We start from the raw sequence: 141946 nt of genomic DNA, 5'->3' as shown, positions 1-141946 counted from the left end.
AACTCAAATCCCAATTCAATTTCACTACATTCAGTTTATTATATACCCCATTAAACTCAAATATTTCTCTCTCTGTCTCTCTCTCTTTTTCTCTCACGAAAAGTCTGAGAAAACGACCACGAAAAAACCAATCTCAATTTTTTCTTTGCTTCTCTGGTTCTTGATCTCAAGGAAGAGAAAAAGCTTAGAACTTTGAGAGAGAGGGCATATAAAGACTGTCACTTGGGGAGTCTTTGTATAATTTATCTCCACATAAAGATTTTTATTTTAGTATTTGTTTTGCTCCTTCTTCTATGGAAATTCTGAGGAGGAAGAAGAATCAGAGCACTGAAATCAGGAGTTCTTTCGTAATTTACTATTCCAGATTTGCCCTTGTGCTTGGTCCACTTCATCAACACCAGAAGCACCAACAACCCATGTTGGCTTAGTCATCATCTTTACCAAAATATATTAAAATTAAAAACGATTCCTTTTTAGTAATTTTATCAGCCTCTCTTTCCCTCTGTCTCTCTCTCTCTCTCTCTCTCGCTGATCTCGCTACTCTCACAGTCATGAAAACTGTGCGAGTCTTTGCTCAGATTTTTCAAGTCTTCTTGGTCCTCTTCTCTCCAATTGGTAATTTTCTCCTACCTTTTTCTTTTGTTCTCTGATCGAATTTCTTCTTTTCTGTTTTGCTTTGTGTTCTTGACAGTTTTGTAATTAAAACCATTAATTGTTTGTGATTGTTTATATTTTAGATTTAAGTTTACGGTTACTTTTCTGTGCTCTGATGGTTGAGTAACACTGTTGTTGATCATGTCAGTTACAAAGGGAAAAAAAAAATCATAATTGGGTTTATTTTGCTGATGAGAATTGTCTGGTTTTTATGAATTCCTGTTTCAGTTTTTATCTAATTAGAATTTTTGGTATAAAACATAGTTGCTTTACTCTCTGATGTTGATCATGTCGAGAAAACATAACCATACCTGGGTTTTTTTTTTTTTTTTTTAAATAAGAATTTTCTGGGTCGCATGAATTATTTTCCATTTTTGATCAATTGAGACTTCTGGGTATCAAAGACAAAATCTTTACCTATTTCCTTTTCTCTTATTTAATGGGTATATGCATATTTTTTTATGAACACTACTTGCTTCTTTTGACCCACTAAACCTCAACAATTTTTTTATTTTTTTTTTTAATTAAAGAACTTTCAAACTAGTCAAGTTGAATTAAATAAATACATTTCCATGATTTCTCAAAAATTTTCTGAATGAATCAAACAAGAAACTGATATAAGTTTAGTAGTAGTACTTCTTTTGACCCACTAAACCTCAACAATTTTTTCTCTAATTTTTTTTTTCTATTAAAGAACTTTCAAACTAGTCAAGTTGAATTGAATAAATACATTTCCATGATTTCTCAAATTTCTGAATGTTGTAGTACTTCTTTTGACCCACTAAACCTCAACAATTTTTTCTCAAATTTATTTTTTTTATTAAAAAACTTCCAAACTAGTCAAATTGAATTGAATAAATACATTTCCATGATTTCTCAAAAAAGTTCTGAATGAATCAAACTAGAAACTGATGTAAGTTAGTAGTACATTTCTTTTTATTCATGATCATCATCATAATCATAATGATCTCACTTTATAATTTTTTATTTTTTTTTCTGGCAGCTTCTCAGACAGTCCACGCGTTCACGGGAACGTACGGAGTAAACTACGGGCGGCTCGCGGACAACATTCCGTCGCCGGAGCAAGTGGTGGTGCTTCTCCGGCAAGCGAAGATCAAGAATGTTCGCATCTTCGACGCGGACCACTCGGTCCTCAAGGCGTTCAGCGGGACGGGGCTCGAGCTCGAGGTGGGTCTCAACAACCCGTTCGTCAAGGAAGTGAGCGCCAGCGAGGACAGGGCTATGAGCTGGGTCCGCGAAAACGTGGCCTCGTTTGTTGAGACCGGGACGAACATAGTCGGCATTGCAATCGGGAACGAGATTCTCGGCGGAGCAGACTATGAGATGTGGGCCGCGCTATTGGGCGCGGTCAAGAATGTCCACAAGGCCGTCAAGAAGCTCGGACTCGAGAGGAAGATTCAGATTAGTACCCCTCACTCCCAGGTGAATCAGACTTCTCTGTGATTTCGGTTAATTTTTTAAGCGAAATTAAGCGACTTTTTTTCTTCCCCTTATAAGAAGACCTTGAACTTTGAGAATTGTGGCATTTTGGTATATTACCTGTGTTTGCATCAAAATACTCCACAATTACGCTAAATAGCCAACTTAGCAATGTTAAAGATTTACCAAACGTTGGCTATATAGCAATGTCAAACGTTTAAGTTGGCTGTTTTCCTAATTTTCTGTTTTAAAATTATAAAAAGGCTATTTTAGTTTGTAAATATGCTCTAAGTTGTTTAGTTTTTTATGCGATGAGTTATATTTTTTGTTTATATAACTTGAATAACAATACTAGACCATAAAGTGGCATCAGATTACAATACAAAGTAAAAAAAAAAAATTAAAAAAAATTAATGTCTTGTTCATGCTTTCATACTCCATTGTAACTGTTTTTTCAGTTGATTTTTGCAGTGAAATTAGGTCAATTTTTTTTTTTATGTTTTAGTTTGAGAAATGCTTTTAGCATTTTTTTTAAATTTGAAAATAGTGGCGTACATATATATATATATATATATTTTTTTTTACAAGATAGCGCTACCTCACTTACACTACATTTTTAGAATCACATATAAACAAGTTTTTCAGTTGGTGAATTTCACATAAAAAAAAAAAAAAAAAAAAAAAAAAAAAAAAAAAAGTTAATCTTTCTTGTAAAATTTCACGGACTATTTTCACATAATAATCGGGTTTTACGTGCACAGGCGGTTTTCGACAAGTCGTACCCGCCATCGTCGTGCATATTCAAGGAAGGCGTGGCTCAGTACATGAAACCGCTTCTCGAGTTCTTGGACGAGATAAACTCCCCGTTCTGCCTGAACGCGTACCCGTTCCTGGCGTACATGACCGACCCGGGCAACATCGACATAAACTACGCCCTCTTCGAGACCACCGAGGGCATCTCCGACCCCAAGACGGGGCTCCGCTACGACAACATGCTCGACGCCCAGATCGACGCCGCCTACGCTGCCCTCGAGGACGCCGGCTTCCCCAAAATGCAGGTCATCGTCACCGAGACCGGCTGGGCCTCCAAAGGGGACGAGAACGAGGCCGCCGCCACGCGGGACAACGCCAGGACCTACAATTACAACCTCAGGAAGCGGCTCGCCAAGAGGAAAGGGACGCCGATGAGGCCCGGGAACGTCGTGAGGGCTTACTGTTTCGCGATCTTCAACGAGTATCAGAAGTCGGGGCCCACTTCCGAGAGGAATTTCGGGCTTTTCAAGGCCGACGGGACGATCTCGTACGATGTCGGGTTTCGTGGGCTTAGTAATGATTCTTCGGCCGCGGCTGCGTCGTTGCGTCCGATAAAGGTACGGGTTGATTCTTGGGGTTCAAGGCAAGTGTTATAAATAGGATGATTAAAATCGAAACTCAAAATGTGGGATTTATACGGATTACTAGATAATCAGTGGTATAAGATGCAGTAGTTAAAAGTTTATAGCATATTAATAGGATTGTTATGATCAATCCTTGAAATGTTGGGTTTATAATGATTAGTTGATAATTAGTTTTTTTTTTTCTTCTTCTTTCGTTTTGGGGAGAGAGAAGAAGACTTGTAGAAAGACAGAGACTACAGCTAACCCTAAATCTTTTGACTAATTTAAGTGAGCATGTGAAGGGATTTCTTGTAAATGGTTTGGAGGGAAGGGTTAAATGTGTGGATGGTTTTTTTTTTAACACATAAGAATTTAATTCAGTTATGGAATTTTAAAGTTCTTTTTTTGTTTTGATTGAACAGGATATTATTCGGGCTCGGAGCTGGTCCCAATGGCACTCTATTTTATTACAGCTGATCGCTTCTTTAGCAATTGTTTTGCTGCTGAGATAAAATGGTTATACCATAGAAATGTTTCAGTGAATTGCCTTGGCACTCAAGTCTCTCTCTTGAAAGCTAAAGCCAAAAAAAAGTAAGCATTACAATAGAGGAAGAAATGAGTCCGATATTTATAGTACCATTTCAGATAAAGAACAACAATTATTGTACTCCCAAAATTGCTGAATAGGTTTTTTTTTACCCATCTCAGCAAAATGCATGGTAATGCTATTTTTTGGCTGGTTTGGTTCCACCCTGTTTTTTAGCCTTCTGTTGTTGGTTCAGAGTTAATATATGAGATGAGTAATTAATAATTATAATACCATAAATTGACGAGATTAAATTACAAAAGAATAGTTTATGATTTCCTGTTCACTTCAATGCGAGAAAACAATGGTATTGATGTGATATTTTTCCTATTCAAAGTTCTGAATTTAGAAACTCCAATCGTCAAACAGAAAGTGAGAAACACATCTAAAAGCAATATACTTGCAAGTTCCCTAAATTTAAAATAAAGTTTATGGAATTTTTTTGGAGGTTATAATTTAGTGTTGCTAGACCAAAAAAAAAAAAAAAAAAAAAAAAAAAAAAAAAAAAAAAAAAAAAAAAAACACTACCGAGTCACAAGAAAAACGATATCATTGTCTTCGGAGCAGAATCTTATTTACAACATCCACAGGCAAAGCATAAGCTGGGTCTATAGCTTTGATTCCTGGGTATTCAAGAAGCGAAAGCCCTGCAGATCGACAAGCACGATTTGTAAAAAAAATATATATTAAAAAAAAAAGAGAACTGTATAAGTAATAAAAGAGAAAAACTGTTTGATATTGGAAAGCAGAAGAGATGGAAATTAGGAAAGCCTTAAGTTTTAAGTGGGTAAATCTGATTTTCAAAGAGACTAATATGCTATAAATCAATGGTTAAATGACTCTTTTGCATATAGAAACCTATAATGAATCTCTCACTTCTTTCTGTCATCTTATTATATTTTTTTTTCATCCACTAATTTACTTTTATATCTGAACTAATTTATCAATAGAAATAAAAAAATATATACATATATAATTCATATTATATATGTGCAACTTTAGTACATATTTATATTAAATTATCTATACCTTCTTTTATTTTCAATATTTTACAGAACACAGACCCAAACACAATAAGCTCTCAAATAATTAGCGTAAAGTATGGTAAAAGAAAAAGGGCAGTCAGAGAGTAGATTATACCAGCAACACCAAAGTAAGTATGGTAGACATCAACCGCATCGTCTGGTCTGTCCGAGATGCCTCCATTTTCTGTATCCTGAGATTTCCCATAAACCAAAAAAATATCGTTTCCAATTTTATTGCCCCAAGAATTTATAACGGCGATGGACCTTAAAAAAGTCTTCACCTGGCAGTCCAAGATGAACTTGGCAAGCTTTTCCTTGTTGATCCAGTGCACTCTGTCAATCATGATCAAGCTTGATAGAACCCACCATGAATAGCACACCTGACCAAAAAAAATAAAATAAAATAACAAAAAGGTAAACCAGCAAAAGACTCATGGATTCAATCTAGGTTGTATATATATATATATATAAAAATTATAACATCAATAAAAACCCACGTCGGGAAGTTTTTCGGGGCGGCCATTGAGACCTCCGGATTTGACTTGGCGTTCACATAACCACCATCCAAGAAGGTCTTTGTCGACGTGATGCAGAGAACCCGTTATTGCAAGAGCACCCACACAACAAAAAACTGCAAGTCTCATTAAAAAAAAAAAAAAATTAAAAAAAATATGTTAGTCGGTTGAGAATATTAGCTGCGCCTATTTTTAGGAATTAGCTTTAATTGTATTATTTGTTTTTATTATGATTTTATTCTACTGTAACTATAACATATTTTTATTGCTTTATTTTAGGAAGTAGTTAACCTAATTGTACTCTATAAATATTTCCGATTAATGAGAATAGAATCATTCCGCTCAATACTTTTCTCTTATGGTATCAGAGCCAAACCCATTCTCGATGTTGGGCCACCCGTTTCTACAAACTTCACGCACCAGTTGTTCAATCCTGGGCGTGAGGGGGGTATATCAGGAAGTCCCACATCGACGGGGGATGTAACTTTTGTGCTCCTTATAAAGGTCATGGGTTACTCCTCCTATTACCAATTGGTTTTAAGATAGAACCTCATGATACTTTAACATGGTATCAAAGCAAAAACACCCTAAAACACATACTTAATCGGTTCAGCCAATTCTCATGACTGATCCGAGTATTATTAGTACCGGTTCAACCGGAACTTCCACTCGGTCTGGTGGACCGAGTTCCTCTGCTGGTCATTCCGATCACAACCTGACCAACAACCTCTCCATAACCACTCACAAGCTGAACGGAGGAAATTTTATGGAGTGATCTCAATCGGTCAAACTCTATGTCCAAGGTAAAGGAAAATTCGGCTACCTCTCAAGGTCTAGAGTGCAGCCGAAAGCAACTGACGATGCCTATGCAACATTGGAGGCAGAAAACTCTATGATCATGTCATGGTTGGTGAACTCTATGGAGACAAGTCTAGGAAGATCATACCTACTCCTATCAACCGCAAGCGAAATCTGGAATGCGGTAAAAGAAAGTTACTCGGATCTTGGCAACGCTGGCCAGCTGTTCGAGATAGACTCGTCTGAGAAAAGCAAAACAAGGTGAGAAGACTGTCACTCAATACTATACTGATCTAAGGACATTATGGTAGGAATTAGATCTGTATTGCAGCTATGAGTGGAGCTGCTCCACAGACAGTGCGATCTATCAAAAGATGGTGGAGAAAGATAGGATCTTTGATTTCTTAGCCGGGCTAAACAAAGAACTCGATGAAGTCAGAGGAAGAATCCTCGGACGAGAGCCACTGCCCAACTCCCGAGAGGCTTTCGCAGAAGTACGAAGAGAAGAAAGCCGTCGCCAGGTCATGCTCGGACCGAGAAGCAGTGAGCCAGCAAACATCCCGGTTGAGACTACGGCCATGACGACTCGCTTCCAAAAGAAAGGTGACCGTCCCATCTGCGAGCACTGCCACAAGCCTGGCCATGTGAAGGCCAAGTGTTGGAAACTCCATGGCAAGCTTGAAGACTTCCAGCCATCACATCGATCTGCTTGTGACAAAGCTGCCTCCCACGCCTCTCACAGCTTCAACGAGTCTGCAGCTCCAATCATGTCATCCGAACAACCCTTTTTGACCAAGGAAAACTTAGAACAAATGTTTAACTTATGGAATGCTCATCAGACATCCTCCACCAACCCATCCTCTTCCTTAGCACAAAAAGGTACCTTTATATCAGCTATAAATGTCAAAATAGGAGACACTAACCCTTGGATCATAGACTCTGGGGCAACAGACCATATGGTAGGATTATCTTATGTGTTTAGCTCCTATTTTCCTTGTTCGGGATCCCAAAAGGTAAAAATTGCTAACGGCTCTTTATTGCCAATTGCTGGAAAGGGCTCTGTCATTGTCTCCTCTCCTTACACTAAATAATGTGTTACATGTTCCAAATCTCGCACGTAACCTTTTATCTGTGAGTAAACTTGTTTTCGGTTCCTTCTACCAATTTACCTTTAATTCTTTTGGGTGCTTTCTTCAGGACCGGCGATCGGAGAAGATGATTGGCAATGTTAAGGAAAGTGGGGGACTCTTCTACATCGATTCCGACTTGAGTAAACAAATTCAGCAACCTCAATCTTCTAGTTTACTATCATTATATGATAAAATATTGTTATGGCATTTTCGGTTAGGGCATCCTAGCTTTGGATATTTAAAACATTTATTCGCTGTTTTGTTTAAGAATAAAGATCTGGATTCTTTGCAATGTGAAATCTGTCAACTAGCTAAGCATAAAAGATCTGTATTTCCTGCGTTAAAATACATGCCATCTAAACTTTTTCCCTAATACATAGTGACATGTGAGGACCCTCAAGGGTTAAAAATCTTTCAGGAACTAGGTGGTTTATCACTTTCATTGATGATCACACTAGAAATACTTGGATTTATTTATTAAAAGAAAAATCAGATGCTGCTAGTATGTTCAAGAATTTTTACAAAATGATCAAGAATCAATTTCAAACTCATATTAAAATTCTTAGAACTGATAATGGAAGAGAATATTTCAATAAAATTATGGGAGATTTTTTAAATAAAAAAGGCATAATCCACCACAGTTCGTGTGTTGATACACCGCAACAAAATGGTATTGCCGAAAGAAAAAATAGACATTTACTAGAAGTAGCCCGAGCTTTAATGTTTTCTATGAATGTTCCTAAAAGATTTTGAGATGAGGCAATACTTACTGCTTCATATCTAATTAATAGAATGCCAAGCAAAGTATTGAACTATAACACACCGATAAACTCTTCAAAAATATTTTCCTGATAACCGGTGCTTTACACATGTACCTCTTAAAGTTTTTGGTTCTGTTGCCTTTGTTCATGTTCATGATAAAAATAGGGGAAAATTAGATCCTAGAGCCATTAAGTGCATTTTTCTAGGGTATAAACCAACTCAAAAAGGTTTTAAGTGATTTGCTCTAAGCTCGGGCAAACTTTTCACAAGTAGTGATGTCACATTTTTTTAATCAAAACCTTTTTTTTTTAGAAAACTTCTCTTTAGGGGGAGATTACACATATTGAAGATCAATTTTGGGAATTAAATAATGTTTTACCAAAGCAAGTAACAAATGAAAACATAGAACCTGATCATGTTAATGCTACACCAAATATTTAACCAGATTATGATTCCCAAACTAGTCCCACTGAGGACTCAACCTCTGAATTCCGGGTTCACTCAAGGGGGAGTCACGAGTCTCCAATACTTGAAACAATGCCCTCATCGGATCCAAGCTCCAGTCAAGGTAACATTTCTCCCATTTTTTCTGATGAATCCTTAGAAGAACCGGCCCATAGTGAACAGGGTGATACCGTTGAACCACCACAACAAAATCAATTTAAGGACCCGATAGCCATTAGAAAAGGTGTTCGAGAGTGCACCAAACATCCTCTTTATCCATTGTAGAACTATGTATCCTACCTGAACCTATCTCCAGCCTTTAAAGCCTTTATCACCCGCATAACCACTAATGAGATCTCGAGTTCTATACAGGAAGCACTAAGTATTCCACGGTGGAAAGAGGCTGTCTTGGAAGAGATGCGAGCACTCAAGAAGAATGACACGTGGGAGGTGACACACCTGCCTGAGGGAAAGCATGTTGTTGGCTGTAAGTGAATATTCACGGTCAAATATCAAGCTGATGGTCAGGTAGAGCGATACAAAGCCAGACTTGTCGCTCGAGGTTTTACACAAACCTACGGGCTGGATTATGAAGAAACATTCGCTCCGGTGGCAAAGCTCAACACGGTACGAGTCTTATTGTCCCTAGCTGTGAACCAAGATTGGCCTTTGTTAAAGTTTGATGTAAAAAACGCATTCCTAAATGGAGACTTGGAGGAAGAGGTGTTCATGCAACTTCCACCTGGATTTGACAAACATCCTAGCAGAGATGTGTGCAGACTAAAGAAGGCATTATATGGTCTCAAGCAATCACCTCGGGCATGGTTCGGAAGATTCTCCATGGCCATGAAGGAGAAGGACTATCGGCGAGCTCACTCTGATCACACAATGTTCTACAAACATAACAAGGAAGGTAAAATCGCCATCCTAATTGTGTATGTAGATGATATAGTGAAGACAGACAGCGACAAGAGTGAGCTGACTGGGGAGGAAACTCAGACGATCGAAGATCTACCTCAGCCTATTGCACGTTCATTTGGGGAAATCTTGTGACATGGAGGACAAAGAAGCAGCATGTGGTCTCTAGAAGCAGTGTTGAATCGGAATTTAGAGCTATGGCTCAAGGATTATGCGAGGTGATGTGGTTGAGAGACATCCTGGAAGAATTGAAGATCGATTTCGAAGCTCCTATGCAACTGTTTTGTGACAACAAATCAGCAATCAGCATTGCACACAATCCAGTCCAGCATGACCGAACTAAGCATGTGGAGATTGATCGTCATTTCATCAAGGAGAAGTTAGAGAGAGGAGAAATCTGCATACCTTTTGTTCCAACAATGGAACAACTCGCAGATGTACTTACCAAAGGGCTTTATCGTCAAAAGTTTGAAGAACTCGTTAGCAAGTTGGGCATGATAGATATATTTGCACCAACTTGAGGGGGAGTGTTAGTCGGTTGAGAATATTAGCTGCGCCTATTTTTAGGAATTAGCTTTAATTGTATTATTTGTTTTTATTCTGATTTTATTTTGCTGTAACTATAACAGATTTTTATTGCTTTATTTTAGGAAGTTGTTAACCTAATCGTACTCTATAAATACTTCCGATTAATGAGAATAGAATCATTCCGCTCAATACTTTTCTCTTAAAATATTATGTACTAGTCAATATATATATAATAAAGATTCATACTTTGTCCTGAGTGAGACTCTCCACCGGGTGTGCACCCGAATCCACCGTCCAGATTTTTGCAGCTGACAATGAAGTTCACAGCCTTCTCGACATCGATTTTATCCAAACAGCGAAGCAACGAGAGGCAACATATTGCAATGTACGAGAATCTGAACGATAAACAACTCTCTCGAGATTCAGAGGATACAATCCTAAGTCCAAAAGCGCGAAAGAGACACTACCTTGTATCAACTTCGCCCCATTCGTCCCCAGAAAAAGAACCGTCCTCGTTTTGAAGCCCAGCAACATCTGATAATTAAAGCTGAGGAAAAAAGGGGTAAAAGAAAAGAAAAATAACTGTACTCTAACAATGTTTTTTTCTTTAGTTTCGTTGATCGCCGACTTTGCCAAATGAAGCAATCTATCTACAAATGATTTGAATCAATCGAAGTAAGGATACAATTGGAGACCTTTTCAATGTCTAGAACATCAAGCTTGTCATAGAGTGCTAAGATCTGCACAGCACTGAGCGTATACAATATGTGTGGGTCGTGCCCGACGTTACCACCAAAACCACCTAATCAACACATACACACAAATAAAGGACCAAAACCATTCACGGCGGTCTGTATAATTGATTCAAATCGATTAAAGAGACCAGAAACAACCCATTCGGATACTAAAATCCTTCACAGACATTGCTTTAATTTGATCTATTCAATTAGGAAAAAAAAAATTAGCAACAACATGAACATAAGCAACTGATACGAAAACCATTCATGGGCTATCCTTTAAGTTCGATTCTAATCATTTTAAAGAGATTAAGTGCTGTAAGAATCTCATATGATCCGAAACATTTCATGGGTAATCCTTCCCAAAACCTGTTCCAAACCCACCCAAACAACACATACACACACACACACACAAAAGGGACAACAAAAAAAAATATTAAAAAAAAAATTCATTTCAAGGCAGTCCTATTACATGAACCACCAACAAGAACCCGATCCAAGACAAGAACAAGAACACATAAAAAGACCAAACCCTTATTGGGAAGTCGTTATTTAGTGATACGAAAAAGAAATGAACCTGATTCGTGCTGACACGTTATGATCCACGAGACAACCTCGTCGACGTCGACAACTTGAAGCTTTCCCAAAAGGTCGAGAGTGGTCAGACCCCAATACGCACCGTTCATCCTCAGATGCTCCATTACCACAGATTCAATCGAATCCTTTCTCTGATTCTCAACACATTCTCCCAAATTACACCCCCGAAAAAATAATAATTCACTCGTGTACAAAAATAACGTACCTTTTCAACTGATAAGACATACTTGACGTGCTTCTCAGCTGCAAGATCTCCCATCTGCTAAACAATTTTTGCTCGTTTTGAGGAATCAGCAAGCACTACTTAATTGTAATTGTAAAGTCATTTGTGCTTTAGAGAATGCGGTATATGATAAATCCACAGAGGACAAATGACTGTGGATTTTCAAACAATGAAGCAACACACGTCATCGCATACCTGTTGAAGATGATGGCAAAGGATTCACAGAACCTCGGCGGATGAGGATTCGCAGCGGCGCGTGAGATTCACGGCGAGGCGAGGAAGGTGAGACGACGGCGGGGATCCACGGCGATCAAAGAATAAAAGGAGTGCGATTCGCAGAGAGTAGAGACTCTAGCGTAAACGACATCGCGTAGAAAAACGATGCAAAATAAAGAAAATGACAACTATGAAAAGTTAATAAGCACAGGGCAAATCCATAAATTTGCTTTCTTTGTATTACGTGAAAATATGACATCATTGATTTATCATTTTCTAGTGCATTTCTGCCTATTGCTTTACTGAAAATAATTATAAAAAAAATTCAAAATCAAAGTCAAAATCTATTTCAAATAGCTGATTTAAAAATAAAATAAAAAATAAAAAATAAAAAATTGACTGATTCTCCACTATACCCGGATTTTCATGTCTCCGTCTTCGTTTGATTTTTTAGTCTTTACTTTATAACATGTTTCTCCATTAGACCAACTTTTCTCCGAAAAAAACTCACTAATAATCTTTATCTTTACTCAACTCAGTCGAAATCATTGGAATCACGGCCACCATGATTTCAAACTAATTTTGTCCAAATTAGTATTACGCCTTGCGACATATGGTTTGATGTAGGAGACGATTATCATGGATTCTCGTTGAAAATTTGCTAGAGCAGGCAGTCGATGTGTTTCAATGGATAAAATGAATGTCGATTTATAGAGATTAACTGTATTGTGACAATTCGGTCGTTTCGCGTCACTTCCAGCCATTTATATCTTGCGCGAACTCATATTGAGATAGATTGTTGTGTGAATCGATATGCGCACTTAACAAGAACTAGCAGACATGCATTAGAACCAAAACCAAATCTTTGCAGCCAAAATAGGTTTATCTTCTCCAAGGCAAAATAAGACTCATTATGGTACCCAATCTTGAGGAGGGAGTATTAGATATTGGAAATGAGCTGTATTTTATCATTTAGCAAATATTTATGCTTTTATTTGGAAGATTCATGATAAAGTATTAGAACTTTGCAATGAGTTGTATTATCATTAGCATACTTTTATACTTTTATTTCTTGATGTGTGTTATTGTCTCTGCCATATAGCTTTCTTTTCCTTTTCCTTTTAGCTAAATAAAAAATGTGGTACAACGACAATCATTAGTTTGTCGAGCTTAATCTTAAGTGATCTATATACATATCGATCATGCTATATGTGTCTTTTAACTGTTTCATTGATACTTGAATCCTTGACCTAGAGTGGGTTAATAATTTCATGTTGAAGAACTTAGAATACAAGAGATCAAGAAAATAACACATTTCGAAATTTTGTCAAAGACAAGATGTTGCACACAATATAGAGTCAATATATGTGACAAGCTGTTTCGACGCAATGGATTGAAAAATAAAATAGCGTAATAACAAATGACACAAAAAATGGTACGCCAGTTCGGTGGAACGTCACTTATTCTCGTGGTTGAAGGAGGGGGGAGGGTAATTCGCCCAATGGAAAAAAAATTATGTTGAGTCTTCGATTCAAATCAATCCAATCTACGCACAAGATTAATGAACACAGACGTAACTTGAATCGCAAGCAACACACGCAAACACTAACAATAACAGAAAACAAGCGGAAAGGATAAGGACTCAACGATTTTATCCTGGTTCGGTCTTGAATTGACCTACGTCCAGCCTTGGGGTTTCTTCAATATCAATGAGATCAATCGTCTCTTGGAGATGTTACAGATTACAAGTACTTCGAGAAATCTCTCAACTGTTCTTTGTATCACAGCATTTCTCTCTCTCTCTATACTTTCTCTCTCTACAAAAGTATCTCTCAGAATACAGAATGAAAAGTTACAACGAAGAGGCCAAGCCTAACTCTATTTAAAGACCCGGAAGAAGAAAGCTTACATGCCACGTCATGAAGATCCAACGACCGGACGAACTGCTGTCATCAGCTCGCAGTTCGCACAACACTTTAGATCACATCTCGCTCAACATAGCTCGCAGCTCGCTCAACTTCTCTGCTCGCAGCTCGCTCAGCTCCGCAGCTCGTCCGGCTCTTCACCCGCTCAACTCCGCAGCTCGCTCTGCTCGCCAGCTCGCAGATCGCTTAGCTCGCAGCTAGGATTAGATCACTTCATAACAATTCTCCACCTTGATCTAAGACTTCTCAAATCATCTAGATCAGAAACCCCTTGTCCATTTACTCTTCTTTTTCACAGCTTCCAACATTGACTATCTTCAGACAATGTTGAAACTTTGTTGCTGGTAGAGACTTTGTCATCATATCAGCCGGGTTGTTTTCAGTAGCAATCTTCATCACATTAACTCCACCTGAGTTAATCACGTCTCTGACAAAATGAAGCTTCACATCAATGTGCTTTGATCTCTCATGAAAGACTTGGTGCTTGGCTAAATGTAGGGCACTTTGACTGTCACTGAACACAGTCACTTGCTTTTGATTGTAGCTGAGCTCTGTTAGCAAGCCCTTCATCCAAAGTGCCTCCTTAACAGCCTCTGTGATAGCCATGTATTCAGCTTCCGTGGTAGATAAGGCAACCACAGATTGAAGTGTAGACTTCCAGCTCACAACTCCTCCACAAACTGTGAATATATAGCCAGTAAGAGACTTTCTGGTGTCTATACTCCCAGCATAGTCCGAGTCTACATAGCCTTGTACCTGCACATTTTCAGACACACAGTTACCATAAACAAGACCATAATCCATTGTACCTTTCAAGTATCTCAGAATCCATTTGACTGCACTCCAATGCTCTCTTCCTGGATCAGACATGAATCTACTGACCAAGCTTATGGCATAAGCTAGATCAGGTCTTGAGCAAATCATGGAGAACATCAAACTTCCAACTGCACTTGCATAAGGTATTTTTGCCATGAATCTCTTGTCTTCATCAGTAACTGGACTCTGGTCAGCAGTGAGTTTGTAATGATTTGCCATAGGGGTTGTCACTAGCTTTGATGATCCTGCTTCAAATCTGTTAAGAACTTTTGACAGATAATTTCTTTGATAGAGCCAAAGCTTGTGAGCTTTCCTTTCCCTTTTTATCTCCATTCCTAAGGGCCAAGGTCCTTCATTTTGAATTTCTCCTTTAGCTGAGCTTTTAACCTGCAGATTTCTGATTTATCTGGACACACAAGTAACATATCATCCACATAAAGTAACAGATAAATCATGACATTGTTGGATACTCTCTTGTAGTAGACACACCAATCATATTCACTTCTCATGTATTGGTGCTGAATCATGAAGTCATCAAACTTCAGATACCATTGCCTTGGTGACTGTTTCAAACCATAGAGTGATTTGTGTAGTAGACAGACTTTTGACTTGGCATCTCCAACTTCATGACCCTCAGGTTGTTGCATATAGATGTCTTCCTCTAGGTCGCCATACAAGAAAGCAGTTGTGACATCCATTTGCTCTAACTCCCAGTTGAAATTAGCTACAAGAGCCAGGATTGTTCTTATGGATCTGTGCTTGACCACTGGAGAATAAATCTCATTGTAGTCAATGCCCTCTTGCTGTGAGTAACCCTTAGCCACTAATCTGGCTTTGAACCTTGGCTTCTCAACTCCAGGTATCCCTTCTTTGACTTTGAAGATCCACTTGGATCTAATGATCTTCTTTCCTGCTGGTTTGTTCACAACTGTCCAGGTGTGATTCAGCTTAAGAGAGTTCAACTCTTCTGCCATGGCTGATTTCCACATGTCTTTGTTCTTGCTTTGACAGGCTTCATGGAAGTTTCTTGGCTCTTCTTCTAAGATATCTGAACCTGTCATATAAGCATATGCAGTAAGATCAAAACCAAACCTTTGAGTGGGTCTGGAGACTCTCCTCTCCCTGTCTCTAACAAGGTTGTAGTCTTGTTGATTTTGAACTGCATTCCCTGGTTCATCATGTGGTTCCTGGTTAGCTCCACCTGGATTCTGAACTTCATCTTCATGCTCAATCACATGTTCATCTGGTTGTTGTTCTTGAGCAGGTTGATTTGTGTCTTGGGCATTTTCTGGTTGAAGCTCCACCTCAATCTGATCATTGTTGATGTGGTCTTGTGTCATGAAGGTGTCTTGTGCTGAAGACTCTTTTCTATTCCCAAAATCTTCTTCATTGAACACCACATCTCTGCTTATAATGCATTTCCTTTGTCCTGGTTCTATACACCAGAGTTTGTATCCTTTGATCCCATCTGGATATCCCACAAAGATGCATTTGATTGCCCTGTGATCTAACTTTCCCTGTTTCACATGAGTATAAGCAGTACATCCAAAAATTCTCAATTTTGAATAGTCTGACTTGTGACCAGACCAGAATTCCATTAGTGTTTTCAAGTCTATAGCAGTGGATGGACATCTGTTTATTAGGTAACAAGCTGTTTTCACTGCCTCTGCCCAGAAAGTATAAGGCAGTTTAGCATGAGATAACATACACCTTACTCTCTCAAGGATTGTTCTGTTGAATCTCTCAGCAAGACCATTTTGCTGTGGAGTGTGTACAACAGTGTGATGCCTTTGGATTCCTTCAATCCTGCAAAATTCATTGAAGATATCTGCATAATACTCAAGACCATTGTCAGTTCTGAGACGTTTTACCTTTTTACCTGTTTGGTTTTCCACTGCAGTCTTCCAAACTTTGAAGGTGTCATAGGCTTCTGACTTGTGCTTAAAGATATAGACCCACACTCTTCTAGAGAAGTCGTCAATAATGGACATGTAGTATCTGCTTCCTCCATGAGAGACAATCCTTGAAGGACCCCAAAGATCTGAGTGAATGTAGTCCAGAATTCCCTCAGTCCTGTGAATTGCCTTTGTGAACTTGGCTCTGACTGTTTTTCCATAGACGCAGTCCTCACATAACTGCAATTTCCCTAGGGATTGGCCCTCAAAACATCAAAACAGCCTTTCTTCTCAAGTTCATGCATTCCTTTCTCACTGACATGGCCAAGTTTGAGGTGCCATAGCCTTGCCAGATTTTCCCTGTTAATCACATTAGCACTACCCACAACAGTAGATCCAATCAAAAAATACAAACCATTTTTCTTGAAACCCTTCGTATGAACTTCAGATTTCCATTTGATCAAGATATGTCAATTCCAAGAGTTGAAACTATAACCAAGGTCTTCTAAAGCTCCCAAAGAAATTAGGTTTCTTTTGAGATCAGGGATATATCGGACATTGGTTAGAACTCTATCAATACCATCATACATCTTGATACGAATGTTACCTGACCCTTGAACTTTGCAAGCCTTGTCATTTCCGAGTAGCACTGGTCCTCCATCTTCGAGCTTTAGATCCTCAAACCAGGACTTGTTTGGTGACATGTGGTATGTACAACCACTATCAAGAACCCAGTTCTTTGATGGATCTCTGTCGGAGATGTTCAGAGCTTCAGCGCTCTCATATCCCTCCTGAGCAATGGCAGCGTTGGCGTGTTTCTTTGGCTTTTCGAAAGTCTTGTCTTTGTCAGGGCAATCTTTCTTCATATGACCTTCCTTGTGGCAGTGATAGCACTTATAGGGAAATTCCTTTTGTTCTTCGGATTTTGATTCCTTGGAATCTCCGCCTTTAGTTTTGTGCTTGTTCTTCGAGTTCGACTTGGAATTCCTTTTGCCTTTGCCGTGAATGTTCAGACTTTCGGCGTTTGATCGCTTTTCTGATCTTGATTCCTGATCCTTTGCTTTCATGGCGATCTGAACTTCTTCAAGGGTTAGGGATTCTTTGGCGAACTTCATTGCTTCAACAAGATTTGAGAAGGATTTTGGCAGCGCGTTTAGAAGGAGCACGGCTTGATCCTCGTCATCAATCTTCACTTCGATATTCTTGAGATCAAGAATGATCTTGTTGAATTCGTCGAGTCCTTCGCTGAGGGATTTATCCTCTTGGATCTTGAATCCATAGAGTCTTCCTTTCAAAAAAATTATGTTGGAGAGTGATTTGGTCATGTACAGGGACTCAAGCTTTGACCAAATTCCAGCAGCGGTCTTCTCTTTTGAAACCTCCCTCATCACCTTATCTCCGAGGTGAAGAATAAGGGTACTGTAAGCCATTTCGAGGATGTCTGATTTCTCCGATGCCGACATTGTTTCAGGCAATCCCTTTTCACCTTCCAATGCTTTGGCGATCTTCATCTGGACAAGTATGGCTCTCATTCTGACTCTCCATAGTGCAAAATCACACTTCCCATCGAATCTTTCGATTTCGATCTTCGTGAGTCCCATCTTTTTTTTTGTTCTTGGTACGTGTGAGGGTGGTTCTGATACCAATTGTTGAGTCTTCGATTCAAATCAATCCAATCTGCGCACAAGATTAATGAACACAGACGTAACTTGAATCGCAAGCAACACACGCAAACACTAACAATAACAGAAAACAAGCGGAAAGGATAAGGACTCAGCGATTTTATCCTGGTTCGGTCTTGAATTGACCTACGTCCAGCCTTGGGGTTTCTTCACTATCAATGAGATCAATCGTCTCTTGGAGATGTTACAGATTACAAGTACTTCGAGAAATCTCTCAACTGTTCTTTGTATCACAGCCTTTCTCTCTCTCTCTCTATACTTTCTCTCTCTACAAAAGTGTCTCTCAGAATACATAATGAAAAGTTACAACGAAGAGGCCAAGCCTAACTCTATTTAAAGACCCGGAAGAAGAAAGCTTGCACGCCACGTCATGAAGATCCAACGACCGGACGAACTGCTGTCCTCAGCTCGCAGTTCGCACAACACTTTAGATCACATCTCGCTCAACATAGCTCGCAGCTCGCTCAACTTCTCTGCTCGCAGCTCGCTCAGCTCCGCAGCTCGTCCAGCTCTTCACTCGCTCAACTCCGCAGCTCGCTCAGCTCGCAGCTAGGATTAGATCACTTCATAACAAATTCATTATATGAAAAATAGTCAATAGTACACGATAGTCTTATATGAACGATCCCCGCTTCAAAACTTTTTTTTCTATTACTAGTGAATTTCAACTCAGACTCTTCTTGAATTTGAACTTCCCTCACTTTCACTCTCAAACACTCTCTCAAATATTTTGTAATTTTCAATGTCAACGATCGTGAATGTTCAATCACAAAAAAAAACTCAAAGGAACTAACGCTTTATGAATCAGGAATAATGTCTAGAGATTTACGCCACACACACAACACAACTAGTTTTACAGTCCGCCGATCTTGCACGTCTATGAACTCTAATTGTGTGAGTTAATGCGTCAAAGACCACTCAAGGCATACGCTTTCTTTTATAGTGGTCAACACCTCTGAAAGTCGAAATAGAGTTTTCTTAGTCATTCACGAGGAAAATTTATACTAAGAAGGTCTTCCACTAACAATCTTGGCAAAACAGAAAACTTGCCAAAAATATAGGTGTTGCTCATAGTGATCAAGATGTCTCAACATATTCTGCAGCATGCTATAGGACATCGTGTCGAGACAAATTTGCCGTAAAAAATTAACTAACAGCAAAAGTAATAACATTGATTTTATCCTAAGTTAAGATAGAGCAACAATTATAATCATATTTAAAATTCAAGCGAGTCCCTATTATGATCAAGTGAGTCTTTAGAGTACATAAATACTATGTGATCACAACCTGAACTTCTTCAAGACGCATGGCCACACGAGGCATACGAAAGTATGCGCTCCCTGAACTTTTTAAAATTCTAAGTTTTATCCATTATATTTTAATATTTAACCTAATTATATATTTTCTCTATAAAATCCCTTTTAAATTTCATCACATATCGATTACCCGAAACCCTAGAACAATTTCCCATAGAATCAAAGGCTCAATTCTAGTTCTCACATACAATGCCAAAACCCTCTCAAGTACAACAAAATGAACGAACAACTCTAATGATCTAATCACAATGAATCAGCTATATACTCTAACTCGTGTAATTTGTAAGCCTAAGCGAGTTTATTAACATTTGCTGACGTTTGTAACAACCGATGGCATGGACAAATGAGATCTCTGTCTACGTTCCGTTTGTTTGAAGAGAAGGAGGTAACAAAAAAATAGTTTGATTAAGCTCCAACATTTTATTGACCTAGTTTTAATAAGTTTCTATCACTACGATGTCAAAAGACTCGTTAAGACACCACGCGTTAAGACTTTAGACTGTCGGTGAGTTAAAAATGAACATAAAATAAATAATTTCATACGAGCGAAAAGTTCGTAGCAATTATATGTGGCAAACAGTCTAAAAAAGACGACTATGCATTCGTCTTTTTTATACTCTGACGCGTTAAACTCTATGTGGACAGTCGTATGTTTATTGGTGTGTAAACTCAAGCAAATTTGATTATAAAATGAAAAGTCATAAAAAAAAAAAAAAAATTAACGCGGCAGTCAATATTCGAGGAATTTTTCAGTACCACCAGAATACGGCATACAAAGTTCGAACTAGTCGTGAATCATGACCAATGGAGGGACACGTGGCGACCATCCAATAGCTGCAAACCTACTAACTTGTCCAGCCAAAACAGAAGCCTATATCTATAAATAGAAACCATAAACCCTGTCCAAGAGAAAACAGAGGTTTAGTATTTGGATACACAAGAAAAAAAAAATTGTCAATCCAGAGGAAGATATAAAATAACAGAAGCGTTAATTTGAAGGAAAAAAAAATGGCAGGAAAAAGTCATATGATTGTGGTTGCAACCTTGGCCATGGTGGCTTTGGCCTCGGCAACCACTTACATAGTCGGCGATTCTGCTAATTGGGATCTCCCGTCTTCTCCCACCACCTACTCCGACTGGGCCGCTAACAAGAATTTCGTCGTTGGTGACATTCTCGGTAAAATTCGACACATTTTACTAATCTTTCTTATAATCTTGTTTCAAGACGGTAATTAATAATTAGCGACAGAGCCAGACATGTAAATTAAATGGACTAATATGCAAAAATAAAAAATTGAAAGTTAATTTGTAAAAAATTGGCATAATATTTTTTGTTGGAATTAAAAAATTAAAAACTTGTAAAAAATGTCCAAATTCTAAGTTCTAACATTTTATTTTTATTTTTCAGTATTCAATTTTATGGCAAACAGACACGACGTGACAGAAGTGACGAAATCAGGCTACGACAACTGCAACGGCGCGAACCCTATTTCCCAATTCACGTCTAGCCCCGCAAACATCACCCTCAGATCAGAAGGCGAGCACCACTACATATGCACCGTCGCGAATCACTGCAGCTCGGGCCAAAAGTTGGCCATCAACGTCGCCACGGGGGCTCCAACCCCGACCCCTCAATCCGGAGACAACTCTCCTTCCCCGTCCCCGTCTCTGTCTCCTCTCGCCCCTCGATCCTCTCCTCCATCTGCTTCCGTCCCTGCCTCTGGCCCCGCCCGTCCCACCGCCACGCCTCCCTCCACGGCCACCACTCCTTCCCCTCCAACAACCACCACGACCACCGCCTCTCCACCTCCCGAGGGAAACGGCGCCGCCTCTCTTGCCGGCGTGGTTGGATTTTCTTTGTCCGCGGTGGCCCTAGCTTTGTTGTTTTAGATTTGTGATTTCCATTTTTATTTTTTGTTATTTTCATGTATGTGCCCGATTGATGGGGGGGATTACACGAATTTTTTTTGGTATAATATAAAGTTGGCTTTGATATGTTAAATTTCAAAAATTATTTGGCTTTCGTATCGGTTACTATAATATTTGAATATAAAGATGGCATTTAAATCTTTAAAGATAAAAAGTAAGATAGCTTGTTGAATCTTGGCATCAATTTTAAGAGTTCTTTAACTTCAGGTGATTTGTCTACAGATTAAGTAAACTTTAATGGACATTATAGAGTGTCATTAGTGATAGCTAAGAGCACTTTAACCAAGTAAGAAAGCTGCTTAGAGTACCTGCAAACACACGGTATAACACCATATATATCGTGGATAGTGCTCCAACCGTACGTCAAAAGTAACACCAAATTTAGTGTTTTGTACAGTGGCACGGCAATTATTTTGTTTTTTTCAACAAATTAAACCCAAATCTTTTATATATATATATATATATATATATATATATATATATATATATTAATCTTATAAATATTTATAAAACACAAAAACTCATAAATTGACTACAAAAATATAAAAACAAAGTTCAATTAAAACATAAAACTTTAAATATAGATTACAAAGTTTAAATTAAACACATAAAATAAAATGAAAACTAAAAACAATAACATAATTTTAGAAGACATAGTAAAAACCTAAAACACGATTTAATAACTGGGGAAATTATTTCCAGTTCCGTCAAGATAATTATAATACTGGGTGTAATCTTGATTTTGATCTCCTTGAGCTTGATCTCGAGTTTGATCTTCATGAGCTTGATTTCCCTGAGCTTGATCTTGTTGATAATTAGATGCTCGATATTGAGATCCATAATATTGAGAACTTTCTCCTTGTTCTTCATATTAGTTCGTCTGTGCTTTTTTTTGCATAATTTGTTTTTTTTCTTTTACTAGAAATTCACGCATATTTGGGTCGGATATAATATCCAAATTCATGAATTAAATTTTATTATCTTCTTTCATTTGAGCTAGCTCAATTTTTTTCTTTCGAAGTTCATTTTTTTTTTGTCTCTGAACTTCAATTCTATCAAAATTAGAATCTTTAATAGTTCGGACAAGATTCTCATTTTTGTCCATCATTTTTTAAAAAAATTTCAGCATCTTTTTGTTGTCTCTTTGCTTTTTTTACACCCATTGGTCTTCCAGATAAATTGCAAGTGTCTTCTTGATCGTTCTTGTTAAGATCAAATGAATTCATACCGGGAGTTACAGGTGACTCGGTAGAAAATGATGACGATGATGGATGGTTACGACCCGGGGACTCGATATTTGATGTAATAAAGTCTCACGAAGACTCTTGCTTGTAATTGCTTATTTATTAATTAAAAGTTGAAACGTTCATTCATTATTCCTTGTGTGAAGCTTTATGATAAAACATTAGTCTTTATTCCATAAACAAACCTAACAACACATGAAGAGACAAATGTAGAATTGCATGAACAAACTCTTCATGGTTTGCTTATATCTTCAGTCGATGTACTTCAATGGATAATACGAATGTCAATTTATAGAGATAAACTGTATTGTGACAATTCGGACGCTTCGCGTCACTTCCAACCATTTATATCTTGCGCGGACTCATATTGAGATAGATTGTTGTGTGGTTCGATATGCGCACTTAACAAAAACTAGCAGACATTAGAACTAAAACCAAATCTTTGCAGCCAAAATATGTTTATCTTCTCCAAAGCAAAATGAGACTCATTATGGTACCCAATCTTTTGTTTTGAAACGTGGGCGGTGCCTCGGAAATTTCATAAAAACCCTCACGTATGGCGGAGGAACACCGTGGTTACAAGAGAAACAACAAACCAAACCCAGAACCACGCAACCAAAACCTGAAACCAAACGAAACCGCTATCCCGACATGTGGGACAGGAACTCTCTATCATCGGCTCTAATAGCCTCTTCCGAGCAAGGAGGGACAAGCCCCATCCATCTCGAATTAGAACTTTGAGTAACAGCAAACCGGGCTAAGTTGTGAGCCGCAGTATTACAGAGACGAGGAATGTGCATAATTTTAAACTCAATCAAATTGCTTACCTTTCTCCTGATTTGATGCAAGATCATCCCGAGCTCGTTCGTGGGGGTCTCCCCCCCGGCCACAACCTTGACCACCTCTGAGCAATCCGAATGAAGCTCCAACCTCGACCCGCCGATGCTACTACAAAAATTATGCCTTGGAGAACCGCAACCGCCTCCGCAAGCTGGGGGGTAAAACCCCGAGCTTGGGAAAACATTTACGAGGCTAGCACCCTTCCGGTGTGGTCGCGGGCAATGCACCCCACACCGAACCCTCCCTGGTCCCGATCTAGCGCAGCATCCACAGCCACCGAGATTGTTCCTTGCGGCGGAGGGATCCATCTAGGCTTGGTTGTCCTCTTCTCTTCTCCCCGAGAAGTAGTCTTGTTCGCGTCTCTGAACTCTTCGAGAAAGCTCCCAGTCCACTGAACAAGCTCCGTCTGGTTCCAGGCTCTTTTCCCCGATACGACATTGTTCCTGTGGTTCCACAATTCCCAGATGATAGTGATATAGAATTCAAAATTACTCACCTCAAGGGAATCAGCCGCTCTGAAAATGTTGTCAAAAGTCTCACCCTACCCGTGCGGTGGGAGGATCCCACCGAAACCCGCTTCTTTCCATACTTTCCTGCTCCACTTGCAAGCCCCAGAGAGCATGATGAGCCGTCTCAGCCATTCCCAAACAGATAGGGCAGCGATCGTCAGTGATAATCCTCATCTTGAGTAGCACGGTGCGATTATGGATCCGGCCCTTGCAAACTCTCCAAATGAAGAGCTTCACCTTAGGAGGGACTTTAAGTTTCCAGAATTTCCTCTACCATTCCTCCATCAGGGACCGATCGAACGCACTGGCTCCATGGATGGCCTCCATAGCCACTCGATACCCGCTCTTGACCGTGTACTCTCCATCCTCAGTATAGTGCCAACGTCGTCGGTCCGGGATCCCCTCACCCCCGCACGGGATACTCAGAATAACTCTAGCGTCTTCCTCAGTAAACATGGCCCGAATGAGCGTGTCGTCCCAATCACCGTCTAACCTCATCAGCTCCGCAACTCTCATATCAGAGGGGATCGGATGTGGATCAAGCCACGTGAAAGATCTATGCCTAGGGATCCACTTATCTCCCATAACCATAACTGATTCACCATCCCCAATGTTCCATCTCGTGCCAGCCAGGATGATCTCCATTCCTCAAACCAGGCTGCGCCACATAAAGGAGCTGTTCGACCCACAATGACCACTCAAGATGTCCCCGTGTGGATAGTAACTCTCGCTGAAGACCTTGCCCACTAGACTGTCAGGCCTTCTGAGGAATCTCCACACGTTCTTAGCAATAAGAGCTTGGTTGAACTTTTCCAAGTCTCTAAATCCCATACCTCTCTCCGTCTTGTTCTTAACGAGAACCTCCCAAGCACACCAGTGGGTCTTTTTGGCTCCGTTACAATTGCCCCACCAGAATTTAGCAATAGCCGAATGGATCTCGGAAACCAGGGCCTTCGGAAGCTTAAGGCAGGAGGCCATATAACTCGGGATGGCCTGAAGAATGGACTTGATAAGCACCTCTCTGCCAGCATGCGAGAAAAAAAGACCGTTATATCCCTTGATCTTATCCCAGATGCGCTCTCTCACATACTCGAAGAGTTCTTTCTTCTTACGGCCTGAGAAAGAAGGGAGGCCCAAGTAGCGTTTATAGCGATCCATCCTTTGAACACCTAGAGTATCAGCTAGAAGCTCCCCCTATTCTAACTCAACATCTCTCCCGAAACAGACATCGGATTTCTGAAAATTGACTAGCTGGCCCGACGCCCCTGAGTATAATTGTAAGATCTCTGCCACTCTCTTGCACTCCTCCGGGCACGCTCTAAAGAACATTAGGCTATCATCAGCAAACAGGAGGTGAGACACACGGAGATTCCCAAACTTGACCCTACTGATTTCACCCGCCCGTTCTCCTGCTCTGAAGTGACTCAAAAGTCCCTATGAACAGAAGATAAAAAGGAAATGATCGAGTGGGTCGCCTTGACGAAGACCTCGGTGCGGAATCACATGGCCCCGAGTGGTCCCATTAATATTAAAGGCAAATCTGACCGAGGAGACACATCTCATCACTTTTTCCACCCACTGGTCACTATACCCGAGTCTCAGCATCACCGCCTCCAAGTAGGCCCACTCAACGCGATCGTAAGCCTTTGCCATGTCCAGCTTAAGGGACGCCCATCTACCGTTCTCAAACCTGCCTTTCTTCATCGTGTGTAGCGCCTCAAAGCCCACCGTGACGTTGTCGAAGATAAGCCTACCCCCCACAAATGCACTCTGATTTTCGGATATAGCCGCGTGCATAGTGCCTTTGACACGATTCACTAGGCACTTAGCGACAATCTTGTAGACGACGTTACACAGACTAATAGGCCGAAACTCACTCACCCTCCATAGATCCTCAACCTTAGGGATAAGCGTGATAACTGTATCGTTAATGCTCCCCACACTTTTACCCTCATTAAGGATTCCAAGACATGTCTCCGAAACAGACTCCCCTACCACATCCCAATACCTTTGATAGAAGATCGGCGAGAAGCCATCCTTTCCCGGGGCCTTGATAGGGTCCATCGAGAAGAGCGCGCTCTTCACATCAGCCAACTCAAACAGCCGCTCAAGCTCTATATTCGTCTCATCCGAAATCCTAGGTTGGATGCCCTCATCCACAACCCTGATATCTTGCAGAGACGGCCCCGCAGAAGTGAAGATATCCTCAAAGTACCTGGAGATCACACCCTCTATCTCCAGCCCGCTGCTCCTCCAAACCTCTCCCTCGTCGAACAGACCATTGATTATGTTCCTCTTACGTCTCGTAGTGGCCTTACGGTGGAAAAACTTCGTATTTTTATCTCCATACTTCATCTAGGAAGATCTGCTCCTCTGCCTCCAGAACTGTTCTTCTTTTTCCAACAAGGCATCCAACTGTCCCTCCTCACGAGAAGTCCGGGCTAGATCTGCCCACTAAGTCAACAATCTCCTTCTGTTTCTCAATCCGATCTTTCATCCCCCGATTCTTCTTAGTACCCCAGCGATACAGCTCATCTCTACGCTGTTCAATCGACGTCAACAAATCTTGACCCGTAGCATCCTCTCTGCCCTTCTCCCAAATTCTGTGAACCACCTCGTCACACTCGGGCTCCCCACACCAGGCCTCCTCAAAGAAGAACCTCTCAGGTCTCCTAGCCTGGTTCGCTCGTCTAAAACCTCTGGTACTTAGCAGAAGGGGTCTATGGTCCGAATTCCAAAACCGCAAGTGGTGAACACTCGCAAGGGGGAAGAGGTCCCGCCACTCCTGGCTGGCAAGACATCTATCCAGGCGTTCCTCGATCCGACCTCTACGCCACGTTATCATGTTGCCCTCGAACCCAAGATCCTGAATCTCACAGTCCACAATCATCTCTCAAAAGGCCGCGAGTTGGCCGGGGCTTCTGTCTCGGCCCCCCCTTATATCTCAGAATTCGAAACCACCTCGTTCATATCTCCACCCACCAGCCAGGGCCCCACATGATTAGCACGAAGCCGACTAAGCAACTCCCATGTGTGTTTCCTCTGTGAGGCCACAGGATCCCCATAAATCCCCACAAACCTCCAAGAATTCCCATCATTTCCAACCAAATTTCCCTCGATGTGATATCTCGACATTGTCCCAAGTAGAAACTTCACCGGCTTTTTCGAGAGTAACATTAAGCCTCCGCTCCTACCAAGACACTCAACCGTCAAACAGCTCTCATAACCAAGAAGAACTCTCACTCTCTCTGCCATATCTTTCCTAAGCCTGGTCTCAGAAAGGAAGAGAAAATCCGGCTTATAGTCAACAACATGAGAGCATAGGGCCTTCTTCGTCCCAGGGTTACCCAACCCTTGGACGTTCCAAATAACGCCATCATTGTGTTCGGCGGCACTCGTCCACACGAGGGGCGTCGCTCTATCATAAGAACCATCCTCAGTAGGATCTACCAACGCAGAAGCTCCTAAGGTACCAACATCCAACTCCGAGACTCCAAACAAAATAACCTCCCCAGAAACACTCGGTAATAAAGAGGAGGAAGAAATACTAACCTGGTATACGCGAGATGGACTCTGCACGCTCTTTGGACCCTCGAGGGTGTCATCGCCTGGATGCGGGTTCCCACCATCGCCTTCGAACATGCGGGCCATCTTTTTCACATTCCCCACTCTAACACGCTCGTTAATTTTCCTTTTTCCCGGCCCTCCTTTGCTGTTGATTATCAACCCAAGCCCGTATTCGTCAGCCCTTAGCCTGTCCGGCGCCGTGTTATAGCCCAGCGCGCTCTTCCTAGATGTGGTGGCCTTTCTCTTGGCCGCAGCAGAACCAAACGCTAATGGGCCCTCTTGAAGTGGGGGATCAGGATTGCTTTGGGCTTTAAAATAGCTCCCTGGCCCATAAGCCCAGCAGAGGGACGGGTTTGGCCCATCCCGGTGGGTAGAGCCCGTCAGAGAAGAAGAGCCCACCTTAGCAGGGGTTTTCACGTCAGCTTCATCTTTTCTAACATAGTCAGGGGATTTATTAGGACAGTGGGCCAAGTCAACTTCATCTTTCCTCAAAAGACCCTCAACAACCCTGTCAGGTACAGAACTTTTCCCACCCTCAGAGGTAAGACCCTCTTTATCGCGCGCCGAGAGTCTCCCCATCTTCTTCCTTTCGTTTGTCAGATCAAGAACAGTGCGCCAAATTACTTTTCTTGGCGAAGACCCCCAATTTCGGGCAAGATCCCTCCTCAGCAAATGAGGAGCAGGTTTGATTTTTCCCTTTTTGGAAATCGGCCCCACCTCCCAATGGTCCGTTGACAGGCTTCTCGGTCGGATGGTCCCTCTCCAAGCCCGCGCCAAATTTCCGAGTTTCACCAGCAAAGCTATTTGGGGCTTCACCCCTTAGCCAAGCCCCATACTTGAAACTCCTAGACTCGCCATCCTTTCCATCTTTTCTCGAGCAGTCCGAGCTGCCATGACCCAGGCTTCCGCAAACGTAACAAAAGTCAGCCAATCTTTCGTATCGGAAGGCTATCCATGTCTTGATGTCACCCGTGCCAAGTTTAACAAAGATACCCCTCACCAGAGGTTTGCTCACATCCAGGGCCACACGAACTCGGATAAAATCGCCTCTGATTCTACCATCTCTCTGTCCTTGTCAATCCTGACCACTTTGCCAATCTTATTCCCGACCAGTTCGCCCATCTTAACCGACCGATTTATAGTCGGGATTCCGTGCAGTTGGGTCCAAAACTCTACCCATCGAAACTCGTCGTCTATGCCACACTCCGCTTCCGGGTCTCTCAGCACCCGGAGCGACTTGTCGAACATCCAGGGGCCCGTTTCCCAAACCCGTTTTTTGTCAGCCTCCTTGGCAAATCTGAAGCAGAAAGCTCTGTCGCCTTGGTCGCTGATTTCAAGCTTCCTAGTGGGTCTCCATATGTTCGCCATAACAGACTTGAGAGCATTACGTTTGAAGGGCTTCATTCCTAGCAGCTTTCCGAGAAGGCATCCCGACAAGTCGGCTCTAGTACCAGCAAGCTCTTCATCTTCAAGGACCAGAACCTCATCCTCCTCGTCCTCCTCAATGCCCAAATCGGACCACTTGTCGCATAAGTCCTCCATCTTTAAGCAGTGAAGGGGAGGGGGGGGGACAGGCGAAAAACTCTGCAGAGAAAATTTGTTTTAACGCACATTCTATTTACTGACAAACATTATGGTACCCAATCTTGAGGAGGGAGTATATTGGCAATGAGATGTATTTTATCATTTAGCAAATATTTATGCTTTTATTTGGAAGATGGTGTAGAAATGATAAAGAAAGATAGAGAATCGGAGAAGAGAGATAGTGTTCCGAGACTTTGAATATTTTCTTATGTTTGATATGAACTTGTATCACCTATTTATACATATGGTGGATACAAGAGAGAGTGTAATAAATACATGTAATAATTCTATCTAGGAAATATAAAGTAATAAATGTTACACAGAAAATAAGACAAAGAAAATAGATGACAAATAAATGTAACACATTTTCCCATGTGATATGAGTTCCAAGGAGTGAGGACTTCCGAGGCACGCTTGTCAGGAGGAAGGCACGCTTGTCAGGAGGAAGGGCGAACTGACGAGCTGACGATCTGACGAAGCTGACGAGCTGACGAAGTGACGAGCTGACGAAGTGACGAGCTAACACGGGAGGGCGAACTGACAAGCTTGATTTCAACACTCCCCCTCAAGCTTGACTGTATATGTTGAGGAGGTCAAGCTTGCTACATAGCTCGGAGAAGGTTGCTCGAGGAAGGGCTTTGGTGAGAATGTCGGCGAGCTGACGACCTGATGGAACGTATTCCATATCGATTATTTTTTCTTCAATCTTTTCACTGATGAAGTATCGGTCGATCTCGATATGTTTTGTTCTGTCATGATGGACTGGATTTTTGGCTATGCTGAGAGCAGCTTGATTATCGCAAAAGAGCTTGATTGGACCTTCGATGATGATCTTGAGGTCGTCGAGAACTCTCTTCAGCCAGATGCCTTCACATACTCCGCTTGCTAAAGACTTGAGCTCGGCTTCAGCACTACTTCTTGAGACAACAGATTGCTTCTTGCTTCGCCAGGTAACAAGATTTTCCCAGACGTATGTGCACATGCCTGATGTTGATCGTCTGTCTGGAACATATCCGGCCCAGTCCGCATCTGTGAACACTTCGACACCTCGAATTCGTCTTTTCTTGAAGGAGAGACCAGTCCCTGGGGCAGCTTTGAGGTATTGGAGAATCCTCATAACTGCGTCCATATGAGTTGTCGAAGGATTACTCATGAATCGACTTACCATACTCAATGCGAATCCAATATCCGGTCTAGTGTGAGTTAGTTAGATGAGTTTTCCCACGAGCTGCTGAAACCTTTCTTTGTTGGTGGCGGCCTCGGTGGTACGAGCTAGAAGTTTCACATTGGCATCCATTGGAGTGTCAACTGGTTTACAGCCAAGCATGCCAGTTTCTTTGAGGAGATCCAAAATGTACTTGCGCTGGGAAACAGAGATGCCCTTTTCAGATCGAGCTACCTCCATGCCGAGGAAATATCGTAGGCTACCGAGGTCCTTGACTTCGAACTCAGATGACAGAATTTGCTTCAGTCTCCTGATCTCTTCTAGGTCGTCTCCGGTGATGACTATGTCGTCCACATACACACTCAGGATGGTGTGCTTGCCTTGTGTTGAGATCTTTGAGAAGAGTGTTGGATCGGCTTGACTTTGTTCGTAGTCGCAACGCTTGAGTACATTGGAGAATTTCTCAAACCATGCTCGTGGGGATCGTTTTAGACCGTATAGAGACTTTTTGAGTTTGCAGACTTTGTTGCCCCCTTGATCATTGTCGAATCCTGGTGGGAGTTGCATGTAGACTTCCTCTTCCAGTTCGCCATTTAGAAAAGCATTCTTGACATCGAGCTGACTGAGGGCCAATCTAAGTTGGCTGCTAATGAAAGGAGGATTCTGATGGTATTGAACTTTGCGACTGGAGCGAACGTCTCTTGGTAGTCGATGCCATAAGCCTGAGTGTACCCTTTAGCGACAAGACAGGCTTTGTATCTCTCCACTGTGCCATCTGGATTATGTTTGATGGTGAAGAGCCATCTACATCCAACAGTTCGCTTGCCTGGTGGTAGTTCGACGATATCCCACGTATCATTCTGTTCGAGGGCTTGGATCTCGGCATGACTTGCGTCTCGCCACTCGGGACTTTGAAGGGCTTCCTCGATGGAGTTTGGCACTTTTCCTTCATCTAACCTCGCCACATAGGCTTGGTAGCCCGTAGATAAGTTCCCATAGTACACGTAATCCTCCATCCGGTATTGACCACACGACCGAGTAGGTTTTCTCAATGCAATTGGTAAGTCCGGAGATGAGGCGTTACCTTGTTCAGTAGTGTCGTGGTTCAGGTTCGAAGAGACATCTAGTTCGCGAGCTTGTACCGGACTCTGGGTGATGATCAGTTCGCATGGAGAGGGTTCAGAGGCTGGCGAGCTGGGAGTCGGTGACGAACTGGACGGACTGGAAGGACTGGACGGACTGGACGAACTGGACGAACTGGGAATATCTTGAATAGGTGAGGTTGGACTTTGAGGCGAGGTAAATTCTGGGTTTATGATGAGCCAATTTGGGAAGTCATTTTCATCATTCTCCCCCTGACGAGCTGAATTGGCGAAGTAAGGACTGAACTCATGAAAAGATACATCCATTGAGACTATGAATTTTCGTGATCGGGGTTCATAGCATTTGTAGCCTTTCTGGGTTGCTGAATAGCCAAGGAAGATGCACTTGACCGATTTTGGTTCAAGTTTACCTTGGCCATAAGAATGGGTGAAGACTGAACAGCCGAAAACTTTCGCAGGTAGGGTTGAGATGAGTCGAGAGTGAGGGTATGTCTCTAGAAGGACTTGAGATGGGATTTTATAGCCAAGGACACGAGATGGCATTCTGTTTATGAGGTAGGTGGCTGTGAGGACTGCTTCTCCCCAAAAATGAGATGAGACGTTTGAGGAGAACATGATGGCTCGGGCGACCTCGAGTATATGTCGATTTTTCCTTTCGGCTACCCCATTTTGTTGCGGGGTGTAAACGCATGAGCTGGAGTGAATTATGCCATGTGTTTTGAAGAAATCGCCGAGCTCGGAATTAAAGTAATCTCGAGCGTTGTCTGTGTGGACAATTTGGATGGAGGTGTCGAACTGTGTTTGGATCATTTTGTGAAAGATTTTGAAGAGGTTGGATGTTTCGGATTTTTGTTTCATCATGTATATCCAACTGAGTCTAGTGTGGTCGTCAACAAAGAGAAGAAACCATCGCACTCCAGTGATATTGGGAACTTTTGAGAGTCCCCATATATCACTGTGAATTGTGGCAAATGGGCGAGATGGTTTGTACGAGGTGGGGTGATACGAGCTTCGAGAATGTTTGGCGAACTCACACATGTCACATTGAATGGAATTGATATTTTTATTGATAAACAAAGAAGGAAACATTCTTTTGAGATACATGAAATTTGGATGCCCTAGTCTAAGGTGATTGAGCATGATCTCTTTGTACTGGGGTGAATGTTGGGCGAGCTGACACATGGCCCCCTGATCTGGCTTGATGATATAGAGTCTAGTACTCAGCTCGCCATTACCAATCTGTCTCCCCGTGACCTGTTCCTGAAACACACATGAACTTTCATCAAAAATAGTTCGGCACTTAGAGTCTTGATTGAACTTATGCACAGATAAGAGATTGCACTGCAGTTGAGGCACAAAGAACACCGAGTCTAGCCTCATGGACTTCGTCAAGACCACGGTGCCAATACCAGTGACTTGAGTCTTGGCTCCGTTGGCGATGGTGACTGATATGCTTCTATTACAAGCGGAGTAAGTTGTGAATAAACTTCGATTACCAGTCATGTGATCAGAGGCACCGGAGTCGACAATCCATGATGTGGGATTCTCTGAGCTTACATGGAGGGCTCTAGGAGAATTACCTAGAGAACCAATGCCCGAGTGTTCTCCACTGAGTTGGACTTGTTGGATAAGCTTTTGGAGAATAGCGAGTTGGTCGTTGCTGAAGGGAGAGGAGTCCGAGGTCGAGGTCGAGGCAGCGGACGAGGTGGATACTAAGTTTCCGGCTGAGTTTGGATCCTTAGTGTCTCGGGTTGACTTCGAGCTCGGTGCCCATGCAGCTTCCAGCAGGTTTCTCGGAGGTGTCCAGGTCGTTTGCAATGGTCGCAGTAGGGGCGAGGTTTGCGAGGTCTCTCTGTCGAGACGCGAGCTGCAAGTACTTCATCTCCATGCGTGGTGAGGGCGGATGAATCTGAGGATGAGCTCGGGATTGGGCTCGATTGGATAACTCCAAGCATGAGTTTTCTCCAGCTTTCCTCATGTCTGACCGCGGAGAAGGCTTCACGGAGAGATGTTAGTGGTTTTGTACTTAGTATCTGACCTCTGACCTCGTCGAGGTCTTGGTTGAGCCCGGATAATAGTTTAAACACACGTTTGGTCTCCGCTATCCTGCGGTAGAGTTTTGAGTCTTCGGGGCAGGTCCACTGGTGATGTTCGTAGAGGTCGATCTTCTGCCATAGATGCGTGAGCGAGCTGAAGAACTGAGTAACAGACATCTCTCCTTGACGTAGGTCGTGGAGAATGTTCTCAGTTTCAAACAGCTCGGACACATCTTCTGAGTTGGAGAAGATTTCTCTAGCTGCTTGCCAGATTTCTGCTGCCGTTGGGTAAAGGAGGAAGGTTTCCCCGATTTCGGGATGCATAGAGTTTATGAGCCAGGACATCACCATGTTGTTTTCTGCCTTCCAACTCTTGAACGCCGGATCTTCGATCTTTGGAGATTTTGCCGCGCCTGTGAGGTAGTCATCTTTACCTCGTCCCGATATGAACATGAGCACGGATTGTGACTACTGTAGGAAGTTGTGACCATTGAGTTTGTGGCTCGTGATATGTTGGGAGAAGGATTCAGATTGAGACTGAGTGGGCGAGGTCTGAAAGGTGGTTGGAGTAGTGTTCATGGTGATTGATTTTCTGGGCTCTGATACCATGTAGAAATGATAAAGAAAGATAGAGAATCGGAGAAGAGAGAGAGTGTTCCGAGACTTTGAATATTTTCTTATGTTTGATATGACTTGTATCACCTATTTATACATATGGTGGATACAAGAGAGAGTGTAATAAATACATGTAATAATTCTATCTAGGAAATAGAAAGTAATAAATGTTACACAGAAAATAAGACATAGAAAATAGATGACAAATAAATGTAACACATTTTCCCGTGTGATATGAGTTCCAAGGAGTGAGGACTTCCGAGGCACGCTTGTCAGGAGGAAGGCACGCTTGTCAGGAGGAAGGGCGAACTGACGAACTGACGAGCTGACGATCTGACGAAGCTGACGAGCTGACGAAGTGACGAGCTGACGAAGTGACGAGCTGATGAAGTGACGAGCTAACACGGGAGGACGAACTAACGAGCTTGATTTCAACAGATGGGATTCATGATAAAGTATTAGAATTTTGCAATGAGTTGTATTATCATTAACATACATATATACTTTTATTTCTTGATGTGTGTTATTGTCTCTGCCATGTAGCTTTCTTTTCAAATTCCTTTTAGCTAAATAAAAAATGTATTACAACGACAATCATTAGTTTGTCGAGCTTAATCTTAAGTGATCTATATACATATCGATCATGCTATATGTGTCTTTTAACTGTTTCATTGATACTTGAATCCTAGACCTAGAGTGATCTATATATGCATAGTCGTCTTTTATATACTCTGACGCGTTAAACTCTATGTGGTCAGTCGTATGTTTATGGGTGTGTAAACTCAAGCAAATTTGATTATAAAATGAAAAGTCATAAAAAAAAAAAAAAAAAATTAACGCGGCAGTCAATATTCGAGGAATTTTTCAGTACCACCAGAATACGGCATACAAAGTTGGAACTAGTCGTGAATCATGACCAATGGAGGGACGTGGCGACCATCCAATGGCTGCAAACCTACCAACTTGTCCAGCCAAAACAGAAGCCTATATCTATAAATAGAAACCATAAACCCTGTCCAAGAGAAAACAGAGGTTTAGTATTTGGATACACAAGAAAAAAAAAATTGTCAATCCAGAGGAAGATATAAAAGAACAGAAGCGTTAACTTGAAGGAAAAAAAATGGCAGGAAAAAGTCATATGATTGTGGTTGCAACCTTGGCCATGGTGGCTTTGGCCTCGGCAACCACTTACATAGTCGGCGATTCTGCTAATTGGGATCTCCCGTCTTCTCCCACCACTTACTCCGACTGGGCCGCTAACAAGAATTTCGTCGTTGGTGACATTCTCGGTAAAACTCGACACATTTTACTAATCTTTCTTATAATCTTGTTTCAAAACTGTAATTAACAGTCAGACAGAGCCAAACATGTAAATTAAAGGGACTAATATGCAACAGAAAAAAAATGAAAAGTTAATTTGTAAAAAATTGGCAAACATTTTTTGTCTACAAATACATTAAAATTGGAATAAAAAAATAAAAAATTAGAAAATAGCCAAGTTAAGCGTTTGACATTGCTAAATAGTCAACGTTTAATAAATTTTAGATAAATAACAAAAAATATGTGTTTTTTTAGACAGCGTTTTAGCCTCCCATGGGCACATAGTGTCTCTCTCCAAGTTCTAAGTTCTAACATTTTATTTTTATCTTTCAGTATTCAATTTTATGGCAAACAGACACGACGTGACAGAAGTGACGAAATCAGGCTACGACAACTGCAACGGTGCGAACCCTATTTCCCGAATCACGTCTAGCCCCGCAAACATCACCCTCAGATCAGCAGGTGAGCACCACTACATATGCACCGTCGCGAATCACTGCAGCTCGGGCCAAAAGTTGGCCATCAACGTCGCCACGGGGGCTCCAACCCCGACCCCTCGATCCGGAGACAACTCTCCTTCCCCGTCCCCGTCTCTGTCTCCTCTCGCCCCTCGATCCTCTCCTCCATCTGCTTCCGTCCCTACCTCTGGCCCCGCCCGTCCCACCGCCACGCCTCCCTCCACGGCCACCACTCCTTCCCCTCCAACAACCACCACGACCACCGCCTCTCCACCTCCCGAGGGAAACGGCGCCGCCTCTCTTGCCGGCGTGGTTGGATTTTCTTTGTCCGCGGTGGCGCTAGCTTTGTTGTTTTAGATTTGTGATTTCCATTTTTATTTTTTGTTATTTTCATGTATGTGCCCGATTGATGGGGGGATTACACTAATTTTTTTTGGTATAATATAAAGTTGGCTTTGATATGTTAAATTTCAAAAATTATTTGGTTTTCTTATCGGTTACTATAATATTTGAATATAAAGTTGGCATTTAAATCTTCAAAGAGAAAAAGTGAGATAGCTTGTTGAATCTTGGCATCAATTTTAAGAGTTCTTTAACTTCAGGTGATTTGTCTACAGATTAAGTAAACTTTAATGGACATTATAGAGTGTCATTAGTCATAGCTAGGAGCACTTTAACCAAGTAAGAAAGCTGCTTAGGAGGTGCTCATTTTGATACATTTTAAAAAATGGACTAAACAAAACACAAATGTATTCACTCGCAACACTATTAACAACGCATGTAAAAAAAAAATAGCATAGGCAATTTTAAAAATACCTTAGCATGGCCCACTTTAATATTTTATAATGTTATCTAAGCATTATTCATTTATTATCTTATTGTAAACAAAAAGCTAATGATAGATACTAAAAAAGTATTGATGGAAACCTTCATTTTGAAGATTATTAAACTTCAAAATGTGGGTTTGAAGGCCGTTTACTCCAATGAAGACCCTCGTTTTCAAGATCTTCAAACCTCAAAAAGTTAATTCTTAATATTGAACATTTTTTTATACCTTCATAGTTCATATATTTATTAAGCTACAAATCGAAGGTATTTTTGTAGCTGATAACTCTATTTTAAGCTTTTTTTTTTTATTTGTCATTGAATATATAACAACACAACATCTAAGATTTTCGAGTTTCTGAATCATTCAACATCAACAATAGTGACGTGAATTGTGACCTTATATTACAAATGCCAAAAATCATATCATCAAAAGCATACTTATAATATTACAAAACCCAGTATGTCATAACTCAAATCCATACCCATTGATAATATTATTGACGAGTTTGGAAATACGAGATACACCCAAAACTTCAAACTAAGAAATTTTCTCTGTAATTTTACACCATTTTTGTTTCCAATCTTCTTATGGATTCCTCATAAGGGCAAGCTTTGTCGGGTCAAACTCGCGGTGATGTTTTGATGGAAAACATGGACAGTTTTGGGGTTGAAGGCTTTTTCTCTGAATCTTCTTTCTTATGGATTTCTGAGCGTTTTCCATTTTTACGAAATCAGAGAAACCACCGAATCACGACTCAGATGCAGTGGCGCCAAAGGAGACCAACGCGCAGACAAAATGCAAGCACTCCAATGCATTCCCTCTGATTACTGGTTGACCACATTCGAGTATAAGACCAATAAAAAAAAGAGGCCATCGAAACGAGCTCGACGGGCTGTAAGCCCCGAAACGTTGCGACGACAACAACCATCACTGGTCTATGCGGCAGAGGAGAAGAGATGGAGAGTGAGTCCGTGGTGTTGAACTGAGTGACGAGTTCGAGAGAGGAACAAATCAAATTTGATTCAAATTGAGTATCACAGCTTATGGAAGACACGTCGAACATCAGAAGGATTTTGGTGTTTTAATTCGAGGAACATTTTTAGTCTTTTAAATGGTTATACTCAATCTTCGGAAGAATAATATGGGAAGAGAGAGAGACAGACTTTGTTTTTTAAAATAACTGTTTGCTAAAAATGTGCAATATGAATAAGTTTCTTAATTTTTTTTTTTTATTATTGATTTTATATATAATATATTATTCATTATTATTATTATTATTATTGTATTTAGGATTATTCCATTTTTCTTTATTTCCCTTTTTTTTTGTTGTATAATAGTTATATATACCCAGACTATTCTATTCATTTACAATGCAATTCAGACTTCCTATTTTTCTATGAATCCCTAAATCTGCATGGTATCAGAGTCATCTTATTCAGTCATGGTTTTTGTTAATTGATCTGAAGAAAGTTAATATACCAAGCACGGTGTTCGCGGATCGACCTATGTTTTTTGTCCGTATCGTTGGTATTTTCGCCTCTTTTTCTTGATTTGTGGATGTCGTAATTGGTTGAGTGATTGTCCAGTTCGTCGATTTGGTGCTGTTTGGATGCGTTGTTGATTTCCTTTTCGGATTTCGATTTGGGGGTTTCTCTCTGTTTTTTGGAGTATTTGGATTTGTGTTTTTCAATATTGCGGGTCGTAGAGATGATTCCCTTCAGGCAATTGGTGTTCAACTGGATGAAAAAAATTACTCGTATTGGAGTTATGTTATGAGGAATTTTTTGCGTGGAAAATCGATGTGGATTATGTGACGAGTGTGCGTCGTAAGCCTACCGATGAGAAGGCTGAAGATTTTGCAACTTCGATTGATGTTTGGGAGGCTGACAACGCGAAAATTATCACATGGATTAACAATTCTGTTACCCACTCGATCGGTGTTCAGTTGGCGAAGTGCAAGATTGCGAATGAGGTCTGGGGACATCTGGAGAGACTCTATACTCAGTCTAATTTTGCCAAACAGTATCAATTGGAGATGGATATTCGTGCACTTCGGCCAGACGGTTTGAGTATTCAAGAGTTCTATTCAGCCATGTCGTCATTATGGGATCAGTTGGCATTGACTGAGTCGGCTGAATTGAAGGCAGTGGCGGCTTACATCTCTCGGCGTGAAGAGCAGCGATTGGTTCAGTTCCTGATGGTCCTTCGTGACGACTTTGAGGGATTGCGTGGTGCGATTCTTCACCGCAGTCCTCTTCCTTCTGTTGATTCTGTGGTCAACGAGCTGCTGGTCGAAGAGGTTCGTCTCAAGTCCAAGATTGACAAGGAGAGTCCATCACCCGCGGTGGCTGCAGTTCTTGCTGCCCCGTACCGTTCTCCTGCTAGTAATACGCCCAGGTCATCACTCACTCTGGATAAATGTGCCTTTTGTAAAGAGAATAGACATTGGAAGGCTCAGTGTCCGAAATTAAGCAGGGACAGAGCACAGCCGCAGCAGCAGCAGCAACAACGCCCAACCCAGCCTCAGTCTTGCCCGACGGCTCTGTGGGCACCCCGTCCGACGGCTCCATGGGCACCTCGTGCACCAGCTCCATGGGAACCTCGTCCGACATCTCCATGGACACCTCCGTCCACCAACGACGTTGTTGCCCCATCTATGGACCCGTACATGTTTGAGCAGTTCCAGCAGTTCCTTGCCTCTCAGCCTCATGCCATGTCAGCCTCTTCCTCTCAAGGTTTGTCCTCATCGTCAGTCCCAGGTATACCATCCTCCGTTTGGATACTTGATTCGGATGCTTCCAACCATATGTTCCCTCATTTTTCATCTTTTGTGTCTTTGTCCCCTCACTCGTCCATACCCATTATGACCGCCGATGACACCCCTATGCCATCAGAGGGTTTTGGTTCTATTGTTACATCTCATATTTCCATTCTTGATGTCTACTATATTCATAGTCTTGCTTTAAATTTTGTATCTGTTAGTCAATATAACCGATTTTGGTTTCGTAGTCACTTTTTCTTCTTCATCTTGTTGTGTTCAGGTGCCGCGATCTCAAATGGTGATTGAGACAGGCCGTAAGCAGGGGGGACTCTATGTCTTGGATGAACTTAAAGTAACGGATGTGGCTGCCTCTAGTGTGGATTTATCTTCCTTTTCGTTTGAGTCATTTATTGTCTGAATTTTATTTGTGGCATTCTCGTTTGGGTTATGTTTCAGCGTCTCGTTTGCGTTTTTTGGTTTCTACGGGAGTTTTAGGAAATTTGAACTCCCAGGATATTTCTGATTGTAGTGGTTGTAAACTTGCAAAATTTTCAGCTTTACCTTTTCATAAAAGTGCTTCATCTTCTCTTGCTCTGTTTGATCTTGTGCATTCTGATGTGTTGGGACCTGCTCCCGTGTCTACTAAGGGTGGTTATAGATACTACGTTTCCTTTGTTGATGATTTCACTCGTTACACTTGGGTTTATTTAATGAAGCGTAGATCCGATTTTTTGAGCATTTATTGTGATTTTAGAGCCCTCGTAAAAACACAACATTCTGCTGCCATTAAATGTTTTCGTTGTGATTTAGGGGGTGAATATACTTTTAACGATTTTTTCCAGTTACTTGCTTCCGATGGGACTATCCGTCAAACCTCATGTACTGACACACTTCAACAAAACGGTGTAGCTGAAAGGAAACATCGTCACCTTGTTGAGACTGCTCCCTCATTCCTCCTGTCTGCCGAGGTTCCTAGTATTTTTTGGGGGGGAAGCTATCCATACCGCTGCCTATGTCATAAACAGAATCCCAACCTCTCATAATTCAGGTTTATCCCATTTCGAAAAATTGTTTGGAAAAGTCCCTGATTATGCTTTTTTGCGTGTTTTTGGTTCCACTTGTTTCGTGCTCCGAACTTACGTCGAACGTGATAAATTGTCTCATAAGTCTGCTTTGTGTGTCTTTTTGGAATATGGTGTTGGTCAAAAGGGATATCGTTGTTTTGATCTGGTCAGTCAGAAATTGTATGTCTCTCGTCATGTTGTGTTTTTAGAGAATATTCCTTTCTTCTCTGTTCCCGCTATTTCTCATAACATGACTCAGAATGATCTTATTCGCATTGATCATTTTGATATTGACACCAATGAGGTTGTACACACTGATACTTTGGTTCCCGAGACACACAACTTCTGACCCCTCCTGCTACGACTACTCAGCCATCACTTGAGATTACGGATCATCCTCATCTGCGTCAGTCCACCCGTCCTCGTAAGTCCACTAAACTTACCGATTTTGCCTATTCTTCATACTCTACCTCTTTTGCTTCTTTTCTCGTTTCTCTTCACTCTTTGTCTGAGTCTTTGTCCTATAGAGAGGCTGTTGTTGACCCCCTTTGGCAGACTGCTATGGCTGATGAACTTACTGCTCTACATCAAACTCACACTTGGGATTTCGTACCGTTGTCGTCAGGGAAGCGAGCCATCGGTTCTCGTTGGGTCTATAAGATCAAGACCAAATCAGATGGGTCCGTGGAGCGGTACAAGGCCCTTCTTGTTGCTAAAGGCTATTCTCAGGAGTATGGTATGGATTACGAAGAGACTTTTGCACCAGTCCCAAAGATGACGACGATCCGCGCTTTGATCGATATGGCTTCCGTACATCGTTGGCAGATATCTCAGATGGATGTGAAGAATGCCTTCTTGTATGGTGATCTTCACGAGGAGGTCTACATGACCTCATCCTGGTGTCGCGCATCAGCCCGGTCATGTGTGCAAGCTGCGCAAAGCTCTTTATGGTCTCAAACAAGCTCCCGAGCTTGGTTTGAGAAGTTCTCCACGGTGATCACCTCCCTTGGTTTCATTCCTAGTCAGCACGATTCCGCTTTGTTCGTTAAGCATACAAGTACAGGTCGTATCCTTTGCCCTTGTATGTTGATGACATGATTATTACCGGTGATGATTATGATGAGATTGAATCGTTGAAGTCTGACTTGGCTCAGTGCTTTGCTATGAAAGATCTGGGTTCGTTGCGTTACTTTCTGAGTATAGAGGTGGCTTTTTCTCCGAAGGGCTACCTTTTATCTCAGTCAAAGTATATATCAGATCTCTTTGAGCGCGGTCGTCTCACTGACAACGGGATCGTTGATACTCCTCTTGAAACCAATGCACGGTACTCTCCATCTGATGGGCCTCCTCTGCCCGATCCCAGTCTATACCGTACGATGGTTGGAAGCTTGGTTTATCTCACGGTTACTCGTCCTGATATTGCGCATGTTGTTCATGTTGTTAGTCAGTTTGTCACTGCTCCTACCACAGTTCATTAGGCTGCCGTTCTGCGCATTCTCAGGTATCTTCGTGGTACTCAGTTTCAGAGTCTATTGTTTCCCTCCCGTCTTCATTGGAGTTGCGCGCTTACTTTGATGCCGATTGGGCTGGTGATCTTACGGATCGCAAGTCCACCACTGGATTATGTGTTTTCCTTGGAGATTCACTCATCTCTTGGAAGAGCAAGAAGCAGGATGTTATTTCTCGCTCTTCCACTGAAGCTGAGTATCGCGCTATGGCTACGACTACATGTGAGATTGTTTGGTTATGCTGGTTACTTGCTGATCTGGGTGTCACACTTCATCATCTTACGCCATTATACTGTGATAATCAGAGTTCCATTCAGATTGCTCGTAACTCGGTCTTTCATGAGCGAACCAAACATATTGAGATTGATTGTCATTACACCCGCCATCATCTACAGCTTGGTACAATCACATTGCTATATGTTCCCTCTTCACTTCAGATTACCGATTTATTCACGAAGGCTCATTCTACTTCGCGCTTCCGCTTCTTAGTTGACAAACTCTCAATGCTTATTGATGTAGCATCGTGAGTTTGATGGGGGATATTAGCGTATATATATAATATATATTAGTCATTATTATTATTATTATTATTATTATTATTATTATTGTATTTAGGATTATTTCCCTTTTTCTTTATTTTTCTTTTTGTTGTATTATGGTTATATATACCCAGACTATTCTATTCATTTAAAATGCAATTCAGACTTTCTCTTTTTCTCTGAATCCCTAAATCTTCATTAATTACATTTTTTTTTAATAGTTTACAAATAGCTACTTTGTTACATTTATAACCTAATTAAAGATTGACTTTGAAAGCGCGATACACAACTCATAATTGATTTCTATATAAGATTTTACAAAATTTCTATTTTTTTAACAAAGATTTTATTATAAGATGAGATATCACCTAAACCCCGCGGTAAACTATATAACTAAAGATATCTTACTGAGACAAGACAGCAAAAAAAAAAAAAAAAGCTAGATATAAGCGAGGAATCGTTGAGATCGATCTAGGCTATATTTAAAACTTATAGTTCATATATTCATTAAAATTTGAAAAACTTGGTTAGAAGTTACATTTTAAGACCACGTACGTGGAAGATTCAAGAGCCACTAGAGTCAACCTAAAGAAATAAATGAATTAGTCGGCATTTTTATGTGGATAGGCATAGGCCAAAGACACGCAAAGGACACGTCGATAGTCAAAGGTCAAAGAGAAGACGAGGACAAGGACGTAAGAACATTCCGAGTCGTAGTCTTTACGTATATCCATTTATTTTTCCGTCGAGAGATATCTCACTTCCTACAACATAATACATCTATTTATACACTTGGGGTGTTTTCTCTGTAAACCTGAGTAGAAGAACCGTTCAACATATTCCAGATCCTAAAATAAAAAAGTGAATACAATGAAAATGTTAGGTCGAATGGGTATATTAATTACCACAATAATAATGCTGGTGTTGGTATTTCTTGAGAGCAGTAACGCAGCTGAATATAGGGTTGGAGGGGATTTTGGTTGGAACGTTCCTCCAAATGCTACATTTTACTCTGAATGGGCTAGCTCCAAGACTTTCCAAATTGGCGACACTGTTTGTAAGTTTATTACGTAATTTCTCTTTTGATCATCTAAATCATTGTTCTTGATCTGAAAAAATTATGATTTGTATAGTCTTCGAATTTTAAATCTCCTGGTAAATTAAGTGGTCTATATTTTTGTTTGCAGTCCTAGTCTATGAGCTTTAAATGCGACTTTTTAAAGTTGATAGTATATCGATCTTTCGAAATAAGTTTTTGTTGATTCTTTGTTACAGTATACTGACCATTTTACAAAATTAAAAACTCGCATAGACCGCACATTTAGGATTTCATCAAAATTTGGTAAAAATCTCATTATACTAATCCTTGATATATAATTTATATATAGCATAAGTCCAGAAATTCATTTGATGAAATCTTAATTTCTTCTATATTTATTATTTCACATTAGTGTTCAACACCAGTGAGAACCAAGGCATAGTGGATGTGGGCTTAGTGGCAAACCAAAAAGACTACCGAAATTGCGCCAAACCCGGCATCATCTTTACCGGTAAAGGCAAAAGCGAACTCATTGTGAGCCTTTCCCCGGGCTCTCAGTACTACACGTCTAACTTCGAAGACCACTGTAAACGCGGCTTAAAAGTGATCATAACTGTCGGATCGCCCACAAAAACCTCTCCGTTTATATCAAATCGCGCCTCGAATCTCTCTTCTATGAGCTCCGGCGCCGTGGTTGTGACAATTGTCTATACCTTTCTGGTTGCTCTCTTCAATTATTTCTAGGTCCCATTCCAAGTCCAACCACTGTAGTGGATAATGTTTGTTGTGTGTAAAGTTTTAAAAGAAATTGCATATATCAATATTATTTTGTGAGTATATTTTTACCATAACGAAATGTTTCTGACGAAAAGCAATGAAAATGACAAGGAGGTGGAAACTAATTGCGGAGGGTCATCATTAGTTCGTGGAAAGAGTTACGACCGTTTTAGTGAGTAATGGTCAGGAATACATGTAATGTGATAAAATGGTCTATAGACCCAAGTACAATATATTAGTTTGGCCAAAACTCATTTCGGGTTCTAATAAAACTTTAGTTCAAAGGTTGTTTTTGGCTTTCAAAAAATATATTTCTGACTACATTAGTTCTAATTTCAACATATTCTTACACTTTTGTCTAGTGTTGAGATCTGAAAGACATATAAATAGTTTAAAAATAGAGCTTTGAACTCAAAAGTTCACAAACATTTTCCAAGTCTTCATTTATGATATCACTCAACACCGCTAAATGAATGATACTGACAATGTCTTTATTCAGACGTGGTTATGTTTTTGTTTGAAGCAATACTCTAACAAATACATAGGTCAGAATAACTTCTTGAACATCAACGGCTAGACGAAATTTACAAATTGCCATTATAGTTATTATTTACATGTGAGATGTAGCTAACATGTTGCCATACTTGAATCAATTGCATTTACTCACTGATTACCAGTGCGGGTTTATTTACCCACCAAGGTATGATAATAAATATATATATATATATATATATATATATATATATATATATATATTACATTTTAACTATCTTATACACGAATTTCATATATGTGAGTCTCACAAGTCCAACGAGGCTGATCAGTTATATATCAATAAGCGTGAACAATAATCATGAAATACGAACCCAAATTCTATAGCACACAGATCAGTGGAACAACGAGAAAGAGTTTACACACATACACCAGACACTATGTTTCTCATCCAGCTAGTCTTAAAGGTCTAAGAAAACAAAAATGTATGAATAAATACTTCAAGTGACCACCAGTGCAGAATATCTCTTTTATAGGTGTCAACATTTTTTAAAGTCAAATTAGGTTTCAGACCCATTCACTACCAGTACAGATACTCGTAGAAGGTCTCTCTCAGATAATTTTAACAAAATAAGAAACTTCCCAAAAATACCAAAATAATAAGGTTTAAAGACAGGTCTAAGATGTCTCAACATATTACAGAGCATATTGCAATATATTTTGCCAAAACAGATTTTCCAATAAAAAAAAAAGCCAACATCACATGTAATAACGAAAGTGCTTGGAGGAGATTTTTGGATAAAAATGTGACAAAAATTCAATTTGTTATGTTGCATATAATAACTATATACATGATTTTTTTTTTTTTGCTACTTAATAAGAATATAAAACGAATTTCTCTTTTAAATACAAACTTCAAATAAGACACGAAAGTCTGACTTTCACAAAAAAAAATATAAAAAATAAAAAGTAAAAATAGTAGAGCCATGCAATTCCAGATCTAAATCCTAAAATGTAATACGTATCTATAAATTTTAAAAGCCGCTAGTGTCACTGTCAACGTCCAAATAAATGAATTAGGCGGCCTTCTATTTATTACTTTGAAAGGTCAAAGAGACGCTAAGGACAAAGTTGACGAGCCAGAGGAGTACGTTTCCTCCAAATGCTACTTTTTACTCTAAATGGGCTAGCTCCAAGACTTTCCAAATTGGCGACATAGTTTGTAAGTCTTTTTCGTAATTTCTGTTTTTAATAATCTTAATTATTATTCTTCTTGACTGACAAATTAGTCTCTCTTTTATATATACAAATTACAATGCACTGCTCGTAGTTCATGAGCTTTATAAATAAACCAAACTGGCCATACAGTTCGAACTAATTCATTTTTTATTATCGTTATGTTTATTTGACTAATAAGTCACAAGTTATTATTTAAAATATATTCGCATAAACATTCTAGAAATTGAGATGTTTACATATCTTAGAAATCTAAAATAAATCCTGCATGAATATTTTAGTAATTGATATGATTACATGTTTTAGAAATATAAAAGAAAATCTAAGACTTATGACTTTAGATCTGATTGTTCGATCTAATTTGTGGTTTCAATTATTGAAACATGACCGGTCTATTTTAGACCAATCTAAAAAACTCAAAATAGATTGTAACAAGATACGATAAAAACCATTTTATAATATACCACTACTTTAAAAAAATCGGTTATCCGGTTCAGTTTAGGATATTTCAATTTGTTTTACATTTTTTGTGATAAATTTATCACTCTGCAAAAATAATCAGTACTTTATCTCCACCTTCGAGAACCAATGCCAGCGCGGGATGAAAATGATGATCACCGTCGGATCGCCCACACAAATCTCTCCTTCTAAGCCAAATCATGCCTCGAGTCTCTCTTCTTTGAGCTCTAGCGCAATGGTCGCGACGACTCTCTATGCGCGCCTTTCTCTTTGCCCTTGTTAATTATGTCTAAAGTATAGGCCCAACTACGTGGGTCGTATGTTTTACCCTGGCATTTTATCAATTTTTTTTATATTTTAGTATAAAGTTATATAAATATATATATTTTTTAATTTGATCTTTCTTAATGTTTTTTTTTCTTTTCAAATTTGTCCTTTTTTATTGTAATTTTTTTGTTCCGCCACTGTTTCTTGTTTGTTTATGTGTATAGTTTAGAAGGAAATAATTACGTGTATCAATATTGTAATTGTTTAATAAGTACTTTTAAGTTTTAACAATGGTAGGTTATGCATTTCCTCATTAATTATTCAATTTAATGAAACTACTAGCCACACGTGATAATTAATACTTCTTTTGTAGAAGTACTAGGCTGTAACTGATGATTACGATTATTAAGGTAATGATAATTAAATTATTCAAAAGAACAGCGCATAGGAATTGACAAAGCGTGTGTGTGTGAGAGAGAGAGAACCAATTTCTAACTAACACAGGTATGAAGTATGTTACGGGATAAATTAGTCAGACTCCGATCTGGCTAGTCGGACTACCGAGCAGAAATATGAATCCAGCACCGAGCTCAGGTTAAGTAAACCCAAGGGCCATCCATTGAAAAGGAACGAACCGTTCATAAGTTAAGAACGAAACCCACCGATCAGAACTTCGAAGAGAAGAGAAGAACGTGGGTCAAAGACTAGTCAAAACTAATAGAAAACATGTTTCAAGCTCTAAAACGCACACCTCGACGGTTCAGGAACCACGCGAGGAGCATTAACCGCCCACCTCAGAGAGAGGCGAAAGGCAGTTACCCATAACCGTCCAGAACGTGGGATTGATCACCCCACGTTCCTCAAAATAACCGTCAAAGACACGACCAGATGAGTATAAATAGAGGCAGCAGCACAGAACGAGACACGGACTTTTTTACACACTTTCCTTCACTTGAAATCTCTAGAAAACATTGCTCTCTTGTATTAGATTCGTCTGTATAAAGAGAAAGTCTTGCCTAAATCACCTCTGTACTCGGAGGCTTTGTACTCGGAATCAGTGTATTTTCGTGAGATATTGTTGTACTAATTTTACAAGTCAACAGTTGGCGCTAGAAGGAGGGGGACCAGCTGAAGAATATGGCTAGTTCGTCCGCACCCGTGAACGCTGTCTCTAACCAGGAGACGGAGATAGAGCACCATAACCGCACCCTGCCTCTCACCTCGGAAGAAATAGCTGAACTCCTTCCGGAACCCAGCCTCGAAGAACAATTCAGACAGATGCAAGAGCGTCTCTCGGTCTTAGAGGCAAATAACAGGGATTTGAAAAGAAGGTTACAGGAAAATAGGGTCACACTGCGAAGCGCGATAGTGATCCCAGATGAAGAGCCCTCGCACCGATCAGGGAAAGAACCCATCGGACGAGATCCGCAGGTTAAGAAACCTTGGAAACATGCCAGAGATCGGTATGAGAGGATGGAAGATGTTTCTGAGTCCGAGAAGGAGCAGTACAGTCAGGAAAAGATTCCTGATCGGTACCAGCCCAGCACGGACAAAGGACATTCAAGCACTTTCAGGCACAGCTTAGAAAGCTCGGAGACCGAAGACAGTGCAAGCACCAACAAAACAAATCTTAGAAGATTGGAACGTCGGATTGAAGAGGTAGCCCTAGGTCAGAAGGAGTTTGTTCCAAAGGTCGGAGAAGCTATCTCCCCGTTCACGGCCCGCGTATTAGAACACCCGTTGCCTGATCGGTTTAGGATGCCAAGCATCCCAGTATACGATGGAAAGACCGACCCGGGAGATCATATAGACACCTTTTCCTCTTGGATGCTGCTGCAAGGAGCCGGACCAGAAGTTATGTGCAGAGCCTTCTCTATCACTCTGACTGGCTCAGCCAAAAGATGGTACAGAAAACTCAAGCCAAACTCCATAGGATCCTGGAAACAGCTGTCTAGAAAATTCATGGAACAGTTTGTCGGCTCCAGTTCAGGGAAAACTCCCAAAGAAAGACTGCTGGCGGTAAGACAAGCCCATGACGAGTCTCTAAAAGATTTTATTAATCGATACTCGGAACAAGCACTTCAGGTTGACGATCTGAACGAAGACTTTAAGCTCTTCGGGATCTCTTCCGGCGTCCGAACAGAATCAGAATTCTGGTGGTCTCTTCAGAAGACTAGTCCAAAGGACTACAACGATTTCTTGAAGAGAGCTCAGAAATATATCAACGCGGAGGAAGCAAGGCTGGAGGCAAGAAAAGCAAAGCCGCCGAAGAGCTACCGAGAAGAGCATAGGGAACGACATTCTGAGGACCACCGCCCACCGAAGAAGAGCCGGTCAGGAGCAGGACCTCTGAAACCTTTTTCCAGTAAGTTCGATAAATATCATAAGCTCAATGCCCCGATAGAGGAGATATTTAGTCTTACACAGGACAAGGAAGATTTCCCTAAGCCAAAGCCGATCAAGAAAGATATCTCAAAGAGAGACAAAACAAAATATTGCGCTTTCCACGCGGACATCGGTCACCGTACTGCCGACTGTTTCAACCTCAAAGAGGCCATAGAAGCTCTAATCCGAAGAGGAGCGTTGAAGAAATTCAAGGCCGAGCAAGGGGAGCAAGAGGAGCAGAGAGGTGAGGCATATGCCGAAATCTCACTCATAGTCGGAGGACCACATGTGGGAGGAACTTCAAGGAGCGCTCAAAAAAGCTATGTAAGGGAAGCCTACGCAGGACCCCGGCAGATCTTGTTTACAGCCGAGCAGAGGCCTAACAAGATAGCCAAGTCTAGCTCGGAGCCTATTACCTTTACAGCAGAAGATGCTCGGTGGGTGATGTATCCTCACAACGATCCATTGGTCATTTCGGCCTTAATCGGCAACAGGAACGTACACCGGATTTTGGTGGACACTGGAAGCGCTGTTGACGTACTCTATGAAGACACGTTCAACAAGATGGGTCTTAAGCAAGACACGTTGGCTCCTTCCCCTGAGAACCTCTATGGCTTCACGGGAGATTCAATCCAGCCCAAGGGATTAGTCCCACTCCCAATAACTGTGGGAGAAAACCCGAGGAGTAAAACCATCAACACAACATGGATAGTGGTCCCCGGAAAATCTTCATTCAATGCGATCATTGGCAGGCCAACCTTGCAGTCCCTCGGGGCCGTTGCGTCGGTGGAATATTTGAAGATGAAGTTCCCTACCGAGCACGGAATAGGTGAAGTAGTCGGAACTCAGGCTATCGCAAGGAGCTGCTATGCGAATTATCTCAAAGAGAGTCAGGACAAAGATGTTCACAAGGTTATGATGATCGATCCAGATTTTGACCCACGCCTCCCGAGCCGAGAAGAAATTGGCCCAGGAGACGAAGTCGAGGAAGTCGCCCCAGATCCAAAGCAACCTGAGAAGAAGCTCAAGATTGGAAAATATCTTGAATCAGGTACCAAAAGTAACTTAATTACTCTCCTATCTAATAGTTTAGATATATTTGCCTGGTCGCAGTCCGACATGACAGGGATAGATCCTCAAATAGCATGTCGTAGGTTAAATATAGATCCTAAAGAAAAACCTATCAGACAGAAAAGAAGAGCCTTAAACTCCGAAAGGTATACTGCTCTGAAGGAAGAAGTAGACAAACTGATTTCTAACGGATCAATAAAAGAAACTAAATATCCTAAGTGGGTGGCCAACCCCGTCTTGGTCAAGAAACCCAACGGGAAATGGAGAACTTGTGTGGATTTTACAGATCTGAACAAGGCTTGCCCAAAGGATAGTTTTCCTATGCCGAGAATTGATCAGTTAGTAGACGCCACGGCAGGTCATGAAATCCTAAGTTTTATGGATGCCTACTCTGGCTACAATCAAATCCCTATGTATGGTCCCGACCAGGACCACACGGCATTCATAACTGATCGGGGGCTATACTGTTATACGGTAATGCCTTTCGGGTTAAAAAATGCTGGAGCAACATATCAAAGATTAGTAAATCGAATGTTCGCCGAATTACTCGGGATCACAATGGAAGCATACATTGATGACTTGTTAGTTAAGAGCCGAAAAATAGTTGAACATACGAATGATCTTAGAAGATCATTCGAACTGTTAAGGCAATATCGCATGAAATTAAATCCTATAAAATGTACATTTGGTGTCTCCGCAGGAAAGTTCTTGGGTTTCATCGTTCATGAACGAGGCATTGAAGTGAACCCAGAGAAGATCACAGCCCTATGGAACATGAGACCACCACGAAACATCAAAGAGGTGCAAAAATTGACGGGATGCATAGCTGCACTAAGTCGCTTTATCTCTCGGTCTACCGACCGAAGTATTCATTTCTTCAATATACTCAGAGGCTCCAAGGAATTTGAATGGACCAAGCAGTGCGACGAGAGCTTCGAATCTCTAAAGGAACACTTGGCATGGCCTCCGACTTTGAGAAAAGTACAGGAGGGAGAGCCCCTGGAGATCTACCTAGCCGTCTCGGAACATGCAGTAAGCTCAGCGCTGATCAAGAATGAGGGAAAACACCAAGTCCCGGTTTATTATACTTCGCGGCGTCTTAACGAGGCAGAAGGAAGATACCCGGAACTCGAAAAGCTAGCTTTCGCCCTCATCACTGCTTCTCGGAAGCTAAAACACTACTTCCTTGCACATCCGATTACGGTCCTCACCAATTTCCCACTGCGCCAGGTGCTGCAAAAGCCTGACGTATCCGGAAGGCTAATGAAATGGTCAATTGAGTTGACACAATATGACATACACTTCAGCCCCCGACCAGCAATTAAAGGACAAGCAGTCGCTGACTTCATTGCAGAGTTCACATACAGGCCAGTCGAATTCCCGATTTGGGACATGTATGTAGACGGAGCAGTCAACGAAAAGGGGTCCGGGGTCGGAATTGCGCTATCCAGTCCAGAAGGAGACAAGGTAAAATTCGCTTTAAAATTCGATTTTAATACTTCGAACAATGAAGCTGAGTACGAAGCTATGATACATGGGCTGCAAATAGCAAAAGATTTAGAAATCAAAAAGCTCAAAGTATATTCGGATTCTCAGTTAATTGTTAATCAAATGAAATGTGAATTTCAGGCAAAAGGCGAAAAGATGTCGCTATATGCCGAGAAGGCTAAAAACTTAGCAAACGAATTCGAACTTTGCGAGATCACCCAAGTCCCAAGAGCCATGAACGTAGAGGCCGACGCATTAGCAAAGCACGCCACTCAAGGATCAGACTCGGAGTCAATCCTAGTGATCAAAATTGGGCAGCCCAGCATCGAGCAGGCCACCCACGTGCTTCATATCGAGCAACGAAAGTCTTGGCAAACTCCGATCAGGAAATACTTGCAGCAGGGAACTCTACCCAACGACAAAAACGAGGCTAAAAGTTTGAAGTTCAGAGCCGCCCGATATTTCCTCGAAGGTCAGAATCTTTACAAAAGGGGATTTTCCCAAGCTCTACTCAAGTGCCTAGATGAAGACGAAGCCGAGTACGCTCTCAAAGAAATCCATGAAGGGATATGCGGAAGTCACATCGGATGCGAAGCATTGGCGCAAAAGATCATCCGACAAGGACTCTACTGGCCGACATTAAAGGCCGATGCACGGCACATGACGCAAAGATGCGTCAAGTGTCAAAAGTTCTCAAACATCCCGAGGCTTCCGCCTAATCCGCTCATCACCCTCTCATGCCCGATCCCATTCGCAGAATGGGGAATAGACCTAATCGGAGCTTTGCCAACAGGCCGAGGAGGATGCAGGTATGCGATTGTAGCCATCGACTATTTTTCAAAATGGGTTGAAGCCGAACCCTTAAATAAAATAACGGCCCATGCAATTGAGAAATTCGTATGGAAAAATATCATTACTCGTTTTGGAATACCAGTCAAAATTGTATCCGACCACGGAACCCAATTCGACTGCGATTCCTTCAAAAGCTTTTGTGAAAAATATGGCATTAACAAAGTTTTTTCTACACCAGTCAGACCACAATCCAATGGATTGGTGGAGGCCGTCAACAAAACAATAAAACACGGCCTGAAAACAAAGTTAGACGAGCAAAAGTCAGAGTGGGTGGATATGCTTCAAGAAGTCCTCTGGTCATACAGGACCACCGAGCACTCCGCAACTGGCGAAACACCTTTCTCCCTCGCATACGGTTCCGACGCGGCCATACCGACCGACGTCTTAATACCAACAATGAGAAGAGAAAATTACTCAACAAAGGTAAACAACGACATGCTTGAAATTAGTCTAGACCTGTTAGAAGAAAAAAGAGAAAACGCCAGATTGAGAAATCTAGCTAACCAGCAAAAGGTTTCTCGGTATTTCAACAGGAGAGTCCGACCAAGATCATTCAAAGTCGGCGACAAAGTCCTCAGAAGAGTTTTTCTCCACACAAAAATCCACCAGGAAGGAGTCTTCAACGCAAACTGGGAGGGACCCTACATCATCCGAGAAGACTTCGGAAACGGGGCCTACCGACTACAACAGTTGAGCGGCGATATGGAGAAAAACCCCTGGAACGCTGAGCACCTTCGCCAATTTTACGTTTGACTTGTTTATTTGTTAATCTTTCAAAAAGCGGCTTGGTCGCATGTATCGCGTTTACATTTTCAAAAAGCGGCTTGGTCGCATGAATTATGTTTACTTGTTAAATTTTCGAAAAGCGGCTTGGTCGCACGTACTTATGATTTCAAGTAATTTTCTATCTTTCAATTTTCTACTCGGAGTTTCGAGTAATCACGTGCTTATAATCTCAAGTAATTGTTCATCTTTCTTTCCTCTGCTCGGAATTACTTATGTATCGCATTATGTATTACTTATCACGCTATGTATAAATTATCTTTCAAAATTTCGACAAAGTAAACTGGGCGGCTAGATAACTAACGAACAGTTTTTAGAAAATATACCTAGTAATAGTAATACTTTACTTTACCAAAATTTTGAAACTAAATTTACACAAAATATAGATCCAACCAAGGATCATTTGTTCAAATCCCGAAAGGGAAAAACGAAAATTACATAATAAAAATCCGACCTCGGATCATTTGTTCAAAACCCAAGCGGGTTAGCAGAAATCAAAATAAAACAACAACAAAGACAAATTCTACTCCTGGTCGCCTTCTTCGCTAGCCCTTGACTCCGAGTCGAGATCGAGATCCGTCGCATCCAGAGTAGGATTCTTCGGACCAAGAAGCCGAACAGCCTCGGTCATCCCAGCGGTATAGAGATCATCGCGCATATCACGATAATCGTCGGAAGCTTTGTACTCTTCCACCGCCGCTAAACGAGCAGCCTCAAGGTCTTCTCGGAACTTTCGAGTTAACTCAGACCTAACCTTGGCTGTCTCATCCCTGGCAACATCTCTCTCCTTGAGAAATCGATCATTCCTTTGTCTCAAGGAGGTGAGCTCGGAGCCTAGCAGTCCGACAAGACCGGTCATACTGACAAAATTCTGCAACGATCAAACGATCAGCCACAATGAGTTATCAAAAGGGAAGAGGTACCGACTAGACGAGTCAAAACTTACCGAAATCGCCAAGTCAGTGGCCTGGTTAAGCCTCTCCAAAGGCTCGAGCCTGAGAACCTCCTGAGCCTTCTCGGCAGGGAAACGCTCGCGGAAGAAAGTAACGACCGGAGCCAAAGGATCGGAGGCAGAGGAAGGCTCGGCCAGACCCTTAACGGGAGAAGAGCTCAGAGGCTCCGAGACCTTCGAAATCGACGAGGACGCCCGCTTGCCGGCCGTCGAAGCCTTAGAAGCCTTGATGCGTTTCGGATTGGGAGGGATCAGCTCGGGAGCGGATTTCTTTTTTGCCATCTGGGCGATCTCTGTTAAGAAACGAAAATGAAAATGAGAAAAGAACATATGTAAGCTGAGAAAGGACAAGTAAAATACTTACTTGAATAAGGGTAATAATAATATTGGTCGAGCAGGTCCGGGTCCGATAACAAAAACGTCGACCGATCAGCCTCTGAAAGATCAAAAATTTCCGAGTGAAGTGGTCGCTCCTCCTCGGAATATTGCGGAAGGGAACCTGGAACCAAACATAAAACATATAAAAACCCAGAACAAAAGCCCGGCTCAGATTATCAAACAAGAATTCTGGACCAAAATCACACCCAATTCCGAGAACGGAGCCCTTATGGGGCACCTTTCATAAGAAGCGTTCCCTTCAACCCAAAAGAAATGATCTTTCCAATTTTTCTGGCTGGTCGGCAGGCGAGTAACCACCTTAGAATGATCGTCATTAGCCCGAGCATAATAGTAACCATGCTGCCCTGGGGCCGACTTAAACGAGTAGTATTGTGAGAAATCTTGCAAAGTGACAGGGCGATCATAAATTTTCGCCCACAGCACGGCCATCCCGACGAAGATTTTATACACGTTGGGAACAAGCTGGGTAGGAGAACAACCCAGGTCGGAAACGAACTGGGAAATGAGAGGATGCATTGGCAACCCTCCGATCACGTTCAAAATGGCCCTATTGAACGCAATCTTTCCAACAGGAGGCTGATCGGCTCTCTCGTGTTCCAAAGGTGCCGAGAGGATAATTCCATCAGCTATCTCAAATTCCTCCCTCAACCCTTGTAGATATTTCTCGGTAACCCGAGAAGTCCAAACCTTGGCCGAAAACTGGCCCTCTTTCCGTTCAAAAACCAGGGCCTCTTCCTCTTCCTCTGGAAGATCAACCCCAAAGGTCCTCCCACTTGGACCCGGAATGCCTTGAGAACAGCCCTCTCCTCGGTCTTGCGAAAGAGAAAGGCTCGTCGTATCACGAGATTCCGACCCGCTCTCCCTCGAAGAATCGGACGAGGACGATATCTCCACGACCATAGTGTCCCTACACGACAGGGAAGACGAGTCAAAAACCTTTTTCTCGTTATCAACCCCCTCGGACTCAGGATTGGGAGGCACGCATGATTCATCATATGCCATTACAGGACGGTCCCATCCGATCTCTGGGACATGATACCACACGGGACTTCTGAGGAAAGGAAACTTGGACCCATCCAACAAGGTAACACTATCGGGATCAGGTTCCGATCGCCGAACGACGCGAGGATCGAAGCTTAGATCAGGACGCGCAAGTCCACCCATAGCCCTAATGAAGTTGAGAAACTAAGATTCCTAAAGTCCGAAGGGTCCGAATACAATAAATAAAGAAGATATCGATCGCCGAACAACGATCTCAAAACAAAAGGAAGGTATCAAAACAATGAAAAAAGAACAGACCTTACCCGCGAGATTGAAGATCGGAAGATCCGAGCAAAAACGAAAAAGCCAAAAGCACAATCTGAATAAGCAGATCAAGCCGAGAATGCTCTGAGACCAGAATTTAGAAGAAAAAGCGAAATGAAGTCAAAAGTTGAGGAAAGGCCTTATATAAAGACTTCATGAACGGTGAGGATTAAGCTTGTCCAGGAAGCCAAACACATCTGACCGTCGAAGCAGAAGACGCTACGGTTCAGAAAGGCCAGATGACAAACGACGTCGTCCTATAAAAAGAAAAGAATGAAGAATTCTACTCGGATCATCCCGAGACGAGTAAGCAAAGATGAACACGGTCACGAAGCAAACCGAAATAGTTCCTTACCATTTTTGCTAAAGAAAAAACTAAGAAACTGGAGGGCAGCTGTTACGGGATAAATTAGTCAGACTCCGATCTGGCTAGTCGGACTACCGAGCAGAAATATGAATCCAGCACCGAGCTCAGGTTAAGTAAACCCAAGGGCCATCCATTGAAAAGGAACGAACCGTTCATAAGTTAAGAACGAAACCCACCGATCAGAACTTCGAAGAGAAGAGAAGAACGTGGGTCAAAGACTAGTCAAAACTAATAGAAAACATGTTTCAAGCTCTAAAACGCACACCTCGACGGTTCAGGAACCACGCGAGGAGCATTAACCGCCCACCTCAGAGAGAGGCGAAAAGCAGTTACCCATAACCGTCCAGAACGTGGGATTGATCACCCCACGTTCCTCAAAATAACCGTCAAAGACACGACCAGATGAGTATAAATAGAGGCAGCAGCACAGAACGAGACACAGACTTTTTTACACACTTTCCTTCACTTGAAATCTCTAGAAAACATTGCTCTCTTGTATTAGATTCGTCTGTATAAAGAGAAAGTCTTGCCTAAATCACCTCTGTACTCGGAGGCTTTGTACTCGGAATCAGTGTATTTTCGTGAGATATTGTTGTACTAATTTTACAGGTCAACAAAGTATAAACTCTAGCCAAACTGAAGATGTCCAATTTGAAGTTTGAAGTCCAACGTATTACAAACTTTGAACCATACCCAAAATTGAGATTATATATATAATAAACAAATGAAAAGATCAAGAATTTGTATATAAACTAAGTAACTACGTACCTGGCAATTTCAAAAGCCGCCAGTGTCACGCGGTCAACGTCAAAATAAGTGTTTTAGTCGGTGTTTTATTTATTTATTCTGAAAACTCAAAGAGACGCCAAGTACAAAGTTTATTAGCCAGAAGGATAATATTCCATTTTTTTTTTTTGAGAGATATCAGATATCTCACTTCTCACATCTCACGAAATTTTAATACAGATATTTATTAAGATGCCGTTTAGTGTTTTAATTAGTCGTGCATATGCTGTACACGTGTATTTTTCTTATTTGTTTGTTTGAATGCTCCTGATTGGTTGGACATTCTTTTCTGTTTTCATTCTCGGTGGTTTTGGCTATTTAATCCTGCCATCCGATTTATGTTTTCTCTTGAAGCCTGAGAAAGTGAATCAAAGTCGATATCAATATCGTATACAATGAAAATGATTGGTCAAAAGGGTTTATTAGTTGCCACAATGATGATGTTAGTACTTCTTGAGGGCAGTAATGCCGCGGAATATGTGGTTGGAGGCGACTTTGGTTGGAATACTCCTCCAAATGCTTCCTTTTACTCTCAATGGGCTACCTCCAAGACTTTCCAAATTGGAGACATCGTTGGTAAGCATCTTTTGTAATTTCTGTTTTGATTATCTTAATTATTATTCTTGATCTAAAAATCTTTGTATATCTGGACTTGGAAATTTAAATCTCTCTGTCTCTCTCTGTCTCTCTCTCTCTCTCTCTCTCTCTATATATATATATATATATATATGCACTAGTAGTCAATGAGCTTTTGAAATTTGACTTAAACGAACCGGACTATTTTAATCAATTTGGAAAAAGGGACAGCAATTTAAAACCGGTGGTCAAGTCCAATTTGATGTTTCAAGTTTTTTTTTTTTTTTTTTTTTACATGTTTTGTGGTAAAATTATCAATTAGTATGGAAAGTTTTTTTTTTTTTGGGTGACATCTTTAGTTCTTGATCCACATATTTTTTTAAGTTGAAGCATGAATATAGTTTATTTGGTGATGATTTTACATGAAAAATCACCAAATCCCTAGGGTGGGAATTTTATTTATTTATTTATTTATTATTATTATTATTATTATTATTTTGCTTTTCGAAGCATAAATGGAGTTTATTTCTTGATGATTTGACATAAACCAAAATTTTAGAAAAAATAAATTACATCAATCCATCATTTGAGATTTCATCAAAATATGATAAATGAGCTGATAATTATACCAATCCATGATTTGAATATAGAATCCCATTCATTTAATCATGAGAATCCATTAGTAGTTCAATTAAGTTTTAGTGATTTTATTTTCAAATCTAAGTTTCTTCTATTTCCTATTTCATATTAGTGTTCAATACCAGCAAAGTCAGTATGGGCGAATTGCCAACCCTAGACGAATACCGAAATTGCACCAAACCCGGCCTCTTCTTCTTCGGCATACAAGTGAGTTATACCCTTCGCTCCAACGGCTCTCGGTTCTTCGTTTCTACTTTTACCCGTCACTCCAATGGCTCTTGGCCGAGTATTATGGGTGATGATGAACAATGTAAGCGCGGGACAAAAGTGATCATTACCGTCGGATTGCCAACTTCCGTCGCTCCAAAAAACTTTGCCTCGAGCCTCTCTTCTCTGAGCTTCGGCGCAATGGCTGCGATAACTCTATGTACTTTTCTTGTTGCCCTCTCCAATCAGTAGGTCTAGCTATATGTATGACTACTCTAGTGTGTGATTTTTATGTGTGTATATTTCAAGTTTGAAAGAAATTGCATATATCAATTTGTAACTCTTTGGTGACTATCTTTGAGAATGAGAGCTTATGTGCAGCTCATTAGTTTTTCATTGTAATGAAATAAAGTTCTTGATGACGCTAAACACCCAATTATCAATTCCCATTCCTAATGTACAGACACAAAACAAAATTAAAATTGGTTCAAATTATATTGTTCGATTGTCATTGATGAATGTCTTCAAACCTTTTCGTGTAATTAATCCACTCTAAGATGTTTCAAGATGTTAATTCTCGTATCCATATTCTCCGCATATTAAACTAAGCATCTCGTTTATATGACTGTTTCGTATCATTTGTATCTATCAATACAACTGTGTTTTCCCTTGCGCTTAATTGAAGTTTTCGAGCCAAAAAAAAAAAAAAAAAGAAACACAACGTATAATGTTGTCTGTGTAGTTGAAATTTTAATAATAAAATTGCATGTATCAATATTGTAAGTATTTTGAGAGTATTTTTAACGATGATACCTAATGCGTGTAGATCATTAAATATTATTTCTTCATATTTTAATGAACGAAAATAGTGGACGAGGTTAAACCCCTAATCTATCGCTTGAAGCAACTGCGTGGAGATTTGTTGTCCTCTCGATAGTTGATCGTCGTCGACAAAGGTCTTCAACCCTTTTTCGGATAAGGCCGCTCTAAGATGGCTTAAGAAGTTCTTTATCGTGTCCTCGCCTCTAAAGCTCAAGAATACGTGAAATTCTGATAGTCATAAAGACAAGATGTCGCACACAATGTATTGACAATGTGTTCGACAACTTGCTTGAACACATATCATGGATAAACAACAGAGCAGTGCAATAAATAAAAGAAGCACAATATGGTTACCCAGTTCAGTGCAACAACACCTACGTCTGGGGGCACTCTGCCAGTGGAAAGGATTTCACTATATAATAGTCAATAGTATAAGCAAGATCTTATATGATTACAATGCAAAATCAAAGCCCGAGAAACTATTACCACAAGTGAATACCTAGACCAGGGAGTCCCCCTGAATTTGAAATCTCCTCAATTCCACTCTTCGAGCAAACTCCTATGCTCGGACGTCTTCAGTCTTCAATCGCACGTTGAGTCTTCAATCACGTAAACACATAACCCAAATCACTCAAACACTCAATCTTCTCGAATAGTATTTGATGAATAACACCGCTCTTATCAATACACAAAGTCTCCCAGTCCGCCGGTCTTGCATGTCTAGGAGTCCAAAATATTTTGATAAAACGTCAAGGCTGCTAAGGGGGAAGCGCATGGCTTTTATAGCAGCTGTACAAACTTGGAACTGTATCTAGGGTTTACCCATACTCGTAAGAATATTGCAAATAAAGATACCAGCGAGGCAATCTGGCAAAACCGGAAACTTGCCAGGATTACAATCTGAAGGATGTGTCACCAAAAGTTGGAGCATGAAGACCGACATCTTTCCTTACAACTTGCACTAAAAAATAAAGACAACAAATAATGTAACAACAATCTCCCCATTTGGCTATTTTTTAGGCAAGCACTTCCAGAGCAGTTCTCAACCAAGCGTCATGACTAAGAAAAAAAAGTCAAAATAAATGACCCTCATGGCGCCTCTCCCCCTGATTGCCTAAAAACATACCAAAGGCAAAGATCAACCAAGACAGAGGGAAGCAACAAAAATATGAGCATGTAAAAGCGAGAATTGAAGCAAACAACAGATATAATATTAATCAACAAGGTCTGAACTTAGTCTTGAACAAACAAACCAGAAAAGTAGCAGAGGTTGAACACAAATAGTAGTAGAGGTGTTTCAACCGGAACACACAACATCAACAACAATAAAAGGCAATAGTTCAAGAGATACAGACCAAAGAGGAAAAAGATTAGTGAGCGGCAGTGTGGGAGGTGTCATCATCACTCTAACTATCGAAACTGTCTGAGCCAATGTTGCGAGAACCTTCATTATCTTTATCACCACTAGTACCTTCAAAATCCTCATCCGGACCAGGCTGAGAAGAATTCACATCATATTTACCAGGAGAAGCAGTCAAGTCACGTACAAGACCCTCACATATGAACTTCCTGCGAGAGAGGGTCTCGATGGTCTTCTTGAGGATGTCAATCTCCTCACTGAGCTCTTTCAAAATGTTCCTTTAAACTTCATCAAAAATAGGACCTATCTTCATCGTGCTACCAGAGGAGACAGATGTCACGACAGATGGTTTATCAAGATCACGAGCATGCTTCCCCTCGAAAAGCTTGTGACTGATGGTAAGAACACCAGGCCTTTTCCCTGCTACATCTGTGCTATGCAGAATATTCTTGTTTTGCTTAAGAAGAATGCTAATGATGATGAAAGGGAATCCAATGGGAAGCTTCACGGCATAAGATTTGGCATGTTTTTCCAAATGATCAAAAACAAATTGTCCAAAATCAAAGGAAGAGCGTGTACCTATCTGGTAGATCAGGCTAGCCAACTCTGCATTGATGCTAGACCCATGTGAAGAGGGAGCCCAGTTAGCAATGCCGATCGATGCGATAGAGAACTGAGTATTTGGCAGTGAGATCAGAAGATGGTAATGTGCCCTTGGAAGGCCAAACTTTGGTCTCATCACTAGTGATTTCTCTTGCAACGACGTCCAGGGAAGGAACCCGATCAGCGGTAATTATTTTCCCTCGACCTAGGAAATTGTTGATAACTTCTGGGGATATCTCAAAGCAATGCCCTCTGACATACACTTTCCTGAATTCAGCATCATCGAAAACATCAAAAGAAAAAGAGAGGTTGACAATAAATTCCTTCACCAAAGTGGGGTAGTAGACACCAATGTCGGTGACCTTCTTGAGCATCTCAGCATCGTGTACGAGTTTCATGACGACTCCGATCTTTAGAGCTTTGCTAGACAGCTCTTTTTCGAGAAAGATAACACGATGATACACAAACCTCCACTTAAGAACTCCGTCTTCCTTGTGAAAGGAAACATTGTCCAAGGGAGCAGCAGGGAAATTCTTGGGAAGCTTTTGACCTCCCACAGATCTCTTGTTTCCAATGCCAAGAGATATCACATGTTCCTCTTCTTCAGCCTCAATGGGCTCGTCAGCTACATGCATAGATGCCACAGCAGGCTTTTTCCCTTTTTTCTTGTTCAGTCCAACCTTGACCTTTCTCTTCCTTTTTTTTCCTTGATAGGAGCCATTGGCTCACTTTTCTCCATCATCTTTCTCTTCTTCTTACTCTTCTCAGACAGAAGAGTGGCAATACACACGTCATCATCATGCTAAAATTTCTCCTTTACAGAGGCAAGAACAGCCTCTCCAATATCTTGCCTCTCATCAGACTTATCCTTGTCCACCTGAGCAGAGGATGTCGGGACATCCTTCACAACATCTTTTCCTGCACCCAGAATCCCCCTAATCACATCATCATGTGGGGGTTCTTGCTCATCGAGAAGAGATTCCAAAAACATTAATGTCCCTAGGGTTCTCTTCAATATGTCCAGGAGGAGTATTAGAATCAGGCTTACCTTGGACCATCTTGTATGGGCTTTCAAGAGGAGAGGCGCTTGTGTGGGCTTCTTCCATGATGGCGACATTAACATCCTCTCTCTCTCTTCAGACGCGCTACTGGAACTTGCATCATCTTTGATGTCGGTGATCGAAAGTGCAACTTTCTTGATCACGACCTTTCTTGTGCCGACAAGGGAAGGGTTTTTAGGTGGAACTGACGACCCAGCAAAGGCACCTCCGGCCTTACCATCAGCGTGATTACTAGGTCGCGTTCCATAAACCCGGACCCTATGCTTGTTGCTCTCCGGCTCAAGCTCGGCCCCTTTTTTAGTGACATTCTTCGTCTTCATCTTAGATTTTTCTTTCTTTTCTGACCCTGTTGTGCTTATGCCACTTCTTGTACCCACCATAGTGAAGAAAAATCTAAGATAACTACGACAAAAATAACCGTCAAGAGGGCTGGTTACCCAATTCAAAGAAATTTTGTGAGAAGAGGGCGAGAAAACAGGAAAGATGGCTTCAGCGAATTTTGGAAAAGAGGTAACTTCCCAGGCTTCCTCGAGAAATAAACTGTAAGTTGGATGTTTGATGAGCTGAAGATGATAAAAAAGACGTCGTATAACTAAATGGGCCTTGGTCCTTCTCAAGCCCAAACTAGATTTAGACGACATTTTAGCCCGGTAGATAGGTCGAATGAGCCAACCAGACAAATTGGCCCATGAACACATGTTTATGTAGAATAAAATAGCACAAATTAAAGAATAATTATCAAAGAGGAGAGAACAAATACAACCAAACAGCTCTCCACATCTCAGTAATTGCTATTGTTCGATCACACATAATCCTAGAGAAGATCTGAGACCTTCAAATCTGCTTGCATCCAAAGCCTTTGTAAAGATGTCTGCAAGTTGTTTCTCAGTGAGGATATATTATTTTTTTTAAACGGTAACTTCATTATATATATTTGAAAAGGCGAAAGCCACTTTACACAAAAGGTGGGACGTTTATAGTTAGCTCCCCGGATCCAACGCCAGTCGAGCACGCGAACCCAGGCTAAGCCAGCCATAAAAATGAGACCACAATCAAAAGCTGGCCCTATAGGCCTTTACACAGAGGAAAGTGAATGAGGCAAAAGTCACTTTACAAAAAGATGAGACATTTCTTCCTGACCCTCGGGACCAAAAGAAAGACCCGAAAAAGGGGCAGACCGAAACGATACAACATCGACCAAAATAGACCACTTAGGTCATGTACAAGAGGGGATATTATAAACAGATATTACTAGAAGCCTCGAGCCTCCCACAACTGACCAAAAAAAAAAAGAGAAAACTGGGCTCCCCACACCCTGAAACCAGACTATATAGCGCTAAGCCAATCCCGTTGAAGGTCCGCCAAAGAATGGAACTTGAACTCCTTACACGAACAGTGTAGCCACAAAGCCAAGTTGAAATTGAATGCCTCTTGTAATTCATCGTGGCTCCAAGCAGCTCCCTCGAAAATACATTTGTTTCTTCGTATCCATAGAATCCATAGTCCAGCCAATACTCCCGTCTTGACAACCGCCTTCCATTTACAATTTTTCCCTGGGACATCGTGTTGAATAAAGAAATCAGCTAGGATCACGACCGAAGAGACGTTAATCCCAACTTTCCCAAAAAACCATCTCCATAATCCGGATGCGGCCGAACAATCAACAAAAAGGTGGTGGATATCCTCGGCCGCGCTACGACAGAAAGCACAGCAACTCGGTGACAGCGCCCAGTGAGGATTTTGTCTTTGTAGAACGTCCGTGGAGTTAATCCTTTTTAGAGCCAGTCTCCAACCAAAAATTTGAACGTTTTTTTTGGAGCAGCGGACTTCCACACAGCCTCGAAAAACGGTACCGAAGGGGCTGATTCTGCGTCTGCGAGAGAGGCGTTCATGGATTTAACCGTGAAGTCTTCTGAGTCGTCCAACCACACTCTTCTATCCTGCACTCCTTCGTCGAGGGAGATCGGTTCTAGTAAAACCATCAGCCGTGTAAACTCCTCCGCTTCTCTATCTAAAAGGCTCCTTGGAAAATTAAAGGACCAAACAATATCGCTCGAATTTGGTGACCTAAGAGCGAATTGAGCAATATGAACCTTTTTCAATGGACATAGTCGGAAGAGGGAGGGGAAGCGAGTTTCCAAGCACTTTTTCCCCACACCAGACATCCTCCCAAAATCTTATATTTGAGCCATTGCGAACCACCCACTTACACCGCTTAAAAAAGTCTTCCTCGACCGAGAAAATTGATTTCCAAGGACTACGGAGAGTGCGTCTTGACGCGTTCCTAGGATCCCATCCGTTTCCTTGAAGCCCGTAAATGGCTGCGACCACCTTGTGCCAGAGCTCGTTGGGCACGAGCGGGAATCTCCATAGCCACTTTGCTAGGAGAGCCCGATTTTTCTCGATTAAACCCTCGATTCCCAATCCTCCTTTCTCTTTCGATCTGTAGCAGACTTCCCATGCAATCGCCGCCTTACATTTTTTCTCATCAAAACCTTCCAAAAAAAAAATTTCTCATGATCCTCTCCAAATCCACAGCCACACCAATTGGCATTTTGAAAACCGACATAAAATATGTCGGAAGAGCAGACAACACAGATTGAATTAACGTCAACTTGCCTCCTTTTGAGAGGAAGCCACGTTTCCATCTAGCCAATCGCTTGGCGACCTTAGATAGGACGGGGTCCCAAAAAGATTTACTTCTCGGATTATCTCCAAGTGGCATGCCGAGATAGGAGATTGGTCATTCGGCTTTCTGACACCCTAGAGAAACCGCAAGTCTCTCACAAATCCTCGGAGTTAACATTGATTCCCACCAAACTACTTTTCCCAATATTAATTTTGAGGCCCGAGTCTTCGCAAAACTGCTTGATGATGTCCATGAGATTCCCCCAATTGTGGCTCTCAAAAACTCCGAAAATAAGAGTATCGTCCGCAAACTGAAGATGAGAAATAGGCAGCGCCGGAGATCCCACCGAAACTGCTCGAAAAGATTCGTCCTCCACGCCTCGCTGAATTCGTCGGGACATTGCATCCGCCACTAGTATAAAGAGAAAGGGCGATAAAGGATCTCCTTGTCGGATTCCTGTCGAGCTCGAGAAGTGCTTCCGCTCTTTACCGTTAATTATGACTGAAAAAGACACCGATGAAAGACATCCCTTCACCAACTTTCTCCACCTAGTATCAAAACCTTTCTTTTCCATTACAAAGTCTAGAAAATTCCAGTCCACCATGTCGTAAGCCTTCTCGAAGTCGATTTTGAGCACCGCTCCTTTCCTCTTTGAGCATTTAGTTTCTTCAACGACCTCGTTTGCAATTAGTATCAAGTCCGAAATTTGTCTTCCTTTGACAAAAGCACCTTGGAAAATAGAGATTGTTTTTTCCAAAACTGTTTGATCCTTTCCACTAAAACCTTAGCTAGTATCTTGTATAGCCCCGTCACCAAACTGATCGGTCTAAAATCCTTTGCTTTGCATGCGTTAATTTTCTTGGGAATGAGACAGATGAAAGTTTCGTTAACACTTTTATTAATGATTCCCGATTCCCAAAAATCCCGAAAAAATTGGAGAATATCAGCTTTAATGGTGTCCCAAAAATCTTGGAAGAACGCCAAGGAGAAACCGTCTGGACCGGGAGATTTGTTTCTAGCACATCCGAAAACTGCCCTGATAATCTCCTCTATTTCAACATGCCGTGACAAGTCTTCCGCATCACTTGTGTCGATGGTCTGCCAGTCAATGTCGTTCCATTCACCTCTAGGAGAAGGGTTTACACGGTATAGCCTTTCGAAGAAGCGGTTTATCTCTTCAACGATTTCCTCTTCCTTAACCGTCACTGACTCATCTTCTTTTTCCAACTTCCAAATGGAGTTCTTTGCTTTCCTAGCACTAAGCAAAGAATGGAAAAGACTAGTGTTACCGTCTCCGTGTTTGGCCCATCCAATTTTCGACTTGAACCTTGCTGCCCTCTCCTCGTCAGCAAGGATACCATCGAGTTGACCTTTCAAAAGGGCCCTCTCGAATATCTTTTCATCCGACCAATTTGAGCCCTCCTCTAATCTGTCCAGTCTTGAGATCTTTTTCCCAATTCGACATTTTTGGCCCAGTTTCCTTTCTCTTTCAACTGTTGACCACTCTTTAATTTTGCTTTTCAGGTTGTGAAGCTTTTTCATGAAAAGATGGCATGTCCAACCCACCAGTACCGGTTCGGACCAAGAAGAAACTACCAGAGCCTTGAAATCAGGATGCTCCAACCAGGTGTTATCCAGTCTGAAAGGACTCGGACCCCATTTAACTGGTTCTGTGTTTATCGTGAGGGGGAAATGGTCTGAAACCCCCCGTAATTGAACATCTTGATGACAATATGAGAATAAACCCCTCCATCCGGTGGTGAAAAGAAACCTGTCTAACCGTGAACAAGTAGAGCTTTCTTGAAAATTTGTCTAGGTATATTTACCATTTGATAGAGGCGGATCAATTAAAGCTAACTCGTCAATCAATTCATTGAAGCATCTCATGCTTCGCCTAGCCCAAACTGGCTTATTTTTCTCTTCAACGAATCTGACTACGTTGAAATCACCACCAATGCACCAAATAGACCCAAAATCTCTGCGAGGCCAACAATCTCATCCTAAAACCTTTTTCTCCCATGCGGTCGGCATGGCCCATAAGCCCCTGTGAACCACCACGAGTCGTCACCATAGGCTATTTCGATTGAAACTGTGAAGTCCCCTAACATACTATCCAAAACCGATACTCTCCTCACATCCCAAACAATGACAATTCCACCTGAAGCCCCATTAGCGGGCAAAGTAACCCATTCTTTGAATCGTGAACTCCAAATACTTCCGACGAACCTTCTATCGATTTTAAATCTTTTTGTTTCCTGTAGCACTAAAATGTCCGGATTTGCCTTACACACAAGTGACTTGATTCCCCTCTGTTTGTCGGGGTGTCCCGTACCCCTTACGTTCCAGGATAATATTTTCATCTAAAACCTCTCTTCCCCCTTTGGATTCTTATTTTCCGAAGCTCATATCAAAATCCAGGTTCCGTAGTTCACGTGTCTTCTCTTTTGACCTCTTTGAGGGTTTGGAAGATCGAACCGGGCTACGTGAATGGATCAATTTCTCTCTCTTCCTGCGGCGGGCAGAAGACCTTCCTAATCTAGGCGTAAAATTTGGAGATAATTTAGCCTGATAATTTACCTCTCGTCCAATTAGCTTCTTTACCCCTTCCTCACCAGAAGCTAGACTCGACCCAATCATGGCGGCGATACCTTCCAAGCACTCCGAGGAGTCTTCCTCATTTTCCCCGGAAGAGTAGAAAGTCTCTTCAGAAGAGCCATCTGCCGGTGTAAAAGCATCTTGAGATCCAAGTACGCCATCTTGATCTTTTTATCTTCCACTAAATCTCAAATGAAATGGTGCCTGATTTCAATATGCTTTGTCTTACTATGTTGAATAGGATTTTTTGAAATATTGATAGCACTTATGTTGTCGCAGAACAATGTCATGACATTTTGTCCGACACCATATTCAGCAAACATCTATTTCATCCTGAGTAGCTGAGTGCAACTGCTTCCAACTGCAATGTATTCAGACTCAGCTGTGGACAAGGAAATGCAGTTTTGCTTCTTGCTGAACAAGGAAATAAGATTGTTTCCCAGATAGAAACATCCACCAGAAGTGCTTCTTCTATCAACAGTGCTACATGCCCAGTCAGCATCACAATATCCCATAAGAGTAGAGGTGGTATCAAAAGTGTACAAAAGACCAAAATCAGCAGTTCTCGAAATGTACCTCACAATGCGCTTGGCTTGAGACAAATGGCTAGCTTTGGGATTAGCTTGATAACGAGCACACACATGAACATAATAAGCTATGTCAAGATGACTGGCAATAAGATAGAGAAGACTGCCAATGATGCTTCTGTAGAGGCTTTGATCAACCGATTCACCAAGCTCATCCTTAGTGAGTTTAACATGAGTAGTGGCGGGGGTTTTCTTGTGAGAAGATTTTTCCAGACCAAACTTCTTCACAATGTTTTTAGCATATTTACTTTGGGAGATAAAGATGTCATCATCCATCTATCTAATCTGAAAACCCAAGAAGAAACTAAGTTCACCGACCATGTTCATTTCAAATTCAGATTGCATCTGTCACACAAAAAGGTCTACCATCTTGTTAGACATTCCTCCAAAGACGATGTCATCAACATAGATTTGAGCAATTATGAGATTTCCATCCTCCTTCTTTATGAACAATGTTTTATCGACTCCACCATGTATATATCCATTCTGCACAAGAAACTGAGTTAATCTTTCATACCATGCCCTAGGTGCCTGTTTGAGGCCATAGAGAGCTTTTCTAAGCTTGTAGACATGCTAGGGCGAGCTGGGATGTATAAAGCCTTTAGGCTGGGCAACATATACTTCCTCCTTCAAGTACCCATTAAGAAAGACATTTTTGGCATCCATCTGAAAGAGTTTAAAGTGCAGGTGACACGAGATACCAAGTAAGAGTCTAATGGCTTCAAGCCTAGCAACAGGGGCAAGAGCGAAATCCACACCTTCAACCTGTGTATAACCCTGCACAACAAGTCTAGGTTTGTTTCTAGTTATATTGCCATGCTCATCAGATTTATTTTTTAAAATCCATTTAGTTCCAATAACATTAACATTATCAGGTTTATGAACTAACTCCCAGACTTCATTTCTCTCAAATTGAATTGCATTGCACTAACCCAGTGTTCATCATCAATAGCCTCATTTACATTCTTAGGTTCAATTTTTGAGACAAAGCAGATATTACCAATCATCCCCCGATAGTTTACAGGTGCTTTTGGGCGAGTGCGCATACCTTCACCAATGTCACCAATCACCTCGTGAGCAGGGTGATTTTTTTGAACTCTCCTGGAGGGAATTCTTTGTTCTGGTGAGGGGGAATGCTCTTTATCAGGAACAATGTCATCCACCTCGTCAAAAACATCTGTCCTGGCATTATTGCTCCCAGGGGAAATTTCATCCACGATGTTACCAGCATCTGTCATGACATCTGTGTTACTAGAAAACACTTCATCCTCATCATCAGCACTTTTGGAATAATCATAATCATCATTGACAACCACATTTATGAATTCCATCATAGACTTAGTGCACTTATTAAAGACACGATAGGCACGACTGTCTCTATAGTACCCAAGAAAGATACCTTCATCGCTTTTGGGATCAAACTTGCGACGGGGGTCCCTATCATCAAGAATTAACACACCAAGCCAAAGACATGGAAGTACTTAACATTTGACTTTCTCCCCCTCCATATTTCATAGTGAGTGACAGTAGTACCTTGACGAATAGTTACTCTATTATGAATATGACAAGCCGTGCTGAGAGCTTCAGCCCAGAAGTGAAGAGGAATGTCATAATCAATCTAGCCATTTCCTTAAGGGTTCGATTTTTCCTTTCCACAATCCCATTTTGCTGTGGTGTGATGGGGGTAGAGAATTCATGAGCTATTCCTTCTGCAGTACAAAAGTTAGTAAAGCTTATATTCTCAAATTCCCTCCCATGGTCACTTCGGATTTTGACCACTTTGCCAATGCTTTCTCCTTTTTCTCTCTGAACTTGCTTGCATAAAGCTTCAAAAACAGAAAAAGTGTCAGATTTCTCATCGATAAAATCAACCCAAGTATACTTGGAGAAGTCATCGACACACACAAACACATAGCTATTCCCTTCAAGGCTTTCGACCTGCATTGGCCCCATCAAATCCATGTGAATAAGTTCTAGAACTCGCGAGGTGGTAAGATGTTGCACCATCTTATGCAACTTCTTGACTTGTTTTCCAATCTGACAATCACTACAGATTCTTCCTTCAACAATCTTTAGATCAGAGACACCGACTATGGCCTTCTCAGATACAATTTTGTGCATGCTTCTGAGATTCAAATGACCAAGCTTTTGATGCCATAGCTTGGCTTCGTTTGCCTTGGACAGAAGGCACTTGGTGACCTGAGTGTTTGTGACTGGAGACCACATGTAGCAATTGTCTTGAGACCTGGTTCCTTTCATAAGCTCATCATGTTTCTCATTTATCACCACACACTTATCACGAGTAAAATGAACACGTAAGTTCAAGTCACAGAGTTGACTGACCTTTAACCAATAAAGCCTCTGTTAAACAAGTCAAGTCAGGATAGTTGAGCTGACATCTACCGATGATCTTGGCCTTTATCCCATCCCCAAAGGTGACATGGCATTTGGAGTAAGGTTTTATGTTGAACAAAAAATCCTGAACACTAGTCATGTGACGAGAGCAACCACTTTCAAAGTACCAATCACTGCTCGTGGAGGCACTCAGAGAGGTGTATGCAATGTTGGCACCAAAAGGTGAATTTTTCACTCTCCATTCCAAGCGACAAATGGGTTGTTGACGTGGTTGAGGCTGCCTGTAGAAAGATTAATGTTGATGAATGTTCCTCCCATAAAGACGATAGCAAAAAGGCCAAATGTGACCCCTTCATCCACAATGATGGCAAATCCAACGAGGTCTAGTGACAAGAGACCTGGCTGGTTTGTGAGGATGCTGCTGATGCTGATTCTGGAACTTGTTACGCCTAGATGTCTGGGACATGTTATGTGACATCTGGTCAGCTGACTTTTGGGGAACAAAGGTAGTTTGAGACGTGGAATCACCATGAGTATAACCAAGCCCTTTTATGTTCTTCACAGATTTCCCAACGGTGTGAATTTTATGCAGGCTGTCAGTGCCTGAGTTCAGCATCCTGACAGATTTAATCATCTGGTCAAGTTCCCCATTTAAGCAGCTGACTTCGCGCTTTAGATCAACAATGGTTTCTAAGAGTCTTGTCTTGTCTTCTATAAGAGAGAGAATGAGTGCACTCTGCTTGTCAAGAACATGAGGCTCTTCAACCCATTTAGTACGTAAAACATTATAAACATCATTCATAACATCATCAGATATATAGTTCATCATCAGTAATAAATTTCTTTGAGGATTCAGCAGTTTCATCAATAGATTCAAGGTTATGAGTAGGAATAGAAGCCGTGAAGGCAACAAAATTGCTTATCTGATCAAAGTCACTGTCTTCTTCTTCCTCATCAGATAGAGTGGCGTTTTATCCATTTTTCTACTTTTTCAGGAAGTAGGACACTCCTTCTGAATATGTCCAAAGCCTTCACACTCAGGGCATTGAATACCTTTGCCTTTTCAAGAGCGTTCACCACCTCTGCCATTTTTGTGAGGGTTTCCATTCTTCTGGAACCTTTGTTGAAAGTTGTCTTTAACATCTTGCGAGAGATTTTTCCTAGTCATCTGGTAGAGTCTCTTCATAACACTGCTATAGTTTTTAACCAGCATAACAATAGTATCATCAATTTCGTTATCAGAATCCGTCCTGCCACATGTAAACACACACCATAAATGCGACATGTCACATTCAAGATTTTTAGATGTGGGGTTTTAAATGCGGTAAATATCTCATATAAATGACTTTTAGACAAAAAAAAAATTAAGTGTTCTCGCCTTTTGTTACGTGCTTACATTTCCGTTTTCTTTTTGTTTTTATTTCATCAATATCATTGCATGGATGCAAATTGTTGCTCTACAATTATGGGTCATAACCATTGTCATTTTACTCTCCACGAGCTATGGTGTTTTGGGTCGTGACAACGGCTAAGCTTATCCAGATCACTCGTAAGTCAGAACGATCATTGTTAGGATTTATTTCCTACAACACAGCAGTCGTAATACTTATTTCATTTTCTAGATGAATAAAATAATAGACAACTTTATTATATGATTAAAGGGATTCTTTCATAATTGAATGAAAGGACTCATCAAAATCACAGCCTTTTATGAAAGGTTAATTATTTCATACAACACGGTCAACTTTATTACACAATATTCTAGCTAACTTTTGCAATTTAATTGCAGGACGTTTATGGTTCGTTAATTAGCTATGAAAGGTTAGATATTAAAATAATTGCTTAACTTTTTTTTTTTTTTTTGAGGGGTAGCTATACTATTGATGGAGATTGAACCAACGACCCAATTTGAGATGTGGTGTGTAATTATCAATTAGGGTATGCTAGGTATAACACAAAAATTGCACTTTAAGTGAACTTAAGGGATTATTCCTAAACTATGACTTTCACAATAGTTTTGGACCAAAATCCAATATCTCTAATTTAATCCAAAAACATGACTTGCTTTTTTACACAATTACGTTTTTATCCTTTTATTTCTTTTCTTCTTCTGCGTTTCTTTTCTTCTTCTTCTTCGTTCAAAATCTCTCTCTCTCTCTCTCTCTCTCTCTCTCTCTCTTGCGTCCAAAAGAAGAAGAACTCCGTCGAGGCTTATCACGGGGGTTTCAAACCCCTAAAATTAGTTTGGGGTTCTCATGGTTTGTCGCCGAGTTGAGCGAGGAAGAAGAAGAACGAGAATTCGGGAGAGAGTGAGACGGAGTTGAGCTCGCGGAGGAAGAGGAAGAGAACCCACCGAGGAGACGAGAACGCCGCGCGTCGCCGTGGAGACCGACCGGGAAGCGAACGCCGGGAAAGGAAGAGAACCCACCGAGGATAGTGAATTTCATAGGAATTGGGTAAGAAAAATCTGAAAATTTCTGGGTTTTCGTTGAAGATTTATTGACATTGATGTCAATAAATATGCATTTTTATTGACATTAATGTAAATAAATCTTCAACGAAAACCCAGAAATTTTCAGAAACTTTTCAAAATTATCCAGAATCAAATCTTCAACGAAAACCCAGAAACGTTGAAGATTTATTGACATTAATGTCAATAAATATGCATTTTTATTGACATTAATGTCAATAAATCTTCAACGTTTCTGGCTTTTCGTTGAAGATTTATCTTCAACGATTCTGGAAAATTCATTTGAAGATTTATTGACATTGATGTCAATAAATATGCATTTTTATTGACATCAACGTCAATAAATCTTCAACGAAAACCCAGAAATATTCAGAAACTTTTCAAAATTATCCAGAATCCCGAGAATCGTTTTTTCTTTGATTTTTTAACTTTAAAAACCACAGAAATTCTACGCGGAATCCATGGCGGGCTGTTCCGGTGGACACTTCGAGGTCGCCGTAGCCGGGATGGCCATGGGCTGCTCTTCGGCGGCCATGACCGTCGTTCCCAGGAGCTTCAGCGTCGGAGATTATTTTGGCCGAAAAATCAGGGTATGTTCATTAGAAATTGGGGGTTTTGATAATCTTGAGAATTGTTGATATTGTGAGTCGATTTTGTGTTTGGAATTATGCTTGGGATTGTTGATTTGGGCTGTTTTTCGAATTTTGGATGAATTTACCATGGATTTGCTGATTTTTGGACGTGTTTTGGACTTGGCCGTGAGACTTGACCGTGTATGCTGTTTTTTTTTTTTTGCCGTGTGTAACTGAGTTGTTATGGATTTTGTTTGGTCTTTTTTTTTTTTTTAAATTAATGTCAATAAACATTGGAACTTATTTGTATTAATGTCAATAAAAAGTCACAGTGAGTTATTGAGGGTATTTTTGTACTTAAAGAAAATAGATAGTCATAGTTTAGGATTAAATTGAACTTATTTGATTTTGGTCCAAAATCATTGTGGAGGTCATAGAATAGGAATAATCCCTGAACTTAATGGAGTACGTATAACAATAACCAAGGCCTAGTGGCCCATCAGATGTACGCTTAGCCCATGAATATTCCCTTAGGATTATTACTTTTATTCTAAATTTAACTGTTAAGATTTTCTCTATTAAATAAATTTGATTCTAAAGCATAAGATATAAATCTTGAAGTTAAACTTGATTTTTTTTTCTTCTAAGTAGTACAATATAATTAAGAATTATTAGGTCAGTCAGTAATCTAACAGTCCATTCTCCTTTTAAAAAATAGTCAAAATTTTATCTTATTAAAAAAAATAGTTCATCAATTCGAAATAAACTAAATTAACTATTTTAGTTAATTTAATTTACTATGATCTGACCGAAGTAAATTAAATTAATTGTTTTAGTTTAATTAATTTACTTCAACTCGGTAGGCTATTTTTTTTTAATAAAATGAAACTTTTGTTAAAATCTTTAAAAAAATAGAGGATTAACTAGTTGCAACAGATATATTTATTTTATATTAACTTAAAGAATATAAGACAATTAAAATAGAATAAAATGGTTATGTAAATATTTTATTTTTACTAGATCATCGGATCTAGAAAACTATGAACTGGGCTTGACATATTGAGAGTCAAAACATATGTATACGTGACATTTTGATATTGTCTGTTGCTTAACTATTAGTCAACTAGAGGTAAAAAGATTTGGGTTTGCATACTCCCTTGCAAATTATTCTCCTTTAATTGTTCATGAAATCTAATAAACTCCATATAAATCAGAGATTCCTCTCTTTTTCAATTAATCTTCTCCCACAAATTGTCATACCGATAATACACAAACACGCGATACTCACCGAGTAAAGCACATCAGTTGCAAGCAGTTCCTTATATTTGTTGTCGATGAAGATCTCTACAGTAGAAAGACAGGTTCCAAGATCAATCAAACAGTGTTTAATAAAATTAAAAAAAAAAACCCTAGATGAGTTTTATTCAGGTCAGTTTTAAAATGTTCCCGAATTTATAAAATCAGGAGACTAAAATAGCGATCATATATTTCCAAAGATCTCGAAACTCAAAACAGAATATGGTATGTTTTTATTCGCACGGGAAGAACATGTGACTTTATTAAGTGCCGCAAATGCTTTTAACAACTTGTTGAAGAAAAAGTCTTGAACAATATTTTGCCAAACTAAAATCATGTCACAGCGAATCCAACGGGTATGTTTGTTTATCAACTCAAAAACTGTTTTTGAGTTTTCAAAAAGTGAAAATAGGAAACAAAACTGGAAAATGTGTTTGGTAAGGTGTTTTCGGAAAAAAAAATTTAAAATTTTTTGAAGTTGTTTTGTAAAAAAGTAAAGAAAACTGAAAACAAATAAAATGTGTTTTTGGAAAAAAAATTTATTCTCTTCTCTCCTCCTTCTCCTCATCTTCTCTTTTCATTTTTTCAAAAACAAAAATGAAAATTGTACCAAACACTTTTTTCAGTTTTTTCACTTTCTAAAAAACAAAAATGAAAACTGTACCAAACATCTTTTTGAAAACAACTGCAAAATAATTTTTCAATACAACTACAAAAATTAGAAAATAGAAAACAAAAACTTTTTGAGTTAACTACCAAACAACCCCGTTACAATATTCACTTAGATAGTCATGAAGTTGGTTCCATCTATCCAAGAGCGAACGCATTTGAGCGTCAAATGGGGCAACGGCCCCTGCTAATTTGTCAAAAAAAATGCCTTTGTTATAATTAGAATTAGCTAATATCATTTAGGCTTAATAAAAAATTATGTGTGTGTGTATATATATATATATATATTAAAAAAATCATTGCTGTTTATTATTTTTTTTTATTGATTTTAAAGTCATTTTCATTCTCAAAGAAATATCAATAATCATCACACCACTCTTTTTTATAAATATAGTGATACCTATTTGTCGACTATTTTTCATTTTTACAAATACATCTTTATCTTAAGACACCTTTTATTTTTCCTATAAAGTAGAGTAATTACTCAATTTATTTTCTCTATTTTCTTATGAATATTTACTATGTAAAACTAAGAAGAAATGTAGGGAAAAATACATCTGTAAAGATTTTGAATCGTAAGTTAGAAATCTTTAGTTTACTTCTTGAGAGACCCGCGAGAAAACCTTATAAATAGGAGGTATATTGGACCCATCAGCAACACTTAGACCTCTAGCATTGCTGAAGGAGTCATTCAATCCCCATAAAATGTTATCACATACTAATTTTGATTAAAGCAATACGGTCTTTGGCATCTCCAAAACTACATTTTCCACAAGTGTAACTACGTCTGAAATTGGCCTACTTTTTCATAACCGATTCGATTCCCTATGAATTTGAAAAATTATCTGTCCAATGCTCTCTTGAAAACACTTTTTCACATCGTTCAAAGTCTTACTCTCAGCAGCCGATAATCCAAACAAAGTGCTAGATGAAAATTCTTTAGTCACAGAAATTAATAGCCAGAAGATCACAATATTGTTGTTTCTAATACAGGAGCTCAAGATGTTTTGATCACAATATAGAACCATTCACGAACTCTATAACTTAATCTTAACAGACCAGGTGATGAGAATTGATACCATGAGTTGTAATTCTCGCCATTTAATAAGGACTCATAGAATCAGTTCCTGAGTAAGAATGATCGGACAGAGAATTCCTCTGCATATCCATTTGAAAACAACACGAGAAGATCCGACAATGAGTAACTCAGAAAAAATGGGGAAAACAAACTGTATCAGAGAAACAAATTGAATGAGAAAGGGAGAGAAAGCTAATAAACAAAAAAACTGACCTAAAATATTCCAGACTCCGGTACTAGGAATATTATATATATTTTGTCAGGCAATACGTCTAATGACTATTAAGGTGATGTTGTTGGTGCCTCCAGATTTTTACCAATACAAGCCAGCGACACCTGTGCTGGTCTTACGCTTTTATCCGGGTCGCTCTCGTGTATGGCCTTGAACAACGGCGAGCTTTTATCGAGCTTAACCATTCCCTCAGGACATTCTGTCAGATCGTTTTGATTTTGCCAATATTCATCCAAAAACGATGTTTCACCGTTGTCGATGCCGTGAATACTATCGTAAGCTGGCATGAGAACTTTTGAGGCAATAAATATAAAGAGAGGAATGACGACTAGGAAAAAGAAAAGCATACAACTCATGCATCGTGTAATATCCCAAAAGGTGTTTATGGTTTTGGAAACCATTTGAGGAAACTCTGATGTCTTTGATGCTGTCAGAGTAGTTAGTTTTCTCGATAACTCGGCTGTTATTTCTCTTATGAAATTCGCTTCATCCCTGTATGAATTTTTTTTTTTTGAAATTTTCAGTTACAAGCTTTGCAGAGGGAAATTCGAAGAAGAAATAAATCGAAGAACGCACTATAGAATCGCTAGATTTTTTTTTTTTTTTTTTTTTTTTTTTTTTCTGATTAGTATTATAACTAATATATATATATATATATATATATATATATATATATATATATATATATATATATATATATATTTACTGAAATAATAAAGCGGCACTCTAATTATCTAGCCACCGTTTGAAGTTTAATCCGGTTAAAAAAATAATCAATTTTTCACAATTATATTAGACAAGTAACGAAATATGAGACAAAAAAACCCCTAAATTTGAGCTAAAATAACTATTACATTCAAACCTGAATATGTAATCAAAGGGTGGGTGTTTAAAAGAGCATTTACAAGGGATCACAAAAGTAATGAGGTAATTGAATAAATACAGAATAATATATCCCTAATGTTATCTTAATTATCATCTAAAATACATGTCAAACACTACTACGTCATACATGTAACAAATTTCTGATGTACCTGTAGTTGTTCAAATCCAATCCAACAAGGCTAGTAATTTCAGTCAAAGCAAGTTTCCATTGATTCACCTTCTCCAAGTCTTCCCCAAAACGCTTCTCGTGTTTTTCGAACGCCTCACCAAAACTCCCGGTTTGTTTCCTCACATCCGATGGATCGACGTGATAGAAGACGGGGATCACAATCTGAGCCCTAGATTTCATGCATTCGAGGATAACGACGAGCTCGTCCAAGCACCAAGTCGAAGAAGCGTAGTTTGGGGAAATAACGACAACTGAACAGCTCGAATCTCGGATCGCTTGAAGCAATTGTGTCGAGATTTTCTGTCCTCTCGAAAGTTGATCGTCGTCGACGAAGGTCTTCAAACCCTTGTCAGATAAGGCCGCTCTAAGATGGCCCAAGAAGTTCTTCCTCGTGTCCTCGCCTCTAAAGCTCAAGAACACGTCGTACTTTGCCGGATCGTCACCGCCGTCCTCATCTACTTTTATCAAAGTATATGATGGGTCAGATGAATGAGAAGAGGAAGACGATGAAAGTTCCATTTCTCTCTTTACAAACAAACAAGTGTACTTGCTGAAACAACAACTCCAAAGTCCAAACCTTCAAAAAAAAAAAAAAAAAAAAAAAAAAACAAGTGTACTCTCTCTCTCTCTCTCTCTCTCTCTCTCTCTCTCTCTCTCTCTCTCTCTCTCTCTCTCTCTCTCTCTCACCTGCTTGAACTTTTTGCGCAACCATTTATTTTTTTATTATTATTTTTTTAAAATATAACGCGTCTTACCTGGTTGTTTAGTTAATCAATTTTGCCAATATACAAACCGCGTATATTTGATAAAGACATCAGGCTAGAATAATTTATGACGTCATCATTCAAGGGGCAACCATAGGGGAATTGACACAAATAATTCCATCTCTATGTTACTTATTAGATATAGCCCAAAACCAAAAAATTGACACATGTAGTACGTAGGCCATTATCAGGGCCGGCCCGATATCTATTGTGGCGTTAGGCAAAAATAAAAAATGTGGCCTTTTAATATAAAAGATAAAACTTGCAAGACATAAAAAAAAGAAAAAAAAAACAAGAGAAATATTAATAATAGATTTCATATGTTATAATTTTAATGTTTGATTTGGGTACACATTTAAGAGTGTTTATATGAATTAAAGTTATCATGCATTATTATTACTTGTGTTGAATATTATACTAAGGAAAAGAAAATAAAACAAAGAATAATTTGGAAAATAGGGATACAAAATAAAGTAAAAAATAAAAAACGTCAAAACTATTTTTGTTTTTCTCATATGGTCATATAATTGGCATTACCACATCTTGTTGAGGCATGTGCAAAGTCCCACATGGGGCAAAAGACAAGGGTAAAGTAAGTCTATACACTACTACAAATATGAGATTCTACAACGGACTTTCTACAACGCTTAACATAAGCGTTGTAGAAACTAGGGATTCTACAACGCTTAACATAAGCGTTGTAGAATCTGGGTGATTCTACAACGCTTATGGATAAACGTTGTAGAATCTGGGTGTTTCTACAACGCTTATGGATAAGCGTTGTAGAATCTGGGTGATTCTACAACGCTTTTGTAAAGCGTTGTAGAAGAACTTAAATTTCAGATTTCCCACAACGTTAAAACACCCGTTGTAGAACCTTCGCCGCGGCACCATGTGATTTTCGCAGCGGCGAAAACATTCTACAACGCAAGTTCAAAGCGTTGTAGAAGGATGGACCTCGCCGCGGCACGATTTAAACCTCGCCGCGGCGACAAATTCTACAACGGTTTTTTTAAAGGGTTGTAGAATAGAGTCGCCGCGGCTGGAAATATACTCCGCCGCGGCGGGAAGGATACCGTGGCCTAGCAGTTTTCTATGAAACTGCCTCGCCGCGGCGATGTAGGACTCCCGCCGCGGCGAGATGATCCTACAACGGTTAGAATATCCGTTGTAGGATCTTCTCGCCGCGGCGAAGACATATTCTCGCCGCGGCGAGGTTTTTAGGTTTTCACTATATAAACCAGTTTTCAATTTTTTTTCTCATTTTCCTCAAAATACAAACGCGAGACAAACTATTTCGGCCGACTCTGTCTTCATTTTTTCTTCCAAATTCCCTCGCCACGTCCTCGCCGCCCCGATTTCTCGCCGTCGCCTTGTCCTCGCCGCCATTCTCGCTCGCCACATCCTCGCCGCCATTCTCGCTCGCCACGTCCTCGCCGCCCAACTCTCTCGCGCCTCTCACTCTCTTTTTAAAGGTATGATTTTCTAAGTTTTTAAGTTGGTTATTGATTTAATTTCGTGTTGTTGATATGGATTTCGTGTTTTTGAATATGGATTTCATGTTATTTCCCCGAGTTGCATGTTGTGGTTATTGATTTAACAAAATTAGGGTTATTGATTTAACAAAATTAGGGTTTGTTATTTTATTATGAATGAATTTGAGTTAGAATTTGTGTTAGAATGAATTTGAGTTAGAATTTGTGTTAGAATGAATTTGAGACGTTAGAATTTGTGTTAGAATTTGTGTTAGAATGAATTAGAGTTAGAATTTGTGTTAGAATGAATTTGAGTTAGAATTTGTGTTAGAATGGAATTGTTTATGAATTTGATATTGTTATGTTTAAATGAAGTTGGAATTGATATAGAATTTGTGATTGTTGTGACATTGTTAGTATTTAAAATGGTTATGTTGATTGTAGATGTCGAGATTGAATTTTTTATGATTATGCTTTGTGAAGGTGAAAAATGGTTCGAACAAAAAATCCGGCGGGCGCCACGGCTTCGAGCACTTCCAAAGGTCCTAGTAAAAGTAAAAGTAAGCGAGCTCGTCAATCGTCCCCTGAAGCAGATTATAACACGAATATCTTCACCAGCAAGGCCGCGGAGGATCGTTACGACAAAATCTCGTCGCGCAGTGTGATCCCTGAGCGGGGATTCAATGTGAGCTCTAACACCGAGATAGGAGTGTCAATCCGCAACAGTATTCTTGGTCATGAATGGGTGAAGTATTGTGCCGTTCCCGAGTTCGAGACGAACTTAAACTTCGTGTACGAATTCTACGCAAACTTACCGGATCACAATGGAGATGTTGTGACGGTCCGAGGTAAAAAGGTCGATGTGAGCATCGAAGCGATCAACGATTTGCTTGGGACCCCAGATGTGCCTTTCGAGAATGAAGGCTATCGGGAATGGTTGAGAACTTGCAGCCACGAGGAGATGGCGAGGTTGCTGTGCATTCCAGGAGAGGATTGGGTCCTTGAAAAAGGGAAAAGGGTACTCAAGCGTGACCAACTCACCAGGATTGCTAAAGCTTGGATTTACTTTGTTTGCGCTCGCCTCTATCCGATCAAGCACTTCACCACTCTTGACGAGGGCCGTATCCAGGTGTTGTTCTGCATCATAAAAGGTCATTCTATCAACGTCGGTCGATTCATCTACAATTGGATGAAGAGTCTAGACTATACTAATGAACGCCACGGTTTGCCATATCCGTCGATCATTACCGGCCTTTGTACAAATGCGGGGGTAGGACGCTCAAAAAGGGATACGATCAAGGGTCCTATGGGGCCTATTACGAATAACATCATCGATCGCTACAAGATTAGGGAGGAACCACCAGAGGAGGAAGCGGAGGATGATGAGGAGGAAGGGGAAGAGGGACCACCACTCAACGAGCCTCGATTGTTCTTACCAGCACCTCCGGTAGTCGACCCCGCCACCATCGACTACATAGCTCAATGCTCCAACTATCTTGTCGGCGGGTTCCAACACACGCAACAGTACATGCACCAACAAGCGGAGTATGGCGCCTCTCACATCAACCAACTGAACGATCTCTACTCTCGGTGGGACATCAACCAAGAGAACCAGGTGTTATTTCCTCCATATCCTCAATACTCCGATTATCCGTACCCACCACCACAGTGGCCACCGCATATGGCACCTCCTCAATATCCGGCGCACTCACCACCACCACCACCACCACCGAATGACGACTAAACCAACAACACCAACTTTAAATTTTAAATTCAAGACTCGTTTGGTTTGTTTTAAGCTTCATTTTAAATTTAAATTAAGACTCGCATGGTTTGTTTATGTTTAAGACTCATGTTTTAGTTAATGTGTGTTTGAGACTTGTTTAATATTTAAAAATTGTGAAATCTGAATGTGTGATGGTTTTTTATTTGAATGATAATTTTTCTGTTGAAAACCAAGTTTAAAATGGGAAAGAAAGTAAAAATGTGTAGGGTGAGGTGATTCTATTCTAATCTCGCTGCGGCGACTTAGAAATTTCGCCGCGGCGTATAACTCTCGCCGCGGCGTGTTTTCTACCTCGCCACGGCGAGATATTCTACAACGCTTTCCAAAGCGTTGTAGAAAGTCTTCGCCGCGGCGAAACTTACACCTCGCCGCGGCGTGAAACTTACCGAGAGCATGCATTTTTGAAAACATAATCTCGCCGCGGCGGCGTAGTCTTCTCGCTGCGGCGAAAACGTGTCGCCGCGGCGCAAATACAACATAGCCGCGGCGAGAAACTTACCGAGAGCCTTCATATTTGAGAACATATCCTCGCCGCGGCGAGTTGATATTCCCGCCGCGGCGTAATGACCTCGCCGCGGCATGGACTCTACGTCGCCGCGGCGAGGTTTCTACAACGCTTTTTTAAGCGTTGTAGAAGGGTCTTCGCCGCGGCAAGATTTGTATTTCGCCGCGACGAGAGTTTGATTTTTTTATACCGAGAGTCTGTGTATTTTAAGAACTTGTCTCGCCGCGGCGAGGTGATATTCCAGCCGCGGCGTAATGACCTCGCCGCGGCATGGAATATACGTTGCCGCGGCGAGGTTTCTACAACGCTTTTTTAAACGTTGTAGAAGGGTCCTCGCCGCGGCAGGATTTGTATCTCGCCGCGGCGAGAGTTTGATATTTTTATACCGAGAGTCTGTGTTTTTTAAGAACTTGTCTCGCCGCGGCGTGGTGATATTCCAGCCGCGGCGTAATGACCTCGCCGCGGCATGGAATATACGTTGCCGCTGCGAGGTTTCTACAACGCTTGTTAAAGCGTTGTAGAAGGTCCCTCGCCGCGGCAGGATTTGTATTTCGCCGCGGCGAGATTATCCTGCCACCGCGAGAGATGTACTCAGCCGCGGCGATGTTGGAGAAATGTAAATGACATTGTATAGAGAAATTTTGAATGAAAAATAACGTTGTCCACAGGAGAATAACATAAAATCCAAAATGAAAATACATTATCTAAATGTTCAATATCAAACAAAAATAGGATCTATATCCTTACGAAGTAGATGTGAAACATCGTCATCATTAAAATCATCCACCTCTTGATCAATTGGCGGTAATCCTGATGTGAACGGAGGAATGCTAGACATGTCTTCGTCTTCTTCTTCGTTACCGTTTCTCGCTTTCATATGAACCACTAACGATAACTCAGGATTTGCTGGATCTGAAACATAAAACACTTGACTTGCTTGCGAAGCCAAAATAAATGAATCATTCTCGTAGCCAATCCGTCTAAAGTCGACAATTGTAACTCCTTCATTATCAACTTTAACGTGATTATTGTCTGCCCATTTGCACTTGAATAATGCGACTCGCAACCCGCAATAATCAAGTTCCCAAATATCTTCAATGTATCCGTAATACTTCATAAAAGCATGTTTTGGATTCTTATCTTTTGCCGACGAACATGTAAAGCTTCAGCAAACAATGTAACACCGCTATTTTGTACGGGATGCTTGTTGTCTCGTTCCCTTGTGTAAAATGTAAAACCATTAACAGACCAAGCAGTGTACCTTGTAACCATTGAGGACGGCCCGCCAAATAGTTTACTCAACGTAGATGAATGTCCTGCCTCTATAAATATGCGTTTTCCAAGCCAGTTCTGAAACAAACGGTTGTGCTCTTCTTGCAACCATTTTTCATTTCTACCCTTCTTTGGATTATTCACTCTCAACTCATTCAAATGAATATCCACAAATGGCTTGACCTCGGAAACGTTGTGTAGCACATGGAGACTTGCTTGTTCCCATTCTTTTCGGTTGACGATCGAATAAGTACCTATATATAATGAAACAAATACTTAAAAATAATGTTCATATATAATTTAAATAAACAAATAAAGTGTTAAAAAAATACCTTTTGATAGAGCTTTTGAATCAAAATTGGTATTCTTGGGTAACCCAATTTCGTCTGTTTTAGCTAAATACTCAGAACAAAACTCAACCGACTCTTCTGCTATGTAATTTTCAACTATGCTCCCTTCCGGCCTATTGTAGTTCTTCACGTAGCTTTTCAACACTTTCATATAACGTTCGATTGGATACATCCACCGTAAAAACACGGGCCCTCCTAATTTCACTTCACGTACCAAGTGGACGGTTAAGTGGATCATTATGTCGAAAAACGAAGGTGGAAAGATCTTTTCGAGCAAGCACAGAGTTTTCACCAATTCTGACTGCATTAAATCCAATCGAGTTGGATCGATGACCTTCGAGAAAATCGAGTTAAAGAATACACATATATTTGATATTGCAAACCTCACATCTTTTGGCACAATTCCTCGCAAAGCAAGAGGCAACATTTGTTGTAGCAGTACATGACAGTCGTGCGTCTTCATTCCAGTAAGTCTCAAATCTTTCAAAGACACGAACCTCTTATAGTTTGACGAATGACCTTCGGGGACTTTAATAGAAGCAAACCAGTTACACAATTTCTTTTTCTCCTTTCGATCTAGAGTGTACTTTACCGGTGGTAATTTTGTTTTTTTCCCACCCCCCTCCTCGGGATGCAAAATGCTTCTTATATTCATCTCTTTGAGATCCAATCGAGATTGTATTCCGTCTTTCGATTTATTTGGATCATCAAGAAGTGTACCAATAAGCGATTCGCAAACATTTTTCTCGATGTGCATAACATCCAGACAATGCCGGACGTAGTGTGTCTTCCAATAAGGAAGGTCGTAGAAAATCGATTTCTTCTTCCAAGGATTCTCTTTGAACGATTCTTTAGTACTAGCACTCCGCTTTCTTTTCCCAAGCACTTCATTGACGTTTTTAACCATCTCATAGACATCTTCACCAGACAAAATTCTAGGAGGGGGTCGTTCTTCTGAATTTCGATCAAACGCTTGTTTCAATCTTCTATACGAGTGATCTCTTGGTAAGAATCTTCTATGACCCAGAAAAACAGTTTTCTTACCATGCTTCAAACGGATGGAAGATGTGTCTTTCATGCAAATCGGACAACCAATCGAGCATTTCACAGAGTATCCTGACAAGTTTCCATAGGCCGGAAAATTGTTAATAGTCCACATTAACATTGCCCTTAAGTTGAACGAATCTCCACGGTAAGCGTCTTTAACTTCCATCCCTTTCTCCCATAACATCTTCAAATCATCGACCAACGGTGCCAAATAGACATCAATATCATTTCCTGGTTGATTCGGTCCTGAAATCAAAAGCGTTAACATCAAGAACTTTCTCTTCATACATAGCTTTGGAGGGAGATTGTAGTTCACAAGTATAACCGGCCAAACACTGTATTTACTGCTCATCATGCTGAACGGGTTCATTCCATCAGAAGCTAGACCAAGGCGCAAATTTCGAGTATCAACACTGAAATCCTTATACTCTAAATCGAATGATTTCCACTGTGCAGCATCAGCAGGATGTCTCAACATACCATCATCGATACCTTTTCGGAGTGCCAAACCATGTTCTTCGCGTGTTTGACACTATTAAACATTCGACGAAAGCGCGGCATTGGAGGAATGTACCATAACGACTGAAATATATTTAACGAAAATCAGTAATAAATAATGAATATGAGCTACATGTATTTCCTAATCAAGTGATGAAAATGTACATACCTTAACTGGAACTCCTTTAACCCCGTTACATGGAATTTTACCCTTCTTCCACCGTGACTCTTTGCACGTCGGACATTCATCTAGATCTTCATACTCGTGTCTATATAAAACACAATCATTTGGGCACGCATGGAATTTCTCGTACTTCATGCCTAATGTACCCAAAGTCTTTCTTGCTTCATACATACTTAAAGGTACTTTATTGTCTTTCGGAAATGCTTCTTTCAGTGTTTCCAACAATAGAGTAAAACTAGTGTTAGTCCAACCCCCCGACGCCTTCAAATGAAATAATGTAACTAAAAATGACAACTTCGAATAGCTTGTACACCCTTCATATAATGGTGTCTCCGAATCATTCATCATGGACTCAAACAATTCCGGTCGCTCAACAAAATCGTCCTCCAAATCATTCATCATTCCGCACATATCATCAATATCATCTTCAACATCATCCTCATTTGCCGTAGAACGAAAAACCTCACCATGGTAGAACCATCTTTGATACGAGGTCATTATTCCATATGCAAACAAATGGGTCCGAACGACATCAATCGAAAAATGTCTATGATTTCCACATTTAATACAAGGACAACGAATAGATTTCAAATCTACCATGTTCTCTCTAGCAAAATCACAAAACTCATCTACACCTTTTCGATATATCTCATTCAATCTATTCTCCCACATCCACTTTCTCATATTCATAGAAAAACCCTAATTATACAAAAAATTCCCAATTCTAATTAGTAAACTATCAAGAGAAAAACAATTAGAACAAGTTAAAGAAGAACTTACAAGATTTGAATGTGTAGATGAGACTAGTAAATGAGGACGCTCTAGAATGAGGTTACCCTAATTTTTTCGAGTGAGGTTATGAGAGAGTTCAAAGTGAAAAAGACCAGAAATGAGAATTTATATCACCATTCTCGTGTCACTCGCCGCGGCGAACTTTCTACTTCGCCGCGGCGAGACATTCTACAACGCTTATCATAAGCGTTGTAGAATGTCCTCGCCGCGGCAAAAATATGCGTTCGCCGCGGCGAGGTACAAATCCCGCCGCGGCAGGAGTCCTGCGCCGCGGCGGGAACAAGTCGTCGCCGCGGCGAAAAACTTACCGAGAGCACCATGTTCCAGACATATACTCTCGCCGCGGCATCATACAATTCACGCCGCGGCGAATGTATTCCTCGCCGCGGCGGGAATTCTCCTTCGCCGCGGCGACGCTTCTACAACGCTTACTTAAGCGTTGTAGAAAGGTCTCGCCGCGGCGTGAAATTGTATACTGCCGCGGCGAGGACATCTAGGGTTACCTCGCCGCGGCGATGGCACATTTTCACCGCGGCGAGACGTTTCTGGGTAACTCTCGCCGCAGCGAGAATTTGGTTTCGCCGCGGCGAGGCTCCTACAACGCTTATTCTAAGCGTTGTAGAATCATCTCGCCGCGGCGAGAAATACACTTCGCCGCGGCGAGCTCCTACAACGCTTAGAATAAGCGTTGTAGGAGCGTTAAAAAATCTGAAAGTTTCAAATTTTTTTAACTACCCGTGCCCATTCATATCTATACTTAGCGTTTTTTTCCCTCTCATTTCTCATTCTCATTTCTTCTCATCTCCATTACTCACATCTCTCTCGTCCCTCTCTCTCTCCGCCACTCTCTTGCCGCCCCGCCCCTCTCTCCGGCCACCACTCTCTCTCTCTCGGCCCCTCTCTCTCTCTCCGTCCCTCACCTCGCTGAGCCACCGCGCCCTCGCCCCGCGCGTTCTCTCCCTCTCTCCGACCCTCACCTCCCTCTCCTCGCCGTGCGCCGCGCCCATGCCGCCCTCTCGCTGAGCCCCCTCCCTCACCTCGCCGTGCGCCCACGCCGCCCTCCCTCGCCGCGCGCCCTCACCTCGCCTCACCACCTTTTTTCTTCGCCGCCCTTGTGCTCGTCCAACTCCGGGTAATGTTTTTGAACATTTTTACATGGACTTATTTAGTGTGAATTCGATATTGATTTGAAATTAGGAGATATTGTATTGGATTTGAGTTTATTGAATTGAAGTTTGATATTGATTTGATTTGAGAAATATATTTGATAGTAGATTGAATTGGGATTGAAATTGTGTTTTTGTTTAGAATCGGATTGGATTTGAGTTTATATTGTGATTAGAGTTGAGTTTATATTTGATTTTTGTGACATTTGAGTTGAAATTGTGATAACATTTGAGTTGAAAATTGAAATTATGATTTGAATTTTGTTTATTAGATTCAATGTCGTCCACTACTACTACTTCTAGCGGTAGTGGTAAAAGAAAAATTAGAAGACAACTAGCGCTTAACTCCGATGAACAAGGAAAACGAAGAAACACTCTTATGGGTCGGGTTAATAAGGCTAAAACACTTGGTAAAAAAATCCCGGTACAATTTGATGATAAAGGGCAACCAATCGGTAAAGAGGGTGATGAGTTGTCGAGTTACTTTGGCGTGTTAGCAAGAGAACACGTTCCACTTTCGATGCGTGATTGGAGATGTAAAGACAACGCCCAAATTAAAGAACGGATTTGGAACGAAATGCAAGAAGGATTTACGATTCCTATCGAACAAAAACACGATTGCCTTATGAAAGTCGGAGAAGCCGCAAGGTTATTTCGTCATGAGATATACAACGATCTACTCAAAGACATAATCAACGAACCAATCGCCTTAAAGAGACCGGCTTGTATTTTGAAATACTATACAAGTATCACCGAAGAAGATTGGGTTGCATTTGTTGAGTATAGACGAACCGAAATGTTCAAACAAACATCGGAACATGGGAAATCAAATATCGGAAAAAGTGTGTACAAATCTCGAACGGGCCGAAATGGATATCGAAAGCTTGATCAAGAAAATGTTAGATTCATTTTTTTCTTTTAGTTATTTCAAATGTTGCAATTATTTTTTAATTTATTATATAATTACTTCTTACTAGCATGACGAAACGGGGGAATGGCCTACGAAAGAGGAACTTTGGATTGACTCGCGAATGAAAGACGTAGATAACTACAAGGATGAGAAAGACAAATTGATGGGAGACAAAATCGTAAGTTCTTTACCTTTGTTATAACAATTAACCTTGTAATTTTATTTTCAAATAATTTTATGTGTAGAAAACGTTATCACAACAAGCATCGCAAGGGACATGGTTGCCGGAATCGGGAAAGAGTGTTTTGCAAGAAGCTTTGGGAACGTCGCGAGTTTACGGTCAATCCAAACACACGTCGCGTTTTAAGTACTTTGTTCCTCCAACGCCCAATGAAGAAGTAATGAAGATGCGTCGGGAAATGAGCGAGTTAAAGTCTTTGGTGATGAAGGCATTCGGTGGAAATGGTAGCATTAATGTCGAGTCGCCTAGTGTCGAGCAAGTGAAAGAGAATCTCAACGCGAAGGTTGTTGATGATAAAGAGATGGCAAATGTTGAAGAACACGTCAATGAAGCGGTCTCTTTAGGTATGTTCAATTTTTTTTTTATCTATTTATTAAAGATAAATGTTTTGGTATTAAGTTATTGATAAAATTCTTGATTCGCTTAGAACACGACGATGTTGATGATCGTCCGAAGATCGATCCTATCATTGTTGATGATCGTCCGAAGATCGATCCTATTGTTGTGGAAAAACCAAATAGTGTTCGTGCTAGTTGCTCTTTGAATCCTACCACGCCGGTGACACCGAGTTCGGATGAAAGCGTCGAGTGTCTTCTTTTCATTGATGACACCGAGTTCGGAGGCACAATTCATGTTGCAAATGGGCGAGCGTACATGAATGGAGGCGTAGTTCATTTCTCACCTTTGGAGGAAGGAAATTTACGCGTGGCCGTTTTGGGGGTTTTGATTAAAAAAGCAAAATTGCCAATTCCCACCGAAGAAGCTCAAACCGTTGAAGATGCTATAGGCGGGTTTGTCTCGTGGCCGAAGAGACTCATGGAAATGGACTCGGGAATAGAGAGTCGCGGTCCGGTTGTCAAACAACTCTCAAAGCTCGGTTTTGAGAGTGAAGCTAGCATCGATGATGCTAAGAAGATTCCGTACAAGGTGATTAATCCCAAGTATCGATTGCTCGCTCAACATGCCAACAAAGTAATGTTACCGGAAGGGGATGTGATTATGGTCAATGTTAGTCCAAGTCTCGCGGCTATCCCGATTCCGGTGTCATTTGAAGACATTTCCGATTTTTTGCAATACTTGGAAATTGGCGCGGGGAGCATAACGGTTTATATGGAGTAAGAGTTTTCTTTATATGCGTTTTTTAATATCAATATTCAATATTTAGTGTTTTGATCAACTAAATATTTGTTTGTCATAGCTATCTACGATCGAGGCTAGAAAAGGCGAAGAAGACTCGAAATTTTTGTTTTATAAATCCGAGCTTAAGTTCGTATATACAAAATGACGACGAGGAGGCTTATTTGTCAAAACGAGTCAAGGACGTTGGAAACGTGGTACGACATTGCAAATTTGGTGAACTAGTTTTGATGCCGTATAACAAAGGTGCGCATTGGATGCTCGTTGTCCTCGACCTTTGGAGAAATAGCGCTATGTTCTTTGACCCGTTGAGAAATAAAATTCCAAAGGATTTAAATCGATTGATAAAAAGGTAATAATTTGATTTCTTAAATAATTTTTATTATTAATCGTTCTAGTGGTTTTTTCTCTTATAATCTCCGTGTTATATAGGGTTCTTGTTGATTTCAAGCTCGAGCATCAAAACGCCCAAAGTAACGGGCAATCAACGTACATCAAGGCTTGGGACGCTCCGAGACAAACGGGAAACACGGAATGCGGGTATTTTGTCATTTCTTATATGCGTGATATAGTCGTAGGAGGTGTAGGAAAATTAGAAAATAAGAAATCCTATACAAAAGAGGATTTAGAGAGAGTTAGGGAAGAATGGGTAACTTATGTACAAACATTTATTAACTGTGATGATTAGCTAGTTTTTTTGAAGATGTATATATTAGATTTTGAATGTTTTAAGGATGAGGATATTTGAGATGAATGTATATATTAGATATTTTTTGTATTGAAGATTATTTTCAGGTGCTAGTATCGTGTAAAAAACAAATTGTGGATTGAAAATAAATGATTCTCGCCGTGGCGAACTATACTTCTCGCCGCGGCGAGGCAAGATACCGAGAGCAAGCAAATTAGAAATCTTAGTCTCGCCGCGGCGAGATTTTTTCTTCGCCGCGGCGAGTTTTTTTAAAAAAATTCATCGCCTTCCTACAACGCATAATATCCGTTGTAGAATCATCTCGCCGCGGCTAAGATTTGACGTCGCCGCGGCGAATTTCTTGCCGCGGCGAAGTATATTTCTCGCCGCGGCGACATGCTTCTACAACGGATTCAAAATCCGTTGTAGAATGTTCTCGCCGCGGCTCGGAACGTACCTCGCCGCGGAAAATACCTCGCCGTGGCGACGTATATTTCTCGCCGCGGCGATGTGCTTCTACAACGGAAAATCAATCCGTTGTAGAAGCTCGTCGCCGCGGCGAGAAATACACTTCGCCGCGGCGACATGTGTGAAAATATTTAAAAATTACACAATGGATTTAGACCGTTGTAGAAGCTTCTACAACGCTTAAGAATCCGTTGTAGGAGCTTAGTTTCTACAACGGATAATTAAGCGTTGTAGAAAGCTGTTGGATTCTACAACGGATTTTTAAGCGTTGTAGAAGCTTCTACAACGCAGGATTCTACAACGCTTAAGAAGCGTTGTAGAATCATTCTACAACGTTTTTTAAGCGTTGTAGAATCCTATTTTTGTAGTAGTGATAGTGCTATAAAATGGAACGAGTTTTTCCACACGTGTGACGCATGTATGTTCGTATCTGTTAATCCGATGATATTTTGAGCCCTTTTATTTTTTCAAAGTGGCGAGGCCTTAGGCAACCGCCTAAGTTGGCTAAAGGATGGGCCGGGCTTGGCCATTATGTAAAGACAATTATACCCTCAGAAATCTTTTAAACGCATGTAAACTGATTCCTGGCTATTCTTCATGTTTTTCCAAAAAAAAAAACCCCTCATCTTCTCTCTCTCTCTCTCTCTCTCTCGCACGATCCCCCCATTGTTTCTCAGTCAAAAAGTATCACTCGGCCAAAAACACCAGCCCACGGGAAGAAAGAAAAAAAAAGAAGAAAAAGAAAGAAAAAAAAGAGAAAGAAGGAAAAGAAAAGAGGAAGAAGAGAACACGGGAGAGAGAGAGAGAGAGGGAGCCGAGAGAAGGAGACCGAGGGAAAGAGAGGGTGAGGACTGAGCGAAACCAAGAAGAAAGAAGAAAGAAGAGGAAGCTCGGCGAGAGAGCGAGGCGGAGAATTCGAGACTGAACACCACTCGCGCGCGCGTTTCAGCTGAGGAAAAGAACCATCGCGCACTGCCGAGGACGCCGGACTGAGAGGAGACGCCGAAAAAAGAGGGAGAGGCCACCGAGGAGACCAGATTTCGGGGAAGCAAGGTAAGGAAATTCTTCTTCCCCAATTCTTAATTCGGATTCTAGGGTTTTGGAACTGGATTTGGGGGTGTTCTAACTGCGATTCGATGATGATTTATGTGTTTTGATGTCAAGATTAGTTGAAATGTTTGTCTCTCATTCCTTCCAAAGTTCCAGCTGTGATATTATGCTCTGTTCTCCATTTTGTTCCTCGTTGTCCTCAGTTGGCCGACTATGTGGTTTGAGAAATTGATATTGTTGTTCCTTGTTTTGCGTTTGTGAATGTTTGGGGTTGGACGTGAAATTGGTTCAATGGTATTGCTGGATGTTTCGTTGGTTAGCCTTGTGATGTTCTGTTGTGCTAGCTACAAGTAATGGCCGGGTGTGATGTTTGGGTGTTTGTGTGTATTTGTGTTTGGGCGAGGGTGTGTTTGTGTGTGTTTCGGGCTCGTGTGTATATTTGGTTGAAGAATGTTTGTGTTTGGTCTTAAAGTTGTTGAAAATTGGTGACTTGATTTGTTTTAGGTTTAATATTCAATGACGAAGTCTAAAGGAACCAAGGTCGATGAGGCCTCCAAAAGTGTCCAAAGATGTCCTAGGACGGCTTCGAAAAGGAAAATAATTTCGCCGTCCAAGCGTTCCGACGATGACGATGCAGTCATCGTCGCACCACCAAAGATGAAGAAGGTATAGAATAAAAATTAAGTGACTTAATTAGAGCAATGTATGGTTGTATGTGATAGGTGCGTTTATTACGCGTAAAACTCCTATTTCCTAGACTAAAAACTAACGAGTCCTCAAGTGTTTTTGATAGTTTTTGTATGTTAGTGAGTGATTTTCAGGTTTAAAAGGTCAATTGGGTCTTGAGGAGGTTATTAGCGCATCAGGTGACGATTCCGAACAATTTCAAGGAGATTCATACACATTTGGACAACTTGGAGCGAAACAAGGAACGACGTCCTCTTCTGCAGGATTTTGGGATTTTTAAATGATGATTTTGGATGATCCACTTCCAGAATTGGATAGATCTCTCTCTTAGCTTTCCAACGCATGTTTATTTGTAGAAATTGGACGTTGGAGCTAGGAGTTACGACCGTTTAAAAAACGGTGTGCAGCGCGCGGACGAAAATTTCTCCGTTTTTGCCTCCAGAGTCGTACGCGCGAACCGCGCGAAGCTGAAAAAATGATCTGCGTGCCGCGCGGTCCTGAAATCAGCTTTTTCCAATGTTGCATTTCTGAGCGGATTTTGGCCATTGGATCAAAATGAAAGGTCCATATGGCTCCGAAAATGACCCCATTCATCCTTAAAAACACAAATACAATCATACTAAGGCATGCAAGGCTTTGAAGATATCATCTCATCTCTGTTGTCAATGGTGCCCACAAGAAGAGTTGTAGTCTTTATTTTGAACATTTGATGTAATAAAGTCTCATGAAGACTCTTGCTTGTAATTGCATATTCATTCATTAATAAAGTTGAAACGTTCATTCAATCTTCCTTGTCTGAAGCTTTATGATAAAACCATAGTCTTTTAGTCCATAAACAAACTTAACAACTTACGAAGAGACAAATGTAGATTTGCATGAACAAACTCTTCGTAGTTTGCTTAAAACGATATATTCGCAATCTTAGGGTCAAAGGACTATTGACCTCAGTATGATTGTTAGAAGAATCTATGATGTCTGGTTATGAGGCATTGAGAGTTTGGGACTCAATAGTTCTTCTAGGTATCTTCCGAAGATACTGAATTGACCAGTGCACTTCTAGAGACAATATAAGAACAAACCATTTAACCTCTTATGTCTCGAAGTCACTATGTATGAATTGCATCATGCTTACCTTAATCCTGAAATGAGACATGCCATTTCACACCTTAGTATTCTCATTTGAGAAAGTCAAAGTTCGGACTCACTATGTGATTCCGAACAAGGCCTATTGGTGAAGTACTAAGTTGTGAGTCTGTCATGAGTAACTTTGTGAAGTTCTCATAGATATGGAATTCATGTACAAGATTGCTGAAATGCAATGTATGTCACCTCATGCTTTGTTCCTTGGAGTGTGAATAAATGAACTGGCCAGTGTCCAAATTGAGTCCTGACTCTTTTGGATGAAACAATGTGACTTGTTAGCTCATCGTCAATACATTGTTTCTAACTTATTCACAAGCGACAAAGGAGTTGAGGAAATAACAGCTAGAAGGGTAAAATGGTAATTTAGTAAATCCCGACTAGCTGATGACATTCATGAAGGGTAAACATAGATAATATTCAGTGGATCCGCTTATCATTATTAGGTCGAATTCTTGAGTAGAAAATAAATTCATTTGAACCGAGAGATTTTCAGTGTCAGCTCTTTAGTGGAGTCAGTTGGCATTAAGCTAAACTTGGAAAAGGTTTGTGAACTTTTGAGTCCAAGTGTTTAGCTAAAGCTTTGTTCATTTGGGTCCATGAGGTCACTGTCACGAATCACATCGATAGGAATAGTTAAACTGGAAGCTAAGTCAAAACAAGAACGAAAATAGTGAAAAGGGTATTTTTGTCTTTTGAGACAAATGATGAAATGAATGTCAATAAATTTTTGACAAGGTCATTTTATGACATGTTTCACTCGGCCATGACTTGATCATTGGGCCTTGTGAATTAATTTCATTTCATAAGAATTTTATTGAAAATTCTTATTGGGCCTTTTTCATGTTGTCATGAACAAATGGAAAAGCTTCTAGAAGCCCATTCTAGAAGGACATAGGCACCCAACATACCCAACCAAGAGAGAATATTTTGTGCATAAATGTATCAAGATACTTGCCAAAAGAAAAAGAGGAAACAAATTTGCATGAGGATGCTTTAGGGTAATCGGCCAAGAGAGAACAAGGCAAGGCAAGGAACAAAAATGGAAACAAATCCAAGCCTTCTAGAAGGCATCCTTGGCCGAGCATCTCAAGTGGGAAAAGAGGTAATTGGCTCATGAATATGTGATATTCTATAGAAGAGGAAACTACCTTATAGAAGGTGAGACCTCTCCTATAAATAGGAGCCCCTTTTTCTCACAATTGATTCATCCAAAGTTTTAGAGATTGAGAGCTTCTCTCTCTAGACTTGGCCGCCCCTTCCTCTCTCTCTCTCTAGTTTATATTTTCGATTTCTCTTGTCTTGGCACCTAGGTCCTCACTCGACCTAGTGTTTAGCTCTACGACTTCGAGACTTGTTCTTAAGTCGTAGTGTTTAAAAGTGCCCACTCACTAATTCCTTCTTTTCGAGTGATTTAGTGATAGAAACTTTCGTGGTTGCTCGAGGTGCCGAGGAAAGAAAGAGAGACGTGCTGCGAGGGGAGACGAGCGTTGCAACTTTCCAAAAGCTTCTACAAGGTTCAAGCTTCAAGAAAGGTTAGTAACTTTAATAGCTCATATTAGTTTTTATTTACATGTACATGCTCTTGTCTAGGTTAGTAAAAACTAGTTTTACTTAAAAAGAAAATTTTAAAATTCCGCCGCTTAACAAAGCGTTAAACTTTTTCTTAAACCCTAGATCGATTCCAACAATCTCATCTTTGAGAGAGAGCATTTTTTCTTTTCTCTTCATTTTTCCTTAGAGTTTCTCTTGGTTTTGCTTTGGAGAAGAAGGAGATCGGAGTGTCATCTCACTGAAATTCGTCCAGCCACCACCACCACGGTTTTATCCTCTTCCTCTATCTCTTGAACTTCATTTATTTATGAAGATTATGTTGGTTTGATTGTTCTTGGTTTATGTTTGCTTTGTTCTTCGTATCACCATGAACTAAGCCTCCATAGGGCTATGATGTAGCGAGTTCTTGACGGTTATGGATTCATAATGCTAGATTGATTTTATTTGTGTTGTTCTTGTCATGTTGCTTAGTTCAAATCCATGCTTAATGCCTTGTATGAAATTAGCTACCTTATGCATGTTTTATGTTCAATTCTAATGCTTGAGAAAGATTAGGTTGTTGTGCTTTTGTTTTGGATTACTAAAATACATTCCTAGGCTAGAGATAGCTAGGCTGTTTTAGACTCGTGTGTGTACTCTTGTTGTGAATGCTTGCCGCGCTTTTTAGGAGTTGAGATCGAGAGATAAAACTCCGGCATTGGGTTTAGGTTGCTAGATGCTCGAGAGAGATTTAGTCATACGATTAGCGTGAGTACGAGTAGTAATATATGAACAACAATAATCGTGCGTAATTTCCGTGAATCCGAACCGTAGATTGAACTCGTGAAATCATAGTCTTCCGTCTTCATAATCGTAAAACCGTTCTTTAGTTTTGTTATTTATTTTATTTACTTGTTAGATAATTTTGTGACAAACCTTCTATCATTATTTTTGGGTTCTCATTCAAACTTGTGAATCTTGAATCTCCAATTTAGCTAGTCCTCGTGGGATCGACTCGTTCTTACGATTTATTACTATTGCGACGACGTGCACTTGCGTGTGCGAGAAAATTCGCAACAGTATGGTTATTTGATTTTGTTTTGTGTTTAATATAGACAAAAAAACAAGGCTGAGTCCTCGGGCGTTGCGGCCGCCTCGGAGAGTCCTACCACTGTTATTTCCCGAAAGGTGAGTGTCACAAACTCATTTTGATCCTGGTTCGTGACAGATGTGTCACGGACTCACCCACTTCGTGACAGATGTGTCACAGAATCGCTGACTTCGTGACAGATGTGTCACGGACTTGCTGACTTCGTGACAGATGTGTCACCCATTTTAATTAAAGCATGTGTTTTTTGTTCCTTCAGAAATGATTGTGGCATGTTTATGATCAAGACTGCCGAGTTTTTGGCGCACGACCTTCCATTGTCTGATTTGAAACAGGAGGACATGTTCGTGTATCGACAGAAGATGACCATCGAATTATACCGACACGGAGCGCTAAAACTACACATGCGTGGAAATGTCAATGTTGAGGCTACTTAAAATTATGTGTTTATGATTGTATGTATGTGTTTATAACTGTATATATGTATGTTTAGAACTTTATGTATTGTCTTGACATCAATTTTTTAGTTTAGAACTTCATGTATTGTCTTGACATCAATTAATATGTGTCACAAAGTGACCTCATTTTGTGATAGTTGTGTTTTATAAACCATTCTTAACAATAAACTCAATATCACGGACTGAGATCACTTTGTGACACATGAGGTGAAATATCACAATTCCAATATCACATTACACAGCCGAGTCAAACAAAAGTCAAACCAAATCAAATGTAATTTCATTTTTTAAACCATTCAATACATCTCTGACTCATTTGAACAATAACACAATACTTATGAACAAAAAACAACAACCAACATTTTAATCTTGAATAATTCAGATACAATCAGTTGTTCCAATTCATTGGCTTCAGTTGGTTCTTCGTGTTTAAAGTCTTCATCGACAAAAGATGGTATCTGGTTTTCCAATGAATTTATCTTCCTTAGCAGCCCTGGAATGATTTGAATCGATCTTGGGCACATAGGTGGGTCAATCCATTCTAAAAACCCGCATCCATTTGATTTCTTTATCTGTCACAACCATAAACCAAAGAATATTTATTTACAAACACGATTCTCCTTATTTATAAGATTTCTATACGGTTTCTAGGATAACGAGAAACATATTCAAACCTTATACTCGGGGCATCCATAGAATCGTCTTCCAGGGTTATCAGCAGTCCAGGAAGTTCGTTCAACTCCATTTAGACCACACGAACATGAAGGAGGAGGTCATCGATGCTCGGTACCACCTCATATATTTCCTGAAACGCGCGGCTTCCGACGTGTTGACGAACTGCAATCACTCGATTCCATCGTGATTGTATCAACTATTATTTAATTATGAAAGAATAGAATAAAAAACATCAACAACATGGTAAAATTGTTATTTCCAGTTCGTGACACTAATGTCACGAAGTGAATCCAGTTCGTGACACTAGTGTCACGAAGTGAATCCAGTTCGTGACACCCTGGAAAAATCGGGAAGTGTCACAAACTGGATTCACTTTGTGACATTAGTGTCGCGAACTGGATTCACTTCGTGACACCCTAGAAAAATCGGGAAGTGCCATGAACTGGATCCACTTCGTGACACTAGTGTCACGAACTAATTCACTTCGTGACACCCTGGAAAAATAACACCATTTTGACTAACAAATCACACTCAAACACAATGGAACCTATTTCAACATGAATCAAAACAATTAAACATGTTCTTGTATGTTAAAGATAGGAAGAACTTACCAAAATTTGTTTGAAGAATTTTGGATCTTTGATTTGAACGAAGATGAGCTTGGATCTTTAATATTGAACAACCACTTTTGATTTTCAGAAAACAAACTTCAAGCTTGGGTTTTAGATAAGTTTATCATTATTACATTGAGAGTTGGGTTTCAAATGGGTGTCAGAGGAAGAAGAAGAGATTCCGGCGACAACGTGTGCGGATTCCGGCGAGGAAGAAGAAGAAAAACGTTGGGTTTCAAATGAGTTTCAGAGGAAGAAAAAGGAAAACAAAAAAATATCATCTCAGTTTTGTTGGGCGTGAGGAAGAAGAAGGGAAACAAATGGGTCTCAGTTTTTTAGCGTGAGAACTTCTAGGGGTTGAGAATAGGGTTGGGGGTAGTTGGGTCAACATTTATTTCTCTCACTAAACTTTGGTATTACTTTTGTCAATTTTTTGGTTTTGGGCTAAATATGGTAAGTGACATTGAGATGGTATTATTTGTGTCAATTCCCCAACCATATATGGCCCCGTATATAAGTGTGTCACTTCCATTTGCATGTAATAAAAACAAAGAATTTTTATTGAGTATTTGTTACACCTAGTTAATTTTTTATTTTTTTAAAATCAAATTCATTTTATTAAAGAAATAGACCAATAAATCAAAGTTAATTAAATTAATTGTTCAATTATTAACAATATTGGGAAAATCGATGCCAAAAAAAATTTGTTGATCAATGTGGAAAAAAAAACAGTTAGACAAAAAATTATAAAAAAAATATTATAAAAGGACAAAAAAGCAGTGATAATGGACTTCTTTTTAGTATAGCATAGAATGTTGACTATTTGGCATGCACTACTGCAAATTGTGGATTTCACAACACTTAAAATCTATTGTGAAATGATTCTACACCACTTATGTACCGTTGTATAATCCAATGTTGTAGAAAGATACTACAACACTTAAATAACCGTTGTAGAAAGATTATACAACACTTAAACAACCGTTGTAGAATCCCGGAGATTCTACAACGCTTAGCTAACCGTTGTGTAATCCAGTATTTTACAACGGTTAGCTAAGCGTTGTAAAAGATTTTACAACAGTACTAGACTGTTGTAAAAAGGGTGAATTTTTTCACTACCTCGCCGCGACGATGTATAATTCCCGCCACGGCGAGATCTTCTACAAGGAAACAAATATGCGTTGTAGAAGCTCTCGCTACGGCGGTGATTACAAGTCGCCGCGGCGAATTAACGGATAGCCAATAGGAATATCTCGCCGCGGCTACGTATCGCAAGAATGTCATAGCGTTCCTCAGCGGTCTTGCTCGTAAAAATCCGACTATTATAATCCACTTCGGGTTCGGGTGACGAGCCCGCTTGGATTTTTTGGAAAGTTATCTAGAAGAGCTAGGTGTCGCTATGGCACCTGCACATGTTTTTTATCGACCCATGTTTCACCTATAATTCAATCACGAATTCATATCGAATTATGATTCTAATTTCAAACTCATTCCAAACATAAATATTATACTTTTTAACACATTCTAACACACATATCTTCTAACAAAACTAAACTAATACAAAATTCTAACACATATTCTAACAAAACCAAACTAATTCTAACACATGTTCTAACCAAACCAAACTAATTCTAACACATATTCTAACAAAAACTCTATCTAAACCTCAAATTAACCACAAATCCATCCTAATGTCAACCTACAACTCAATTTCAACTTCAAATTCAAAACAATGTTTAATCCCAACACAAATGTACACAAAAACACATATCAAAACCCTAAATTCGTGTATTAATCAAGATATTCTAACACGTATATCTTCTAAAAAAACCAAAGTAATACAAAATTCTAACACATATTCTAACAAAACTAAACTAATTCTAAAAAATATTCTAACAAAAATCTATCTAAACCTCAAATTAACCACAAATCCATCCTAATGCCCTTCTTTTGAGAAAGAAGGATCCCAGTAACCAAATAGAGATACCCAGAAGGAAGCTTCACATCATACGACTCAACATTTTACACCATGTGACCAAAGATGAATTCCCAAAGATCAAAGGAGGAATGAGTCCTTATAATCATAAAAAAATTTGGAATATGAACACACCAACAGAAAAGCAAATATCTCAATGATGTACAGACCCAAGTAAACACATCAAATGCTAGGGAACAGAGAACCAAAAGTACCATCTTCATCATCAAAATCACTGAACAATTATGAAAAATACAGACCCAATTGGTGGCACAATAAGCCGCTATGGACGAGTTGAGGCGATGTTCGCAAGCCCAGCTGGAGGAGATGCAACGATAACTCCACGCGTTCACACAGAATCTTTCGCCCTTGCCTCATATGTCGTCCGGCCTCGCGATGCCACATATGACGTCGATGCCTCAGACGACGCCGCCATCAGTTTCGATGGCAGATCCTCAGATGAGGACGCCATCAGTTTCGATGGCAGATCCTCAGATGAGGACGCCATCAGTTTCAATGGCAGATCTTCAGACGACGCCGCCAGCTTCAGCAGAGTTAAAAAAAATTACTTTTACCTTTGGGTGCGACCGCACCCAAATTTGGCGGATAAGGTAGTTTGGGTGCGAAAAGTTGCACCCAAAAGCCTACCCGCCAAATTTGGGTGCGACAAAAGTCAAGAGGAATAACTTTTGGGTGCGAAAAGTCGCACCCAAAAGCTTACCCGCCAAATTTGGGTGCGATGTTTTCGCACCCAAAGGTAAATGCAAATGACTTTTGGGTGCGAAAAGTCATACCCAAAAGCTTACCCGCCAAATGTGGGTGCGACTTTTTCGCACCCAAAACATTTTCCCGCTATTTTCAACATACTTTCAGTCATAATTGGGTGCGAATATGGGTGCGAAAAGTCGCACCTAAAAGTCACACCCGAAAGTTATGACCTTTGGGTACGACTTTTCGCACCCAATAGCTTTAGGTGAGGACTTTCGGGTGCAGAAAAATCGCACCCAAAGTAGCACCTAAATGTATTTTTGGGTGCGAAAAAGACTTTTGGGTGCGAAAAAATTCGCACCCAAAAGTCTTTTTTGTACTAGTGTATACCCAACCAACGTCTATCCTCTTGAACAACAACTTAGGCTCCCCATAAGCTCGAGATCCCCTCGATTCCCACAGAATATCTCTCCTAGACTTCTGAACGTGTTTCCCGAAAATATGAATGGAAAAACCTAATCTCGTGCCTCTAATACAATCACTCGAATATAGACAACAAAGCAGAGGCAAAATACACCTTAAAAGTTTGAACACATGTCGTTCTAAGCTGAGCTAATCACTCTTATAAATCTCTCCAAAGACATGATCCCGTGTGATTATGACCTATTTATAGAGAAAATTAGTTCAAAACGATTCTTGAAGTCGGATTAGGAGCACCGGCCCATTATATCATCAATCCACACTGGAATTTTACTTCAATTCAAAATTAAAAAAAAGTCCAAAAGTGAATGGGTTGTTGCACAATATGTTACAACAGAAGCTATGACGCTTCCAGAAAATAAGTGTAACGAGACTCAATTCTATCCGAAATTATATTCCACGATTCTTTAAGTATTTTTCCAACATTAAATCGCCAAAAACTGTAACAACAATCTCCCCCTTTGGAGTTTAAAGGTAAAACAGAATCGTACCTGTGACGAGGTGGCGATGACAGTGAAGCTTTGACACCATAATAGCAAGAGTCAACAAGTGTCACATAATATCCCCTTTTTGAAATAAACATTCCTAAAAAAATTGAACTACCACAAAACAACATTTTCTCCCCCAAAAAAATGACGCGTCACTGTAGAACACGCTTCTTGGACGAAAAGAAAAATATCACAGCGCTGGAGAAACAACCTTCGCAAAGAGGCCATGCACCAAAGCCCAAGACAAAGGCTTATGGGTTAAGGAGTGGATGAAATAGGTGCTCATGGTGGTGAAAATCTACCCAGAACTTGACTTGTGGAGGTGGACAAGAATGTTGGTTCATCGAAGAAGAAAACAAAAATTTCAAAATAAATCGCAGCAACTCTGACCAGTCTTGCCAAAATAAAATTTATGACTTTGTAAACCGTTGGATCATCACGAAATTTGAACAGCATGTTCGTGACACACAGAGGTAATTTCGAACAGTGGAGATTGAATTTTGAGCTTTTGAAGTCTATCTCAACAAAAGTGTATTCAAGCATTAATTTTCCAAATTATTACTCGAATATGCATCGATGATATATTACGAATCAATCACACAAAGACCCAAGGCATGTCTAAGTTATTCAAACTTTGAATTGTCTTTCGTGAAAATATTTGCAAGTTGTTGTTGTTCTGTAGCAACATCCTCCAAACGAACAATCTTATTAACCACGAGCTCTTTGATGAAGTTACCGGATATGGCAGATTGCTCGTCTTTGGTCGAAACTTTCAGAGGAGTACAAGCACCACGAGTTGTGGATCTTTGACTCTACAAACTTTTTCCATGGAACGAGGGTTTAATCTTGGATGTCTTTGTATCTTTAGATCTTTCAGGAGTTTGTAGAACCAGCGTTTAATATGACCCTTCTTCCCATAGTAATGACAAACTCAAGCTTTTCGGCTCGCCTTCACATGTGTTGCAGAAACTGTTGTAACAGTTTGTGAGACAGCCGCTTGATTCTGGGAATTTGTGCTCTGGACAAATACAGTCTTATAGTTAGATGCTCCTTCTCTCTGATAGCCTAGACAATAGTGATCGCCACTGATTTAGCCTATACACAAAATTTCATCAAGTTTTGACGTTTCATAATTGAGCATTATAATATTTTCTTCAAGAGAGTTATTTCAGACTGAACTTATCTTGTTGAGACCTTTCAGACTGCAGTTCTTCATTCATGGAGGCAACAGAGGCAATGAGTTCATCATTTTCTTTTGAAGCGTTGGCAATCTTCTCAAAAAGCCTTCGATTAAGGACAACAACTTCATTCCACTTGCTGTAGAGGATTCCATAAGCCTTAGTAACAGACTCAATAGTTAATTCTTCTTCATTTTCTTGGTTGCTGTCAACTTCAGAGTTGGCGTTGCAGAAATCTTCACTAACAGAAACTGCGACAATGTTGCAGGGCTTGAGTTTGTCTTGAGAATCACACGCAGTGAAAACGAGAATGTTGTTGATAATGCCTTCATCTTCTAAATCTTCATTGCTCCAAGTATAGGTGTTGTAGCTTTTGTTATGCTTCTTGAGGGTGTTGGCACATTTTTCTTGGATGTGATCAAATCCATGACATTCTCGACATTGAATCCCATTAGCTTTGACCTTAAGATCTGTGGAAATTTCGCTGACGTTGGATCTGTTTTGAGAACTCTCTGAGACAGTTTTTGAAAAAATTTCGCGATTGTTGTTGTTTATCCTCGTCATGTTTTTTCCAAAGTTCTTAGCCAGAAGAGAGATAGTCCTAGCCAAGTCTTCATCTTTAATTGGGCCGTGGTTGTTGTTGAGGTCAGTTTTCAACAAAATTCCATAAGTCTTCGGCCCGGGATTGTGGTGCTCATCGTTCATCTCAAAAGTCGTGAGGGAACCATTAACTCTTCCAGCATCATTGTAAATATGCTTTAGCCTCTTCAATAACAATGACTTTGTAGATGAAATGCTTCGGAAGAGACCGGAGAACTTTTCTACAAGTTTTTCCTAGGACATTTTTATACCGAGGGCAAACGATTCATTAGACAAGTCGCAAAGTCTATAATTGAAATCACTAATTGTTTCATCTTCCGTCATTATTAAGTTCTTGAATTTAGTTGTAAAAAGCTCGAGACGAGACATTAGTACCGTATCAGCTCCTTCATGAGTGACTTGAAGGATATTCCATGCGTCTTTGGCCACTTCACATGTAAATATCAACTTCAATGTGTTTCGGTTGACGGCATCAATGATAGCATTAAAAGCTTTAGAGTTACCATTTTCTAGTTTATCTTCATTCACATACCAATCAACTTCGGTTTTCAAACACAATCTCTCCAGCACCATCGGTGGTGGTGGGGTGCTTCCAGCTAGTGAGGACGACCCTCCAAGCTTTCTTGTCCAGTGCTTTCGAGAAGGCCTTCATCCGTGCTTTCCAGCACGAGTAGTTTCTACCGTCAAGGAGGGCGGACAGCCAATAGATGCACCTTCTCTCATGAAATCCATCTCTAAATAAACAGATCAGTAAGACTACGGATCACACTCAACAATACTGAGTAAACCGCCCTGCTACCAATTGAAATTACTGAATATGGGCAACTGTTTCAGAAAGTGTTGTAACAGAAAGTGAGATAGTTGTTGAAATTTAGGGAACCCAAAGATAAATGATATAAGTACGGAAATAATAAATAGACAACAGAGTTGGCGACCCAGTTCGGTAAGTCGTGCCTATGTCTGGAGGGCCTTTGCACGGTGAAAAGCAATTTACTATGATAACCCGATACAATAAAGATTTACACTCAACAATCCCTCGCTAGCTACCCAACCTATTTCTATACTCTTCAACAAAAACTTAGGCTCCGCTTAAGCTTTAGATCCCCTCGATTTCTACAGAATATCTCTCCTGAGACTTCTAAACGTGTTTTAAAAAATATGAATGGAAAAATATAACATCATGCTTCTAATACAATCACCCCGAATACAGGCAACAAAGCAGAGGTTAAATACACCATAAAAGCTTGAACACGGATTGTTCTAAGCTCAACTAATCACGTGAATAAATCTCGCCAAAAGCGTGAGTGAAGACGGTGTGGTTATGTCATGGTCGTCCGGGAGACGGCCGACCGAGAGGCCGCTGGGGGCCTAGGACGGGCGGGAAACGTGTTCCAGGCATGGGCAAACTCCCCGCACGGTATGGAAATCTCCTTAGGAGGTCTAAGGGGGTCTCGGACGGGAGTCGAAGGCAAAGACCCGGTCACTCACGGGAGCCATGGCAAGTCAGACGGCAGGGTGTTGACGGTATCTATTCGGGGTACCTTGGTGTAAAGCTCTCCACCACCCGACAGTCTCAGTGATTGAAGTGAGCTTCTCGTGTGCCGAAGAGGTAGGCACGCGGGGCAGGCATACATAGTTGAAGAGGTCTAGTGTGTCGTTCGAGTTGGGATAGGTTCAGACCAGTATTGCCGTAAGGGTAGTACTGCGCCTTCTATCCCACACGGTGGTTATTCCATAGATATTCCTAGGTTCTCAGTGTCGACCCTAGGGGAATCAAATTGATCATCGAATGGACTTTCCTGTGCCACAGACGGTAGGAATGTCCCTAACGCGAGAAGTCCGAGGTCCGACTCTATCCGCGGGACTTGTAACCTGAAATGCATGGCGTGAGCGAGACATGCGAAGATCAAAGAGATGAGGGCTAGGTTGTGAGTCAAGTTGCTCCTTCGGACATCCACTCGCATGTCTTGTGAGACGAGATGTCAAAGTACAACACTTTGGGTACGGGTGCCACCCTAAGTCCCATGTACGCCTACTCGGGAGAGGCATACGATAGCCCATTGTGAAGGGAATGGATGATGACTTGATCTTGGCCAAGGCATCACACATGCAACCGAGTGAAGAGTCATGCGGGAGAGCGCTGATGCGGGATTGGCCGATGTGACACGAAGGAACCTAGTAACGAGGCGAGTGTTAGCGAGGTATTGCTCGGGCAAGCCTCGGCACTGGGATGCAGATCTAGTAACTACGAGCAGACTCTTCGGACATAGATCCCGTCAGGATATCCGTGTCCATAAGCATAAAGGACGCGAGGGTTTTCATGAAGAAGACCGAGGAAAGGTAGGCTAACCTCGACTGTGAGAGGCTTGGCATCGCACGAGTGAGTATTTCGCTGAAAATTTTGGGCCCGTGACAGGTTATGACCTATTTATAGAGAAAATTAGGTCAAAACAATTCTTGAAGTCGGATTAGGAGCATCAGCCCATTATATCATCAATCTACACTAAAATTTTACTTTAATTCGGAATAAAAAAAAATCCCAAAAGTGAATGGGTTGTTGCATAATCTGTTACAACAGAAGCTACGACGCTTCTAGAAAATAATTGTAACGAAGCTCAATTCTATCCGAAATTATATTTCACGATTCTTTAAGTATTTTGCCAACATTAAATCACCAATTAATGTAACAACAATAACAATAAGGATAATTTTTTAACTAAAGAATAACATAACATTAACTATAGTTAGTTTGTAAACTAAATATTATTAATTTGCCGACATCACACGAGAATTCAGGAATAGTTGAGAGTTGAGAATGACGACCGAGAGGTATAGAGAGAGAGAGAGAGAGAGAGATAGAGAGAGAGAGAGAGAGAGAGAGAGGAGAGAGATGGGAAGTTCAAGTATTGTTGAAGACAAAATTTCAGCTCTGCCAAATCGCAGAGACCTTTTCTAGGTATTATTGGCTTTGCGAATTTCCACATACAAAGGTTTTGTCTTCACGACTTTTGCAGATTTAGGTACGTTTATACTCTTTGATTTTTTCTTTCTTAAATCGAATTTGAGTTCTGTGGCATAGAGTTTGGAGGTCTAATTTTTTGTTTTTTTTTTATATTTTTTACTTTCGAGCTGGTGAATTTCAACTCCGCCTAAGCGATGAGCTGATGCAAGCTGACTTTCAGGTATGTATTTTTTTTTTCTTTGCGTTCAATCCGTAGATTAGCGCTACCGAGTTTGAAATGTATTTTGGGGGTTTTAATTAGGGATGGCAATTTGTTCCGGACACGAAACACAAAACGGTTACGACACGATTTAAAGCGGATTTGGATCTCAATAAATGGGTCGGTTCTTAATTGGGTCGAACACGCTAACACGATTAAATAATGGGTCAAAACGACACGATTACGATTACACGATTAAAATCCAATTAACACGATTATTAAATGGTCGACACGAAACACGATTACGATCCGCACGAATATGGCCCGATTAATATGATTACGAGTAATTGCACGATTACGACTCAATTAAACACGATTAATATTATACATGTAAAATTATTAATATACATAAAAGTGATCTAAAATTATAATATAAAGAAAAAAAAGATATAAAATTATAATTATAAACCATACATAAACGAAACATAAAATTATAAATTTATAATTATGAACATTGATATTATAAAATATGATAGAATGAAAAGAATTGTTATGTGATATATTGACATCTATTCTATCACTATATTATGGTAGAACAACTTATAATTTTCAATCAATTTCGATATGGTTGAGGTTGAAAATAAGGTATATTCGTATCAATATCAATTTACGCATGATAATATATAGTCAATAGTATACCAATAGACTTCATGAGAGCAATAATATTCTATTGAATTAATTGTTTTCAATGACCAATTTAACTAGTATGTCTAGTGGTGTTCTCGTACTAATAGTGTCATTGGATCAAATCGAACAATCACAATTTACGATAAATGACTTATTTCATTTTAATTCAATTCAATTCATATCGAACAAACAACAATAGTTTCATAATAACGTATCGTATTCAATTTATTTTATTTCAACTTAATTCAATTCATATCGAACAATCGCAATTCATAATTTACAATCAAAATAACAATAATCTCATTAAAACGTATCGTATTCAATTTTATTTTATTTCAATTCACTTCAATTTATATCGAACAATCACAATTTACAATCACAATAACAATAATCTCATAATAACATATTCTATTCAGTTTTCTTTGATTGCAATTCAATTCATATCGAACAATTACAATTTACAATAACAATAATCTCATAATAACGTATTGCATTCAATTTTATTTGATTTCAATTCGAATAATCACAATTCACAATTTACAATAAAAAACAATAGTCTCATAATAAAGTCCGTATTCAATTTTATTTGATTTCAATTATAGTAAAATGACTTATTACCTCCATTTGTTTTCGAAGTCAATATCTAATTTTGGGAGTTCAATTTGCCGACCAATCTTCTATATCTTTCAGGATCATCCATTGGTTCTCCCTTCTTAGTAAGCTGCATGTTGGGAGTCATTAGGGCACTGCATGGTCTGGAACCTAATTATCCTGTTTCGAAAAGCAAATCAAGTACATACTTCCTTTGCGATAAGTATATACTTTTTCTGCTTCTAGACACCCAAGAAGTATTTTAGCGTGCCCAAGTCTTTTGTTTGGAACTGAGTGTGGAGGAATGCTTTGAGAGATGAAATGCCGGTAGTATCACTCCCTGTAATTACTATGTCGTCAACATAAACAACTAGGAGAATGACACCATCTTTTGTGCTCTTAAAAAAATACAAAGTGGTCAGATTTGCTCTTTCGAAGCCCAAACTCTTCAAGGGCATGGCTAAAACCTTCCAAACCAAGCACGATGGCTTTGTTTCAGCCCATACAGCGCTTTTCGAAGACGACAAACATGTCCACACTTCCCCTGAGCAACAAAACCAGAAGGTCGCTCTATATACACTTCTTCATGTAGGTCTCCGTGTAGAAATGCATTTTTTATGTCAAGTTGGTGAAGGTGCCAATCATGAGTTGCTGCCAAGGAGATGAAGAGTTGGACGGATGTCAGCTTGGCAACAGGAGAGAAGGTATTGGAATAGTCAACGCCGTATGTCTGGGCAAAGCCTTTAGCGACTAAGCGGGCCTTCAATCGAACAAGCGTGCAATCTGAATTCATTTTGAATGTAAAGACCTATTTACATCCAATTGCCCGTTTCCTTGAAGGAATAGTAATGAACTCCCAAGTACCATTGTCATCTAACGCATTCATTTCCTTTGTCATTGCTTTCTGCAAACCTGGATGATCTAATGCCTCACGAACAGTTTTAGGAATGGTGATAGAGTCAAGGGATGAAACAAAGGCATATGAGGAGGATGACAAAAGATTATATGAGATAGAAGAAGAGATGGGGTAAGTACACTATCGTTTACCTTTGTGTAATGCAATGGGTAGATCATCGATCGGAGGTGGATCTGATGACGAAGGACCCGGTGTAGGACATGTCTCTGGAGGATCAATGAACGTGTGTGGTACCGGACAGTCACGAAAAGTGTAGATCTTGATCGGAAGAGGATGAGGTGCAACGCTAGGAGCAGGTTCAGTGGTGTTTGTGGAGTTAGGTGTTATGGTATATGTGGAGTCAGGTGCTATGGTGTCTGTGGAGTCAGGTGCACTAAAAGATGTGGTTCCTGTGAGGGAGATGGAATGTCTGGTGAAGTAATGGAATAGACTAAAAAATCATCGTCCTCGGGTGGTGGCAAGGTTGGTTTCTCAGATGTAAAGTATGGTTAGTGTTCCAGAAAGGTGACATCGATAGACACAAGATACCTTTGGAGACCAGGACAGTAGCATCGATACCCTTTTGGAAGACAAGAGTATCCCAAAAACACACATTTTAAGGATTTTGGATCTAATTTTGTGAGACCTGGATGAACATCCCGAACAAAACATGTACCTGGACGAATTTTGGATTAACGGGAAACAAAGGCTTTTGAGAGAATAATATTTTGTAAGGAATCGCACCTTAAAGAACAGATGATGGCATACCGTTGATAAGAAAACATGAGGTAGAGATGGCATCCACCCAGAAACATCCCAAACACAACCAATTATGTGCCAAAACCTATCCATTCCGCTAATACCATGTGAAAGTATCATGGTGTTCCATCTCAAAACCAATTGGTAATGAGAGGAGTAACCCATGACCTTTATAAGGTCTTGTTAGTTCCCATTCACTTTCATTGTGGGATTCCTAACATGCCCCCTCAAGATGGTGGCTCTTTGCATTCGCTCATCTTGGGCCGAATCCCAACGATTGAATCGGATACCCGTTTGGGCTTAATGGGCTCTGATACCATGTAATCAGAGAGAATTGGAGAACGAAGGTTGTGTTGTTCTCATTCACGTAATGGGTATTTATACACGTTAAGACAAGAAACGTAAAGGAAAGAAATAAATTACAATAAATACATAATATTCTATTCTAATAACTACTTAATATTACGTTCACATTCTATAATAACTACCTAATATTATGTTCACAAGAAATGAATGGTAGGTCGCGAAGCCGAATAAAGAAAATCCTAAGAAGGCGGCGATAGGGGTGATCATCAGCGTGAAGCCGTCACAGCAAGAATCAAAGAAGCCTAAGTTGGATCACACCCACACACTTAGGGATCTCAATTTCGTGTTCGTGTCGTATTAATCGTGTTTGCATAAATAATTGTTAGAATCAAATCCGCCCATTTATTAATCGTGTTTGAAGTCTAGATCCAAATCCGACCGTTTTTTTTACAGATCCATAACCGTTTAAATTAAACCATTTAATAGTCGTGTTAAACGGATTATTTAATCGTGTTTAGACATTCGGACTCAATTAATTCCGATTAAATTATAAAAAACGTAATAGTCAAAAGAAAAAGAAATACTCTTAACAAAATAAAATTAGCATAAACATAATAGTCATAGCAAAATAAAATTAGCATAAACATAAAATTAGCATAAACATTTGACCACTATCTTCATTAGACCTTCGTAGATATTCTTCAAGATGCTTCTTCATGCTACCAGTTCCATTCTTTGTACCGGCGACACGAACTGCCCCACATCTAGAGCACTTGGCCTTTTGTTTTTTGTCAACTCCAATGGGAAGTCGTTCAACAAAATAATTCCACACATCAGAGGTTTTCGTCCTTTTTCTTTTTGCACTAACTTCTTCAATCGATACATTGACGGTCTATTCAACCGATTCAGAATCACAACCCATTTATAGCCTGTAAAAAAACACCAAAAACAGAAGTTCAACAAAGAACAAAATGACAGATTCAATCAGTTCCATAAGTGACAAATATAACAGAGAACAAAATGATACATATTCACCAATTCAATTCCAATTACATAAACAACCACACGGAATCAGTTCAAAACAACCATAAACGAGTTCTAAAATCGAATTCAAAATCACCAATAAAAAGATTTAAATTCGGAATTCTAAAATCGCATATGAAACAACCACAAAGAGTGTTCTAAAATCATATTCAAACAATCACAAAGAAAGTTCTAAAACTAGATTCAAACAACCACAACGAGCGTTCTAAAATCAATTTTACCTTGTGATTGAGAGAACAAACGAGGCAACGAACAACGACTACAGATCTGGCAAAGAAAGACGTAGAAAATGAAGAAGAACCTATCTCCGGTGACTAACTCCGGCGATAATGTGTAGCACCTCCACTCGCAACTCCGGCGAACCTCCAATCTCAACCTTCTCTCTCGATTTCTCTCTGTTACCATGTATCTCTTTTTTTTATTATTATTAAAGTCTCTCTGTATCTCAGTGATATTGATATCCTTAATTTTATTTCTTTCCCTTTCAAATTCTGTTGCAAGTTGCAACGTGTATAATGACATGAGTTTTAATGACAATTATAACTTTTAATGACAAGTTGCAGCTCTGTTGTACTTTTTTAAATGCTCATACTTGATTGTTTATTTTTCTTTCAAACAAAAAATTAGCCAAATATCAATTGAAAAAGAGAGGGAAAGTAAGAGAGGTAAAACAAAATAAAAATATTAGATTGAAATTTCATTGGAAAAAAGGAGGGAATGTTATGGAGGGATATAATATCTTAATATTAATCTAAAAATTCATAGTTACATGAAATAATAATAGAAGTTTATAATTATATGAAATAATAATAGTTTGTTAATTACATAAAAAAAAATATCATTGGTAAGGTAAAGTGAATTAATAAAATTTTTAGGATAATTTGAATTTTGAATTGTGATTGTTCGATATTTAATTGAATTAAAATCAAATAAAATTGAATACGAAACGTTATTATGAGACTATTGTTAGTGTATATGTGAATTGTGATTGTTCGATATGAATTGAATTGATAAAATAAAATTGAATTTGATATGTTATTGTGAGACTATTGTTTGTGATTGTTCGATATGAATTGAATTGAAATAAAATAAAATAAAATTGAATATGATATGTTATTATTAAATTATTGTTATTGTGATTGTGAATTGTGATCGTTCTATATGAATTGAATTTAATTTAATTGAAATCTAATAAAATTGAATATGATACGTTAATATTAGACTATTGATATTGTGATTGTGAATTGTGATTGTTAAATATGAATTGAATAGAATTCAAATAAAATTGAATATGATACGTTATTATTATACTATTATTATTGTGATTATGAATTGTGGTTGTTCGATATGAATTGAATTGAAATAAAATAAAATTGAATATGATATGTTATTGCCAGATTATTGTAATTGTGAATTGTGATAGTTAGATAAGAATTGAATTGAAATCAAATAAAATTGAATGCATAACGTTATTATGAGATTATTGTTATTGTGTATGTGAATCATAATTGTTCGATATAAATTGAATTTAATTGAAACCTGTGATCAGAGAGAATTGGAGAATAATAGTTGTGTATTTCTCATTCATGGTTACGGGTATTTATACACAAAAATAATAACGTAATTGGTAACAAAATATTCCCTAATAACTACGTAATAATCTCCTACGTAATTACATAATATTCTATCATAACTAAGTAATATTCTATAACACTCCCCCTCAAGCTGGAGCAATATGTTAATCATGCCCAGCTTGTTACAAAGATATTTGACCTGAACCCCATTAAGTGCCTTCGTGAAAATGTCTCCTATTTGATCGCCTGTTTTTACATATGAGGTGGAAATCGAGCCTTGTTGAATCTTTTCACGAGCAAAGTGACAGTCGATCTCAATATGCTTTGTTCTCTCATGGAAAACTGGGTTGGATGCGATATGGATGGCAGCTTGGTTGTCGCACCATAATGTCCCTGGCAAAGTGACGTTAAAGCTTAATTCAGTCAATAGCTGATGTATCCACATTATCTCGCATGTTCCTTGGGCCATCGCTCTGTATTCAGACTCCGCACTTGATCTTGATACGACATGTTGCTTCTTGCTCTTCCATGAGACCAAGTTTCCTCCGAAAAATACGCAATATTCAATAGTTGATCTTCTGTCTATCTTAGACCCTCCATAGTCTGCATCTGTGAAGCATTCAATTCGAGTATGACCATGATTTGAGTATAGGATTCCACGTCCTGGTGCTCCTTTCAAGTAACACAAGATCTGTTCCAATGCTGCCCAATGATCAACTGTCGGGGACGCCAAGAATTGACTTACTATGCTGACGGAGTATGCAATGTCTGGACGAGTAACGGTGAGGTAGTTCAACTTGCCGACCAATCGTCTATATTTTTCAGGATCATCCATTGGTTCTCCCTCCTTAGTAAGCTGCACGTTGGGAGTCATTGGGGCACTGCATGGTCTGGCACCTAATTTTCATGTTTCGGAAAGCAAATCAAGTACATACTTCCTTTGCGATAAGTATATGCCTTTTTTGCTTCTCGATACTTCAACACCCAAGAAGTATTTTAGCGTGCCCAAGTCTTTTGTTTGGAACTGAGTGTGGAGGAATCCTTTGAGAGATGAAATGCCGGTAGTATCACTCCCTGTAATTACTATGTCGTCAACATAAACAACTAGGAGAATGACACCATCTTTTGTGCTCTTAAAAAATACAAAGTGGTCAGATTTGCTCTTTCGAAGCCCAAACTCTTCAAGGGCATGGCTAAACCTTCCAAACCAAGCACGATGGCTTTGTTTCAGCCCATACAGTGCTTTTCGAAGACGACAGACATGGCCACACTTCCCCTAAGCAACAAAACCAGAAGGTCGCTCTATATACACTTCTTCATGTAGGTCTCCGTGTAGAAATGCATTTTTTATGTCAAGTTGGTTAAGGTGCCAATCATGAGTTGCTGCCAAGGAGATGAAGAGTCGGACGGATGTCAGCTTGGCAACAGGAGAGAAGGTATCGGAATAGTCAACGCCGTATGTCTGGGCAAAGCCTTTAGCGACTAAGCGGGCCTTCTATCGAGCAAGCGTGCCATCTGAATTCATTTTGAATGTAAAGACCTATTTACATCCAATTGCCCGTTTCCTTGAAGGAATAGTAACCAACTCCCAAGTACCATTGTCATCTAAGGCATTCATTTCCTTTGTCATTGCTTTCTGCAAACCTAGATGATCTAATGCCTCACGAACAGTTTTAGGAATGGTGATAGAGTCGAGCGATGAAACAAAGGCATATGAGGAGGATGACAAAAGATTATATGAGATAGAGGAAGAGATGGGGTAAGTACACTGTCGTTTACCTTTGTGTAATGCAATGGGAAGATCATCGATCGGAGGTGGATCTGATGACGAAGGACCCGGTGTAGGACATGTCTCTGGAGGATCAATGAACGTGTGTGGTATCGGACGGACACGAAAAGTGTAGATCTTGATCGGAAGAGGATGAGGTGCAACGCTAGGAGCCGGTTCAGTGGTGTTTGTGGAGTTAGGTGTTATGGTATCTGTGGAGTCAGGTGCTATGGTGTCTGTGGAGTCAGGTGCACTAAAAGATGTGGTTCCTGTGAGGGAGATGGAATGTCTGGTGAAGTAATGGAATAGACTAAAAGATCATCGTCCTTGGGAGGTGGCAAGGTTGGTTTCTCAGATGTAAAGTATGGTAAGTGTTCCAGAAAGGTGACATCGATAGACACAAGATACCTTTGAAGACTAGGACAGTAACATCGATACCCTTTTTGAAGACGAAAGTATCCCAAAAAGACACATTTTAAGGATTTTGGATCTAACTTTGTGAGACCTGGACGAACATCCCGAACAAAACATGTGCTACCGAAGATTTTTGGATTAACGGGAAACAAAGGCTTTTGAGGGAATAATGTTTTGTAAGGAATCGCACCTTGAAGAACAGATGATGGCATACGGTTGATAAGAAAACATGCAGTAGAGATGGCATCAGCCCAGAAACACTTTGGAACACCTGCTTGAAATAGCAAAGCTCGTGCAGTTTCAAGAAGGTGTAGATTTTTGCGTTCAGCAACTCCATTTTGTGACGGAGTATCAACACATGATGTTTCATGAAGCATGCCATGTTGGGTCATGTAATTTTGGAATTGACTAGACATGTAGTCTTTGGCATTATCACTACGGAAGGTGCGAATAGAGATATTGAATTGAGTACGGATCTCAGCACAAAAAGAGCAAAATAATGAGAATAATTCAGAACGGGTTTTCATTAAAAATAACCAAGTGACACGAGAAAAATCATCCACAAAAGTGACAAAGTATCGAAAACCTGGTTTGGACGTAATAGGACATGGACCCCAAACATCTGAATGTACTAATTCAAACGAAGCGCTAGATCGCTTATTGATCCTAGGGCTAGAACTAAGGCGATGATGTTTAGCAAACTGACATGACTCACAATCTAAAGAAGAAACTGAGCGAAATTGAGGACAAAGAAGCTTGAGAAGAGGAAGGGAAGGGTGACCTAGACAGCAATGTTCTTCAAGGGAAGACGTGATGCTGGGGCAAGCAACGAATTTAGGTGCGTCAAGAATGTAGAGACCTCCAGATTCATGTCCTTTACCAATAGTCTGTTTCGTCACGAGATCCTGAAAGACACAAGAGTTGGGAAAAAATGAGATTGAGCAATTCAATGTTTTTGTGAGTTGGCTAACAGACAAGAGGTTAAATGAAAGGTTGGGTAAGTGCAAGACTTGAGATAACGACAAAGAAGGAGTAGGTGTAATAGTGCCAGAACCAATAACATTGGAAGGAGATCCATCGGCTAAGGTAACCGTGGAAGCGGAAGTATGAGGTGTAAGGGTGGAGAAGAGTTTTGAATTACCTGTCATATGATCTGTGGCACCAGAATCAATGACCCATTTGGAGGATGAGCAAAGAAGACACGCATTCGGATTACCTGATTCGGCAATGGCAGAGACAGAAGATTTTGAAGTCCTTAGTGATTCTTGATACTCGAGAAATTTGGCATACTCATCAGCAGGGACATGAACCAAATTGTTGTCAGAGGATGCAACATGAGCCGATGAGTTCTTTTTATTCTTGTACTGAAGCTTTCGACACTCTTGGATCGTATGACCTGGTTTCTTGCAATAGTTACAAGTGACTGCGGCAGTGTTTGTTGGACGAGAATCTGAATTCCTTGGGGCTCCAGGTTTGTAATGAGCGGGGCGACTTGAGCCATGTGTGATCTTCGAGAGTATCGGAACGATCTCCGACACATTGATGGCTTTATTTTCGGCCATTTTTTTTGTTAAAATCAATACACATGCTTTTTTTTTAATCAATACACGTTTTTTTTCTTTTCTTTTTTCTTCAGAGACACAAACAGTCCTAACTAATTCTCTCTCGTATAGATCGGAGGAATAAGAGATGTCGAGAGTGAATTAGAAATCTAAATAATTTTCAAACTTTCTAGGGTTTCTTCCTTTTTTTTTACTGAGAGAAAAATAAAGGCAAAATCTTGTTCCGGGAGCTAAGAAATTGAAATAAACCAGTCGAATTGGCTGAGAAGATGTAGACGAAGCAGCGGAAAATAACAGAATCGGGAAACGACGGTGGCACGTGGGTGCGTGGACTGCACGCGCGGCGGAGGACGTCGGGCGCGTGGGCGCGTGGGGCAGCTTCTGGGTCGTCGATCGGTGCAGACTTGGTCGGAATTTGATGCTCGGTCGTTTTAGGAGGGTGGTGAGATTAAGAGATTAGTGAAATGAGTGATTTTGATACGAAACTTGAATATGGAAATAAGGGTTTGAAATTTGGGAATTTTCTGAGGAAAAAAAATGGAGGTGATTTTGAGCAAATTTTCTGAGCTGGGGAATGACTAAATTCGTGGCTCTGATACCATGTGATCAGAGAGAATTGGAGAATAATAGTTGTGTATTTCTCATTCATGGTTACGGGTATTTATACACAAAAAATAATAACGTAATTGGTAACAAAATATTCCCTAATAACTACGTAATAATCTCCTGCGTAATTACATAATATTCTATCATAACCAATGTTCAAAATATCGGGATATATCGGTGATATATCGCCGATATATCGTTTTTTGAAGGGTCTCGGTAAAATATCCGTTGTAATCGTTATCGTTTTATAAATATCGGTAAAATATCGATGATATATCGACAAAATATCGTTTAGTTAAAAAATCCAAAATATCGACAAATATCGACAAAATATCGTCCAAATTTGAAAATATCGTTTTTTTTTTTTTTTTTATTTATTTATTATTTCTTATTATTTATACATTTTACTTATTAATTTTACTTAGTATAATGATATTATCAATATTTCTTTATTTATATTTTATTATACATATAAATATATGTATGATACATAACGTATTATATATATAATATCTATACTAAATTACTAATAGACTAAATAATTAAATATATAATACTATTCTTTTTTTTATTATTTTAAAGAATATTTGTAATGTAGTAGAAAAAATATTACAATTTCTTTGAAAAAATATTTTATTACATTTTTTAATATTGAGAAAGTAATGTAAATATTAATAATGTATATCTATAAGAAAAAAGTTATAGCTTATAGGTATATTTTAAATTTGATTGTTTTATTAGAAATTTAAAAATATAAATAGTGGTACATATTTTATTATATTTTGTTATAAGATTTTTGTCGATATATCCTTCGATAATCGATATATCATCGATATATCACCGATATAATCGGTAGTCGGTATTAAAATTGTTATAGAATATCCGTCGATATATCCGTCGATACTCGATATATCCGTAAAATCAGAACCTCGGTATGGGTATCGGTATCGATATTTTGAACATTGATCATAACTAAGTAATATTTTATAACAAAACCAAATAAAATGAAATATGATATGTTATTACGAGACTATTGTTATTGTGATTGTAAATTGTGATTATGAGAATACCCATTAGACATACTAGTTAAATCAGTAATTGAAAACAACTAATTGAATATTGATTTTATGTTTATAGTTATCAGTTAATAATTTTACATACATAATATTAATCGTGTTTAACTAGGTCGTAATCGTGCTATTACACATAATCGTAATTGGGTCATATTCGTGCGGGTCGTAATCGTGTTTCGTGTCGACCATTTAATAATCGTTTTAATCAGATTTTAATCGTGCTATCGTAATCATGTCGTTTTGACCCATTATTTATTCGTGTTAACGTGTTCGACCCAATTAAGAACCGACTCATTTATTGAGATCCAAATCTGCTTTAAATTGTATCGTAATTGTTTCGTGTTTCGTGTCCGGACCAAATTGTCATCCCTACACACGCTTCCTCTTGTTTCATACAGTGATGACAGTCAAGAAGACTGACCCACTTCTTTGATCATCATATCAATACATGTTATGTTCCTATGGTAGTCTCTCTTAACACTTCATTGGACTAGTATTTTTGGTGACAAGATGAAACGCAAGAAAATTATCACTTTCAGTTCAGGTACGGAAATAAGCGTGGTGTGATGTGTCATCTCTCCACCTCGTAGTTGAGTCGCATCACATTGGAATTGATGGATAAAGAGACGGGAATGAAGGTGATATAGTCAAGCAGTGGAGGCGGACATGTGAAGGGAGACGAGGGAAGCATAGAAGCCGCCGGTGATGTTGATCAAGGTATCGTGCTTGCCCTTCTCGACGATGACTCCGTTCTTGACAACGGCAATAACGTCGGCGTTCTTGATGGTGGACAGCCTGTGGGCCACGACAACAGTGGTGCGGTTGACCATGACGCGGTCGAGGGCGTCTTGGACGACGCGCTCGGACTCGGCGTCCAAAGCGCTGGTGGCCTCGTCCAGCAGCAGAATCTTTGGGGCCTTCACGATGGCCCTCGCTATGGCCACCCTCTGCTTCTGCCCTCCCGACAGCTGCATGCCTCTCTCCCCCACCACCGCGTCGTACCCGCTCTGAAGGGCGCTTATGAACTTGTGCGCGTTCGCGAGCTCCGAAGCCGACGTTATCTCTGCCTCCGTCGCCTCCCCTTCCTTCCCGTACGCGATGTTTGCGCGGATCGTGTCGTTGAACAGCACCGGCTCTTGGCTCACCAACCCCATTTGTTGCCTCAGCCACTTCAGCTTCAGCTGTTGCAGCTCCACCCCGTCCAGCGTTATGTTGCCCCCCTCCGGGTCGTAGAATCGCTGCAGCAACGCGATCACCGTTGATTTCCCGCTCCCGCTTTCTCCCACCAACGCCACCGTCTGAACACACCCCACACAACGTCATTCTCGTACACAATATATAAATGGAGGCTTACTTGAAGAGAAAGCAACTGTGATTACCTTGCCGGAACGTATGGTTAGACAGAGGTCTCTAAAAATTTGAACATCCGGCCTCAGTGGATACTTGAAGCTGACGTTGCGCAGCTGAATCTCGCCCTTCACGTCGTCGATTGTCTCGCCCGACTCGTCGCTGGGATCGATCTTTGACTTGCGGTCGATTACGGCAAATATGGAAGCCGCGGCCGACTTGGCCTTGCTGGAATCAGGGGCGAACGAGCTCAATTGGGATAATCCGAGAGCTGCCATTGTCAAGGCAAAGAACACCTGCAATTCATATCCGTCGCGATTAAAACACAATAGTACCAGCCGGGAAAACACTTGTTTGATTGAGTAGTCAATTACCAAGAAAACATCATTAAATGTAGTTTTTCCGGCTTGGACTAGGCGAGCTCCCGCGTAGAAAACGGCAGCGTAGACACAGAAGAGTAGCAAGAAAGACAAGCCGAAGCCAGCGCCACTGATGAGCCCTTGCCTGATGCCCTTCTTCACGGGGCCCTCGCACTTCTTTCGGTAGATCTCCATCACTTTTTCCTCGGCGCCGAAAGAAGCGACCGTTCTGATGCTCCCGACGGCGTCGTTCGCAACCTGGCTCGCTTCCTCGTACATCATCTTTGCGTCGGAGCTGAACCCGTTCGTGAACTTGATCTGGATGTAGCCGTTGACCCCGAGCAGCGGAAGCAGCACGAGCATGATCAGCGCCAACTGCCAGCTGGCAATGAAGGCGATGAGCAGCCCCGCGACCACCGATGCGAGGTTCTCGACGAGCTGGCCGAGGGCGTCTCCCACAAGGGCCCGCACCCTGGCCGCGTCCGCCGACAGCCTGGCTCCGATCACGCCGCTCGAGTGCTCCGGCTCGTCGAACCAACCCATCTCCATGTGCACCACCTTCTCGAAGCACATCGCCCTGATGCGCTGGATCAGCTTGCTTCCCGCGACCGAAAAGAAGTAGCCCCGCGCCGGGATCACCACCCCCGACGCGATTCCCAGGATCATGAACATTATGGCCCAAAACGCGGCGTCTTTCTTCTGCTCCTCAAACGGCTCGTAGAACACCTTAATGATGCTGGAGATGAACATGCCGAAGAGCGGGAGTATGACGCCATTGATGATGGCCGCCACTGCCCCGATCAGAATCACGGGTATTTCCGGCTTGTTCAGCGCAGCGAGGCGGCGCAGCGGTACCTTCGGAGGCTCTTCCGGCTCCGCTTCCATCGCTGTGTTGTCGTGCACGCCAGTTGGCAGCCCGATTGACATCGAGAACGAGTGATGGCCGCTGTTTCCCGCGGGCGATCCACGGCTCAGTGAACGCAAGAACGACTCTCTTTGGCTCGATTGCCTAAGCGACTCCGACGACACTTCTATTTTGTTTTGATCACCAGAGACTTGCTTGGAAGACTCTTTGTTCACTTCTTGCAGTTTTATAAGCCGAGAGTAAGCACCCTCTGGGTCCGTGAGTAGCTCTGTATGCGATCCTGTTTAATTCACAACATGTATATACATTTATATATTAAACACTAGGCAAGAATGCATATATGAGCTGATTATGTTAAACTGTCTACATGTATACAGTACCTTTTTCTACCATTTTCCCTCTGTGAATGACAACAATCATATCAGCATTCCTGATAGTACTCAGACGATGAGCAACCACGACAGTCGTGCGGTTGACCATCATCCTGTCCAGTGCCTCTTGTACGACCCTCTCTGATTCTGCATCGAGCGCACTTGTTGCCTCGTCAAGAAGCAAAATCCGCGGATCTTTGAGGATCGCTCTCGCTATCGCAACTCTCTGTTTTTGACCTCCGGAAAGCTGAGTCCCATGCTCACCCACCATCGTATCGAGACCCTGATATCACGGTTTCCAATGTGAAGATTTTTACACGCTCGCTTAGAAGGAAGAAGGTAGATACATACACGGGGCAGTTTATCAATGAACTTGGCTGCGTTGGCAAGTTCAGCCGCTGCTTTGATCTCTTCAATAGTCGCACCCTCCTTTCCGTACGCAATGTTTTCCTTGATACTCGACGCAAACAACACGGGCTCTTGGCTCACCAGGCCGATCTTGCTCCGAATCCATTTCAGCTGAAGCTCCTTCAAGTTGATGCCGTCTATTAGAACCTCTCCGGCTTTGGGGTCGTAGAATCTCTCGATCAGGCTAATCACCGTCGACTTTCCACTCCCACTCTGGCCCACCAAAGCTGCAGTGGTTCCGCTTGGGATGAAGAGAGAGAAACCATCGAATATCTGCTCGTCTGGTCTAGTCGGATAGCTAAAGTAGACATCTTTAAGCTCGATATCTCCGCGCACGTCCTCCAAAATCTTTCCGCTCGGGTCATAAGCGTCGATCTCGGGCTTCCTGTTGATGGTCTCAAACATCTTAAACGCAGCCGCTTGGCCGGAAGCAAATGAGCTCATGCACGGAGATGCCTGACCCAGAGACCTGCATGTGTCTTTCTTTAGCCAACAACTAATGCTAAACATAGCTCACCCAAAAAAAAAATTAAGCTTACATTGAACCAGTCAAGACGGCCAAAAAAACATTCAAAACATCACCACCGCTGTACCCTTTTTCCCTGATCATCTTTGAGCCAAACCAGATAGCCAACGCATAACTGCAAAACGTGACCATCATAACCACGCCAAGACTGAGCCCAGCGGCTATGCCTTCATGTACACCGGATTTGTAAGCACTCTCTAGAAACTTGTTGTAACTCGCTATTGCATGTTTTTCCCCCGTAAACGATGCAACCGTTCTGATTGAGCCGATCGTTTGTTCAACAACGTTAGCGGCTTTTGCATAAGCCGTTTGGCCACGGGACGCCATCTTGCTGATGACGACGGACATGACTGTGCCGGCCGCAACCAAAAGAGGGATCGACGACATCATCACGAGTGTGAGAAGCCACCCTTTTATGAATGCAATCACAAACCCACCGAAAAACGTTGCTATCAATTGTATGAATTTTCCGACCTACAAAATCAAGTCCATTAAGACTAAGAATGAAGAGGCAGAGCGAGATTAACGAGTGAGTTAAACTACGTTACCTTCTCGCCCATTGCATCTTGAATAAGGACCGTGTCTCCGGACATTCGTCCGACAACCTCTCCCGTGTTGATCTCTTTGTCAAAGAAAGACACGTCTTGTCTCAATATCGTCTTCAGATACAAACCCCTGATTCTCGCTGCTTGTCTCTCTCCCGTCACCATCCAACACGCCACCTCTGAAGTTCAACCAAACCAAACATGAGTTTCTCAGCCCAAGCAGCTTCCAAAACTCATAAACTGAGTCAGCTATAAATAATTTGAGAGGAGGGCAGGTACTTACGGCAAAAGGCTGCCACTAGAGACCCCACACCCAAGTACACAAACATTAGAGCCACCTACACCAAGCGGAAAAGAAGAGAAAACAACCACAAGAGTCTGTTGATGTACAGTGATATGATATCATGATTAGATCGAAGGAGAATAATGTTACCCCGGAAACGACATGAACTATGTTTGAGCTTGTCTGGTTGCTTCCAAAAGAATCGATCATTTCCCCGAAGAGGATGGTCATGAGGGGGAGAGCCAATCCATTTCCGATGGCGCCAAGAGTGCCGAAAATCATCAACAAAACATCGGTGCTGTCTGCGAAGGAGAAGAGCTTGTAAAACGGAATCTTCTCGACGTCTCTTTCACTCTTTGCTGTTGCTGATGATTGTGTCTCTTCCTCTGACCGTTGACCGTTTGAGGTGCTCGCCTCGCCGTTCTCTGTTGCCATGCCTGCCTTAACTCTTTATAACAATTCCCTTTTTAGCTTTTAGTTCCACCTGAACATCCACAACTCCCTTGATCACTCATCGTAATAATACAATACATGCAGAACCAAAAATACGAATCTAGAAGAAGCAGGCCTAAAATAAATCAAATTAGAAGTTGAGTCGGCATATATAGAACAGCAACAAACTAAACGGTATACCCGTTATATTATACAACAAAAACTTCTCATTTCCATGAAAAGAGGAGAGAGAAAGCGGAAACATACAATATTGAGTAGATGCTAAAATCGATGTTGAGAGAAGAGCAACACATAAGTAGATATGTTCCACAAATATTAAGCAGAATCCATTTGAGAGAGAGAGAGATTGTTTGTCAACTTTTGAACTAAATATGAAAACAAAGAGAGAAAAGTTGAGATCCGAGGGAGAGGGAAAAGAGTAAAAGCAACCGTACATATATATATGCAGAGAAGCCAAAAGTGGTGCAGCACAAAGAATAAAGAAGAAACAAGAGAGAGAGAGAGAGAGAGAAGAGAGAGAGAGAGAGAGAGAGAGAGAGAGAGTTGTTTTTACCTTTTGCAAAGACAGGTTGTAGTTGAAGTTGAAGATGATGAGTCACCAAACGGCATCATGTGTAAATAATATAGGAACAGCTATTTGTCTTTGCTTGAGTCGCAAGAATCTGACTATTATTTCTATTCCAATGTAAAATTAGTATTGACAGGCATGGGGGACTGTGTTTCTTCTAATCGCAATTGTCTACCACATCTTTTATTGAAACGTATTTCTTTGTTTTTTTTCTGTCTCTATTTATGAACAATTCAGTCTTTGGTATAGACGTTTGTGTCCCCTGCATCCAATAAAACTATTTTATAAGTCTCGAATCATTGTAAAATACATTGGTCAATAAAAAACAACTCTGATTTTTGCAATGCGTGTCAACATGGAAAAAGCCATTCTTTAGCTTTCACTAATGCACACACACACACACAACAAAACCTGTTGAACTTATCTACACTTATTATTTGTGGGGACCATCCCCGGTTTTATCATCACATGGTTACAAATATTACATCATGTTTGTAGATGACTTTACAGTTTCTCTTGGATTTACCCTCTCAAATTGAAATCAGAAGCCTTAATCACCTTCAAACACTTCAGGAAGTTCATAGAAAAGTCTTTAATCACAAAAATCTGCAGCGATTTGGAAGGTGAGTACAGACCATTCACCACCTGCCTCAAAGACCATGGAATAGTCTTTAGACATCTATGTCCACATGTGCATGGTCAAAATGGAATAGTAGAAAGAAAACATAGGCATGTAGTGGAATTAGATCTAAGCATGTTAGTACAAGCTAACCTCACTACCCCTATCCCTCTGATGGTACTCATTTGCATCAGCAACCTATGTGATCAACATTCTACCAAACCTCGTTCTACAAAATCAAAGTTCATTCCAAAAACTCTATAATAGACCACCATATTATAGCCTTCTCTGTGTAGTCTATCCACATTTAAGACCCTACAAGAACCATAAACTTCAGTTCAGGTCCACAAAATGCATTTTCATTGGATACAATCCATGCCATAAGGGGTAAAAGTGCTTAAACTCCTCTGGCAGGCTGTATATCACCAGGATACTTTTTTTAATGAACAATAATTTCCTAGACCCTCGTTTACTCAGAATCAAATACAAACGTATAGCCTAAGTAAGCACACTCTTCGTTCTTAATCTCAATAGTTTATTTTGTAGGTATAAACTAATGATATATAAAACTAAATAAAAATAAAAAAAAGATTATGTGTACTTTGTTTATATAATATAAATGATCCAAATATTAATGCGATATTTGAAATTATAAATTATAATCAAATAACGTACGCCATCGAGGACGGAGCGGCAAATATATCATGCGACAAGGAATGGACACAGATATCTTCTTTAAATATTTTAAAATAATTGTAAACCCTTAACCCTTAAGATTCAGATTTAAATATTAAATATTATATTTTACAAGTAAATTTAAGGAATTTAAAGATTCAAAATAATTGTTTAGAGAGTTTATTTTATTTTATATTATTTTAAACTGAATGTTTCGAGAGTTGTATTATTCTAAGTTAGACAAATATTATTAGCTTACGAAAATATATGAGATATCGTTCCAGATTCCCCAAGATAATAAGTGCATGTTGTGTTCGATTCCATTATTTTCCAATTTGGCAACAGTTCCAAATGTATCTGATGCCCGTTTTGGTTGCAAAAATCCAGAAGAAGAATAGAATATGCATGTACTTGTTGTTGGATTGGATTCCAGGGATTATACTTACTTGTTGAGCTTGTGCTTATGTGAGTCATTACTCCATACCAACTTAATTGCCTTACATAAATCACAAAACAAGTGACGGGTGGGATATGATGAACAATCCACTATGATTATGAAAGTAAAGCAAATATAAGTTAGAATAAGAAATGGTGATATTCATGTTATGGTGTTGAGAGTCAGATGCATTACAAGATAGTTGCATGGTGGGGTCTCTAATATTTTTTTTTTGTGTATGTATATATATATATATATATACAGACATTGCATCTCCCAACCTCCCTCATCACTCTCTTCATCAACTTCGAATTTGGTTTTAAGTGCGCTGTACCCGAATTCGACTGCTCGCTCTTCGGTAACAAACTAACATGACTCTTGTTCATTCTTCTGTTCATTTATTATTCATTCACTCATTTTGATGCAGATTTGGATGACACGCTTTCTTCTATATGGCCCAGCGCAAAATAGTAGATTAAGAAACCAAAGCCTCGTTTTTTTTTTTTTTTATTTTACACAAGGAATGAATCGTTTTAAGCCTTGTTGGTGCATTTGTATTTTGCAGATATTCACGAGTAAGACGACAGCCCTAGAGATTGCCGGTGCTGACCCCGCCAAGACAGTAAGACGACGAACCAACACAACAAACACTCTAGCGTTTAATTTTATTTAGTTATTATTATTAGTAGAAAGAAATGACATTGTGTTGTTGGCAGGTATTCTTTGATGACAGTGTTAGAAGAAGCCTAAAATAAAATAATAGGAGTGAAAAAAGTCCCACATGAGAAAGGGAGAACAACTTTTTGAACTCCAAGAGTATATAAATAGGGGCCCATAATGTGTATATTATTCATCTGAAAAAAAAAGAAACACTTGTATATTGTAAATATCTCCCTATTGACGCGAGCAGGATCAGAGCTCACACTTCGTCATCGAACTCGATTTTAACCGATGTCAGCTGATTGACAATGAGGGCCGCTGTTAGCAACTCGGTTGGAAGCGTGAAGTTGAAGTTCAACGACGTGCGAGATTATATTCTCGCTGAAGAGGTGCGGAGGATTAATTCTAGCGAGCCCTCGACAAGTTCGGCCTTGAACGTGGAGAACAGGGGGAGAAACCACAATCGGAATCAGAACCGAGGGAAGAGCAGATCAAAGTCACAGAACGGGAGAAGCCAATCCGGACAACCTTTCGAGTGCTGGAACTGTGGCAAGACGGGCCACATCAAGAAGTACTACAAGGCGTCGGTGAAGGAGGAGAAAGGCGATGCCCATGCCGTCACTGAAGATTTAGCAGATGCGTTACTGCTAACGGTGGACAACTCGATCGATTCTTGGGTGCTTGACTCAGGAGCGTATTTCCACACCACTCCCAACAGCGACATCTTGGAGAACTACGTTGCAGGAAATCACGGGAAGGTCTACGTGGCTGATGGTGAGCCTCTAGACATTGCTGGTGTCGGCGACGTCAGGCTGAAGATGAGAAACGGGCAAGTCTGGAAGATCAACAAAGTCAGACACGTGCCGAAGCTGATGAGGAACTTAATCTTGAAGGGTCAGCTCGATGATGAAGGCTATACCACGACGTTCAGGAACAACTCATGGAAGGTGTCAAAGAGAGCTATGGTGGTAGCTCGCGGACAGAAGACAGGCACGCTCTACATGACGTCGAGCTGCCAAGACATTGTGGCCGTGGTCGACAACACAAGACCGAGCTGTGGCAAAACATGCTCAGACACATGAGCGAGAAGGGGATGAAGATACTGGTGAAAGACGGCAAGAACCCTGAGATGAAGACGGTGGAACATCACACCTGCGAGAGCTGCATTCTTGGGAAGTAGAAGCGAGTCAGCTTCACGAATGCGAGCAGAGAGCTGAAGGCGGAGAATCTCGAGCTGGTACATACCGACGTATGGGGACCAGCTCTTGTCCCTTCACTCGGGGGATCTCGCTATTATACTATGTGACGTTCATCGACGACTGTACAAGGAAGGTATGGGTTTATTTTCTGAAAAATAAATCTGATGTGGTCGCTACCTTCAAGACGTGGAAGGGAATCGTTGAGTTGGAGACGAGCTCAAAAGTGAAGTGCTTGAAATCAGACAATGAAGGGGAGTAAGTCGACTCCGACTTCAAGCAATATTGTTTTGAGAATGGGATCAAGATGATGAGAACGATCCCAGGAACTCCCCAATAGAACGGCGTAGCAGAGAGGATGAACCGAACGCTGAATGAGCGAGCTCGGAGTATGCGGATTCACTCCGGGTCGCCCAAGACGTTTTGGGCCGATGCAATCAACACGACAGCCTTCTTGATCAACCGAGGACCGAGTGTTACTTTGGGTTTCAGAATTCTAGAAGAGGTGTGGAATGGGAAGAAGGTAAACCTTTCTTATTTGAAAGTATTTGGTTGCTTGTCTTATGTTCATGTCGATGATGCTGCTAGAAATAAAACTTGATCCGAAATCTGAAAAGTGTTATTTCATTGGCTATAGGACACTGAGCTCGGCTACCGTTTCTGGGATGCTGATGCAAGGAGCATTTTTCGGAGCAGGAATGTCGTCTTCAATGAGCAGACGATGTATAAGGACGAGATGAGCAAAGCTCCTGAGGGTGAGAAGTCGACGATCGATCTGAGAGACTTCTCGACGACCGAGCTGAATGAAGACGCTTCAACGAGATCAGTCCGAACTGAATGTGGTCGTGAAAGTGAAGACGAGGCTGATGAGGACACCGAGCTCGAGGTGAATCAGCAGACTCCAGTGACCGAGCTGCGGAGATCGAGCAGAGTAAGAAAACCGGTGCACAAGTTCTCTCCGACTCTCAACTACATCCTCATGACCGACAGATGAGAGCTGGAATGCTACAAAGAGGCGATACATGTCGATGCCTCGACCAAGTGGGAGCTCGCCATGAAGGACGAGATGGATTCGCTGATCACGAATCATACTTGGGAGCTAGCGGAGTTACCAGCTGGGAAGAAAGCACTGCACAACAAGTGGGTGTACCAGATAAATGAGGAGAGCAATGGAAGCCAGCGGTTCAAGGCGAGGCTGGTGGTGAAATGTTTCCAGCAGAAGGAGGGAATTGATTTTACAGAAATCTTCTCTCCGGTCGTCAAGCTCGTGACGATCAGAACTATGCTAGGGTTGGTTGCCAAGGAGAATCTGCATCTTCAGCAGATGGATGTGAAGACAGCATTTTTTCACGATGATCTCGACGAAGAGATCTACATGAGGCAGCCCGAAGGCTTCGAGGTGAAAGAAAGAGAAGAGCTCGTGTGCAAGCTCAAGAAGAGTCTCTACGGGCTGAAGCAAGCCCCGCGCCAGTGGTACAAGAAGTTTGACAACTTCATGAAGCGAACTGAGTTCGGCAGGTGTAAGGCCGACCACTGCTGCTACTTCAAGAGACTTGAAGACTCCTACGTGATTTTTCTGTTGTACGTTGATGACATACTGATCATAGGTGCAGACCTACACGAGATCGACGAGCTGGAGAAGAAATTGTCCGAAGAGTTCGCGATGAAGGATCTAGGAGCCGCGAAGCAGATTCTCGGGATGAGGATCAAGAGGACCAAAGAGAGCATCAAGCTCTCATAGGAGGAGTACGTGAAGAATGTTCTCCAACGCTTCAACATGGAGGACGCGAGGTCGGTTAGCACGCCGCTGGCCAGCCACTTCAAATTTTCCAAGGAGCAATATCCAGTCACGGAGGACGAGCTGGCCATACATGGATAAGATCCCCTATGCTTCGGCCATCGGAAGTTTGATGTACGCAATGGTGTATACGAGGCCAGACATTATTCATGCATTGGAAGTTTGATGTACGCAATGGTGTGTACGGCTATCTGTTGGGTGTTAAGGTTGCAGAAGATTGTTGCCTTGTCGAGCTCCGAGGCAGAGTACGTGGCCATCACCGAGGTCACGAAGGAGATCATATGGCTGTAGACATTTCTGCACGAGCTGGATCAAGACCAAGACGTGAGTGTGTTGTACAGTGACAGCCAGAGTGCCATTCAGTTGGCGAAGAACCCGATGTATCATGCTAGGACGAAGCATATACAGTTGAGATACCACTTCATCAGATCGGCGTTAGAAGATGGAGTGTTGATGCTTGTGAAGATCGCGGGAAGTCAGAATCCAGCTGACATGTTGACGAAGTCAGTGCCATACGACAAACTGAGGCTATGCTTGACCTCAGTTGGACTCCTCACCTGATGAGTTGAGTCACCGTTGCAGAATGGATACACGTGATAAGATTAGTCTCCAAGTGGGAGATTGTTAGAAGATGTGGAGCCTAAAATAATAAGAGTGAAAAAAGTCCCACATGGGAAACGGAGAACAACTTTGTGAACTCTAAGAGTATATAAATAGGGGCCCATAGTGTGTATTCTATTCATCCCGAAAAAAACAAGAAACACTTGTATGCTGTAAACACCTCCCTATTGGGTTTATAGTGATTTTGCAGCAGTAAAGTGGATGTAGCTTTTGCACTGAAAGTGAACCACTATAATTTCTTGTGTCATTTCTTGGCTATTTATTTATTTCGTTTTCTTTCTGGGAGAGGGGTTTCGATGAAGAAATCCCAACAGATAGCCCTAGAAACATTGCGAGCGAGCGGAAAAGCGGCGGGACAAACGCGTGGGGTTGAAATTGTAATTGATTTTGGATATAATAATTGGTCGCATGAAATCGAGAATGAATGTCCGGAGGGAATGGTTCCAGTGGAAAAGAGTTCGCGGCTCTACAAGAACCTCTTCCCAGACAAATGCGTAAGAGGGTCAATTTGTGTAACTTCACGTTCAACTCCGGAGACACCTCCTGTTGTCGGTCGTTTTCGGAAAACCCGAGACGCCAAGAAGGCACGTCGCTCAAAGGGCCGATGGTCAGGCCGGAGGTCCAGAAGAGCGGCAAGTCTTCAAGCCATCGCCCAAACTCTTGACTCCTTGAGTCGAGCCTAGCCCCTCGAGTTTAGACTTGAGTCGGCTCCTCAAGTTGGGCCTCGCTCCCCGAGTTGAGACTTCATTCAGTCTCCTCGAGTCGAGCTTCGCTCCTCGAGTTGAGCCTTGAGTCAGTCTCCTCGAGTCGAGCTTCGCTCCTCGAGTCGAGCCTTGTGTCAGTCTCCTCGAGTCGAGCCACTCTCGTCGAGTAGAGACCTTTATATTTCGCGTGGCAAGCATGGTATCTAAGACCCCTAAGGACCACACAAGAGTCCGACAAGACGGCCCATGCACCGCGCACCCCTCGGGGAAACCGCGCGCAGCACGTTGCGCCGGCCGACCAGGCACAGCAAGCAGCGCGCCGGCCGCGCGCCGCGCGCTCCATGCGCCGCGCATCCTGCGCCGTGCATCCTGTGCCGCGCGTCCTGCGCCGCGCATCCCGCGCCGCGCCCGGTGAACTGCGCGCCGCGTGACGCACCGCGCGTTGTGCGCCGCGCGCGCCGTGCGCCTCCAATTGACGGCGCGCGCGCCCCTAGTCCCACATGGACGAAAAAGGGACCTTCTAAGGCCCTCAAACACCTATAAATACCCCTCTCATTGAGGGGAAAGCCATCCCATTCATTCTCAAGGAACTTGAGACTTCTCTCTGCTTCTCTGGATGCCATCCTTGGCCTGAAGCAGATTCTCCTCGATTTCTCGTTCTCAGAGATTCCGAAGCGCTTTCCGGGGACTCCCGAGTGCCGCCTCTCTTGATCGAACGATTAATCTCGAGCCCACGAGTGCTCTAACGATTTTCGACTGAAAATCGCCTACGCGTCTAGCACCCTAGACGCGTCCACCATTTCCGACTAGAAATCGCCTACGCGTCCGAAATCTCCGCCACGACAAGGAACTCTTGACTTAGAATCTTCCACGTCTCCAAAAGAGAGAAAACACACATTCTCTCTCGCGCTCACGATCTCCGAAGTTCCGAGACGTCGCCGAGGACTCCTCCGCGCACCGTCTCCTTCGTCGAGTACGCTTCTCCACCAAGGTTCCACACCTCATACTGCGTTACACAAGCTTGAACTACGTTCTGACCTGATCCCACACACAGGTACGTAGGCAGCCGACAGCCAAGGCACGGTCACTCCTCCTCCTCACCCCCTACCTCTCCCGAGAGGCGGGTTGATTGGAGAAAACCTAGCTCGAGACTTTCGAGTTTACACTCTTGGCCCGGGTGCGATCACTTGGTCCGGCCTTGGATCGAACCGCCCGAGGTTTTCAATAGTTGTTCATTTTCGTGCGACAACATTTTGGCGCTAAAAGGAGGGGTCTTCCCGACCTATTCAGCCCGAAATCCCTTATGTTCATCTTCTTCTTTTCTTCTGCGAACTCAACTTTCTCGAACTTGAGAAACGATGAGTAGCCAACCACCCGTACGTTCTGAGGGCGTGAACAACCCCGAAAACGTCACTGGGACCAAGAAATACTCCTTGCGCTCCCGAGCGCATGGTGACGAAGAGTCGCTCCACGAAGAGAGCTTGACCCGCTCACCATCTCCATCTCCAGATAGCAGGGACGACCGCATCATGGAGCTGGAGGAGAATATCCGCCAACTAAAGGCGAAGAACGCGAGGTACCACAGCCGACTGGCTGCGAAGCAACCCGCGCATGACACAATGACCCCCAACGGGGATCCTGAGAACCTCAACGAGGAAAGCCGCGACCGCGACCCTGATTACGAGGGTACTGTCGATTCGGAGGATATCGAGACTTCTCTCACGAAGGACGGGGAACACCCCGCCGTGTTTGAAGCCGGTCTTTCGAATCCCCTCCCCCGGACAGGCGACGCGCCGGCTGCTTCTCAAGAAGGAAATTCCCGACGTTCGGCCCTCGACCGACTAGGTCAAAGGGAGAATGTTGCGGAGAGTCAGGGCACGCGGAGAGCGCGCCGTCGCAGATGAAGCCTTCGCCTCCGTATGACCAGCACTGATCTCAGGGATCACCTCACCGCCCAACGCATTGAGCGTGGTGATGACTTAAGAGAGCGACTAAGCTCTCGGCCAAACATCCCCGTAGCAGCCCCAACTAACGGGAACCGCCGCACGGGTCAAGGGTCAAATGAAAGATGACAGGTAATTCCTCCCGAACAGGGAGTTACTCCGACTACCGATCTCGATGTGATCACTATGATCCACAATCTTCGAAATGAAGTACGAGATCTCCGAGAACACGGAATAGGCGGAAGTGCCTATGGGGTCGTTGAGGAGAAGTCCTCGCCTTTCACGGCTCAGATGTTGGCCGAGGTATGTGCGGGAAATTTCAAACTCCTGAACCTCTCTCCCTACGATGGAAAAGCGGATCCCGCTTACCATATCCAGAACTATGAAACCTGGATGACGATGCAGGGTGTCGCTCTTGGCGCCATGTGCCAAGCTTTTAGTCTTACCCTCGCCGGACCCGGCTTCGAGTGGTTCAAGAACTTAAGGCCGGGAAGCATCCGATCATTCAAAGACCTGAAGGACATGTTCCTAGCACGCTTCGCTACATCCATGGTCCAAAAGAAGACCAAGATGTACCTGTGGTCGATCAGGCAAGAGAATGGCGAGTCTCTTAGATGATACCTCGCCCGATTCACTGAAGAATCGAATAAGGTCGACCGCTTTGACGATAAAGACGCAATCACTGCCACCATTGAAGGCTTGCGCACAAGTGACTTCCTTAAGTCCATCGTCGGCCGTGTCCCGTCTACCATGGCCGAGTTAATGATTCGAGCCAAGACCTTCATGGGAGTCGAAGATTATCTCGATGGCCGCAAGGGCAATGTTCAAAGCCCTCACCGCCGAGACGAGCCTAGCAACGAGCAAGGCAACTCCCGTAAAAGACGAAACAGAGGGGGTCAGACTTCTAATAGCCGACCTCCGATGCCCCAAAAGCCGCGACTTGCGGAAGACTTTAAAGGGTACTCGTCGTTCACACCGCTGAACACGCCGTCAGAGCGGATCCTGGCTTTGGCACGTGACAAGCTCACTCCCCCGGCTCCAATAATCAAAGATCCCGCGACTCGCGATAGATCTAAATATTGCGAGTTCCATCAGGAATACGGTCACTTGACCTCCGAATGCTACAGTCTTAAAAGGCAGATCGAGGCATTGATCCAACGGGATGAGTTGAAAGAGTTCGTGTTACGCATGATTAGCGCTGCGGGCCCCACCACGAACAGACCACAGTCTGGCAAAGGAGGAGGAACAGCCGCTTCTGCTGACCGAACCACGGCTACTGCCAACGCCAATCCACAACTCCACGTTGTAACCACCATACTGGGTGGCCCACAAGATGGAGATTCAGCCCGACAACGGAAAAGATTCCTAAGGGCCGTAGCTCAAGAAGACGCTGCTATGCACGTCAACCTTACCTATGAAGAACCTCCGTCCGTGCCTCACGAGACGATGTACTTCACCGACGAAGAGGCCAAGCGAGTTGTGCATCCGCACAATGACGCGATAGTGCTCAAAGCCCAAGTGGCCAATAACTTGGTGAAAAGAGTTCTCATCGACAACGGCAGTGCTGCGGACATAATTTTCAAGTCCACCTTAGAGCGCATGAAGCTCGGGGGACTACGCCCAACTCCGACCCAAACGCCTCTATTCGGGTTCACTGGGGAGAGAGTCATGACCGAAGGCATCATCGATCTACCGGTCACCTTCGGAACTCCCGGAGGCATTGAAGTCGTTCACATGGTCTCATTCCTAGTGGTCGATCAAGAGTCGCCCTACAATGTAATCATTGGGCGACTCACGCTGAACCGACTATGGGCCATTACTTCAACATACCACCTACTGGTGAAGTTCCCTACCAAGGATGGAATTGATAGGTGCGTTTATTACGCGTAAAACTCCTATTTCTCGGACTAAAAACTAACGAGTCCTCAAGTGTTTTTGATAGTTTTTGTGTGTTTATGAGTGATTTTCAGGTTTAAGAGGTCAATTGGGTCTTGAGGAGGTTATTAGCGCATCATGTGACGATTCCGAACAATTTCAAGGAGATTCATACACATTTGGACAACTTGGAGCGAAACAAGGAATGACGTCCTCTTCAGCAGGATTTTGGGATTTTTTAAATGATGATTTTGGATGATCCACTTCCATAATTGGATAGAGCTCACTCTTATCTTTCCAACGCATGTTTATTTGTAGAAATTGGACGTCGGAGCTAGGAGTTACGACCGTTTAAAAAACGGTGTGCAGCGAACCGGAAGCGCGCGACGCGCGGAAAAAAGCGCGCGCCGCGCGGACAAAAATTTCGCCGTTTTCGCCTCCAGAGTCGTACGCGCGGACCGCGCAAAGCCGAAAATCAAAAGTGCGCGCCGCGCAGACAAAAGGGTGCGCCGCGTGGTCCAAAAATTAGCTTTTTCCAATGTTGCGTTTCTGAGCGGATTTTGGCCATTGGATGCGATTGGAAGGCCTAGATAGCTCCGCAAACAAGTCCATTCAACCTTAAAAAGACCAATGCTTTCAGAAGAAGTCATGCATGGAAGGGATTTGGTAGAATCTATCAAGAACATCTTTTCATTTTCTTAGTTTTTTTTCATTATTTTTCCTAAATTTTCCAGACTTGTTCATACTTTGTGGCTCCAATTTGAAGAGAATGAGAGAGCTGCAGAGTTCTACCATTGCTACAATCCTAATAAAAGTGTTCTATTCTCTAAACTCTTATTTTTTTTAATTCAAGTTCTCCATATGTTTATGATGTTTCTTGATGTGTTGTTCTTGTGTTCATCTTTAAGTATTTTTATTGTCATGGTTATTAATATGAATTAGTCTCATGTAGGGCTATGGTGTAGCGGGTTCATTACGATGTAGGATTCATGGTATTAGAATTGTTAGGTTGTTGTTTTTCTCATCACTTTTACTTAATCCACAACTATGCTTAATGCTTGTATGAATGTCATGAACTCATGTTTGTTTTATGTTCAACTCTAATGCTTGAGAAAGATTAGGTTGTTGTGTTTTTGTGTGGATTACTAGAATTCATTCCTAGGCTAGATATAGCTAGGTTGTTCTAGACTCGTGAGAATACTCTTGTTTTTATGCTAGCCGTGCTTGTTAGGAGTTGAGATCGAGAGATGATATTCCGGTATCGGTTTAGGTTGTTAGATGCTTGAGAGAGATCTATCAATTCTATTAAAGTGAGTATGAGTAGTGAAAAGTATGAATCTCAATAGCTTGTTTCTTTTCCTAATTCAGCGAATCTAAGTTGTTTTGTGAACCCGTGAACCATAGTCCTTCCCTTTAGCCATTAGATTTTTTGTGCATCTAGTTATTTAATTTTGTGACATGTTAGTGAATTTTTGTGACAACGATTCCATCAACTATATTTAGTTCTATATTAGCTTGTGAATCTTGAATCTTCAATTTAGCTAGTCCTCGTGGGATCGACTCGTTCTTACGATTTATTACTATTGCGACCACGTGCACTTGCGTGTGCGAGAAAATTCGCAACAGGAATCGGCATCATGGCTGGAGACCAATCCCAAGCCAGAATATGCTACATCCAAGGAATCGATGGAAAGACCGCTAGAAAGACGGTTAACACAATCTCCCAATTCAGAGATAGCGTCGAGTCGACCAAGGTCCTCCGCGAAATCCACAATGACATCTGCATGACACCCAAGTGCAAGGTGCCGACGTCCTCATCCCAAATAAGAAGGGACCTCACAAAGTCTGCCAAGTCATACATGACGAGACGCACTACATCAAACACACAGACGAAACACCGATCTGTTGCCTGTGGAATGCGGAAAACTTGAGAAAATACTACCAGTAGCCAGCGCTTCCCCCCATTTTTCTTTGCTTTCCAACATTCAATAAGGCCTACGAGCCAATATTTTAGGATTTCAAATTTCTTCAATATTAATAAAGTTCGAGGTTTTTCTTTCAAAATCCACTTTTTCAAATATTTTCGGTCATCAAAATACGATTGTAAACCCAAAAACTCGGGGGGCTAGTGACATCGGCAACGGTAAGTACGCTTAAGAAAGTACGCTCCACCCAAAGAAAGTACGCTCCACCAAAACAAAACACCCGAACATAAACGGGGACGAGCGTTCACTAAAGACGCCTCCGCGGCGCGCCATAAGATATCCCAGAGATGCATGCCAAGACGCCTCTGCGGCGCGCCATAAGACATCCCAGAGATGCAGGCTGAAGACGCCTCCGCGGCGCGCCATAAGCCATCCTAGAGATGCAGGCTAAGACGCCTTCGCAGCGCGCCGTAAGACATCCCAGAGATGCAGGCTAAGACGCCTCCGCGGCGCGCCATAAGACATCCCAGAGATGCAGGCTAAAGTCGTCCCCCGTGACGCACCAAAGACGCCGACATGGGGCACCTAAGACGCCTACATGGCGCACCAAAGCCGTCCCTCGCGACGCACTTAAGACGTCTACATGGCGCACCTAAGACGCCTACGCGGCGCGCCGTAAGACATCCCCGCGATGCAGGGTAAGACGCCTCCGCGGCGGCCCCCGTAAGACATCCCCGAGATGCAGGCTAAGACGCCTCCACGGCGCGGCGTAAGACATCCCCGAGATGCAGGCTAAAGTCGTCCCTCGTGACGCACCAAAGACGCCTACATGGCGCACCTAAGACGCCTACATGGCACACCAAAGCCATCCCTCGCGACGCACCAAAGACGCCTACATGGCGCACGTAAGACGCCTACATGGCGCACCTAAGACGCCCACATGGAGCACGTAAGACGCCTACATGGCGCAACCAAGTCGTCCCTCGCGACGCACCTAAGACGCCTACATGGCGCGCTTAAGATGCCTACATGGCACATCTAGAAAGCCTATACGGCGCACCTAAGAAGCCTACATGGCACATTTAGGCCATCCCTTGCGATGTGCCTAAGACGCCTAAACGACGCACAAAACTGCCTCTCACGACGCGCTCTGAGTCGCCACAAGGCGTTGCATGTGATGACTAATCGCAATGCACTCGAAGTCGCCATACGAGGCGCAGGTCCTGCCATCCTCGTGACCGCCAACTGAGCACGATCACACTCGCCTTGGGAGACTCCTCATTCCACGTGAGCTAATGGAAGCTGCCCGCAAAGACTCGCGAACTTCCCCTCTGAGCAAGAACTTCGCTCGGCCTGAGCTAGCCGAGACTTCACTCGAGCAAGCTCCTCCTGAAAGAGTCCCAAGCAACGAATGAGGTCGTGTAAAATCTCCTCGAGTTGAACCTTGCTCCCCGAGATGAGTCATTTTCCTCGAGTCAAGCTTCGCTCCTCGAGCCGAGTCATCCTCCTCGAGTCGAGCTTCGCTTCTCGAGTCGAGTCATTCTCCTCGAGTCGAGCTTTGCTCCTCGAGACAAGTCCTTCTCCTCGAGCCGAGTCATTTTCCTCGAGTCGAGCCTCGTTCCTCGAGTCGAGTCATCTCCTCGAGTCGAGCTTTGCTCCTCGAGACAAGTCCTTCTCCTCGAGTCGAGCTTCGCTCCTCGAGCCGAGTCATTTTCCTCGAGTCGAGCCTCGTTCCTCGAGTCGAGTCATCTCCTCGAGTCGAGCTTTGCTCCTCGAGACAAGTCATCCTCCTCGAGTCGAGCTTCGCTTCTCGAGTCGAGTCATTCTCCTCGAGTCGAGCTTTGCTCCTCGAGACAAGTCATTCTCCTCGAGTCGAGCCTCGCTCCTCGAGTCGAGTCATTCTCCTCGAGTCGAGCCTCGTTCCTCGAGTTGAGTCATTCTCCTCGAGTCGAGCTTCTCTCCTCGAGCCGAGTCATCCTCCTCGAGTCGAGTCATTCTCCTCAAGTCGAGCTTTGCTCCTCGAGATGAGTCATTCTCCTTGAGTCGAGCTTCGCTCATCGAGCCGAGTCATCCTCCTCGAGTAGAGCTTCGCTTCTCGAGTCGAGTCATTCTAGACGATATCATCTTCCCCCAATAGGTCACGATTACACAATCGTCGCCCTGCTAGTCACCGTCGAGTCCCATGGACTCCGGGATGATGATATCGTCAAAAAAAACTCCATCGAAGAAAGACTTGGGCGTGACTTCACCAAAAGATCAACAAGCCGCGACACACCGGGCCGCCTCTACACAAATGCGTACCCCGCTTGCCCACGCATGTCCCTTTTGCTCCGGGGCTAGAGCGACGGACGCGAACGTGTCTGCCTCGCCCACGTCGAGCTACGTCTCCTATCCGCTTGGATCCTCCTCCACGTGTCGATCACACACTCGTGTCGAGAGAGACGAAAAAGCGAGAGACAGCACTAGCAATTGTGAGAATATTCTTTATAACCACAAAGGCTTCGTGACAGTGAAGCTCTGGGAAGTCTATTTTCCTCAAACACCCGGCGGAAACAACTAAAAGTTCACCGCCCGGGGCCTCCCGAGCAATGAACTTGGGGGGCTAATGTTGTCGGTCGTTTTCGGAAAACCCGAGACGCCAAGAAGGCACGTCGCTCAAAGGGCCAATGGTCAGGCCGAAGGTCCTGAAGAGCGGCAAGTCTTCAAGCCGTCGCCCAAACTCTTGACTCCTTGAGTCGAGCCTAGCCCCTCGAGTTGAGACTTGAGTCGGCTCCCCGAGTTGAGCCTCGCTCCCGAGTTGAGACTTCATTCAGTCTCCTCGAGTCGAGCTTCGCTCCTCGAGTTGAGCCTTGAGTCAGTCTCCTCGAGTCGAGCTTCGCTCCTCGAGTCGAGCCTTGAGTCAGTCTCCTCGAGTCGAGCCACTCTCGTCGAGTAGAGACCTTTTATATTTCGCGTGGCAAGCATGGTATCTAAGACCCCTAAGGACCACACAAGAGTCCGACAAGACGGCCCATGCACCGCGCACCCCTCGGGAAAACCGCGCGCGCAGCACGTCGCGCCGGCCGACCAGGCACAGCAAGCAGCGCGCCGGCCGCGCGCCGCGCAGACCTCACCGCGCGCCGCGCCAGGCAGGCCGCGCGCCGCGCGCTCTATGCGCCGCGCATCCTGCGCCGCGCATCCCGCGCCGCGCCCGGTGACCTGCGCGCCGCGCCCCCTGCGCCGCGCGACGCGCGCCGCGCTTTGTGCGCCGCGCGCGCCGTGCGCCTCCAATTGACGGCTCGCGCGCCCCTAGTCCCACGTGGACAAAAAATGGACCTTCTAAGGCCCTCAAACACCTATAACTACCCCTCTCATTGAGGGGAAAGCCATCCCATTCATTCTCAAGGAACTTGAGACTTCTCTCTGCTTCTCTGGATGCCATCCTTGGCCTGAAGCAGATTCTCCTCGATTTCTCGTTACAAGGAACTCTTGACTTAGAGTCTTCCACGTCTCCAAAAGAGAGAAAACACACATTCTCTCTTGCGCTCGCGATCTCCGAAGTTCCAAGACGTCGCCGAGGACTCCTCCGCGCACCGTCTCCTTCGTCGAGTACGCTTCTCCACCAAGGTTCCACACCTCATACTGCGTTACACACGCTTGAACTACGTTCTGACCTGATCCCACACACGGGTACGTAGGCAGCCGACAACCAAGGCACGGTCACTCCTCCTCCTCACCCCCTACCTCTCCCGAGAGGCGGGTTGATTTGAGAAAACCTAGCTCGAGACTTTCGAGTTCACACTCTTGGCCCGGGTGCGATCACTTGGTCCGGCCTTGGATCGAACCGCCCGAGGTTTTCAATAGTTGTTCATTTTCGTGCAACAACACCTCCAACATCACCTTAAGCTTTTATATTCACTACAACAAATAGGGCCATTACCGACGATTTTTTTCGCTGGTAATAACCCCTTAATCGTCGCTAAATCTTTTTAGCGACTATATTAGCGACGATTTTAATCGTTGCTAAATGTCCGTGCCTAAATATATTTAGCGACGAAATAGTCGACGCTAAATCTTTACCGACGACATTAGCGACGACAATTTTTTTCGTCGATAATAACCCCTTGATCGTCGCTAAATCTTTTTAGCGACGATTTTTATCATTGCTAAATGTCCGTGCCTAAATATATTTAGCGACGAAATAGTCGTCGCTAAATCGTTACCGACGACATTAGCGAAGATAATGTCGTCTCTAAATGTATAAACGAAAAGTTTTTTTTTTTAATTTTGTGAAATATATTTAGCGACGATTTTATCGTCGATAATTCGCGCGGGGCCTTTAAAGAATCGGACAAAATTCGATGCGGAGCGACAAACAGTATTTTATCTCCGATACGTCGAGCACAACTACACAAAAATAAACAATTTTAAATCCTCTAATCCTAACAAAATTACATTTTTTTTTATTTAATAATCTCTAATCTACTAATTCAAACAAAATTCCATTTCATAATATAAATATTTATAACTAATTTAAATATTTATACCTAATATAAATATTTATAACTAATTTAAATATTTATACCTAATACAAATATTTATAACTAATTTAAATATTTATACCTAATATAAATATTTATAACTAATTTAAATATTTATACCTAATATAAAAATTTATAACTAATTTAAATATTTATGTAAATAAAACTAATTTAAATATTTATACCTAATATATAAATATTTATAACTACTATATAACTAAGTATGTAAATATAAATATTTATACTAAATTATGTAAATATAACTAATTCCTTTATATTTATAACTAATATATATATACATATATATAAAAAATTACCGAGCAGGCGGAGGAAGAGCCGGACCGGGGAGGACGAGGACGAGGACGGCGTCGGCGGCGGAGCGGCGGAGGAACGGCGGAGACGCTGTAGGCATGAGAGAGAGAAAAGTGAGGAGAGAGAGAGAGACTAACCGGGGAGGACGAGGACGAGGACGGGATCGGCGGCACACGGCGGAGGACGGCACAAGGCAGACGGCGGGAGAGGAGGAAATGGACGAGAATTCGGCGGAGGAGAGGAGGAAAATCGGATTTAAGTCGCGAAATGAAATGGGGGAAACTGATACGCGACCTGGTATTTAAAGACATTTACCGACGATTAAATCGTCGCTAAATGGTTAACTTTCATAGCTAAATGAACTTACATTTTCAGTTCATAACCAGGCATTTAGCGACGATTAAAT

General features: G+C 41.4%; 12 protein-coding genes and 1 pseudogene across 18 annotated transcripts; 6 read left to right on the top strand and 7 right to left on the bottom strand.

Annotated features, from left to right (window-relative positions):
* Window positions 1–56: 56 nt before the first annotated feature.
* LOC149397941 (glucan endo-1,3-beta-glucosidase 14-like) lies at window positions 57–4220 on the top strand. The gene is made up of 4 exons (XM_089614924.1): window positions 57–615; window positions 1658–2097; window positions 2856–3464; window positions 3893–4220. The coding sequence occupies exons 1-4, from the start codon at window positions 552–554 to the stop codon at window positions 3980–3982; spliced, it is 1203 nt and encodes a 400-aa protein (XP_089471050.1). The 5' UTR covers window positions 57–551; the 3' UTR covers window positions 3983–4220.
* An 85-nt stretch (window positions 4221–4305) lies between these two features.
* LOC149397940 (geranylgeranyl transferase type-2 subunit beta 1-like) lies at window positions 4306–12129 on the bottom strand. Of its 3 annotated transcripts, none has more exons than XM_089614926.1 (10): window positions 11929–12129; window positions 11716–11772; window positions 11491–11641; window positions 10862–10978; window positions 10644–10710; window positions 10423–10571; window positions 5579–5712; window positions 5363–5461; window positions 5197–5272; window positions 4306–4703 (listed from the first exon to the last, which is right to left on the bottom strand). In XM_089614926.1, the coding sequence occupies exons 2-10, from the start codon at window positions 11767–11769 to the stop codon at window positions 4606–4608; spliced, it is 945 nt and encodes a 314-aa protein (XP_089471052.1). In that variant the 5' UTR covers window positions 11770–11772; window positions 11929–12129; the 3' UTR covers window positions 4306–4605. The 3 variants fall into 3 exon arrangements, with proteins under 3 accessions (XP_089471052.1, XP_089471053.1, XP_089471051.1); XM_089614927.1 differs by having other exon boundaries at window positions 11716–11769; window positions 11962–12129; XM_089614925.1 differs by having other exon boundaries at window positions 4307–4703; window positions 11716–11769.
* An 8365-nt stretch (window positions 12130–20494) lies between these two features.
* On the top strand, window positions 20495–21606 carry LOC149397939 (blue copper protein 1b-like). Its single transcript, XM_089613981.1, has 2 exons — window positions 20495–20760; window positions 20992–21606. Exons 1-2 carry the CDS (start codon window positions 20592–20594, stop codon window positions 21471–21473), a joined length of 651 nt encoding a protein of 216 aa, XP_089470107.1. The 5' UTR covers window positions 20495–20591; the 3' UTR covers window positions 21474–21606.
* A 4924-nt stretch (window positions 21607–26530) lies between these two features.
* On the bottom strand, window positions 26531–26995 carry LOC149397938 (uncharacterized). The gene has a single exon (XM_089614396.1). The coding sequence runs from the start codon at window positions 26993–26995 to the stop codon at window positions 26531–26533; it is 465 nt and encodes a 154-aa protein (XP_089470522.1).
* An 8208-nt stretch (window positions 26996–35203) lies between these two features.
* Window positions 35204–36401, top strand: LOC149397937 (blue copper protein 1b-like). Its single transcript, XM_089613982.1, has 2 exons — window positions 35204–35464; window positions 35829–36401. The coding sequence occupies exons 1-2, from the start codon at window positions 35296–35298 to the stop codon at window positions 36308–36310; spliced, it is 651 nt and encodes a 216-aa protein (XP_089470108.1). The 5' UTR covers window positions 35204–35295; the 3' UTR covers window positions 36311–36401.
* Window positions 36402–37432: 1031 nt separating this feature from the next.
* Window positions 37433–42642, top strand: LOC149397936 (uncharacterized; annotated as a pseudogene).
* Window positions 42643–43425: 783 nt separating this feature from the next.
* On the top strand, window positions 43426–45041 carry LOC149397935 (umecyanin-like). The gene is made up of 2 exons (XM_089615567.1): window positions 43426–43711; window positions 44106–45041. The coding sequence occupies exons 1-2, from the start codon at window positions 43525–43527 to the stop codon at window positions 44435–44437; spliced, it is 519 nt and encodes a 172-aa protein (XP_089471693.1). The 5' UTR covers window positions 43426–43524; the 3' UTR covers window positions 44438–45041.
* A 12452-nt stretch (window positions 45042–57493) lies between these two features.
* Window positions 57494–59214, top strand: LOC149397934 (early nodulin-like protein 9). Its single transcript, XM_089615752.1, has 2 exons — window positions 57494–57888; window positions 58640–59214. The coding sequence occupies exons 1-2, from the start codon at window positions 57708–57710 to the stop codon at window positions 58984–58986; spliced, it is 528 nt and encodes a 175-aa protein (XP_089471878.1). The 5' UTR covers window positions 57494–57707; the 3' UTR covers window positions 58987–59214.
* Window positions 59215–60962: 1748 nt separating this feature from the next.
* LOC149397933 (uncharacterized) lies at window positions 60963–62154 on the bottom strand. Its single transcript, XM_089614395.1, has 3 exons — window positions 61645–62154; window positions 61238–61589; window positions 60963–61180 (listed from the first exon to the last, which is right to left on the bottom strand). The coding sequence occupies exons 1-3, from the start codon at window positions 62152–62154 to the stop codon at window positions 60963–60965; spliced, it is 1080 nt and encodes a 359-aa protein (XP_089470521.1).
* Window positions 62155–63906: 1752 nt separating this feature from the next.
* Window positions 63907–65305, bottom strand: LOC149397932 (uncharacterized). The gene is made up of 4 exons (XM_089614394.1): window positions 65125–65305; window positions 64674–65075; window positions 64387–64591; window positions 63907–64273 (listed from the first exon to the last, which is right to left on the bottom strand). The coding sequence occupies exons 1-4, from the start codon at window positions 65303–65305 to the stop codon at window positions 63907–63909; spliced, it is 1155 nt and encodes a 384-aa protein (XP_089470520.1).
* A 2822-nt stretch (window positions 65306–68127) lies between these two features.
* LOC149397931 (uncharacterized) lies at window positions 68128–71572 on the bottom strand. The gene is made up of 7 exons (XM_089614392.1): window positions 71145–71572; window positions 70735–71027; window positions 70297–70643; window positions 69941–70197; window positions 69324–69828; window positions 69093–69168; window positions 68128–68426 (listed from the first exon to the last, which is right to left on the bottom strand). The coding sequence occupies exons 1-7, from the start codon at window positions 71570–71572 to the stop codon at window positions 68128–68130; spliced, it is 2205 nt and encodes a 734-aa protein (XP_089470518.1).
* A 5089-nt stretch (window positions 71573–76661) lies between these two features.
* LOC149397930 (toll/interleukin-1 receptor-like protein) lies at window positions 76662–78708 on the bottom strand. Of its 2 annotated transcripts, XR_016297085.1 has the most exons (3): window positions 78098–78708; window positions 77045–77555; window positions 76662–76911 (listed from the first exon to the last, which is right to left on the bottom strand). XR_016297085.1 is itself a non-coding variant. In XM_089615223.1 (2 exons), the coding sequence occupies exons 1-2, from the start codon at window positions 78634–78636 to the stop codon at window positions 77114–77116; spliced, it is 981 nt and encodes a 326-aa protein (XP_089471349.1). In that variant the 5' UTR covers window positions 78637–78708; the 3' UTR covers window positions 76662–77113. The 2 variants fall into 2 exon arrangements, 1 of the variants encoding a protein (XP_089471349.1); XM_089615223.1 differs by having other exon boundaries at window positions 76662–77555.
* A 40171-nt stretch (window positions 78709–118879) lies between these two features.
* Window positions 118880–124494, bottom strand: LOC149397929 (ABC transporter B family member 11-like). 4 transcript variants are annotated; one of them, XM_089614947.1, is made up of 10 exons: window positions 124242–124494; window positions 123386–123719; window positions 123236–123290; window positions 122956–123131; window positions 122421–122881; window positions 121825–122350; window positions 121483–121756; window positions 120253–121382; window positions 119911–120174; window positions 118882–119829 (listed from the first exon to the last, which is right to left on the bottom strand). In XM_089614947.1, the coding sequence occupies exons 2-10, from the start codon at window positions 123668–123670 to the stop codon at window positions 119179–119181; spliced, it is 3822 nt and encodes a 1273-aa protein (XP_089471073.1). In that variant the 5' UTR covers window positions 123671–123719; window positions 124242–124494; the 3' UTR covers window positions 118882–119178. The 4 variants fall into 4 exon arrangements, with proteins under 4 accessions (XP_089471070.1, XP_089471072.1, XP_089471071.1 ...); XM_089614944.1 differs by having other exon boundaries at window positions 118880–119829; window positions 119911–121382; XM_089614946.1 differs by lacking the exon at window positions 124242–124494 and adding an exon at window positions 124123–124145 and having other exon boundaries at window positions 118880–119829; window positions 119911–121382.
* Between the last annotated feature and the right edge of the window lie 17452 nt (window positions 124495–141946).

The sequence above is a fragment of the Urtica dioica genome, chromosome 5 (genome assembly GCF_054948205.1).
Source record: "Urtica dioica subsp. dioica isolate 48M chromosome 5, U.dioica_male_clone48M_v1_H2, whole genome shotgun sequence".
NCBI lineage: Eukaryota > Viridiplantae > Streptophyta > Magnoliopsida > Rosales > Urticaceae > Urtica > Urtica dioica.
The sequence above is the reverse complement of the archived record's forward strand: the minus strand, read 5'-3'. Positions and strand labels throughout refer to the sequence as shown.

Excerpts from the sequence above, each read along its gene's own strand:
- LOC149397941 (XM_089614924.1), top strand. The coding sequence starts at position 552 with ATGAAAACTGTGCGAGTCTTTGCTCAGATTTTTCAAGTCTTCTTGGTC. Across the intron at positions 616-1,657 it reads GGTCCTCTTCTCTCCAATTG|CTTCTCAGACAGTCCACGCG; the intron begins GTAATTTTCTCC and ends TTTTTCTGGCAG. Across the intron at positions 3,465-3,892 it reads CGTCGTTGCGTCCGATAAAG|GATATTATTCGGGCTCGGAG; the intron begins GTACGGGTTGAT and ends TTGATTGAACAG.
- LOC149397940 (XM_089614926.1), bottom strand. The coding sequence starts at position 11,769 with ATGGGAGATCTTGCAGCTGAGAAGCACGTCAAGTATGTCTTATCAGTT. Across the intron at positions 10,979-11,490 it reads AACGTGTCAGCACGAATCAG|GTGGTTTTGGTGGTAACGTC; the intron begins GTTCATTTCTTT and ends TGTGTTGATTAG. Across the intron at positions 4,704-5,196 it reads TACTTACTTTGGTGTTGCTG|GGCTTTCGCTTCTTGAATAC; the intron begins GTATAATCTACT and ends GTCGATCTGCAG.
- LOC149397939 (XM_089613981.1), top strand. The coding sequence starts at position 20,592 with ATGGCAGGAAAAAGTCATATGATTGTGGTTGCAACCTTGGCCATGGTG. Across the intron at positions 20,761-20,991 it reads CGTCGTTGGTGACATTCTCG|TATTCAATTTTATGGCAAAC; the intron begins GTAAAATTCGAC and ends TTTATTTTTCAG.
- LOC149397938 (XM_089614396.1), bottom strand. The coding sequence starts at position 26,995 with ATGATTGTGGACTGTGAGATTCAGGATCTTGGGTTCGAGGGCAACATG.
- LOC149397937 (XM_089613982.1), top strand. The coding sequence starts at position 35,296 with ATGGCAGGAAAAAGTCATATGATTGTGGTTGCAACCTTGGCCATGGTG. Across the intron at positions 35,465-35,828 it reads CGTCGTTGGTGACATTCTCG|TATTCAATTTTATGGCAAAC; the intron begins GTAAAACTCGAC and ends TTTATCTTTCAG.
- LOC149397935 (XM_089615567.1), top strand. The coding sequence starts at position 43,525 with ATGAAAATGTTAGGTCGAATGGGTATATTAATTACCACAATAATAATG. Across the intron at positions 43,712-44,105 it reads CCAAATTGGCGACACTGTTT|TGTTCAACACCAGTGAGAAC; the intron begins GTAAGTTTATTA and ends ATTTCACATTAG.
- LOC149397934 (XM_089615752.1), top strand. The coding sequence starts at position 57,708 with ATGAAAATGATTGGTCAAAAGGGTTTATTAGTTGCCACAATGATGATG. Across the intron at positions 57,889-58,639 it reads CCAAATTGGAGACATCGTTG|TGTTCAATACCAGCAAAGTC; the intron begins GTAAGCATCTTT and ends ATTTCATATTAG.
- LOC149397933 (XM_089614395.1), bottom strand. The coding sequence starts at position 62,154 with ATGCATGTAGCTGACGAGCCCATTGAGGCTGAAGAAGAGGAACATGTG. Across the intron at positions 61,590-61,644 it reads TCACTAGTGATGAGACCAAA|TTCTCTATCGCATCGATCGG; the intron begins GTTTGGCCTTCC and ends CCAAATACTCAG. Across the intron at positions 61,181-61,237 it reads CGTGACATCTGTCTCCTCTG|AGCTCAGTGAGGAGATTGAC; the intron begins GTAGCACGATGA and ends ACATTTTGAAAG.
- LOC149397932 (XM_089614394.1), bottom strand. The coding sequence starts at position 65,305 with ATGCCACTTGGAGATAATCCGAGAAGTAAATCTTTTTGGGACCCCGTC. Across the intron at positions 64,592-64,673 it reads GACTATGTCCATTGAAAAAG|ATAGAGAAGCGGAGGAGTTT; the intron begins GTTCATATTGCT and ends GGAGCCTTTTAG. Across the intron at positions 64,274-64,386 it reads TCCGCTGCTCCAAAAAAAAC|CGCGGCCGAGGATATCCACC; the intron begins GTTCAAATTTTT and ends TTTCTGTCGTAG.
- LOC149397931 (XM_089614392.1), bottom strand. The coding sequence starts at position 71,572 with ATGAACTATATATCTGATGATGTTATGAATGATGTTTATAATGTTTTA. Across the intron at positions 71,028-71,144 it reads CATCCTCACAAACCAGCCAG|GCAGCCTCAACCACGTCAAC; the intron begins GTCTCTTGTCAC and ends ATCTTTCTACAG. Across the intron at positions 69,169-69,323 it reads CTATTGATGATGAACACTGG|GGTTATACACAGGTTGAAGG; the intron begins GTTAGTGCAATG and ends CTTGTTGTGCAG.
- LOC149397930 (XM_089615223.1), bottom strand. The coding sequence starts at position 78,636 with ATGGAACTTTCATCGTCTTCCTCTTCTCATTCATCTGACCCATCATAT. Across the intron at positions 77,556-78,097 it reads TTGGATTTGAACAACTACAG|GGATGAAGCGAATTTCATAA; the intron begins GTACATCAGAAA and ends AAATTCATACAG.
- LOC149397929 (XM_089614944.1), bottom strand. The coding sequence starts at position 123,670 with ATGGCAACAGAGAACGGCGAGGCGAGCACCTCAAACGGTCAACGGTCA. Across the intron at positions 123,132-123,235 it reads TCTAGTGGCAGCCTTTTGCC|AGGTGGCGTGTTGGATGGTG; the intron begins GTAAGTACCTGC and ends GTTGAACTTCAG. Across the intron at positions 122,882-122,955 it reads AAGATGCAATGGGCGAGAAG|GTCGGAAAATTCATACAATT; the intron begins GTAACGTAGTTT and ends TTGATTTTGTAG.